General features: G+C 40.3%; 8 protein-coding genes and 1 pseudogene across 8 annotated transcripts in view; 3 read left to right on the forward strand and 6 right to left on the reverse strand.

Moving 5' to 3' along the window:
- Nucleotides 1–4,422: 4,422 nt before the first annotated feature.
- On the reverse strand, nt 4,423–46,371 carry LOC139458268 (muscle M-line assembly protein unc-89-like). The gene is made up of 9 exons (XM_071239646.1): nt 46,113–46,371; nt 45,633–45,959; nt 45,151–45,486; nt 44,092–44,382; nt 6,441–6,722; nt 5,970–6,281; nt 5,703–5,804; nt 5,290–5,305; nt 4,423–5,170 (listed from the first exon to the last, which is right to left on the reverse strand). The coding sequence occupies exons 1-9, from the start codon at nt 46,369–46,371 to the stop codon at nt 4,423–4,425; spliced, it is 2,673 nt and encodes an 890-aa protein (XP_071095747.1).
- Nucleotides 27,716–28,318, reverse strand: LOC139458275 (ATP-dependent RNA helicase glh-2-like). Its single transcript, XM_071239653.1, has one exon. It carries the CDS (start codon nt 28,316–28,318, stop codon nt 27,716–27,718), a length of 603 nt encoding a protein of 200 aa, XP_071095754.1.
- Nucleotides 30,100–30,817, reverse strand: LOC139458276 (uncharacterized). Its single transcript, XM_071239654.1, has 2 exons — nt 30,714–30,817; nt 30,100–30,616 (listed from the first exon to the last, which is right to left on the reverse strand). Exons 1-2 carry the CDS (start codon nt 30,800–30,802, stop codon nt 30,100–30,102), a joined length of 606 nt encoding a protein of 201 aa, XP_071095755.1. The 5' UTR covers nt 30,803–30,817.
- A 12,366-nt stretch (nt 46,372–58,737) lies between the features above and the next one.
- LOC139458272 (protein PIF-like) lies at nt 58,738–64,151 on the forward strand. Its single transcript, XM_071239650.1, has 9 exons — nt 58,738–58,804; nt 59,988–60,092; nt 60,614–60,787; nt 61,281–61,472; nt 61,765–61,920; nt 62,128–62,510; nt 62,626–62,755; nt 63,161–63,252; nt 64,119–64,151. The coding sequence occupies exons 1-9, from the start codon at nt 58,738–58,740 to the stop codon at nt 64,149–64,151; spliced, it is 1,332 nt and encodes a 443-aa protein (XP_071095751.1).
- Nucleotides 64,152–70,987: 6,836 nt separating this feature from the next.
- Nucleotides 70,988–78,163, reverse strand: LOC139458273 (protein PIF-like). The gene is made up of 9 exons (XM_071239651.1): nt 78,100–78,163; nt 75,868–75,972; nt 74,974–75,147; nt 74,516–74,707; nt 73,677–73,832; nt 73,071–73,453; nt 72,826–72,955; nt 72,074–72,165; nt 70,988–71,020 (listed from the first exon to the last, which is right to left on the reverse strand). The coding sequence occupies exons 1-9, from the start codon at nt 78,161–78,163 to the stop codon at nt 70,988–70,990; spliced, it is 1,329 nt and encodes a 442-aa protein (XP_071095752.1).
- Nucleotides 78,164–97,870: 19,707 nt separating this feature from the next.
- On the forward strand, nt 97,871–105,200 carry LOC139458269 (uncharacterized). Its single transcript, XM_071239647.1, has 9 exons — nt 97,871–98,129; nt 98,283–98,609; nt 98,760–99,095; nt 99,848–100,129; nt 102,924–103,205; nt 103,387–103,698; nt 103,864–103,965; nt 104,368–104,383; nt 104,501–105,200. The coding sequence occupies exons 1-9, from the start codon at nt 97,871–97,873 to the stop codon at nt 105,198–105,200; spliced, it is 2,616 nt and encodes an 871-aa protein (XP_071095748.1).
- An 8,809-nt stretch (nt 105,201–114,009) lies between these two features.
- LOC139457204 (uncharacterized) lies at nt 114,010–120,082 on the forward strand. Its single transcript, XM_071238622.1, has 9 exons — nt 114,010–114,181; nt 114,399–114,710; nt 115,168–115,272; nt 116,008–116,298; nt 117,857–118,138; nt 118,266–118,577; nt 118,744–118,845; nt 119,202–119,217; nt 119,335–120,082. The coding sequence occupies exons 1-9, from the start codon at nt 114,010–114,012 to the stop codon at nt 120,080–120,082; spliced, it is 2,340 nt and encodes a 779-aa protein (XP_071094723.1).
- Nucleotides 120,083–128,413: 8,331 nt separating this feature from the next.
- LOC139457205 (uncharacterized) lies at nt 128,414–130,053 on the reverse strand (annotated as a pseudogene).
- Nucleotides 130,054–143,802: 13,749 nt separating this feature from the next.
- The window catches only part of LOC139457670 (uncharacterized), an 8,278-nt gene continuing 7,901 nt past the window's right edge, over nt 143,803–144,179 (reverse strand). The window contains exon 3 of the mRNA XM_071239023.1: nt 143,803–144,179. This exon is cut by the window's right edge and continues 1,242 nt beyond it. Within this exon, the coding sequence (XP_071095124.1) occupies nt 143,956–144,179 (224 nt within the window). The 3' untranslated portion in view covers nt 143,803–143,955.

Below are 144,179 nucleotides of genomic sequence, written 5' to 3' on the forward strand. Positions count from 1 at the left end.
CTACTTAAGGTAACAGGGAATGAAACAGTAGAAGGATGTATACACCCCTGTCATCTTCATCTTGTGAAGCGATGTTCTGCTCTTGGCCATCCTGATCAAACCATGTGTATATATTACGCAAAAGACATCTATGCATACCGTATACTGTGGTACTACTTTATTTTCTACATACAACTGCATGTAGAATATACCTAAACTGACGCAGTGATCCTGGTCTTGGTGATCCGCAACTCTGAACTGCATGTCAAAAGGGGCGTATGTGAATTGGATCGGGGGTCAAACACGGTAACTTGGTTGATTGTGTGTCACTGTAGTCCCGCGTTACTCATAATACCAACTACTGACTTGCATGACTCTTTTATTTGAAATCAGATAAATAAACAAACCTCACGCATGAGCCATATGTACACACGCATAACTATATCGACATTTCTTTAATTTACTTTGCTTTGCTTTGATACACGTGGCTGTCAGTATTCTGTTTGCTGTCCTTTTCAAGGAAATTATTGAACTCACTGTTGTCTAAGGGAGCTGTGGGCTGGCCAATTATTGATTTTCTTTATTGGTGGACATGTGCTTGTTCATTTTGTAATGCAAATACGCTTTGAAAGTAGAATCATTTTCCGTGAAATACGGAACAGTGGGGAGAAATATATTCCCATCTTCCTCAATTTGCTTGTCGATGAAATCCAAATACAATAAAATCATCATGGTGGGTGAAGTATCCTTAACCATGAAAGCATTTCTCGATGACAGTTTATTATTTTACAGAGTAAATACATATACTGAACCGCAAAAGAAACGTCACCACGGACAGATATATGAGAAACCTTATTTGTCCAAAGACTGTAAACATACTTTGAGATACATTGAAAAGATGAAACTTGGCAAAACTGATCATCAAGGTTGGAATGTAAGTGTCAAAAGTTCTTAAAGTGAAACAAAACACTACTCTCTGAGAAAATGGCATCGCAAGTCAGTATCTCGTGTGTCCGCCATGTGCATTGGTGACAGCCGTGCAACGTTGATACATGGAATGGATGAGGCGGTTGATGAAGGCCATAGGCACTTGAGCCCACACTCTAAGGAACGCCTGAAACAGTTCAGCTGCAGTTGTCGGCCTTGGTCGGACGTCATTCAGCCGTCTTTGAATCTCGCCCCACAGATACTCAGTGGGATTTAAATCGGGACTGAGGGCAGGCCACTGCATGGTTCTGATGCCATTCTACTGGAAGAAGTCTTTTGTTGCTCTCGCAGTGTGGGCACGGGCGTTATCATGCTGAAACTCGTGGTTGCGGCGACATGCCAAGTGTATGCTGTGTGTTCTCAAGCCTTTATCAATGTACCGCTGTGACACCATTGCCTCTCCCTGGACCGATGTTCTGGAAGACCACAGGGCCTGATCCTCTGTGCAAGACCAATTCCACCCCACACCATGATGCTCGGATCACCCCACGAATCTCTCTCAACAACACAAGCATCCGAATAAGGTTCCCCACGGCGTCGCCATACTCTCTCTCTCTCTCTCTCTCTCTCTCTCTCTCTCTCTCTCTCTCTCTCTCTCTCCGCCATCTGCTGTTAAGATATAGTAACGGCTCTCGTCTGAGAAGAGGACTCTTCCCTACTGCTGATGGCGACAATGCTGGTGCTGTGTTGCCCACTGAAGACGATCCAGGCGATGACGTGGTGTCTGAATGGATCCTCGGTGTGGCCTGTGACAGTGGAGGTGTCTGCTTGTCAATCATCGATGCACGGTGTCCACATTAATATGTCGCTGGTGTGTCCCCATGGTCTGTCGAGCAGTTTCCGCAGCAATAACAAAGCGATCTTGAAGATGCTGTCGCACAATCTGACGATCATGACGTCAGGTGGTGATCCTTGGTCTTCCACTACGTGGTCAGTCATTTGTAGCGTTCGTGGTCTGGTACTGTTGCTGGAGCCTGTATATGGTCCTTACGTGGACCTGAAATGCATTGGCTAATTGCCGGGCGTCTTGTCCAGCTTGCAATCGTCCAAGGGCTCAGTGTCGCTGATTTCTTGTCAATCTTGGCATGTGGTAGCAATTCAATAACGAATGAATGTTACCCGATCTGGGTGGATTTTTATAGGGCAAGAAATGGGTAATGCATGTGCATTTCAGTTTGCACGGAACTCACGTGCATCGGGTTACCCTGGCCGTTGCCGTGATGCGTTTGGGCGATCGGTTTGATTGTCATCTGCTCAAATTTCATTTTTCCGGACAAAGCCATGTTAAATTTTAGAAACGTTGACAAAAATTACCCAAAATTTAAATGACAACCTCTCATGCAATGTTACTTGGGGTGATGTCTCTCTTGCAGTTCGGTATATTTGATAAAAATTGAAGCTGGATCTTCCTGTCACAGTTTCAGATAGGATGAAATCACTTCATATGCGTTTGACAAATTCGGCATGTGTCAGTGTTCCCGTAAAAATTACAAGTTTTTCTTTACTCCTTAAACTGTTAAATAATGTATAACATGTCCCACACGCTGATCCTCTCTTGCGCTGCATAATTGGAATGCATCATTGCATCAAATATATGCAGAATATCAACAAAAAAAGAGTCTTTTTCGATCCTATTTATTTCTGTAATATTCGGCAAAGGGGTAGTATTAATCCAGAAACATACTGTAAATGCAGTAATTTTGTATTTGGCTTTTTGACGGATTTAGTACAATCGCATAAATCTAAATTGAAAATAGAGGCGACTCATTATGAGTGTTTTGATAATTGCAAATATCATAATAATCATATACAAATACCATTTAGAGCAAACAAAGCCAACCACGTGGCTCACCAGAGGCATTGTGTATTTTGGTGCAGCAAGGTTAGGCGTAATCAAAAACCATGACTACCCAGTAATGCGTTGTGTGTAATGTAATCTATCCAAGCTACAAAATGTAGAATGTCAATTACGCTTGGTAATACTTGAATAAGAAGAGACATGTATTTGTACATTTTATTCTTAAAATGCAAAATGCACAACTGAGGATACAAAGCACTATGTCGTCTTGTGGACGCAAGTTACTGATTTTATCTGATTTCGAGGATATAAACTAAGTGTACTCAAACGCAAAAAACACTCTAAAACATAACAGGCAACATTTTACCTCAACTATGAAATCATTATTACCTTGTGTGACATTTGTGTGCGATCGAAAAAAGGCCAAATCGGAAATTTGTGTGAGGTCCATTACCCTGACAATTTAAACATTTTACCAAGTCAACCAAATGTGATGCTCAATTCTCAATGCTTCTTCATACGTTCAAACGTTTTCGAGATCTAAAAAAACAACATCTTTTCATATTGTATGATGGTTACCAGAAGCAATCATTGCATGTGGTTTCTGTGAACAAGTATACTATTCTCAAATTAGAGTTGATATCTAAACGTTTGGTGATAATTTCGACATCTTTGATATACTTCAACCTCAGTTGTTCATTGATGCCATGGTATACTATTTTGGAAACGAATCAAACGGAAAAGTCATGTCACATATGTATATAGGTATGATTAATCAAAGCGTTTTAAGTTCAGAGCAAAGACCCCTAGGCGTGACAAATATTTACACAACTATACACGTACATATCAAGAAATCATGTGGTTGCATATATGTTTATTGAATTTAGTTTTGCAAAAGAAGTAACTGACATAAATGATGCTTAAGCAAATCCAAATAGTATCATGTCAATCTACACATCAAAATAATCGCTAGAACATGTGAAACATAAAAAAAGCAACTAAAGGGCCTCCTTGACGAAACGTGTTTGCGTATCCGCAATTCCCCGTAGTCAGAAGCAATACCCGAATGCAAACGACAGCCAGTAGCAAAGCTAAAGTATCTATTGACTGGATTACAACTGTAAAACTGGTTCCTAAAAAGTGAAACTAAAATCAATATTTTTATGGAACCATTACACAACTAGGAAAGACTTACCACTCTTAGAGTTCACTTTATGGAGATGCCTGGCTACTTACAAATCAACTGTTTATTCTGGAAATTATGTGATAGCACAGAACTATTCAACATTCTAATCAGGGAAGATCACTATCAGAGTTATTTACAATGACAATTTATTAAGCAAGAGGGCAATGAGGTATGAAAGTTTTCTTCATTATGCTACACAACTCAGCTTTCAAAACGTCATATTTGGAATTATGGGCAGATTGAGTGAGTTGTTTTAATGAACCTGTTAACAGTACTCCAGTTATATCAGCTTAATATGGAAGGAAAGCCCAAAGTGATGTGGGCATCAGAACTTTGGTGAAACCCACGAGCACAGATATACCTAGAAACATAATTAGGGCGAACCGGGTTTCGAACCCACTACCATAGGTTTCTAGTGACAATTGCGCCACCTCAGACGACTGGGCCACCCGATCCGCCGAAATGCGAAGAACTAATCATTCATTATATCACCAACAGTTTCCAAAGCTGTGTAACTATCCAGAGGAGGGTGTGGCATCAGACTGTCATACCTGTTGTTAGTTAATCCATCTGGTGCAATGTCAGCATCATCCTCTCTTCCTTCCATTAAGATCTCATCTGGTACTGTAGTGTTTGCTTCCATCTTCATATCAGAATACATTTCCATGGTCGCAGGTAACTGTTCCATACCGACATTAACGACAGGAGCATTCAATGTTTCATTAGCTTCATGGGTGATAAAACTTGTTCCTGCAAACACAGTAATAATCCCTGCTGCCATATTTCCAGATTCTCTTCCATCAGCCGATACATCTGTAACATCAATACTGGATGCTGAATGAGGGCTGGAGCCAGGCACCGACATGATCATCTCACTTTTAACGACTTCCTCAATGTTGTCATGTTTCTGCATTTGAGCACTTGTTTTTTGTTCATCTCGTGCCTCACAGCTGGTAGTCTGCAGTGGTCTCACTTCTTCATATTCTCCATCCTCATCCTCATCCACTCTCCCGGAGCTTAGTTCTATAGTTTCTATTCCTCTCACGTGTCTTGAACCAGATGCAGATTGAGAGTTGTCATCACCCGGGATAGTAACAACAGGATGCATAGTGTTATCAGTGTCATGTTCAGATATACCAGAATCGTCAATTTCAGCATATCCCCGATATTCGATATTTTCTGGAAAATTTTGCATTGGTGTGATGTGCGATCGGCGAAACCTGTGGGAGATACTGGTCGTTACAGAAGTGTTTATTTAACATGTATACATTAACTATGATCACACGTACTAATATATGGCAGATTCTAACATTTGAAGAATAAAAAAAATAGTACTTACTTTAAATTCCAGTAGTCTGAAAAAATAATAGAAATAATGACCTTACTGTGAACATAAAACAAGAAACATATATATGTTTAGAGGCATGGACACTATAATCGTTACCAGTTAGTATTCTGAAAATCATAGGTGCTTATTGATATCTTGAAAAAGCAACTACATCTAAATTTGAAATATTGTTTTAAAAAAAACCCAAATCAAATGTTTTGATTTTATCATTGAAATACAAGAAGAAGAAAACGCAAATAGCAATGATGTTAAAGATATATTAGTGCCTTACCTCTCGGGTTTTCAGTGATTAATCTAGATAATCCCAGAAAGGGAATATTTATGAATGGTAGCAAATAGACACCTCAACAAAGGCAATAATGTAAACGTGCACCACCAGTTATTTCAAACAGCATTTATCTTACCTCTGAACTGTTTGAGACGTGTAAGTATCACACCAGCAGTTACGACGATGGTTATAATCACAGCCCCAACAGAACAGCCAACAACAAGAGGAAGGCTCGCCTCTGAAATATAGGCAAGTGCACTTACGCACATGTCACAAACACAATCATAACAATACGAACATTGCATTCAAGTATGCTTCATCTCAGTTTTCATTTTGTATTTATAGAGATCCACTAATATTCTGGATATTTTACAATTTCATAAATGAATTAAACTGTTCATACCTGATGGTTTGGATGCAGGAATGAAGAAATCGAATGTTGTCTCATTATACTCAACACTGAATATGTATGCCCCGAAGTCTCCATCGTTGATACTATTAATTACAAGCGAATAGTCAAACACATTGTGTTTTTTATGCTTGGCTGCCATATGATACTTTGTCATGTCAGTGATGTCTTTTAGATTTCCAGACTGTGTGAAACGCCATTTTGTTTTTGAAGGTCCTGGGTATGAACACAGTGTAAGCCTAATTGTGACTGATGGAGGTTTTCCGTAGGTTACAAAAACATTTGATGCTTGTTGTTGTGGCATTCCTGCAAAGAAATATGTACCTTGAATCTTAACAATTTATGAATTGGAAAACATTATTCTTAGTGTATTTCCACTTTCAGAAGATGATCAATATTGTTTCAAAGATTCACAGACAAGATGGTGGATGACCATTGGAAAGGAGTTCTGAGGTGAAGACAAACCGTTCAAGACAACTGCATGTTGTGTCTCTTCTACTGTGCCAGCAACATTTGTGGTGCTACAAAAGTACACTCCAAGTTGGGAACACTTCCTTACAACCATAGCATGTTCATACGCATTCTGTTGTTTTCTGGACATATTTACTGTTGCCAAGCTGCTTTCCTGAATAAGATATACAACCTGGGATGGATAACCCTCAACTGTACACCTGAAGACGATAACTTGATTGTCTTTCACAGTTGTGTGTGCTGTTCCATTCACTGTAAGTTCTTGAACTTCAGGTTCTGAAATATAATAGGGAAAAGGAACAGTTGAGCATTACTTCCATTATTTAGATCTAGCTCAGCTGAATTACTCAGTGTCGATGAGGGACTACTTTACATTTTAAGAAATTTATTCTTTGCAGGTTAGATATAAATTACAAATATTTTATTAATCACATGTGACTGTACGGTGAATATACGTCTTACAAGTGACCTAGTCGTGATAGCGTCATAACATTGCTTGTCATGCCTACTCTGCACACACAGCATCTTCCTGAGGCAAGAGAGTTAACTGACTTTAAAAGTCCCGTTTCCACCCAAACCGAACTAGGGTAGAATTCCTGGGCTCGATCGTAGCGCCACCAGTGGTTATTATGAGTTATGTCCCTTCTATGTCTCTCCCATGGACCATCCCTCGTATCACTTGCATTTGCTTCGAACAAAACGCCGAGTCAAGACGATCTGTGTTAATGTGTTTTATTTTATATTGTGATAAAACGGATCTTACAACGCGAAGTGCATCAGAATACCTAAACGCCTTGATTAAAAACATGAAAAGATTTGGAACATATCTGTTGACACCGAGTTCACATGCGTTGCGAATCCTGCAATCGACCGAAATCTGCATGACAGTTTACGAACCGGATTTCGATTTCATTGCGCGGTTTTGATTGAACTATGCATATACTCGTTATTTCAGCCCAAATCTCACCCCATAATTCCAGCCTAGTTCGGCAAGGGTGGAAACCTGATTTTTATAGTCAGTTAACTCTGTTGCCTCGGGAGGATGCACACACAGTTGTTCCTAAAATCAACTTCGGTTTGACCTGACATTACAGAAACATTAGTTCAGGATCGTGTCAGCATTAAGAGAGTTTAAGCTAAAATGAATTGGAAACAGTCTTAAACATTCATGTGAAAAAAATGACATTTATTTCAGGTAGGTTATATATTTTAATGAACAAAAAAACCATTTTTTTTTTAATTGGACCATTTCTGAACCTGTAACGAATGCCACAAAGCAATGAATGCTTTCATTACAAACGTCATGATAATGGTGATTAGAGTAAACTGGAAAGTACGTTTTTGACGATGTATTTCGTTGCTCAACTGTATGACGCCAGTTTGTAGCTTAAGACAACCCTGAACGTTTCTGGTCTTTTATGATTAACTGTTTTTCTATACAGAAGTGATACGTTTGTAGCCTTTGGCTGCATAGTAAGTAATATTTCCTTATTTGTAATGTAATGCTACATTCACTTCATTACTTTCGAGCAAACAGGAAATCAAAACACAAAGACACACTGAAAGATATCTTTCCTAAAATGAGTGAGTGAGTGAGTGAGTTGGGTTTAACCCCGCTTTTAACACTATTCCATTTATATCACGGTGTGTCAGCTTAATTTGGGAGGAAAGCCCGAAGTGATGCAGGTCTAAGACGTTTGCCACTTCAGTGAAACCCACGAGCACGGGTATGGTGCTGACAAACCTAGAAACATAATTGGGGCTAACCGGGATTCGAACCCACAATCATGGGTTTCTGGCGTGCCCAAGGGACGCAACTCTGCACAGTGAATCGCAGCGTCTTAGACGACTGGGCCACCCGTGCCCCCTTTCCCATAATGAAATCAGGCGTAGTTGTGTTTCCTTGTATGGTCACGATATTGACCTCATGTTTATACAAGAGTTCTTTAGGAATAAAAATTACTGATTTTCTATCTTACAATACATATACATATATCCAATATTTTCACTTAGAAATATCACCTTAATTTCAATTCGATTGTCCTCTCTTACTTGTTCTGTACACATCTTTTGAGATCACATTGATTGCTTTTATAACCCGAAATTGAAAGTTGTAAACTCAGCGGAGTCGATAACTGAGCGAGATACCTGATGTGGGAGTGAGCAATGTTTGACGTTCTATCTTTAGTTCTACAGCTGTGCAGTCTTAATCAAAGATACAATTATTCAAGTTATATCACGGGGTGCAAACTAACTGTTGGAGGAAAGCCCGGAGTCGTGCAGGCCTCAGACGTTTACCACTTCGGTGAAACCAACGACCACGGATATGGTACTGGAAAAGCTAAAAACATAATCGGGGCGAACCGGTATTCCAAACCAAAAACATAGGTTTCTGTGGTCCCTAAGGGACGCAACTCTGCACAGCGAATCGCGGCGATGAGACGATTATGATATCAGAAACTTTTTCTTCATGTCTGAGCATGGTCAGACTGTTTAACAAAGCATGTTTGCAATGAGGTTTCCTTGTACTGCTGAAACAATAACAACAGTAAGAATGTGAATGTGTTTCTGTTGAGTTCTATTCGACAATCACGAGATAGATTTGACCTGTTGACAGTACTGATTGAACTTTTGTGATTTGTTTTGATTACCGATTTGGTTTGGGCGATATATGTGAACTTCTGAAGAATTTGGTATTAACACAGATAGTATATCTAATAGTAAGGATATGCATACTTATCACGACATGTCCACGGAACATCTAACTGGTTCCTGCATTCATCACTTACTTAGCAGCATCTCGGGAGCGACTGTATCACTCCAGTCTGAAGCCAGGCCTTGATCCTCTTTAGCCTGGCATGAATAGTTGCCCAGGTCCTCCTGCCTTACATCTGTCACAGCCAATGTTTGGCCTGAGAAGTGGTACCTTCCCCCATTCTCAACAGCTTGTCCGTTTCTGCGCCATATATATATCATTGAAAGATTATGGTTCTTGGGTGCACTGGAAGAGTAGGTCTCGCACGTCAAAACTATCTTGTCCGTGTTGTCAATGACACTAATGGTCGGTTTAGCGGGTTTTCCTGAAAAAAAAAGTAAAAACTTAATGTCAGTTGAAATGGTTAGAAATTCAGATCATAACGATAATGCTCTGATGTCTCACCAAATCATCAATGTCGAGGTCTGTTCGGAGACGTGGTACCTCTCACCATTCTTATTCTCTGATCCTTTTCTAAAGCAGTGTAATTATTTGTACGAGTTGCATGTCAAAACGATCTTGTTTTTGTTTTCAATGAGATTTTGTTGTGATGGTTTTCCTTAGAAATTAGTAATTAGTAAACGGACAAGCAATTGAGAATGGGGGAAGGTACCACTTCTCAGGACACACATTGGCTGTGACAGATGTAAGGCAGGAGGACCTGGGCAACTATTCATGCCAGGCTACAGAGAAGGGAGGCCTGGCCCAGATGCTGCCAAGTAAGTAATGAACACTTGAACCAGGTAGATGCATCGTCAACCTATCCATCATCCACACCCTATCCTTTGTATATACCTTGCCCAGTTACTTTGACATCTGTATTAATCAAAATATTTCCTTTTCATTGTTGATGAATTGGGCTGACTTTGCTCAAGTCTGTGTTTGAATGTGTAAAACCATTCGTTTATCTCAGGTAAATATACACACAAAAAGTCATCCATTTTATAGGTTATTGTCTGTGCATTATGCTGATATAGCGTACATCACTGAATGAACATGTCTATTAAAGTGAAGCTTCTGAAAATTCCAAAATGGTTTCTGAAATGCATGAGACTTATCTAAAAAATAATTAGGGTTATCATAGCAAGTTCAATGCTCCCAAAAGGTTTGAAAGATGTTCATTCAACAGGGAAACATTATTCATTTCAACAAATTTAAGATCAGTACTAGACAGAGTTATTATTGGACAATTGTCACTAAAACAGAAGTTGCTCGCCAGGTACCGTAAGTGTAAGCTGACGATGTGGAGGTTATAACCGCCGTTTCAAATGTCGTTTGCACGTCAGTGGAAGGCACCGTATTACTTGCGACCTTGGTACTCATAGGAGCTGAAACAGAAAACGCATACTAAGTGTTTAACAATTACGTAAATTATGTAAACTTTAGCGATTGTGCTTATGTCCATGTCTAACAAGAAAGATGCAAATGCCTACCATCTACTCTAATTACTAATCTGCATCTCTAAAACATAGCAGCTTAGCTTGATAACTGTTTGACAATTTAAACAAGTAAATATATAGCAGGTACCACATATCTATTACCACGTATATATATCTGGACATACTATTTTGTTTGAAAGTGTATTATGCGATTTGAAGGAGGCAATGCGATATTCATCAGCCCCAATGACATTGTCCATTACCTCTCCCAGGAGAGAGTTTTATGGTTTAAAAACACGCTGGGTTAACGTTTGAAAACAACTTCCTCGTAAAAACTGCTTAATGCATTTACAACAACATTTCGTGTAGTTCAGGCGAGAATATCTATATCATCATCGTAATTCTACCTTGAACATGTATAATATTATCTGCCCGAGTTTGTTCTTTTAATGGGGAGACATGTTACAGGATAAATTTAAAAGGACAAAAGACGCTAAGAATATATACACGAAACTGTTGTATCATTTCGAAACAAACTTACCGTCTATAACAAGACTGTAAGCACCATGTTTGACTCTTCGTTTGAATTCAGTTAAGTCATAACGACCAGCATCCTCGGGTGTGGCATTGCGGATCACAAACTTAACTGTCTTCCTGTAAGGTGATGTAATCAGTCCCCTGACCTTGATTTTCGAGCGACTGTTTGGCCAGATGTAGACAGAGATAGATTGTATTGTGACGAGAAGTCTACCGCCAGGAGACCAGAAACCCATCACAACGTTTGTCACGCGCCAGGTCAGGAATATTGTGACATCCTCCCCTTCAGCTGCGGTTGTGGTGGTCGAAGGTGAGACTGAAATAATAAGACTGAGGAACTGTTTCAGCTTTTCTAATATAACAATTTCAACGCATTTTAAATGGTTTGCATAAACGTTTAAAACATATGTTAGGGACCTACGGTTCTGTTTTCTTTTGGAATTAATGTGATTATTCTTCGATTATGAGGCCATGGATTTACGTTAATGTTATATCAAATAGGATACGACGTTTTACCAATCATGACAGTAGCCCTAATATTACTCACGTTTTGTTCCAAGTAAGTACTCCTCAGTATTATAGGAAGCTGACCCTGCTCCAACTCCTACTTCAACCTGACACATGCATCTCTTTCCTTCATCACTCTTCCTCGTGTCTCTAACTGTGAGGGTATTGGTGTAGTACCTATACACGCTGTTAGCAAACGTCCCTGTCCCTGACCTTATCTCATATCTTCCTCCATGGATTAGCCTTTTACCATTCTCACTCCAGGTAAAGGAGATGTACTTAATGTACTTTGCCACAGACAGGATGTAGCAAGTCATTTGGACATCACTGCCATACTGGACTCTCTCTGGAGACACGATGTAAGGATCCTGCATGTAACCTGTGTAAAAGTAAACACCAATTATTTAGTTAATATTGATCATGGTGGTCGCAACGGTATATGCAACTTAACATACTAATGTTACAACTATTTACACGTTTGCATGATTGACAGTATATGCACAAGCATTGAAAATCGATGTTGCTGCTTACGGACAAACACAGACTAGATTTGTTTATATTTTATAAGTAGGTCTTATGAAATCCATGTTATGCTGCAATATCATTGTGGAGCAGTTTGAAAATATAATCAGAACTTGCTTGCTGGTATACCTACAACGCACAGATAAGTAAATTTGGCTATAACAATCAAATCAACTTACTCTGATCTTCTGGCCCTCTTCCAGTTACAAAAACAGACATAGAAGTGAAAGCAATTATCCACGTGCCGGTGAAATCCATCCTCACTTTCACCTTGAAACAAATAATTTATAACTAAACTCCAAACATCTACACATCATCGCCATCGAACAATATATTTATTGAGGAGCAAGTTGCTGCTGTGACAGAGCAATATTGAATCTCAAATTGATTTGTTTGTTTAATAGTCTTCTGATGTCGTGTAATACATGTAGAGAAGCGTGATTTCATTGGAATTAGTTCATGCTGTTCATGAACTAGTGAATGAACTTACCAGGTCCATGCCGACTCCTTTCATACACGACTGACGCACTGCGGCGCTTCAAGTGTGTAATGACTTTTACCCGTTCAATCAGGAAACAGTTCATGCAGGAAGTTATTGATTTCGATTGACTCTATGCAACGATAAGGCAGGCACACATCATTGTTTAATCGCCAGTTTCAATTAAAAATAAACTTTTCTTTTGATTAAGTTAGTTAGTTAAGATTAGTTAGACAAGTTAACATTTTGGATTAAGTGCTTGCTAACTTTGGTGATGTTTGAAAGTAGTTTATAGGTACATGTGCATGAATGGGAATAGCAAATACGAGGATACATAGGGTGCAGGCGGGTGACGGGTCGTAATTGGGTGAATGTTTGGTTCGAAATAACGTCAGCGCATTGACGGAAATTACTTTGGGTCCGGCTGAAACGTAGATGGAATTTCCATAGGCCACTGGACCTGTAGGGACCTGTGCAGATGATTACATAATACGTTAATTTTATCAGATCTAAACAGTCATGTTGATATCATGGTCACTTTGAGAAAATAAGAATATTTTCATTACGTTATTCCCTGGCTGTGGTCCTGTGTCATAAGAGACCCCGAGTCTCGTACTGAAATAGGGATCTGGAGGTCAGGCTCTGACTTTCAAGTCAGTCCATCCGTGTTCAGTGGATCACTATTCGTAATTTTAGTCACTGGTTTGTCTGGTCGAGATACGAATTTGTATGGATCCCATGTGATTTACATGGAATATTGTCAAACACTATCCACCCACGCACCTACTAAAGGTAACAGGGAGTGAAACAGTTGCAGGATGTATACACCCCTGTCATCTTTATCTTGTGAAGCGATGTACGGTTCTTGGCCACCCGGCTCGAATGAAACAATGTGTAAACATTATTCAAAAGACATCCATACATACCGTATACTTATTTCAACTTTATGTACCACATACAACTACATGTAGAGTATACATAAACCGACGCAGTGATCCTGGTCATGATAATCCTCACAACTCAACTGCTTGTCGTTGGGGGCGTATAAAAATGTAATGGGGTTGTCAAACTCGGTAACTTGGTTAATTGCATATCAGCATATTGCCTCGTTCCTCAAAGTGCCAACTACCGTTCTTCGTGAGTCATTTATTTGAAATCAGATAAACAAACAAACAAACCTAACGCATTTGCCATATGTACATTGGCATAACAAATGAATAAATATATGAGACATATTTTTATTGCCTTTGCTGTGATAAATATGGCTGCCAGTATTCTGTTTGCTGTCCTTTTCAATGAAATTATTGTACTCACTGTTGGCTGAGGGAAACCTGTGGTACCACTTGTAGCTTGTAATACTTAAATTGCCAGTTTGATTTCCTGGTTTGTGAGCTTGCCCATTAATTGATTTTCTTTCTTGGTGGACCTATGCATGTTTATATTGTAATGCAAATACGCTTTGAAAGTAGTAACAATTTCCGTGATATACGGAACGGTGGGGACAAACACATTTTTAAAGATTTCAACTGTGCCCACTTTTCAATTTGGATCTTATAACAACAAAGGATTAAGGGATTAAGGCCGTATCACCATCAGGGTTGCAGTGCCCACTATGCCACAGTGCATGTATAGACCCATGAACATCTTGTCTTCAACAAATGCATGTATGGTGTAGATCTGACTGAAGAGTTGTGGACACATGTCAAATGTCCCATCGCAGAAGATGGCCTGGGCCTGAGAGAGATGTCGTAGGTTTGAGACAGTGGTAAAGATCACCATGTTGTCGTCTTGGTGCAACAGGAAGTCTTCTTTGGTTGATGTCTTCGTGTAGGTGTCATTAAGCTGGATACAGGAACGCTGTTTGGGAAGGGGAGGTCTTGTTTTGGCCCTGGATCGGTACAGATCAGAGCCACAGCTGAACTTGTCAACTTGGATCTTTGCATCGTCAGCAACTAGGTTATGGATGTTCTTATAAGCTGTGATCATGCCGTTGTAGGTTTTGAGTGTGGCGTGACAGGTTTCCATACAGCATCGCCAGTAGACTCTATCTTCTTTCCTATTCTTAACCCTGAATTTATATCCACCATTTACTGAATTCTCCCCGCCTTGACCGTTAGGAATGTAACTTGATGCTACTTGTGCACTGCCAATTTGTGACTGACTGACTGACTGATATAGAAGATTTAACGTGCGCTTTCCGACTACAGCGTATTTCGCACACGGGCCTGGCCGGACCATTTAGTGTATTCCGAGAAGGGTGAAAGTGGTGTGTGCAACCCAAGAGGGGGCTTTAAGGGGTTGCTTATATTGATTTTTTGAAATTTTTAAATTTGGAATAAATGCCGAGGTGGGTGGAGGAGGGAACTAAGGGAGCCGGGTAAGGTGGGTGTTTGTATGTTTATTGGATTTTGGATTGGTAGATTAATTAATTTTTAGATGCGCTTAATTAGGTCTGTTTTGATTAGGAATACGCCTAGGGCCTTGAAGTTTTCTAGTTTATTTTGAGGGTTTAATTAGTATTTCATCTAGAGTAGGAACCTTATTTAGATTGAGGGTGGTTTGTAGTGCGGTTCTGTGTGTTTGATAGTGGGTGCAGTGAATGAGTGCGTGTTCTGTGGTTTCGGGTTGTTTGCAGTGGGGGCAGTTGCCTGTGGTGTGTCTTTTAAGTTGTTTTAGGTGGTTATTTAGGTTAGTGTGTCCTGTTTGGAGTTTTGTAATTAATCTGTCAATTTTTTTAGAGGGGTGTAGGATTTTAGGTTTGGCTAGTGGTTTTCTGAGCACTTTTTTGATTTTGCTATTTGAGTTTTGATATTGATTATGCCATTGTTTGGTTATTTTTTGTTTGTTTACACTTTTAATTTCTGATTTTGAGATGGGTAGGTTTAGGCTTATTTCTGGTATTTTGAGAGATAATTTAGCTGCTTTATCGGCGCTTTCGTTGCCGTAAATTCCTACGTGGGCGGGGATCCACAAGAAGGTTATTTGTTTGCCTGCTTTTGTTAGGTCGTTGGAGCTTTTAAGTATTTGGTTTATTAATTTAGGTCGTTTTTTGGTATTTTTGTTTTGGAGGGCTTGTAGTCCACTAAGGGAGTCAGTGAGAATTAGGATTTTTTTGTTGTTTTTAGATTGTTGGTTATGCAGGGCTGAGGCCATGCCCATAAGTTCGGCCATGAATATAGATTGGTTGTTTGGGAGTCGGTAAGATTGTGTGGATATAACTGGTTGTGTGGTATGGACTCCGAAGCCTGTGTGGTTGGAGATCGGGTCTGAAGATCCGTCAGTGTATATGTGACACCAATTTGGCCAATTTTCGTGTATGTATGAAAGTGTGGTGGTTTTAGCTATGTTTGGGTCGGTTTGTTTATTTATTTGGTTAGCTAGCGTTGTGTCTATTTGGGGTATTTTGAGTTTAGGGGCGAAGATATTTGATTTTTTGCAGTTTTGTTTAAGATTTTGAGTTTGGTGTTCATTGAGGTAGTTAGTTATTCTTTGGGATATTGGGGTGAGTAAGAGCTTGGTTTCTTGGGCTAATGTTTTGGTTAATTAGGTTTTGGATGAGAGGGTTTGTTTGGGACGCGGCCCAGAAATTAAGGCTTAGATGTTCCCTGCGTAGATTTAGTGGCATTTCTCCTGTAAGGGCCAATTTGTGGGATTCATCACGTATATATATGTAACTGGTTGACACCAATAACTCATCACTTAATAGTTTCAATCAAATCAATTATGGGAGCAAATTTCATATAATCATAAAGTAGTAAACAAATTTCACAAGAACAATTTTGTGAGAACATTTCACTTATCATCGTAGTGCCCACTGTACAGGTGAGAACATTTTAGCTGATACGGTCCCCCACTTAATCCCTAATCCCCCCCATTGTCTTCCCCTGTTGTTTTAGGACCAAATACCAAAAGTGGGCACAGTGGGGGGACACCATTTGCTTATCGATGAAATCCAAATACATTAAAATCAATTTGGTGAGTGAAGAATCCATAACCATGCAAAATCATTTCTCGTTGACAGAGTAAATAAATATTTGAAAAAAATGGTAAAACAATAACACAATATGTGCGGCAGTCCACACATTCCTGACAAATGAAACAAACTGAAGAAAAGGGTAAATTGTTATTAAATATTATTATATTAATTTAAACTAAGCTGGATCTTCCTGTAACACTTTCAGATTACAAAATTACTTCATATGCGTTTCATAAGTTCGGCATGTGTCAGTGTTAGCCAAATAATTACAAGTTTTTCTTTACTCCCTAAAATGTTAAATAATTAGCATGTATAATATGTCCCACACGCTGATCCTCTCTTGAGCATCAGCATTAGCAGTTACTTTATATTTTATATTTTGTCTTCTTTGTACCCATCTGAAAACGATTTTTCTTTATCAAATCGCCTTTATACAAAGTTGTATTTCAGTTTAGACAACTCATTGATCTAAATCAAAGTCAAGAGGTTTGAAGGCGGGGACTATGGATGTATGATTATTTGTAAACACCCTTTAGAAATTCAGATAACGTAACTGTGTCATTGATTTTGAGGAAACACTGTCTACTTCAAAACTATTAAACCCTCGCCTATTTTATCGTAGAAAATAACGATGCTGGTTCGAACGTTTTATTCATAAGGTTACTTTCTCACGTGTATTGGTGACAAAAACAATACATGTCATCACACACAAAAGGTAAAATAACTTTAAAATAATGTTGAGAATAATATTTCAAGCACAAGTGAAACGTTTGTGTAGAAAAAATAGTAACTGATTTTGCTGGAATGTATGTGATAGCACCGCAATATTCAACACTCAAAAACTGATAGATTCTTATCAGGGAAACATTATCAATTTTACAAAGTTTAAGGCACTGCTAGAGTTATGATTTGATAAGTTATTTAACTTATAAGGTGCAGTGGGGAATGGAAGTGTTCCCCATTATGCTAAACAACCTCTTATCAATAAATAAAGAAAATTACTCGCTAGATACCGTGAGTATAGACTGATGTAGTTGAGGTTACACCCGTAATGTCTGACTTTGTTTGCACATCGGGGGAAGCTATAATATTAGCTGCAACCTTTGTATTTTTATGAGATGAAAACGAATATACATAATTAACATTTATCATTCGTGTCAAGAGTGTATTATTCTGGTGGAGTGGGAAAATGTTAACTTCTTTACAAACCAGAGTTGATTTAATTTTGAAAACAACTTCCTGGTAAAACCTGATATATGCAATCATCACAGTGTTTCGGGTAATACAGGTGAGAATATCTTAAGTCCTAACGTGCTCGTTATTCTACACTGGACATATGCATGTGTAACATTACCTGTCTGAGTTTGTTATTTTGATGAGGATACATGTTATAGGATAAATTGGATAAATGCCGGTACGTGTGCTAATAAATGTGTTACGTTACGAAAATATACACAAACTTGTTGTATCATTAAGAAACAAACTTACCAGCTATAACAAGTCTGTAAAGCACCATGTATGACTCTCTCTTGTAAATCAGTTACTTCATACAGACCAGCATCCTCGTGTGTAGCATTGCAGATCACAAACTTAACTGTGGCGCTGTGATGTGAAGTAATCAGTCCGTTGACTTTCGAGCGACTCTTTGGCCAGTTGTAGACAGAAATAGATTGTACTATGGCAATGGGACTACCGCCAGGAGTCCAAAAAGCCAACACAACGTCCGTCATTCTCCATTTCAGGAATATTGTGACATCCTCCCCTTCACCTCCGGTTGTGGTAGTCGATTTAGTTCATGTTGATCATGGCAGACTCAACGTTACATTACATTAACATAAATGCAGCAACTGGTGTACACGTTTGTACTTATGTCAGTATCAAAGGATAGTTCAACGTATGCATATGCTTAATGACAAAATTAAACCATGTTATATTTACTCTTTGCATACAAGGACTACATGTACGCATTTGTTCCGTTGATAGTCGATTAAATTACCCGATTTTTTACGGTAGAACGTTTTGTGTTTCATTGTCATAATAACTGTTCACATATAATTCGCTGTAAGGCGCTTGCATGTTGAAAAGGGAGAATCTTGTTTCTCATTATTTCGTGGTATGGTATATCCATGATATACAGCTGCTGTGTCGGAAGAATCTAGAGTTATAATGTTGTAGAAGGGAAACTACGATTATGGCATGTCGTTTGTGATGATTTAATTGATATATGCATTTGGATTTCCTTGTTTATGAGCTGATATGTTAATTGATTGTCTTGACTGGTGGACATGTGTTTGTTCGTGGTGTATGCACAAAGACACTTTAAAAGTAGAACATTTTCCGTAAAATGCTGAACATTAGGGAAAATACATTATAAGATTCTTAACTTGCCTCAATTTGCGTATCGTGGAATCTAAATACATTAAAAACAGTCAGGTGAGTGAAGTATCCCTAACGATGCAAAATCATTTCTCGTTGACAGATTTTTTATCTTACAGAGTAAATAATTCTTTGGTAGAAATGGTATAATGATAACAAAATATGTTCCACGGTACACAGATTCTAGGCAAATGAAAAGAACTTAATAAAGATGCAAATTATTATCAAACATAAGTATAATAATTCGAAAGGAAGCATAGTTTCAGATTACCAGAAATCACTGAGTTTGACAAATTCGACTTGTTCATTTTCCCTGTCATAATTACATTTTTTTCTTTACTCCCTAAGCTATTTAAAGTAACCATGAATATTACGTCCCACATCTCTTGAGCAGCTTCATTGGAATCAATTATATACAGAACGTAAACATTATATGAGAGAAGTAGTTTCAGCAATATCCGACAAGCAATTTTATGAATTGATTTTCTTCAAAAATGATTGTACATGCAACCATTTTTATAAGTCCTTTTTTTACGGATTTATTACTTGACATGTTGTCCGTTTAGTAATTACAATACATGTACAGCATGAAGCCAATTCCAGAGAGTGTGCATGATTAATATATAACCCAAACTATGGCGCTTAAGAAAGGATAAATTTACTTTAAGTCGATGTGAATAACAGATGACACCAATATATATTTTGTGAGTAATGAATCCTAAGATTGTATCAAGCAAGGACTTAATCATTCACTTGCCTTTGCATGTGTTTGTGACCGATGGACAGGATGCGCCTTTCACGAATGCCTGGTATCATTAATAGTTGAGAGAGAGAGAGAGAGAGAGAGAGAGAGAGAGAGAGAGAGAGAGAGAGAGAGAGAGAGAGAGAGAGAGAGAGAGATTAAAATAATGGACACGCCATGACAGAGGTGATCAAACTCAAATTTGTTGGGGCTACATTTTTTGTGTGATATCACAATGGTGCTCGCATGAAGAGGGACAGTTTTGTTTGGATTTCTTGTGTGCATTCAATTCGTTTATGGATATTTACCTGTTGTTTTACCTGATCACAGATTTGCCCGATAGATATAAGCGCTTTGCTGCTTAAATCGACTTGTGTTCATTCATTGATATTCAAGACACACTCGATAGACTCTGCATCTTTTAAACACTGTCATACAATAGCAGTCCTTTCATAACCAGATAATTGGTATGATTTACTTAGATGGAGACAGTCAGTGTCTTGTGTCGCAAAAATCAAAACCGAGAACGGAGACGGCGTATAATGAGTTTATTGACTAAAATAATAATAAGTAGAAAAACACACCATATACAAATTAAAACAAAAGAAACTACTGTATAGCTCACTTAAACAATTCTGTATTTGATTATGGATGCACAACAAGGTTAGAAGTAATTATCAAACAAAACCGTGAGGCATTGTGTGTTATATGAGAAGCCAAACCCACGTACTCACCAAACGCGATGGTTATTGTTGAGCCAAAAATGCGTTTATTAGTATATGATATTCTGAAAAGCATTCCATGGATTTAAAGGCGATAAATTGATCTTCGTTATGTGTAGCCGGATACTTGTTTCGTCTAGTTTCAGGGATAATAATAGTATGTACATTTACAAGACCAGGTGCTTATTAATGTCTTTTGGATCCAATTCCTTTATCTGCATGTATATTTCCATATTATCTGATACTGAAGTTTTGGTGAACAGGGGTACTTGTCTAAAATTAGCAAGCAGTGACAAGAAAGGTTTACTGATAACCTCGACCTCAATCGTTCATTAGTGCCATCGGTTACTGGAAACGAATCAAACGGAAATATGTTTTCATGTAAGTCATGCAAGCCCGATAAATGAGACAAATATTTTTTTTACAACTATACACGTATACATGTATGTACATATCAAGACAGTATGTAAATGTTTATCGAAATTAATATGGCATAACACAATGCCCAAGCAAATCAGAACAGCATTGTTTCATGTCTTACTGAACACATGACAACAAATTTTAGAACACGTGTATGGTACAGAAACACTACATATCCTCATTCACGAAACGTTTTTCTTTATCCGCACTTCCTCATAATCAGAAGAAATATCCTGATGCAAATGACAGCCAGTAGCAAAGCTAAATTAACTGTTAAGGGGATTACAACTGTACAACAGGTTTCTGAAAAGTAAAGTAAAGTTGCATTGAATCATGAAGTAATATGCAATACGATAACACTGATGGACATAACTGTACCATGATAAGTACGTGCATATATGCAAAAGTCAGTAATGGGACAGCAACTTATATTCTTTTTCCCTACTATTACGAAATAATATATTAATAGTTTAAGCTGACTATCGGAATTGGTTTTAACACCACTCTGTACAGTTTTCGAAGATGATCAAAGTGATGCAGGTCTGAAACGTTTACTACTTTGGGGAAATGTACAAGCACCGATATGGTGCAGACAAACCTAGAAACATAATCGGGGAGAAACGGGATTCGAACCAGCAATCGTAGTTCCAATTGGTCGAAACTCTCAACAGCGGATTGCGGCGTCTTAGAGGACCGAGTCAGCCGTTTCTCCCTTATATTTTAAGACGTACAGAAGTACACGGTTTTATCATTCCGGTTATTTAACTCACCATTGTCAGATGTTGATGGCGTTTCTGTTTCACTTGTGCTGCTCATATTTGCAGGACTTGTACTTGTTACATCTGAAAGAATAATACTTAGAATGTTTTCAATGTGTCGTGGAAAGCTAATAACTTGACACAAAAAGCAACTAAATATCCACCTTCACGAAACAGTTTTCACACAGTCAGAGGAAATACTCGAATACAAATAACAGCCAGTAACAAAGCTAAAATAAACTGTTGATAGGATCACAACTGTAGACCTGGCTCCTTAAAACGAAATGTAAAAATTAAACTTACATTCAACCATGAAGTAATATTCAATACCATAACACTCAATGACATGCTTGTAATTGAATTAGTATATATGCAAACATCAAACATCAGTGTTTTAATAGTTTAACCTGTCAGACAGTTGGGTTTAACGCCGCTTTTAATAGTATTCCAGTTATATCACGGCGTGTCAGTTGAATGTGGGACGAAAGCCCCAAGTGATGCAGGTCTCAGACGTTTACCACTTTGGCGAAACCCACTAGCACGGACATGGTGCCGACAAACCTAGAAACATAATCGGGGCGAACCGGGATCCGAACCACCAACCGTAGTTCCCACGGGACGCAACTCTCCACAGAGAATAACGGCGCCTTAGAGGACCGAGTCAGCCGTTTCTCCCTTATATTTTAAGACGTACAGAAGTACACGGTTTTATCGTTCCGGTTATTTAACTCACTATTGTTGTTTCTAATGTTAGATGTTGATGACGTTTCTGTTTCACTTGTGCTGCTCCTATTTGCAGGACTTGTACTTGTTACATCTGAAAGAATAATAATTAGAATGTTTTCAATGTGTCGTGGGAAGCAAATAACTTGATACAAAAAGCAACTAAATATCAACCTTCACGAAACAGTTTTGTTTATCCGCACTTTCTCATAGTCAGAGGAAATACTCGAATGCAAATAACAGCCAGTAACAAAGATAAATGAACTGTTAATAGGATCACAACTGTAGACCTGGTTCATGAAAAGGAAAGTAAAAATAAAACTTGCATTCATGCATGAAGTAATATTCAATACCATAACACTCATTGACATGCCTGTAATAGAATTAGTATATATTCAAACATCAAACATCAGTGTTTTAAATTTAACCTGTCAGACAGTTGGGTTTAACGCCGCTTTTTATAGTATTCCAGTTTTATCACAGCGTGTCAGTTGAATGTGGGACGAAAGCCCCAAGTGATGCAGGTCTCAGACGTTTACCACTTTGGCGAAACCCACGAGCACGGGTATGGTGCTGACAAACCTAGAAACATAATCGGGGCGAACCGGGATTCGAACCAGCAACCGTAGTTCCCACGGGACGCAACTCTCCACAGGGAACAACGGCACCCTAGACGACTGAGTACATACCGGTCGTATCTTTTGGGTATATTAATTAGAAAGCCATCAGCGTATCACGGAAATCTTTATTATCTTGTTCTGTTTTCAAGAACTCAAAATTATCAAAATACTCTAAAGACGAAAGCATGGTTAATTTCATGATCCGTCGAATAAATGTCTGCAAAATAACATGGTCTGGTCATGGGCGATATATGTTGTGTCATATTGTGGCTGAAAATACCCACCTTTAATTTGTAAGGGTGAATTGTCGACTATTCCTTTACAGGTAAACGGAAACCAATAAAGGGTGACTCTTATAAATGTCATTAATAATGCACTTGTCGAAAGGACTCATATCAATAAGTAACGTATTAAGCATTAGGTATTGGTACATGTATTGCTACAGCAAAATAACTGTCCTCATAACATTAGTCTATGTATAAATGTATGAGAGGGAGATTTTGGTCATATATCGCTGTGAACATTGATTTACTGAAGTTTATCATCTTATGTTTTGGGGAAAGCTTTGCTGTTAAATCAGGGCAAATAAAGATTTGAAGCAATCGGCACCATGTTACATTAAAAGGTAAACTACAGCTCCTCTAGCACCTCTAGCATTGTAATATTAATGTTTTTATTTCATTGTAGTAGCTGACATAGGCCCATGTTCATATAACTGACATAAGTAGTATTGCTTGAGGCAAGCAAATTCGTAACAATTATTGTTTGTAATAATGACAATTTTGTTAAGGATATACATAGATATCTTTTCATATCTGTAGCTTTATTAACAAGCACAAAATGAGTATTCCAGTTTAAATGCTCTTTACCAAGGGCATGACACTTTGCCTATTATGATATATATCGGAAATTACATTTGTCTGAAATCAAACTATGCAGGACACAGGAATAAAAATATATATATATGGTCAATATGCATCATAATCGTATGTGTGACGATCAGTACATGCCCATTGTTAAGATTGATTGGGGTAAAGGTGTTGTTATGCAAGAGCATCTGCTGTGTCTATGGTGAGGTTAAATTGACATGCAAATTCCTCTCACTCTCAGGTTAAAGCTATACCATTTTTGTATGTTGATCATCTTGTTATGTTTGGGATTCCTGATGTGGAAGTATCGTTCAGATAGAGGTGTAGCCACTGAAGTCGTTAATTTATTCAATTCTTTCACCACTGTATAGTTGTGTTTTACATTTGACCAATCTGCAATTAATATAATATCGTGTTCATGACATCGTTTTTCAATCTGTTGTTGAGAGAGTGTGAGTTCAACGCACCTGTGTATATTTACTAAAGTTCAGTGTTGTCAGCTGAATATTATAGGGGTATACAAGGAGTTGCAGTTTGTATGTGTGACACCTTTATTGCCTTTCGTAGCATTATAACTCTATCAGAAGGTGACTATACAGGAGACGTGTCGAGTTGGCCTATGGTGACACGATACATGACGGCATTCAAACTAGAGACAGCGGATCCTGGTTCGGATGGGGTAATTACTCTGTTAAGGGCTAAATGGCGACTTTCTCAACTGAGCGCCGTGTCAGGTTGGCCTATAGTGACAGACATTTACAGATGAAATGAAGCCTTATGACTAAAACGAATGAACACTGTTAACGTAATAGTCACTACGCTTTAGCTGCCTGTGTAGACAAGTCAACCCAATGACTGGAAACCAAACGACCAAGCCGTACCACCCGTCGACTTTTACATCAAGGATTGTATATATAATATACGTTTATTACCGTACAATACCCCCTTCGAAAGTAAGCAACGGCTTAGATTTCAAAAGCGAGCCATAATGTCACTGTAATTTAGATGAACTGACAGGGACAATATATATAGAAGAATAAACTCATTGTCACCATCAGTAAAACTCCTAAAAAACATTTAAACTGAACGACACTAGTTTTGAAAAGGTATTGCGTTGTTCCACAATGTCCATGAGAATTGCGAGAATATTCAGGTAATACCAAACTTACCCCTCTGTTCATAAAATGCACTTGTCCGACATTGCTGAGATCGGATCGTATCCAGGGATTGTTGAGTATCATCGAACAGTCAGATTACATTTTCATTCTGAAATTTTCAAACTACTTGCTTGACTTCAGATGGGTTTTTTTATTCGTCACTATTTACTAGCATGAATATTCACGCAAACGTGTCTAATTTATAAATTCCTACGATTCATGAATTGAGACCTACCTGATTCACTCCTTACAAAGAGTACACCACTCACAGCTACTATCCACATTAACGAACAGATCATCTTGTCACCTTACGACAATATCACAACAGACTTGTAATGGCTCAACCGTAGCTAGCTGAAGTATAAATTCAAATGAAGACGTAATGGCCTCAAATATGTCCGCAAAATAATTGCTTGATCACTGAATATAAATTTGTGAAACCTCTCCCGGCCGGCTGTAGAAACTAAACTAAGTGAATCCAGTCACTGTCTGTCATTGTTAATGATTCATTATCTTGTCTATTGTAGGTTGACATTCCATCAAATGTGGTTGAACCAACACGTCACACTTAAAAGGATATCATTCTAAATATTCTTGTTTGACACTATTATGGTGCAACCTCAGCTTCGTAGATTAGCCTTCTCGTTAAATCATTTACTCGGTGCACCGAAGACTAAGTTTCGGTCCCCATATTGTTTCGTTTTTTTTGTGAAAGGACTTTTTTGTGATTTGACAGGAAATGTTAAAAACAGCAAACCACCTTACTCACACACTCAGCTTCTAAAGAGGAAACTGAAAGCCGTACATGAAGCTCTACAACTGACCCGTGAACACAGTTTGTGTTACTAGATAGTCACCACTCATTATAGTTTTAATAAGGGACTGGGTTCTACTTACAAATGTATTTGATCTCTGTGTACCAAAGGAAGTTACGATCAGGAAGTAACAAGAACTAGTCTGTGGTGTCAGTGACTGGAGTCGGTGAAATGAATTTTGTCATTCAGCATTTTAAAACATCATATATGAACAGAACTACGTTATATGAAAACAGATTCTACCATGAATTTGGAATTTACTCGATGCTGATTGGTCAATCAGAGGCTATTAAATCACAATAAACCCCCTCTGATTGAAACAGCTGATTTGACGGCCGCATCACCGCGGAAGCTAATATTCATAGAATAGTACTATTTTCAGTCATTGTCGGTAGGCATATTTAAATAACTATATCTACAATTACATGTTACAAAATGCACAGATGCCGTTACTACAATATTCAATGGATGTGTGGCAATACATTTCGTGCAGAAAAACACGACAGAAATCAACAAAGGGAATGTATTTACGTTTTGGAGACAACAGAGGGCTTGACATTTTGGCGCTTTTCTATATAAGCCTTTGACGTCATATATTTTGCGTCACAATGAGCGATATGACGTCATAATGGTGACATGAGATGTAGAGCAAAAGCCTTGGGATGGCCACCTCATGGTAGCTTACCAAGTTGCCGTGCTAATATGCCTGTCATATGTTCGAGTGAAGTATTACGGAGTAAACAAACTGCTTGAGTATATACAGAACCATATTTTGTTCGGTGATTCCGTAATTCAGATCGATAACCCACTCAAAACATTGAACTCAACCCATGCCGCTTCACTCAGTATATTTTCTAACACCAAAGGGTTCGCGTTTTATTTAGTCATGGTAGAATGGAGATAAACATACTGTGTTTTCAATGTAGAGCTAGGTTACCTGTAGATTTAACCGCGCTAAATTTAACATTTGAAACCTCACGCTGCGCGTTCGGTTCCAAATTCAATTTAGCGGGGTTAAATCTACAGGTAACCTAGCTCTACATTGAAAACACAGTATGTTTATCTCCTAAATGTACTATCTGTCTTACCATACGGTCGCCTTTCTAATCTGGAGGTAGAAACGTCTCCTCGAGAGCCTAAGGTAAGTAGGTATAAGTAGTTAAGCACATCGGTCTAAAACCACTCAGGATTCTGGAACCAAGATGGCGGCACACCCGTTTCCGGTCACGTGACCTGCGCAGTGCATGATGGGACCCTGCGCGTGCCTCCAAGATGGCGTCGCTTCCGTTTCCGGTGGCGTGCGCCTCCAAGAGGGCGTCGCTTCCGTTTCCGGTGGCGTGCGCCTCCGAGAGGGCGCCACTTCCGTGTCCGGAGGCGCACGCCTCCAAGAGGGCGGCGCTTCCGTTTCCGGAGGCGCACGCCTCCAAGAGGGCGGCACTTCCGTGTCCGGTGGCGCACGCCTCCAAGAGGGCGTTGCCTCCGTTTCCGGGGAGGAGTAGGGGAAAACCCGGAGAAGCGCTCGTCAAAGGTGAACGGGATCGACATGGAAAGAAGCGCGTCAAACATCGTTTGTGGTGGTGGTGGTGGTGGTTCTAAACATAGACGGGGTGGCGGTGGTGAAGGGAGGGAGGGTGGTGGTGGTGGTGGTGGTGGTGGTGGTGAAGGGAGGGAGGGAGGGAGGGAGGGAGGAAAGGAGGAGGAGACGGGTTCATGGTGTGGTTTGGAGGGTCGTCAAAGCAAAGGAGGAAAGTTGTCTTTCGGGAGAGATGGGTGGCCCTGAAAAGGGCCGTTGGAAAACAAACTGGAAACTGGAAACGACAGGAAACGGCAGGAACACTGGAACACTGGAACACTGGAAAAACTGCAAACGATGGGACACTGGTAAAAAACAGTGGGGTAGCATGGCCCATGCGTTAGTCACTTTGTTCAGATGATCTATTTTCTTCATCCTCTACTTCCATCTCATCCTCGGACTGAAGGTGTCGTCGGCGCTTTGAAGCGTGCTTTCTTGAGAGGCTTCTGGCCCGTTTTCTTTTCTCTACAAGAGGTGTGATGCCCGCACGGAGTTGTGCGAGGCATTCTTTTAGGTCGAGGACATCGACGTGCATGTCTTCGATGAGATGAACCACTTGTGTCACGGGTGTCACGGGTGCCACGGTTGCCACGGGTGTCGACGTGGACGGTGTTGCTAACGTTTTCTTTCGACTGGGTTCTGGGCAATCTGCAGCGAAATGACCCAGGGCTCGACAGTTGTAACAGCGGTCCAGGCGATGGGGAGTCTTCTTTCGACTGGGTTCTGGGCAATCTGCAGCGAAATGACCCATGGCTTCACAGTTGTAACAGGGACCCAGGTTCCGATTCTCCTGCTTCTCTTGACTGTTCATCTTCAGACAGACATAGTGACGGTGACCTTGAGTGCCACACTCGAGGCATGTCACTTCAGGGCAGTACAGGTAACTGTGACTGTCGGTCTGGCACTTCCTACAACTGTATCGAACTGACATGATGGGTTTCATAGAATGCAGTGTGTGTGTGTGTGTGTGTGGCTTCGCTCTTGTTTTGTTTTTATAGGAGAGCCACTGACACCCTACTTCCAGATTGGTTCCCCAGGCAGCGCCCCCGATTGGTTCGTTTCGGTGCCTGGTCTGCACCTCGGTTTTCAAAAACGGACCCAACCCTGTGTTTCTTTTCCATAGGAAATGGATTTTACCATGGGAGAGAAAGCACAACCCCGGTTCGACCATTCAGAGTCCCGCATGACCCGAGCACGGTCTCTGATTGGTCGACAACCCAGGCTTCGGATTGGTCCAATTTCGATCCGGTTTTTTTTATCGGGGTGTGCATTTCGATCCTGTTTTGTTTTTCTTCATCCTACAGATCACAGAACACGACTATGGGTTTTTAAAAAAAATTAATCCCCTCGCTCACATGAACCAACACCACAAAACAAAAAGTCACAGGATGAGGGGGCGTCCCTGTGACTTTTGTGAACACGGGGGTATGAACGTCTGTACACTTTGAAAAAAAAGAAACTTTGTCACTTGGGGTGAACAAGACACTCGACTCTTCTCTTCCGTGCTTCTTGGGACACCAAACGTCTGTATTTTTCGTTCACTTCTCCATCAGGACAAAACACACACAAGTATTCGCAGGGGACTTTGGCGTGCTTCAGATGTTCTTTCCAGGGTTGGTCTGTGGCTTCCCATTGGCGGAGTGCCACACCGCAGCAATAACAGGTCACACAGTCACCTTGTCCTGGATAGAAATAGACAGCCATGGCCATGTCATACGGGGTCTGGGTCATCTGTTGAGGCCACGTTTTAAAAGATCTCAGACGTTCTTGAAATGATTCATAGTGAGGATGAGAAGGATGACACAGGGTGTAAGAAGGAAAAGGTCCCTCCAGAATGTCACTGAGTCGCCACGTGTCGTCCCTAAAGAGGGGACGTTTTCTCGCTTCTTGTTCTCTCGCCTTTTCAGACACCCACTCGGAATCGGTGACGACATCTCGGGAGGATGACATGACATTCATAGAACGTCTTTGCTCCATGATGACGGTGACTTCACTGAAAGAAGGTCTGAGGGTTCGCCTGCTTTTATGAAACTCTCCACCCTACTCCCTTCAACGGAAGGTCATGACCTTAGCTTCCACCTCCTCCACCTCCTCCACCTCATCACGTGACGTCATCCTGTGTTTGGGTTGACGGACACACGGCATGATCCATGACATGATCCATGACATGACATGGTACACGGGGAGGGGTGTGGGGATCGATGCGTACTGGAATGACTGACACCAGGCAGCTGATCTTTCAAGCATGGCCTTTCTCTTTTATCTATTTTTATTTTAATTTTACACTTGGGTGTGCACTGACATGACAGATGCACAGACAGACAGACAGACGGACAGACAACGTAAACGACATCTCAACTCAACCTCTACCCTCGGTTCGGCACTCTATTGGAGTTGAGATCAATCAAGACACAAAGAGTCAGTTCAATCAATCACTGTTTAATCATGAAAAAACCAATCACAACCAGATACAATGGAAATACGAAAAGTCAATGGAGGAGGGAGTGCTTTGCATGTCCCTACAACAACCACAACAACAACAATAACGCGACAACGTTTTCCTCTCCCATCTTCAAGCCCATAAGAGGTGGTCCTCCCTCAACCATGTGAGAGGTCCATCCGTTCAACACGTACAGTCTATGGCCTCCCTGAAACAGACATGACACATCACTTGATCACGGTTGCAGCTTACGTGTTGACAAGTTCTTCGAGTGAAGGGGAGGATCACCATAAGATGTGATCCTCAGCAGATGTGATAGGCATGTCATCATGTGTCATTATGCTGTCATAGGTCAACATGCTACAAGTACAGTCTATGAGCTCCAGACCACAGACATGACACATCACTTGCCCGCTGTTGCAACTGATGTATCTTAGCATGTTGTTGTGTCGGCAAATACGACATCCGCGTTGTAGGGGAGTGAGTTGAGCTTCTCCATAAGGATCCAGGTCAATGTTGTCATCAACATCATCATCATCATCATCATCGTCGCAAACCAGGGGCGTACCTGAGGAGTAGACATGAACATCTTCCGGGGATGCTGGTGACCAAGAAGCCTCAAGCAGGGGGAGCGTGTCCAGATCCATGGAAGGGAGAGTGGCCAGCTTGAGCGCTTCATGATCATCACGGTCACCCGTCGCCATCGTCACAGCAGGGGCATTCGGTGAATAGGTGGGCTCCCGAGGGGTTTGTTCCCACCACTGTTCTAGCTCGGACTGGGCTGAACTGACATCAGGGGTCCTGTCAATCATAGGACAGAGTCCATTTATCATAGGAATAGGCCATGAATATGAATCACATCAAGAATGACTGAGACAAAGAAGAGCAGGGTACTTACAGCTGTTCTTGAGGAGAGATCTTCAGAGATAATTTCTTCCGTGATCGTCTTTTTGCAGGCGTTGCAGGTTTCAAAAAGGATGTCCCCATCGTTTCGATGTCTGTGGTCGCTGCAGCTGTTGTTGCTGTTGCTGCTGTGGTGGTGGTGGTGGGGACTGGCGCTGTGGTGGTGGTGGTGGTGGTGGTGGTGGGTGTTGCTGCTGCTGTGGGGATCACAACGGCTGTGGGCTTGCTTGTCTTTTTCTTCTGGATCTTCTTTATCGTCTTCTTCGATGTGCCTTTCTCGGGTTCAGTCAGCTTCCTCATCTTTGAACGTATCTGTTCGCACATCAGGTTGTCACCCTTCGCACGTAACTTGGCGTACGCGTCGTCGGTCTTCATCTTTAAACACAGGAAGTCGTACACTTCACCCCACAGTTCAGCAGTCATGTCACCGTTCCCATGGCCACTCATGTCGCTTCGTGTCTTGTCATTCAACCGTTTCGACATGATGTTGTCCGGATGTTCTGTTCGTTGTTGTTGTTGTTGTTTCTTTCCAAGTCTTCACGGAGGTGTGTCAACACTTGATGGTACTCTCTCCAAACACGTGTTTCTTCCAGATAAAACGCCAACAACCAACACAACGTGAGGAACATCAATCAGAGGGGGCGATGTGGTTGCTTGGTCTGTTCAGTGAAAAGTGATGACCGGAGAGCATCGGTCGTATCAAAAGCCACGGAGGTCCTGCTTTCTGATTGGTCCGTTCCGGTGTCTGGTCTGAGTCTCCATTTTTCCAAACTGGACCGACCCTTGTGTTTCTTTTCCATAGGGTTAGGCTTGTAGCATGAGAGAGAAAGCACAACCTCGGTTCGACCAATCAGAGCCCACCATGGCTCGAGCACGGCCTCTGATTGGTCGACAACCCAGGCTTCGGATTGGTCAGATTTCGATCCGTTTTTTTTTTGTAGGGGTCCATGTCGATTCAGTTTCGATCCCCTGTCATGCAAAAAAAAAGTTATAGAAAGTCATCTCTGTACCCAAAGGGGAGCGTGTCTACAGGTAGGCCTGTGGTTTCGTCGTAGACGACACGTCGCTTGTCGTACACGGTACGATAGTCTTTTCGGGTGGGACGGGTCACGAGTGCGTTTTCGTGCCGAGGTCCTTTTCGAATGATCTGATGAGGGTAATCCAAACTGATTTTCTCCTCCTCTTTCCCAGACCTTTGTCCCAGTATCAGTCCTTTCATGGTGTCAAAGTTGAGATGGCGTTGGTTTCGGTAATTCAAAGTGAACCCTCGCACTTTGCAGGTCGTGCGCGTTCCATCGGGTCTGGGGTTCATTAACTCATAGCCATAGTTTTTGGGACCTCCTGACACAAACGTCTTGATGGTGTTTCCGTCCAGTTCATCCGTAAACTCACCCAACGAATGACCCAGCTCTGGATTCGCGTCGTGGGGTCGATGAATGTAAATGACGCTGTCCGTGTCAAAGTACAAGACCCTGCGGCCCACCAGGGCAAGGGTCTCGTACAGCTTGAGACGTGCTTGGGCGGTGACCCAAGCAGCGATGGCGACATTGAAATGAGAATGAGGGGTTTGGAATTCTTTCTGCTGGGTATAGGTCACTTCCACCATGTGTTCGTTGACAACGGCCACATCCTCGATGGTATTGTGGTCATCCCTCCACAAGGCAAAGTACTGTACAGGACCGTTCATATAGACGTTCTGATTGTAGTCTACCCGTTGCCCAAACTTGCCCCAGAGCGAATTCAGTTGCATCTTGGCAATCGTGCGACGTCCTGGATTTTTTTCGATGCGGTCCTTGTCCAACCGAATGCCTTCTTTGTCGTAGATCTCCTGGATGTAAGCGTCGTGATCCGTACATCCTTCGGGGTATCCGCTGGCTTCGAGCTTCTCCTTGAAATGCCGATCGATATAAGTGTCAAAGAGTCCCACTTGCTGGGTGTCGGGGTCATGCTGTGCAAAGGTGTCAAAATGCCAAACGTCGTAGATCTGAAGCACCCGGTAGTAATACTTCTTCACGGCTTCCTGGAGTTCTACGGTGGCGTACGTCCCCACCCATGACCTCTCTTCGTCCGTGTGCTCGGCCACCCGATCTGTAAGGCAGTAGCGGATGGTAGAGTCGTTTCGGGGGTAGGACACGGCATTGGATCAGGCCTTTCAGTTCAAACAACGTGTCCACAGGGGGTCTTACAAATGTAGGGATAAAGGGAACAAATATCGATGTACTTGATGGTTTCACCTTCTTGGGCTTCGTAGCATAATCGCGTGGCATTGGTGCGTCCTCCATAGAAGGCGTCGCGAGGGTTGAGCGGCCCGGGGACGTGGCGACAGTGGGGTCCCTGCAAGAAAGCACGTAGAGCGGAGTCCTCCCGTTGCATTTTCGTAAACTCGTGCTCCAAAAGGGCGACGACCCGTTTCACCTCAGGGTGTTGACTCAAGAGACTCAAGCGGTAGTGGGTGTCGGTGTAACGGGCTCCCAACGACGAGCCCAGGACGGGATGCGGTTCTCCACGTCGGGTCTTGTGACAGGTCTTGCACACATGCCAGAAACAGCCCAGGAATTCGTAGATGGTGCCTGTCGCTGGATCGTACCCATCCACGCTGTACCGATGTTGGCCCTCTCCACAGGTGAACTCTTTTTCACCGCCATTCCTGGCGTGCTGGAGGTGCAGATGGGGGTCCCTTTCCATCAGATAGTGGAGCCAGTGCATACAGGCCTGGGAATAGTTTCTCTTGGGTTGGTAGCCTTGAGGTGGAAGAATGGCGATGGTATTGGGTTTCAGGTCGTGTTTTCGGAAGGATTTCATGGTGAACGCAGCAGCTGTCATCACTTCCACAAAGGGATCCATGCCCACCGAGTGGATGGCGTTCTGTCAGAAGTCGGCGCATCCCCGTCTCAAAATGTCCACATCGCTCTGGCAGTAAGCTAAAAGTTCTTCTTGTAAGTCGAACAAGGCTCCTTCTTGCACTTTTTGGGTATGCCACTGGAGGAAGGCTGTGCGTTCCACGGGAGACATGCCATCGGGATCGTACGTGATGGCTGGTGGATAGGGACCTCTGTAGGTCTGGTTGACTCTCGTATTGAAAAAGTGTGGAAAGTACCCTTTCTTCATTTCTTTCAACCCAAAGCTCTTGGGAAAGGCTTTCAGGGGGTAAGGGATGAAATTTAAGCTGTCTTCGAAACACAGCCGTCCCAGGGTCATCTGCAAAATTTGTTGGCCATGTCGAATCTTGGTGGGGAGTGTCACCAGGAGGGGGGACAGACCCTTCAGGATTAAGTGTAAATCATAGGATCGTGCATTGTGGGCCATCACATAAATGCGATCCTCCTTCGGGACTGTATGGCAGGAGGTGTTCTTGTTCTTTGGCTTCTTTGTATTCTCCACTTCCATGGCCTCTTTCACTTCCTCCACCTCTTCCGTCTCCTCCGCCTCCTGTTGGGGTGATGCATGCCGTTGACGTTTGGAAGCGTCCTTTCTTGAGGGGGTGCCATCCCGTTTTCTTTTTTTCCCCAGGTGGGCTGTTGTCCCCTTGCGTGTGATGCCCTCCTCTTCCTCTGGGTTGGGCTTCTTCTTGGGTATTTCAGACAACGTGGTCAACCACACACACACATCATGTCACGTGGTGGGCCCTCGAAACACGATCTCACGGCTGGGACCATACCCTTCTTCTCTCCATGGACAGTGTTCGCACAAATTCTTGCTCACTTCACTGATGCATCGTCCACATCCTAGTTGCACCACGCACAAATTTGGAATGTGTTCCCCCGTGTCTTGCATGCATTCAAAATCGTAGAAGACGTATTGGACGTCGTCTCGTACTTGATGTTGTTCCTCTTCCCCCTCCTTCTCCGCTTCCTCTCCCCCCTCCCCCTCCCCCTCCCCCTCCTCCTCCTCCTCATCCTCGTTTTCTTCACGGAGAGGCGTCATGTAACAGCGATGGTCTGGGGTCATGGGTTCTCGGCATACCAAGCAGGGATGTTCTTCGTCGAAGCACTCGTGGTGAACCATGGGGGTCTCCAAGACGCGGACCAGCTGAAAACAGGTCGGGCACCTGTGAATCGATTGACAGGCGCTGGGTTTTCCCTCTGACGGTGACTGGAGATGTCGGGTGTAACACATTGGATTGGGGAACCAACCTTGACATGTCAAGCAAGGGATCCCGTGCTCTTCCTGGGGTCCACAATAACTAGAGTAGAAGCAGCGGTGACAGCGGTATTCCTTGGTGCAGGGATGTTTTTCGGGATGGTCGTAACGTTTGTTGCAGCGTTCGCAGTAATGGACAGAGCCATAAAAAGCGGACATGGAAGTGATGACATCGTAGTGCTGATCATGATGGTATAAATGCAGCACCGTGGCGTGAGGTGGAGCCTCATCACACTTGTACAACAGTCTCTGACCCACCTCTTGACTGTAGACTTTCAGTTGATAATTCAGGCGGGTCAAGGCCCGTCCCACGCGTGCGAGGTCGTCCAGCCCCCGACAGGGACCTTCAGGCAGGCCAAGGCGTCGAAACAAGGCCCGTGCCCGTATGCCTTGAACGTCGACGCGATTCGTTCTCGTCAGCCTCACTCGCTGGGCGGTCCATGCTGGGGTCAGAGGGTGAGGCTTGTGGGCATAATGCTGTGCCACCACCAGGGTCCGTGCCAAACAGGATTGATCTTCGTTCTTGATCCGTACGATGCACTTTTTGCGTGTTAAAAAAGCTTCGAGTCCAATCACGTTTTTCAGCCGGGGAGCACCACTGCCCGATCCTAGCCTGTCGGGATCTGTGACGTGTACTAAAGTCACATCCATGGTGTCATCGATGTTCAGGTCTTTGTTGGACTGTTGGACTTTTTCCACGGCCTGTAAAATAGTTACCCCATGGAGATCTTCAAAACGTCGAAAGGGAATCCGTATGGGAGTGTTCAGAGCGGGATGATCGATACCTAGACCAATACGATCTCCCTTCTGACCTGACATCTGTTCATAAAAGTCATCGATCACCCTGTCAAATAAAGCTGGCAGTTCCATGGGGACACGTTCCGGTGGTACGGTGTCCAAGTAGCGTGGGTTGAAAGTCAAACGATAGGTATAATTAGCAGTTCTTAACCGTCTGGAGCGGGTGGTATCTTTCCTCTCCAAACGATAGGGCGTACTTTGGTTGCTCGTCATGATAGCGATGTGTGTCTGATGAACGCCTGTACTCTAAGAGGGTCTGAACGTCTGATGGATGGACAACCCTTCCCCAAAAGAGGATCGAAATCGGACCAATCCGAAGCCTGGATTGTCGACCAATCAGAAGACAGCATCGACCAATCAGAAGACAGCACCCGACCCGAGTTGTGCTTTCTCTCCCATGGTAAAATCCATTTCCTATGGAAAAGAAACACAAGGGTCGGGTCGTTTTAGAAAACCGAGGTGCAGGCCAGGCACCGGAACGTACCAATCGGTGCGTTGCGTTTTGGACCAACCAGGAAGCAGCCAATTTCGATCCGGTTCTTCCCCCCATAAAACAAGAGTGGATTCGAGTGGGTCAGTGTCACTTGTAAAATTGATGTGATAAAGTCAAGAATGGCTGAAACAAAGAAGAGTGGTACGACAACGTGTGGTGAAGATGTGGGGATGGATAGTACAGATACTCGTGGATGTTGGAGCAAGAGTCATGCCGAGGAGGCGGTGTCACTGCTCAGTCAAACGCCATCGCACTATTATCTACGCTTTGAAAGAAGGCTTGCTTCGTTTGAGACGTGGCCCACGCAAATGTATCAGACTGCTGAAGAGATGGCTCATGCGGGCTTTGTCTACACTCAGGGTGCCGATGGTGTGTGCTGTTTCCAATGTGGTGTGCGGCTGAGGCAATGGGCACCCCAGGACAATCCTTGGGCGGCACATCACAAGTGGTCCCCAGACTGCGATTACCTCAAGCTAACCGGGCTGGTGAAACACCAGAAGCAACTACAACTACACTATCTCTGCGAAGAGAAACAGAGGTACACGAATGACGTAGCAGAGCCGACTGCCTAGGAGGACGACGTTTCCCGTGTCCTGCGTTCCCGTTCAAGTTCCCCGTTCCAGTTCCCCGTTCAAGTTCCCGTTCCAGTTCCCGTTCAAGTTCCCGTTTGTCTACTGCTGTTGTTGTGGATGGTTCAGTCTGTTTCCGCTTCCTGTTTCCTACAAGCTTTTCTTTTTTTGGACCCCACAATTGGTGTCACGTAGGGCACCCTGATGGCATACCCAGATGGTATACCCAGATGACAGCAAGTACCCCTTCGACGATCCTTGTCTTGTCATAAGCTTGGACATGATGATTCTTCTTGGACAGCAGCAGAAAAGTTTTCTTCTTTCCCAAAACGGCCCTTTTCAGGGCCACCCATCTCACCCAAAAGACAACTTTCCTCCTTTGCTTTGCCAACCCCAACCCCAATTTGAAAACACACACACACACACACACAGGGCACGACGTTTGCATGGCAACACACAAAGTACATGACGTTCACATCGCGACACGAAGTCCATGACGTGTGCAAACTTAACGTCACTTAGGTGTATCGATCTTTCTCTATTCATCTCAATACGACACTACTCAATACACACACACAGGACACCACGTTTTGCCTGACCACACGCTATTCTATGCATCAACGTCAACGTCTGTTTGAAGACATACACACACACACACACATACCCACACACACACACGCACACATGATATTCCGATTGGCATGGGAGTGACACACACGTACATCACGTAGGCATTCCCACGTTCATGTCTACCTATGAAGGTCCACCTTCCTTTAGCATTCAGACGACCGTCTACCTAAAAAAAAATACCAAGGCTACCCAAGAAGAAAAAAACCGGATCGAAATCGGACCAATCCGAAGCCTGGGATATCGACCAATCAGAAGCGGCGCTCGGGCCATGGCGGGCTCTGATTGGGTTGTGCTTTCTCTCCCATGGTAAAATCCATTTCCTATGGAAAAGAAACACAGGGGTCGGTCCGTTTTGGAAAACCGAGGTGCTGACCAGGCCCCGGAACGAACCAATCGGAGCTGCGGCCTGGCGAACCAACCAGGAGGGAGGATGTCAGTACCTCTCCTATAAAACAACAGTGGATTCGAGTGGGTCAGTGTCACTTGTAAAATTGATTCGAAAAATCAAGAATGTCTGAAAACTGGGATCTGGAGCTAGCCTCTGTGGTGCACCCTTTGCCACTGTGCAAAGGGTGTCGCTCGGAGTTGGAGAAGAAAGAAGCAGTACCGCCATTGCCATTGCCTCCACCATGGCAATGCGGTACATGCCAAGGGGGCCTGCCTGTGTACGCCCTTGGCACAAGGGCACGGGATGGAACATTTCAATGTGTGTACTGTAAGACCATCCTCAAGGACACCTACGTGCGGCGGTTAACGCACACCGGTAGGTGTCCTGTCAGGAGACAGATGAATGTCCACCCGTGCCTTTGCACCATGGCGTGCACATGCATGTAAACATCAAAACGGCCCTTTTCAGGGCCACCCATCTCTCCCGAAAGACAACTTTCCTCCTTTGCTTTGACGACCCTCCAAACCACACCATGAACCCGTCTCCTCCTCCTTTCCTCCCTCCCTCCCTCCCTCCCTCCCTTCACCACCACCACCACCACCACCACCACCCTCCCTCCCTCCCTTCACCACCACCACCCCGTCTATGTTTAGAACCACCACCACCACCACCACAAACGATGTTTGACGCGCTTCTTTCCATGTCGATCCCGTTCACCTTTGACGAGCGCTTCTCCGGGTTTTCCCCTACTCCTCCCCGGAAACGGAGGCAACGCCCTCTTGGAGGCGTGCGCCACCGGACACGGAAGTGCCGCCTTCTTGGAGGCGTGCGCCTCCGGAAACGGAAGCGCCGCCCTCTTGGAGGCGTGCTCCTCCGGACACGGAAGTGGCGCCCTCTCGGAGGCGCACGCCACCGGAAACGGAAGCGACGCCCTCTTGGAGGCGCACGCCACCTGAAACGGAAGCGACGCCATCTTGGAGGCACGCGCAGGGTCCCATCATGCACTGCGCAGGTCACGTGACCGGAAACGGATGTGCCGCCATCTTGGTTCCAGAATCCTGAGTGGTTTTAGACCGATGTGCTTAACTACTGGTATATTTTTAAGTAAGTTAACAGATGTCACTTGTTATTAACCTGTCCAAACTTCGGCATTAAGGGAGCAAGACAAGAACCAATCGGCTCGGAGTCAGTATAATGTGTCTCAATGGGGTAACCATGTAAAAATGTCTTATAATCTATATGCGGGTTAACAAAGTGAATCCGACAAAAATCTGGAGTAGAACAAGTATCCCAAAACAGACGTGCATGTCGCTAAATGACGCCATTTCCTCTCATTTTACCAAACTCGATTACATTCATGTCGCCGTCATATCACTAAATCCTGATGACTGCGGCGTTACGCAACAAACAAATCAAACTAAACATTCCTTGGACATGATGTATGACACATCTCCAACACATCCAACAATAGGCATGATCCACGTCACTAAGGCTATGCCACCTTCTTACAAGGGTCAGCTATAATACATAGTAAATAGTATAGTAACGTGTGTCGATTGAATTCCCAGACTAGGAATTTCGTATGATACACGTATTTCCCTGGTGAAACAGTGTTGAATGCACCTCGTCTTACAAAACTAATTCAGTAGGGAAATATAATCCGCTGCTCATCGTAATTCGTAGATTTGTCTCTTAATACACCAAGCAATATATTGTTTCACTAGGAATATGACAAATCACACCATTCTCATTCTTATGATAAACATAAGTTATACTGTGACGACAAACTGCTCATTCTTAATGCGTAAGAAGCGGGATCGGGTGGTCAGGCTCGCTGACTTGGTTGATGCATGGCATCGATCTCAAATGCGTGGATCGATGCTCATGATGTCAGTCACTAGATTGTCTGGTCCAGACTCGATTATCTATAAACCGCCGTCATATAGCTGGAATATTGCTGAGTGCGGCGTTAAACAACAAACAAACAAAACATTCTTAATGCTTATTGGAAACACATATCCCCATTTGCCCGTGTATTTAATTTAACGTTTAGTTATAATAACGAATTTTCCACAATACGTGCCAGCTATACAATTTACGTGCCATTTAAAAAAAAAACCAGATGATCATATTCGGTATACCTCTGTCAGTGCTTGTCCCTGTCGCAATACTAATGCATTATTTGTGAAAATAAGTGCTGCTCCTTTTCGACACTACTCACCAGTGGCATCAAGTTTCAGAACGTTGTGGAGATTTTCTCTATACCATCTAGAGTGACCTGTTTAAACTCCATATTAAATCAGGCAGTATGAAACACACAAGGTCCTGGTGATGTTACATGAACTGAACTCAGTGATCATATCCACATACAAACCTGGTATCTTCACTCCTCTCCATCCATTCTCCACATGACTTTCTCTCCACTCCTGTCTTCCCTTTCGTTGTTGCAATTATAAACGGAGCATATAACATGTAAATATTGGACATGTGTGTGTGTGTAAATTTATCTGACATGAACGTAAGGTTCATACATCCAAACGCAGACTGAAGGAGAGCCAGCACATATTAGAACAAATAAAATAAGGAAATATTAAGGTTGATACATTTATTGAAAAATCTGCACTAAGTTGTACAAATTATAAGATGTGATGTCAAATGTATTTGGTTTCTTCTCCATTATATATAAAGGGCAAGTAAGTGAAAACAAAATTCTTTTGCGAATACCAATCTTCCCAGATATATTTAGTTAGTTTTCCGAAAGAGAAATAAAAATTCATAACATTCGTAGAAAGTATTTAATTGTCCAAGTGAAAGTGGTGAAACGACACGCTACGTAATCAAATTAGAAACCAATCACATTTGAGGCCAAAAGTTTCAGGCCGTGGCCCGGCGCAGTTTTCATCGGCTGATATGTTTGTCACCTTCATCTATCTTGTGATTTGTAGTCGTTATATATACATGCTGTTTCAGCTATGTCTGTCAATCATACAAAAAATAACAACATGTCATACATTGTTGAATGTGTGATCTTGACACTGTTCATAATTAAAATGACAATTTACAATCGATATCCACCGTTTTATTAGAAGTATCCTATTTGGTTAATAAAACACCAGCAAGCCTCGGCTCTTTTCTACACAGTAAATACCTGTCAGGGATGAATCCCCTGCATAAGGGATGAATCCCCTGCATAAACAACTGAAGGCATCTCCAGTGTTGTTACTAAAGTGACATAGTGATGGACACGGTAATCAAATGGATAAGCAAAAAATCAAAAGACATAATGAATTAATACATCCGAGGCAGAAACAGGCTATACAAAATTCAAACCAAGATTCAACAAAAGCCAAACTCATACTCAAATGAAAGGAAAATTGAAATTGCCATTTCAGGCCTCAAACTCGGTCACAAAAAGCACTATGACAAGGTTTGTTCATCTTGCAATCAGGCTGAAACCATTGCTCACGTGTTACTAGAATGTCAAGACCATGCCCCGGCCCGGGCGAGGTTAAAACAAGAATTGCAATTAGATCCGCTATCTGTCATAGATCTCCTAAAGCCAAGAGATGCAATAGCGAAAGCCAAACTAACTCTATTTCTGAGAGATTCTCAGCTGCTCGAACGTATATAAACAGAGCAGTCAATGATAAAAATGAAGTTATATCAATATAAGAAAATAGAAATCATACCAATACAAAAAAATATAAAAATATGTGAATACCAAACTCACAATAGATATGTAACCTTACCGAACTTGCTTAGGCAGAAGGCGACCTCTTAAACACCTCAATGCAACAACAACAACAACAGGTAGACAGGGCGTAAGCAAGGTCGTCATGATAGTTGAAGTTGCGCAGCGCGTCAAACGCCGGGAACCCATTGGCTTTACTTGCCCTGTAACTGTTTATTATCACAAAATAGTATCCTTAATAAAAAATGGTCCATACTCGTTTCCTCGAGTCTTTACAGTTCACGGAGGCACGGGTGGCCCATTCGTCTAAGGCGCCGCAATTCGATATGTAGAGTTGCGTCCCTTGGGTACGCCAAATACTTATGTTTGTGGGTACGAATCCCGGTTCGCACCGATTATGTTTCTAGGTTTGTCAGCACCATGCCCGTGATCGTGTGTTTCACCGAAGTGGTAAACGTCTAAGACCTGCATCACTTGGGGCTTCCCTCCCACATTAAGCTGACACGCCGTGATATGACTGGAATACTGTTAAAAGCGGCGTTAAACACAATTCACTCGTTCATTTTACAGTTAACAGGTACAAACTAAATGGAAAATATTTTCTAATGTGCAGAGATCATACAGTTTCAGCAGTATAATAAACATGCACTACACCAAATCAACTCATTCTTCAAAAGAAAATATTTATGAACACAATTTCACCTAAAAAACCCAAACTTATTCATACTGAATGTTCTTGAAAATATGTCATAACGTATATACATTCTGCACAAAAAAAAGTAACCAAAAGATTATACGAACAAAGGCATTGCTAACTCTGTGCCAAGTATAATAAAAGCATCATCGAAGAGAATAACCAGTCTCGATTGCCTGCCGAAACCCATTACACTAAATTTACTCTTACGACAATACTGAAGTCAAATAAAGCATTCTGCAATTTACTCTGGTGACAAATACTACATGTATAAATAACATCATTACAAGACATTAACTGCAGGTATATTATTTCAAAGATAATGGCGGTTTAGAACAGCTGACCTGTACAATTAGTTTAATAGCAAGGTAATTAGTATAACTCTTAAAAATGTTTCATTACATGAATTATATATATGTGTACACGTACAATGTTCTTACAAACCATGTCTGTGTATTAGAGAATGAACCTGACAGAGACTGTGGATGATGTGATGTGTTAGGCTCCGTTTCCATTGATGTTGCAACGTGGTCAGTCCACCTGGTGTTTATTACCATAGAGCCCAAACATATCCTATATACATAAATTTGATTGAGTTCGCATTGCGTTGCCTCACATATTATAGATCATATGACAAAATAGTGAGTCGACATTTTAACCATTCCTCAAAGAGTTATCTATCGATATGTGATAATCTCACTACCATCCTTACCTGTAAGACTAGAGTAATCCACAAAATTGTTTCACAACCATTTCCACGATAATCACTAATTTACGATTTGTAGAGAAGCTGTATCAAGTTGGGCCAGTATTGCTGATTATAACAAAGGATGCAGACGGATGTAAGACACGGCGTACATTTCCCTCACCTCAGACTCGTTTGCTGAAACGGTAAAAAGTTGTAAACGTAACTGCTTTTTGCACAAACCAACTGCAACTTGCGTCATGAGTTTGGAAACTTGATAGGTATTTTATTGAACTTTTCGCTTTATCATTACTTTTATCGTCCAAAGTTAATAGTGTTTGCATGATACATTTCAATATATTTATTTAGTTAATGAACATAACATTTTTTTTGTCAACCATCAACCTGCTGAACATTAAGGACAAACCTGGTTCCCGATTTCTTGTAAGCAGCCAGAGTACTATCCACTTTATTATAATAGCCGCTGAGAGCAATATGTTCGCCACTGACAGCAATCTCACGACAACAGGGGTACATAGACTTGGCTGGCAATCTATACCTAAGAACAATGTGGAAATTATTCTTGTTGTCAGTTTCAATAATAACGGCCGAAAATGTCAATTGACATTTCATGATGGTAAATCAATTGAACACATACTCACACATGGCCAGTAAACACACGTTATAAAAAACTGTTACCCCATGATTTCCATTGTGTGATTTCAGCTGCAGCAATTATTGCACCAGGTTTAACAACATGTACCATTTAATGTCAAATGGTCTCTTGTTGATTGTAATTAGCCATTCAGACAATGACCTATGTACTTTTATCTATGCTGTTTATGTGCTTGTTCCATTATTTGAATGTAGAAAAGGCGATATTGTAATATGCACAATAGTTATGTGTGAGCAGTTATCTGGATATTTACTCATGCCAATGCTCTGAAGTTCAAATTCCTGAACATCCAATAAATATGAACTCAAACGGCTGTCTCAGGTCCATGTATGTGCACCTGTTGAGTCCTATTCGATCATCACGAGATAAAGTTTGAGCCGTTTGCATCAAATTGAGTGGATTTTTGTGGTTTTGTTTTGTTTTCCTATTTGCTTTGGGAAACATGTGTGAACACCTTATCATCTTGGTATAAACGAAGATAATACATTTGTTTGTAAGGATATGCATGCTGATTACGAGATGTTTACTTTTACATTATTAAAACATGTGTGATGTCGACTTCATGACAGCTCTTCGACGCATGTACCTGGTTCTAGAATCACCACTTACTTGGCAGCATCTCGGGAGCAACTGTATCACTCCAGTCTGAAGCCAGACCTTGTTTCTCTGTAGCCTGGCATGAATAGTTGCCCAGGTCCTCCTGCCTTACATCTGTCACAGCCAATGTATGTCCTGAGAAGTTGTACCTTCCCCCATTCTCAATCGCTTGTCCGTTTCTGAGCCACGTGTATATCATTGAAATGTTATGGTCATGAGGTAAACTGGAAGAGTTGGTTTCGCACGTAAAAACGATCTTGTCTGTGCTGACAGTGACACTGATGTTGGGTTTAGCTGGTTTTCCTTAAAGAAAAGTATTATGTTTTCATGTATCAATAAATTAGCGATATCGAGGCATATTGGGGTGCAACTAAGTGAATGTTCTACGTGTTTCGACATCATCTATGGCGCTATGGGATAGCATCCAGGGTTAAAGCATTGGCTAAATCAATGGGGTTCGACTCTCAACAATTGTACAATGAAGGCAAGTAACCTTACATACTCATTCTTGATAACATGTGATGAGGCTAATAGAGGCAAGGCATTAATTTATTCATTTGACTTGAGAGATTGGGCGTCAGTCAACACATATTAAATATCTCATTCAAAATGGTGATGTACAACTGGTAGAACATCACAAGCTTACCATTTCCACAAAATACTGGTTTCATCACTCATTTTTACTCCTTTTACTGTTTCGGCAGCTAATCGAGATTATGTATTTGCTGCCGTTTTATACTTACATGTACTTTAATTTATGATTTTCATTTTTTGTTTATTCACTCTTTTTAAGAGTGATACAAAATGTTAACAAATGTGTTCAGTCAAAAGAAACTTTTGCAAAGCGTATATATGTATATTTCCTCCAGAACAATAACAACAATAACTTGTGAATTATTTCAGTATTGCAAAGCTATGAGATCGGTATGGATGTACTGGTATGTCATTTACCTTAGTGCACCTTTGACATTAATATTGGACTTAAAATAACTTATTTATCATCGAATTTAAAAGTGTTAAGCTGGTGAAGCTTTAGAACAAGCGCCCAATACTAAATAGGAAAATACTTACGCAACACAATCAGGAGCTGTCCACATTGTGAAGCAAATTGTTCACCACTGAAATTCTTCCAGTGAAAGGTTATGAATCCAGCATCTGTTGATGTGGTGTTCAGGATGCTGAATTCTATAACCCGATCGCCATCGGAGATAACAATTCCTCTTATCTTTATCTTTGAACGGTATGATGACGAAACATTGACTTTGATGTCATCAACAGAAAAAAAGATTCGATATGTTTGCGAGTTTTTAACACTGAACCAGCCTTCTGATAGTGGAGCTTCCAACATCAGTGAGGCATCTTCTCCTTCCTGAGCCACAACGTAGTGTTTGTGCGGCAGTTGAGAAACTGGAACAAATAAATGGCAGCACTGTGTAATTTTGGAAGAAGCATTACCTATGTACACAAACTTTTTTCTTACAAAATGTGTACATGACATGAGGTTCTGATAATAATGATGTGTAATGCAAACACGTGTGGGAATATATACTTACAGTTTGCTGCTTGACTAACTTCAGGACTCCAGACAGACATTAATCCGTATTCCTGATGTATATTACAGGAGAAGTGATCTATCTTGTCGTCTTCGTTATAGTCCATGGTGGTCAAGGTACTCTTCCAAAAATAGTCCGTGCCTCTGATCGGGTCTGTTATGAGATGTCTATCGTCATTCTGCAGGTAGTTACCATTCTTCATCCAGTTCATGACCGTTTTTGTAGAAATATCCCAAGGCCACATCCGGGAATAGGAAAAACACGTCAGGTTAACAACAGCCTTGTCATTAATAGGACCAGAGGTCACGATATATGGATCCTGGATACCTGTCAGATCGAAACAAACATAATTTGAAAACCTCAATATTTTTATCTCGAATGAATGAAACATGAAGATTTGTGAAGTCCAAATGTTTCATCTGTGTGTTAAGAAAAAGCAATTCCATTACCATAATATGTTTAGCTGTAAATAGTACTTACCTTGTACATACAAAATATGAGAACAATCGCGAACGCTGTCAACCCGATTCTTCTTGTAACAGTAGTATCTTCCCGCATCCTCTGATGTTGCACTGTGTAGCCAGAACTGGATGACGACAGAATCAGCTGATGTTGTTATCTTCCTCATCTTGACTCTCGACCGGTAGGCATCCCAGATGTAGACTTTAGTAGAGCTTATTTCCAGGAGTAGTATATGCTCAGGGGCATATACATAGAATACGTCCTCAAACGACGGCATCTTCCAAGTAATAAAAGCACTGTGTCCTTCTTGAACCACTGTGGAGTTGGCATAAGGTCCAGCTGCAATAGCACAAGTAAAGCATAAATATCTGCATTACCTTGATTCAGTAATGTAGGTGCAGGATGATATGTTGATACAAATCAAGTGTACAAACGCAATTAATTTATTTTAGTTATCACTGAATAAAAAAACTATTACTGGATATGTCTGTACGTTTTCCTCTTTCTGGTGGCAACTGAGGATAGTACAATTCTCGTCTCAACTTTGTCCTTTCCTTGTAATATTATTGTTACATCCATCATCACCAAGCTATTATTGACACGACAATACCTATATTATCACTATATTGTGTCTGAACGGGAATTTGATGGCTAAGGTAAACTCACATTGTTCAACCAGTGCATACTCTTCACTCCATTGTGACACTGTCCTCTGTCCTGCTACAGCCTGACACTGAAAGTTATCCCCCTTTGCTGCCCTGACGTCACTGACAGTGAGGATACTTCTGTGGTATCTTCTCCACCAGCCCCATGCACGACTCTCCTGTGTTATGTTGTATTTGGAGTTGTCGTCTACTAGGAAACCATTCCTCCTCCAGTTAATGAACACGTTTACATTATCATCAGGATAACCATGAGTGAAACTGTAGCAGGACAAGTCAACACTCCTGTCCATGCGAGGTGTGTCTGGTGCTGAGATGTACGGCTGTTGGAAATCTGTTATAAGATAAGATGTTTATTCAACTACGACTTAATTATAGGTATCTTGGACACGTAAACAAATTAAACATGTATGATGTTATTAGTTAATAAAAAGATTATATGAGTATGACAATTCTTATGAACCTGACTTGCCAAATGTGTGTTCCATGCCCTGTTTTGTCAGATTGTGAACCTAAGACATCTGATTATCTTCTAACTTTGGGTTAGATGACAAACGAAAAGTTAAAAGCACTGACTTGTTGTCTCTAAAAACCATTGAGAAATATGCCGCATGTTAGAGCATATTTGGAATATGTGTACTGATTCTCAATACACTCTTAATGAATTAGCAAGTATAGTTGACTGGATTACTTTAGTAATTGTGTGACATTACTGAAAACCTATTGTTTTTCTTTTAAAAATATTTCCTTATCAACAGTCGCAAAGTTTCATTGCTCATGTCAAACATTTATTAGACTGTTCAGATTCAGTTTCAGTGTTAAAGTTCCAGTGTTTCAGTTTCCGAGAGAAGTACATAATCAATTCAGCTTTACCCACTTACACTGGCGTGCTTAGAGAAAAGTAAATGACAAAGGTGATATTAAGCACGTATGTTTATTGTGATCTACAAGGTTTTGCTCTTGGGGTCGAAGTCTTATTATTGTCGGATTTGGGTAAGAAAAAGTCAAGCAAAAAGCAGTGTTAAACAATCAAATGACATAGACTCATTTGCAAGTTATGGATTCTGCGTGAAATGGATTTCAGGGGAATATTAAACGTCTTATCTGATTGTGTGCCATGTTTGGTCCTAAAATGGTAAATACTATATAATTACGATTTAACCGCCAATTCACAAAAACTATATTTCGATTAATTATGATGGAATATTTATATTTTCCCGTGTTTAATTTGACAAGTTAAAAACAATGGTTATATTTGATATATAGTTTCCTACTCTGAAAAACCACAGTGTCAGGGAATCAGATTGAAAGTATGTCCTCATGACATGATATCAATCTTTAATAATTAGTTACATACATTTCGTTAACTATTACATAATAAAAGCTCATAACGTAATTCTTCTTGTTATTAGCATTACGACTGTCAACTTCTGATGCTCTCCACTCAACTCACCAAATACGACAAGCGTCTGACCACAGCCAGGAACCTCAGCAGCTGTAGAGTTTGATGGGGTTCTGTAGCATCTGTAGTGTCCTGCATCAGACCAGGTCACATCATGCAGCATGAAGCTGAACACACCAGTTCCAGACGCAGTAATGGCGCCCACAAATTCCATTTTCACTCTTGGTTGTCTGTTCATCACGGTTACTGTGTTATAGTTGGTGACGCGAAATACCTCCTCATTCCAATATGTATTGTTGAGTATGAACGTCTCCAGTCCAGGCTGGGGGAGGTCCCATGACACTGTGGCAGTTTCTCCAAGATGAGCGTATACAGTGGAGGCGGCTATGGCAGAAAAAACAGTGACGAAATATAAGTGATCATGACTATTTGAAATAAATGTCTGATAATGACAATTACCCGAGTGAGTGAGTGAGTATGGTTTTACGCCGCTTTTAGCAATATTCCAGCAATATCACGGCGGGGGACACCACGAATGGGCTTCACACATTGTACCCGTGTCGGGAATCGAACCCGGGTCTTCGGCGTGACGAGCGAACGCTTTAACCACTAGGCTACCCGAGGGCTTCTATTTGATGATAATGCATTAACATGCAAAGCTGTATGAATCTATGTTAATACCCACGCCATGAGGAATACTGTGAGAACTACATTATACTCGTATAGATTTACAAGTAATACTTATTCATAACATCATGCTTGCATTATTGGATGAGCTTTCTCAGATCTGTTCTGTATATTAAGTGTCCGTTTAACGAGTACGACAGTATAAACACTGTGACATGAAACACTCAGTTGAATTAGTGGTACGCCAATTTGAACAGTTTTTCAACTTATGATGCAGGGAATGCAAAGGTGGAGCACGTTTTAGACCACGCTGCTACCATATAGTCAAAGCCATGATCATAGACAAGGTCCTGAAATATTGGGGGATCCGAATAAAAGCGACACATCCCTTTCCATTTCTATTTCCACAAGAAATCTCTGCTAAACGCTGAATTCGAAGGTATTTATATAATGAGCATGTGTTTATGGATCACAATAAAATGGTGATGATACCACTCACGAAAAGGTGAGCGTATTATAGAATTGTCTTCCATATGTTTACCATGAAACATTTTGAAAGATTTTGCTGAGGCCTTGACTATTGTAACCTTGATCAAAGAACGTTTAAGCAAGACTGGTATGACGCTCTTTCAAATCCTCGTAGAAAGAGCATGTTGATCCTCAAAGGAAGAAAAATACAGACACCAATCGTGGAGCTGCTGGAATATTGTTCACCAAAAAGGGCACGTTCACTATTGGAATGTTTAAGTCATCCCTCTTGTCATACAGCCATACATTTCCTTTATTTCTAGTTCAGGGGCGTAAATCAGATGAAGGAAATTGGCAATTTGACAATTTTTAACGATATCCGATCATCGATATACCTGAACCTTAAGTTTAACGTCCTGGCCAAATTTCCTTGCTTTGATTTTTCCCATTCAAGCAGAAAGTCCGATTTCACATAAATATAGAAATAGATCCGCAAGGAGGGGAGCACAATTGGTGCCAATAGGGATACCATCTTCTTCCCTAAATTGCGTATTCCCAAATTTTACATAGATGTCATCAATGAGGACGTCCAACATTTCACATATTTATTTCTCAGTTAACTTCAGATGATATTTGCTTTCACTTTTGACACATTTTCCTAAACCTCTTAAGATAAATATGTAAGTCCATCTATGGTAACCACGTTCAGTAGCAAATGTCCCATTGATTGAGGAATTAAGTTTTTCCCGAAATGTTTCGTGTGTGATAATGGAATACAAAGTTGAACATCAAATATTTTCAGCTTCTTCTCTGAGATTGCAAAAGTTAAAGCAAATCCTTTGCAGTTTTAGAATTCACATGGTATTTAGTCCTGCCTTGATGGTAATAAGGAGCATAGAGAGATAGTGTATTCAGTATTGAAGTGGCCTAAAGTACAATTTCTTTCATATAACATGGCTATGATATACTAATAAGGAGTATAATTAATCTTTGAGACAGGGATTTGGTAGTACATTCGCTGGCCCAGCAATATACATTTCTGTGTATGGATTTGTATGGAGCTTTGTAATCCAGTACAAAAAATCGCTGTGTCTTTAGGTTTTAAAGTCAAATAAAAATTTGATGGACCTGATGCGTTCTTAACATACTAGCTTTAAATGTAGCCTCATTTGATATTTCAGTTGTACCAATTCGTGATTACATACATGGTCCTGACGTAGAAGGGAGGAATCTGGGATTTGAAACCATGGAGAGCGACACGCTGACCACTGGGCCACCCGAGCCCCCAGTTACTTGTACATTAAGAAGATTGAGACATTGTTGAAATAGGTTATGCCAAATTTGCGCGTGTTATATTGAGTGTGAAAATCCAACAGTATGCCAATTCGAAAAGTTAATCTCTTTTTAAATTACCTCTCGTATCTCCTACCAGAATGAGCACACCGTGCATGCACACAATCCAAGTACACATTCCGCGCTCCATCTCGACTGACTGTGAACTGCCCTGTTTGCAGTTTCCTATTCCCTATTTAAAGTAATAATTTTGAATAATTTCCGCCTACATCTAATTTATAAGCGAAATCTTGTGTCTGTTTAATGCAATCGTTGTTGTGTTTATTTATCGTGCTTAAACGGGTAACACCCCCAGGATATAAACAGCGTCAAACATTGACGAAAAAACGTGTTTGATTAGTGTGTGAGAGAGGGAAAGAGAACGTTAACACGTCAGTCAAACGCTTCAACACTTAAGAAGGGGGGGGAAGGGGGGGGGGGGGGGGGGGGGAGGGCGGCAGGGTAGCCTAGTAGTTGAAGCGTTCGCTCGTCACGCCGAAGACCCGGTTTCGATTCCCCACATGGGTACAATGTATGAGGCCCATTTCTGGTGTACCCCGCCCGTGATATTGCTGGAATATTGCTAAAAGCTGCGTAAAACCATACTCACTCACTCACTTCAATACTTGGGGTACATAGAAAAGGACTTTTCGAGTCCTATGGTTTATCACCGATAATTATTCCTAATCACTCAATGAAGAAAGAATGGCGAGGCTCAATCATAATCATTAACTATATGATAGAAACCATTGCCAAGGATAATATATGTTTGACATACAGTAAACTCTTTGTGAACTCATTCTATTATTCATCTGATTTATCATGCAAAAACATTGTTCTCATGCAGATTATTCAATAAAAGCAGCGGTTATATATGACAGAAAGCACTACCAACTAGAAACGTTTGACATCAACTAATGGATGTTTGGTCAGTTTTATCACGCTTTCTGTGTTGGTTGCAAGCACAGATTTTAAATCAGTTTATTTCCTTGAAAACGTGTTTTTGACAGCATAATATTATGTAAAGTCTTTCTCTTTCGAATTGAGTATGCATTCGCAGCAGTTATAAAACAAGCAAATGCATATTCCTGGTACTATGGTGTCTCTGTTGTTATGTGATGCATGTCATTTTGGAAGGCAGCTGATATATATCTTGTCGTTGATGGCGGTTTGGATAGCTAAGTGGACAACGCAGTACCGTAACACGCAGAGAAATCTAGTTCGATCCCAAGTAACTAATCATGAAAGTATCAACTCCTGTGGCTTTCACACCGATATAATCGGGTGTTGATACAAACGACATCAGAGTCCACGTGCACAAAATGATCTCGAACGAACTCCCATACTTTAACATAGACTTACATTAGTCTTAGAGATGATATGGCTTTGTGCAAGTGATGTACGTAGAAATTACAGGCAGAATCCTTATTGGCAAAATGGCCATACATTGCCATTTTGCTTATGCCAAACCATGGATTACTAGATGTACTAGATAAGATATCTCAGCTGACAATGTGTCACTATTGATATACTGTAAACTACGGTTATACGGAACACAAACGGAGCATTACTTTTAGTTCGTTATAATCTTAATTCGTTGTCAGCACATATACGGCATAAATACAACAAATGGCTGGGACCCAAAAATCGGTTCGTGAAATCCATCAGTTCGTTATAAGCATGTTCTTTATAAAAGCAGTTTACATTTAAAATGACATGAACGGTACACGTTCGGTTTGTTTTTGAAGACATCTTGTGTGTCAAATACTACTATATATATATATATAAATAGAGAGAGAGAGAGAGAGAGAGAGAGAGAGAGAGAGAGAGAGAGAGAGAGAGATTTCCCCATCAAAGCTACACCCATATCATGTCGGCCTGTAAATAATAGAGCCTGGACCTTACCGACCATCACGTGGACACTTTTAGTTGCAGCAGGATCCTACATCGAATTTATCGTACGGACATTTTTTTTTTTTATGACTTGATAGAAAACAGTTGTTTCACTGAGCTGAGGTTAACTTGCGCTATGTCACGTTACTTCCATTGACTCGGAAAAAGCGTGCGGCTTTTGCTTTGAAGCGGTGAATAAAGGATATATTCTGCCTCTCAGAATCCCACGTGCAGCCTGATTTGCTCGTGGCGGGGTATTAGAGATGTACTTACCCCCAAAGTGGGATATATACTATTTTATTAAGATGCACTCAGCAATGGATTTATGTTATGGTGGCTTAAATACTACAGCTCGCTACTGTTGTCAACATACAACATTGGGGTTGACGCCGTGTTTACCTCTCCCGTCAAGGATTGGTTGCATTCGCTGGGGTCACATCACAGACATCCTCATCTCTTTTGTGTGTTCTAGCAGGGTAATTCTGCAAAACCTGTAAGTTTATCAGTGGGCTAGGCCTTGTATTTGCCATGCCTTGGTTAGCAAAATGTTTTGCCTTATCGTTATATAAACCTCCATTGACGTCAATCTATAGTGTTCCAGGCGGGTTAAAGGGGCGGTCGGGTAGCCTAGTGGTTAAAGCGTTCGCTCGTCACGCCGAAGACCCGGGTTCGATTCCCGACATGGGTACAATGTGTGAAGCCCATTTGTGGTGTCCCCAGCCGTGATATTGCTGGAATATTGCTAAAAGCGGCGTAAAACCATACTCACTCACTCACTCACTCACTCACTCCAGGCGGGTTAAATTTCATAAACAGGGATGTTATAATATCTCGGGGAGTTTATTTATACATTTTCCGTTTATACTGTAATATTTCGATCAAGAAATTTATTCAAATTTGCATTTGAACACAATGTAATGAAATGTCGCATCTGTGGTGTTTTACATTGCACTTTAACATTGTGTCTATGTATGAAGGAGTTTCCTCCCTTGGATCAGAAAATAAAGAGCATGTCCGAAGTATTGTCTCTCTCTGTTCAACCGAACAAATATCAACGTGCATACTGGTACAAACATAACGTTAACACCTATCGGCTCGCTAAACATCACATTGGCGACGAGTGAATTATTTTGCAAGTGACATTATGGCTGACGAACTCGAAGAAGTCCAACCACAAGGGCAACAACGCCAGCTCCGGTCACGGTACCTTTACCTCACTATCTGCCATTCGACTGGTGGTAAGTTAGTCCGTTGGAACAAGTGGAAATCGCGGCTTGAGAACAATGTATTTGTAGGTTATAACATCACTGATCATCGACAGAAGAGAGCGTTGTTATTTTCATTCGGATGCGATGACTTTAATGACATTGTGGACATTCCGGCAGTTGATCTCACAACGGGTGAATGCGAGACACATTTCGGGAAGCGAGAGACTGCCATCACGAATGACTTCAACCCGCAAGTAAATCTTGAGTTCAAATAGTACTCTTTTCATCAAATGTGCCAAGGGTCAGATTTGATTGATAATTTTTATCACGAACTGCGTCAACAAGCCCACACGTGTGGTTTTGATGAAAGAAGCGATGCGGAGATAAAATCTCAGCTCATAGCAGGTTGTAGATCTAACAAAGCTAGTAAGAAAGGGTTGAGTAATCCGAACATGACATTGAATGAACTTTTAATAGGGAGCAGAAGAGTTGAATTAACACATGAACATTCTGAACAAACTCAGGGTAATTCCAGTCATGCAAGTGCTTCAAACACACATCTAATGTTAAAGAAGAAGTTTTAAAGGAAACCTCAAAAAGCAAAGCCCGCTGTATCACAAAAGAAACCTCAAAAACAGAACACATGTTTTAATTGTGGTAGCAAATGGCCCCATGCTGGTGGCCAAAGGAACTGTCCAGCTTTTGGAAAAAACATGTGGAAAATGTGGCAAAAATAATCATTTCACACGCATGAATAACATAAGTAGTGTTGATAGTGCACCAAATCGTGGACACTCAAAGTCTGGGCGCATGGTAAATAACGAGTCTGAAGATGATGACTTTATTTTCTTATCGCAAGATGAAAGCTACAAACGTAAAAAAATCGAGTTGAAAGTAAACGGCAAACAAACGTCATGGTTGCTGACCCAGGTGCGTCAATCAACACAATATCAAAACTGGGCACAATACGCTGATTCCAAAGCCTCAGTCAGATTCCATATGAAAAAGAAGAACCTGTGACTGACAGATTTGTAGTGAGTGAGTATGGTTTTACGCCGCTTTTAGCAATATTCCAGCAATATCACGGCGGGGGCTTCCAGAAATGGGCTTCATAAAGATATGTCTACGTATTGTTTATTTCTTACAAACAGTGGTGATAAGATGTTTTCTTTTCTTTTTGTGTTTCCCTAATTGTAAAGTACAGTCGGTCAAAATATTTTTTGTCAAAAGTCCTTTTATTTCTTTTCTGATGTCAGGGTTCTTTTGTCGGTCACTCTTGTTAGGAAACTGACACAATAAAAGGCCTGATTATCGATGTAATAGTTGACAAATTATGTAATAATTTCATATCGTACAAGAGTCAAAGTGTTATTCGCAATGTTATGTCTGTAGCCGAGGTCGGCGATTACACATCCTCAGGTCATAACACAGGGTGTGAGACACGCTGGCGACACGTTTTCCAACAAACTTTGAATCCACTCACATGAGTGTGACAGACAACAGTTCTGCCATGCCGAAGTGTACAATTATTTATATGAAGCGTCGATATATAACGACGGAATGATTATTGACAACCATCCATGAAAAATAATGATCGTCGAGACGAATGAGTGACGTCAAAGCTGAGTGTCAAGATTAAATCTTGCAAACTTGCAGGTCAACACTTTTCATACTCAGACATGTGTTATGTGAAGGTTACGCTTGTAAAGCCTTATCCGTCGCATTCCTGTATTCATAGTGCGAACACGACGAAGAGATATCGTACAGCTTCGCACGTGTACTGTTATATGACAACTATATCCATGTCGAAATACAGGCCGAGTCAGTCCATCGTTCATTTTATTCAGATCAGCCGCTTAGAACTGATTTAAATATTTTTGGGATTTATGGGTGAGTGAGTGAGTTGGGTTTAACGCCGTTTTTAACATTATTCCAGTTATATCGCAGCGTGTCAGCTAAAAGGGGAGGAACGCCCGAAGTGATGCAGGTCTCGGACGTTTACCACTTCGGTGAAACCCACGAGCACGGGTATGGTGCTGATAAACCTAGAAACATAATCGGAGCGAACCGGGATTCGGAACCACAATGATAGGTTTCTGGCGTGCCCAGGGGACGCAACTCTGCCCAGCAAATCGCGGCGCCTTAGGCTACTTGGCCATCCGTGCCCACGGGTGTTTATGGTATAAAAATAAATTCCTGTGTTCGAACTTTGTAACTACAAGCATTTTTATGACCTGACAAGGTGATGGACATCGAGTTTTAATTTAACACATATTAATATGTCTCGACGCATGGGATTCAAGTAGATTCAAGTAGATAAGCAGACTTTGATTACTCAAGTACCTTTACAACTGCAAATCAGTAATGTTGCTTGACAATTCGTTTTTGTTTTGTTTGTTGTTTGTTATATTACCCCTCACTCAGCAATATTCCAGCTTTTTGACGGCGGTCTGTAAATAATCGAACCTGGACCGGACCATCGAGTGATGCATATTATGAGCATCGAACCACGCAATTGGGATCGATGACTTGCATCGAGCAAGACAGCGAGCCTGACCACCCGATCCCGTTAGTCGCCTCTTACAAGCATTGTCGCCATTTACGGCAAGCATGGGTTGCTGAAGACCTATTCTACCTCGGATCTTCATGGGTCTCTGGACGATTTATCTTAGATATTAACACTATCACAGGGATACTAGAAGTGATCTCTGCATTGTGTCACAGATCTGTACGCAAATGAAGCTATTGCTGAAACTATCAGACATTCCATTACGTTATAATACTTATTATTGTATGTACCATATAGGTGAGGTGAAATGGGGTTTAACGTCGCGTCCAAGATTATTGCACGTACATAGCGAAGCGCATGCACGTATGTGTGCGTGTGGCTGCTTGTACTAGACCGGACTGATGCCGATCTATACTGCTAGCTCACTGAGATACCATGCCGCAGTTTAACATGAATACCTCACTCAGACACAGTATACTGACTCCAGTCCTTGTTTTAGCCCCTTAATGCCGAGCGCCAGACAGGGCAACAACAACCATCTTTTAACGTGTTTTGGTATGACGCGGCTGGGGATCGAACCCCGGACCTTCCGCACTTCGAGCGGACGCTCTACCACTAAACCACGGAGGCGGTCACATATATACTGAACAAATAAGAGATCATAAATACTTTGGAGATTCATTTTTGAGCATATATATATTCATGATTCTTTGTTTTTTTGTTCAGTATATATTGCTGCAGATCATATGATCGCTAATAAAATATGAAGATTAATCAACCTGACGTCAATAATGATAACATGTGCATATGAACAGGTAAAGCCAAATTTAACATATGCATGTCTATGTATCCTTTGTCTTCCGCCTGGATATTGCTGGTGTATTGTTTAAAGTGGCGCCTGTAATACCACACTCACTCACATAATACTTACTCACTCAATAGGTGTCTCTGTGTGTGTGTGTGTGTGTGTGTGTGTGTGTGTGTGTGTGTGTGTGTGTGTGTGTTTACGCCGCTTTCAGCAACATTTCAGCAAAACCAGAAATCGAACCCGGTCTTCAGCGTGACGATCTAACGCTTTAACCACTTTTCTACCCAATCGCCCCAAACTCAGAAGTCAAGGGCTTATTTATGAAGCAAATACAAAGGGTCTTCGGAGTGCCGTTGTCCCTTCGTATCGTCCCTATCTGTGGTATACATGGCACATGACAATAATCCTTACATAACATTTTCAGCGGGTCATAATCCGTAAACAGGTATCATGGATATTTTCCACATACACTCATTCATATCGCAATTCAGATAACAATGTTATGTATGTTCATGAAACGAAACATTCAGCCTTAAGCACTTACATCATCCAATAAAATCAGTTTCTTTACATCAACCGAACAGGATTATCTCAAAACGGCTCATGTGCACCGATACACCCCGACGACATGCGATGATAGTCGGCACTATCCCTAACGGCAATGGTTCCTAGAGTTTATGACATCAGAGCGCCCAGGGCTGCATTACCGTGTGGTCATCGCAGGCCATAGACGAGCGATTCATGCAGATACCACATTTACAGATAACGCCAGTTGACCACTCGTTGAAATATAAAGAGGTCACAAGCTACACTGGACATTGTTTTCACCGGGTTCAACACAGCAGAACACTGTCAACAGTTCTCTGACTTGACTCACGCAAACCTCAAGGTAAGATACTTTCATATTCATATTTATCGAAGTTTAAGTTTTCATAACTGTTTACAGGTTTAAGGTTTAGCATAACTTATTGCTGGATACATTAAAGATACATTTTGGGAAAGTGAATGAGACAGTATTTAGCAATATTCCAGTAGTATCATCACAGGGGTGGGATGGAGGTGGTGGTGGTACGCCAGAAATTAGCTTCATGCATTGTACCCATGTAGGGACTTGAACCAGGGCCCTCGGCGTGACGAACGACTCCTTTAACCACAAGGCTACCCAACGCCCCAGATGCACATGTGCAATTATTATAATGTTTGCCATATTACCATGCATCTGAACAGTGAGTGATTGAGTTGGGTTTAACGCCGCTCTTAACAATATTCCAGTTATATCAAGGCGTGTCAGCTTAATGTGGGAGGAAAGCCCGAAGTGATGCAGGTCTCAGACGTTTACCACTTCGGTGCAACCCACGAGCACGGATATGGTGCTGACAAACCTAGAAACATAATCGGGGCGAACCGGGATTCGAGCGAACAATCATAGGTTTCTGGCGTGTCCAAGGGACGCAACTCTGCACAGCGAATCAGGGCCATCCGTGCCCCCGCATCTTAAATGTAATACATTTGTTGGATGATTAAGATATCGGAAGTATCTTATTGGTATAGACTTCAAAGAAACTTGATTAAAACTGGTAAATATAAAAAATCTATTTATCAATGCATTTGTCATTCGTAGCACAATCATGTGAAATGTTTTCAAATGCTATGAACACATCGAATGATTATGTGTCAGTGCAGTGACGTCATAACTTAATCTTTTCGTTTCAGCTCCTTTGAACGGACGGCATAATGGCAATGGAGAAAATGTGCGGTGTCGCGGCAGTGATGCTTGTTGTCATGATAACGCAGACCGAGGGTATGTACGTTTGTGAAACATTTTGTATGCACTTCTGAGCAAAATAAGCATAAACATGAAAATTGAATTTGTATTCAATACGCCAGCATCACGGGGGGGGGGGGAGGGGGGGTCACGGATGGCCCAGTCGTCTAAGGCGCCAGGTCTCGCTGTGCAGAATTGCGACCCTTGTGCAGGCCAGAAACCTATGATTGTGGGTTCGAATCCCGGTTCGCCACGATTATATTTCTAGGTTTGTCAGCACCATACCCTTGCTCGTGGGTTTCACCAAAGTGGTAAACGTCTGAGACATGCATCACTTCGGGCTTTCCTCGCTGACACGACGCGAGGTAACTGCAATACTGTTAAAAGAGGCGTTAAACCCAACTCACTCACTCACTCAACTTTTTGGAAATGTAGGCCTCATAATTCGACATTCAAATGTTAAATGACTGAACACAAATCACATGCTTGAAAACGTCGCCAAATTTATATTGAAGACGTTGATCATCCATACCAAGTTGTTATCAGTTAAATATTCAGCTTATACACGAAAACCATGGACCTCGAATTCTAGTTTAAGTTTTTTTAATATAAATTTACGACCTCGTGCTTTCTAAAATATACAGGTAATGAATGTATATAACTGCATAGTCACAAGTCTGGAAACAGAGACTTGTACGTAAGAATTGCCTTCTTCAATATCATTTATCCTTTAGAGGGGTATAACCGGAAATATACAGCGTAAATATAAATAAATAAATAAATAAATAAATAAATAAATAAATGAATGAATGAATGAATGAATGAATGAATGAATGAATGAATGAATGAATGAATGAATGAATGAATGAATGAATGAATAAATAAATAAATAAATAAATAAATAAATAAATAAATAAATAAATTTTAACGTTCATAATGGTAAATATATTATGTCAGTTCTTGTAAATAAATGCCCTATAAGATTGCTTAATTAATCATTAAGAAAAAAAACACTCGAGGCAAATAGAGGAATCGATTACATCTATGAACGCAATAATGCAAGGCAAGCTCCGTCAATTTCCTGAACAGCCAATCAGGAAACAGTATTCGATGAAGGCGTTTGTGTGTGTAACGTAACATTGTATTTAATGTATATGCACAAGGGGAGATTTAAATAAATAGATCTGTCTGTCCAATAACTGTTGTGATCATATTTCAGCCGCCGCCTGTGTGAATAGCACCGACTGCGGCGTCAACGCCAACTGCGCCAACTCCACCTGTGTGTGTGATCCAGGGTATCAAGGAGATGGCACCACCTGCACCAGTGAGTACCATCAGCAGGGAGACTTTCAGAACATAGTGCTGATTACAGCCGATGCAATAACTGTTAATCTCCGAAGTAAACGCCCTCCTTTACATTAAACGTTTATATAAAAAAAAGACTTTCGCATATAATTGAAATGAACAAACAACAAAACAATTGGTTGCGAAAGTGCACTTGACAAAATACTTTAGTGAAGATAATTTCTCAACTTATGTAAAGCCATTTGCTAATTACTGAATGAAAATGCGCAATTCGACCAATATATGGCTGTTGACATATCACTGTTGACAAATATATTTCACATCTCGATAACACTACCAACAATGTTTGACTTACGAATTTTTCTGACGTGAAAAGAATGAGTGAAAAAAACATGCACTTGGCAAATTACTTCGGGAGAGATTAATCATTTCCTTCTAAACAATTGCCACAAAACAGCATTCTGATGGACACATTTTTTATTGAAAATAGACGAGCTTTGACAGACCTTTCACCTGATCTTTCACGTCCTTGACCTTCAGCTATGTGCAGCATGTTGGACTTCCTGCTGGGGGTCGGGTTCCTCGCCCTGCCAGGGGACTGCAGTCGATTTGTCCAGTGTGACGTCACAATACCCCAGGTGCAGTATTGTGGCTACGGTACAGTGTGGAGTGACGTCATAAAGGCGTGTGTGACACCAAGTGACGGCAACTGCAGTAAGTAGCACAAATCAATTTGATACAAACATTCAACAATTGAGTCAAATTTAATTAAGAAATAGTTCACTACAACTGTTTCCAATAAGATCTATAAGGGCCTAGCCTAGTGGTTAAAGCGTCCGCTCGTCACGCCGAAGACCCGGCTCCCATTCCTACATGGGTACAATGCGTGAAACATTGGTAAATAATAAATTGTCAATACATTGAGTGAGTAATGTGCTGAAAAGCCTCAATTAACAAAATTATCCAAAGAAACCCATGATTGTGGGTTCGAATCCCGGTTCGCCCCCATTATGTTTCTATGTTTGTCAGCACCATACCCGTGCTCGTGGGTTTCACCAAAGTGGTAAACGTCTGAGACCTTCATCACTTCGGGTTTTCCTCCCACATTAAGCTGACACGCCGTGATATAACTGGAATACTGTTAAAAGCGGCGTTAAACCCCAACTCACTCACTCACTCAAGTTTTTGATTATTTTATGTTTTCCAGCCAAGTGCAGTGGACAGGCTGACGGCGTCGAGCTGCCCTACCCCCTCATGTGCAACTCCTACTGGCAGTGTCAGGGTGGGGTGCCACGTGCCATGTGTTGCCCTGTCAACAACACCTTCGTGGATGGATCGGGGTGTGTCAGTGGGTCATGTGCTGACACTTGTCCTCCTGCCCTGGCCAATTACACAGCAGGTAAATTCACATTAATATACCTCTGTCAAGGCTAATTACACTGTAGGTAAATTCATATCAAAATACTCCCGTCGAAGCTAATGACACAGCAGGTATAGTCACACGAATATACATCTGCCCAGGATAATTGCACCTTAGGTAAATTCACATTACTATACTCCTGCCCAGGCTAATTACACAGCAGATAAGGTGTTATTGCATATGTTTGCATATTCAGATTCTGTAAAGACATGTACTTATGTGAACAGTTATTGAAATCAAAATATAAAACACACCTCTTGCCACCACACAGATCCATGTGAGCTTACGCCCTCTAGCGACGGTTCCGAGTTCTACATGGAGACAGTGCCCGGATTTGGCCTCATCAGGAGGGACTGTCCCTCCGGCACCAACTTCAACAACGCCACCTGCGGCTGTCACGACGTCGTCAGCGTTCCCTCACCTCCACGTAAGTCTCAAATCAGATATTTGAATTGTCTTGCTACAAACTATATGTATAACAAATCTCAATTTTCAAACAAACATTGCTCAATGTTAGTAATTATTAACTTTTTCAACACGTTGGTGTAAAATCCGATCTGCGAAAAAAAGATATATATTGAGGAATCTCTATTTTAAAGCAACCTTCCCTCATTCCCGGAATTATGCATTCCAGTGTGCCCTAGGATGGCTGACATCTACTACGACAACGCCACCACCGCATTCGTCGACAATTCCACCAACGACGCCTGGATCCAGGTCAACAACGTCGCCCTTGGCAACAAGCCAGTGTTTTCAGGTTCCAGTAGTCTGACGGTTTTCGCTCTGGCTGGCGTCACGTATGGCTCCAATCTGGAAATCGACACCGTCTTCTCTGTCAACCCCTCCTCTCCCATCAACAACCAGATTGTCCTCCAGAACGGCAAATGTGACGACAACGGAGCTTCCTTCATGCTCTATGTCAACGAAGTCCCTGGCAACGCCTCCATCATGGACGTGACCTTCACCCTTCAAACTGGCAATTCCGTCGTCGAGATCAACTCAACCTTGACGGTCGACGTAAGTGACGTTTTTCAGATGTAACAAAATTAAAGTGATGCAACTGCTGTCATACATAATACGGATAATAATATAAATAATACAAATAATAAAACAATTATGTTGCTGTATACAGAAAACCACCACAGTGAGGGTTGAAGTCAAGTACCCAACCCGCAGCAACAGCAGCACCTACTCCTTCACTCTGTTCGACGACGACACCGACATGTCTGTCACCTCCGCCACGGACGCCATGCCTATCACAAGTGAGTTACGTCATCTTGACGTCATCCTCCGCTCTTTCAAGGCAATGTTGAACTTACTATCACACTTATCTGATATTTCCTGGCTTGTTCTTTGACTTTGAAAGCATAATGAAAGTCAAAATCAACTCAGACCTGACCAGCCGATCCAAGTGCCCTCTTACGACCTGCAAAGGTCGTTCGGGATATATTCGTGCCCAGAATGCCGGCTCATGCTCTGTTTGACCAAATCCCACTTTGGAATTCACAAAAGGCGTCAAATGCACTGAATTCTGACCATCTGACTCCGTTGCGTTTGCGTCACAGCACACCCCTCGTCGACCTTGTACATTGAAATAGATTCCAGTTTCACAGTCTGATATCTTTTATGCATGTTATATTAATGCCAATGATGTGTCCCTCTCGCAGCCACCATCACAAGGAAGAACGCAGAACTACAGATCGGGAGTGGAGACTGCACCAGTCAAGGATTCTCTGGATTTGTTGGATCTATCTTCAAGGTAAGCATTATCCGACATAAAGTGCTTCTTTATTTTGGAACGGAGTTTCAAAATGTATGAAACACATATAAATATATTGACAATAACGTCTTGACACAACTACCGATGGTCATTATTCAATGACATTCTTTTAATTAAATTTATTTTTTTAATGATATGTCATCATGCATTGATTACATGACATCACAGAAGAATATTCTTATGCATAATGCACATTAACATGCCATTAACAGCAACACTCCAGCTATATTACGACGGTCTATAAATATTCAAGTCTCGACCAGACAATCCAGGGACTGATATCATGAGCATCGACCCATACAATTGGAATGCGATGGCATACATCAACCAAGTCAGCGAATCTGACAAACTGGTCCCGTTAGTCGTCTCTTCCTATAAGCATTCTAACGCGAATACGCCAATGAAAGGCAGCCTACATGAACTTGTATTTGATTAGGATATCCCAACGAAGTGTAAAATATATCGATTCTTTGTTAACCATTTTTTGCTAAGTTTTATCAATATTACAACGGCGTACACCGTAAAAGGACTTGACACATTGTAACCATGTAGGGGACTGAACCCGGACCTTGGACGTAAAGAGGGAACGCTTTATCCACAAGGATATCGCATCGCTCTAAATATAGGAACACAGAGTGTTCATTAACAGGTTAACTGCAACCTATGTATATCAAATTTCGCTGTGGCTACGAATCCTCAATGACTCTTGTGTCAGCACAAGGCTTCTGTCCTATTGGTGTCACAAAAACGCTTAACGTATAAAATCTTTACTTCTTTGACATGTTGTCAACTTTTAAAATTTCAAATCGGGAGTGAATTAAGTATTATATTTTATTGTTTTACAGGCCGGAATACGAAGCTGCGGATATGGAATCTAGAAAAAAAACAGAAAACAGTTTGCTTGCTTTGGGGGCAAATGGGAACACTGTATGAAGGATTCGTACAAAGTAGAAAGCTCGGTCTGCCAGTCAAGCAACGACTGGTTATGTATCTACGTTTCATGTTCGTCAACTGACCCAGAGACGACTTAAATAGATCACCAGCATCACATTTCAACACAATTATTATATTTCATTTTTAAGATGATTATTTATGACTTTATTTACAACAATATGATATTTATTTTGAATAAAATAAATGAAATCGTCTGAATGTGTTGCATTTAGTATTTTGGTAAAGTACCCCAAACGTTCAATTTTAACTATTGTCCACTGTGGAGAGATTGCCCGGTAGATAAAGAGTTGACTTCTCGTGCCTAAGAACCAGGTTTGATTCTGTAAATTGGCATATTATTGTTTTTCACTGCCGCTTTAATCGTTACAAAAACTCACTCAAGAGTTTTTCTCGGACCATGTTGTAATTCTGCCACAAGAAACTGACAAGATGTTACAACGAAGTAAAACAGCCCCGCGTCCTTCAAACGGTAATATAATGATATATTACCCAGGCTAGTTACATGTACAGTATGCCAATCCAAACTGAACTAAGCAGTATGGTTTCTCAATATGCGGCATGGTATCTCAGTGTGCTTGCAGTATAATTAAATCGGCATCAGTCAGGACTAGTACATGCACACACACACACACACACACACACACACACACACACACACACACATGTGCATGCACGTGGCTATATAAGTGTAATAATCTTGGACACGACGTTAAACCCCATCTCACCTCACCTATATTTGTTGAGTCATCCTTATCAATTCTTTTTTTACATTTTTATTGCATGTATTCTCCCAGTTACATGAAACGCATATGACGTGTGGACGAGAACTTGTAAAATGTATCAATAATTCTGGATATGACAGCTGCATATTTGATCATTTTGGAAAGTTGTCTGTCTTTGCTGTTTATGTTCATAAATGAGGTTTCAGTGTGGGTGAGAAAGTTTGGAAAATGGATCCACCACCAGTACTACAATAAAACATTGATGTCTTCCATGACCTGGAGCAGAGTCATTGCATTTGGAGGGAGTGAGTTAGTTAGTTAGATATGAAGCCGCTTTAAAACAAATATTCCAGTTATGTCACAGATAATTCGCTTAATGTGGGAGGAAGGCCCGAATTGATGCAGGTCTCAGACAACGTTGGTGAAATCCACTATCACGGGTATGGTACTGAAAAACAAGGAAACATAATCCTGGATTTATGGCGTGCGCAAGGGACAACTCTACACAGCGAATTGGGGCATCTTACATGTAAATGCTCCAGCTCACAGATGTTGCAATAGGTGCTGTGACGGAATGGTTACACGAGCCAAGGTTTGTTTGTTGTTTGTGGTTTAACGCCGCACTCAGCAATATTCCAGCTATATGACTTCGGTCTGTAAATAATCGAGTCGGGACCAGATAATCCAAGCGACTGACCTCAAGACAATCGATCCACGCAATTGGGATACGATGACATGACTAATTATGTGATCCCGTTACTCGCCTCTCACGAAAAGCATAGTTGCTTTTTACGGCAACCATGGGTTGCTGAAAAGCTATTCTGTCCCGGATCTTCACGGCTCTGCACGAGCTAATGCCCCATCCACATTATTTACCATATCTGGCCTCAAGCAGCTTGCGTGGGCAAAGAGTAAGGAGGATCAATATAGTAAGTTATATTCTCCTTTTTCTTTATGTTGGTTTGGTTTGTTTGTTGTTTAATGCCGCACTCAGCAATATTCCAGCTCCATCAGGGCGGTCTGTAAATAATCGAGTCTGGACCAGACAATCCATGATCATCGATCCACGCAATTGGGATTGATTACATGCATCAACCAAGTCAGCGAGCCTGACCACCCGATCCCGTTAGTCGCTTTTTTACGGCAAGCATGAGCAGTTAGGGAAAAGCTGAGTGTAATATAGTAACTTGCTATATTCTCCTTTTTAATTATGTACTGGTTAGTATATATTTACCATAAAATACCAAAAAATAAAGTTGACATCCATAAAATCTCTTCCTCATGTGTATCACTTCTAAATGCCTTTCATAGACTTCATGTTGTTATTATTCTGAACTGTAATAAACCTACAGTATCCCATCTTCCCGAGGCAAGAGAGTTAACTGATCATAAAAGTCCAGTTTCCACCCTTGCCGAACTAGGCTGGTAGTATGGAGTTACTTTTTGGCTGGACTGACGAGTATATGCATAGTCCAATCAAAATCGCGCAACGAAATCGAAATCCGGTTCGTAAACTGTCTTCTAGATTTCGGCCGATTGCATGATTTGCAAAACATGTGCACCGCCAACTCATTGTCAACAGATATTTTCCAAATCTTTTGATGATTTTAATCAATGTTCTCACGTGATTTGATGCACTTTGCAATGTAAGACCCGTTTTATCACAATATAGATTTTGATTATCAATCAGATCGTCCTGACTGGGCGCCACCATTTTGTGTGAAGCAAACTCAAGTGATGGAATCTGATTGGTCCATAGGAGGGACTTAAAAGGGACATAACTGGTAATAGCCACTGGTGGTGCTACGATCGAGCCCAGTAATTCCAGCCTAGTTCAGCAAGAGTTGAAACTGGACTTTTGAAGTCAGTTAACTCTCTTGCCTCGGTAAGGTGACAGTATCCCAAATTAAACAACTGGATTGACGATATCATGTCGGGGAAACGTGTACATTCACGCCGGCGCTAGTCATTAGCACACGCGGGTTCAAAGGGTGATCACCCCGTGTGCAGCACGTTCAGCATGACTTGCATGTCATACGGGTTCTCAAGGTATGTAAGGGAAATGAACTTCTAGGCAGTAGCATAGATACAAATAGTGCCAATAGAAGAGTCATTGGTATGTTCATGAATTGGCAATTGTATAGTCAATACATGATTGTTTTATTGATGATGAAAAGGAAATGCCTTGACATGTTTAAAAGCCAATGGAGTGGAGATACATAATTATCAGTAAAAATATTCATGTGTTTGATCTCGAAAGGAACTCGGGGAATTTCATTCATTCTACCATGAATTTGGAATTTACTCGATTCTGATTGGTCAATCAGAGGCTATTAAATCACAATAAACCCCCTCTGATTGAAACAGCTGGATTGACGGCCGCATCACCGCGGAAGCTAAAATTCATAGAATAGTACTATTTTCAGTCATTGTCGGTAGGCATATCTAAATAACTATATCTACAATTACAGGTTACAAAATGCACAGATGCCGTTACTACAATATTCAAAGGATGTGTGGCAATACATTTCGTGCAGAAAATCACGACAGAAATCAACAAAGGGAATGTATTTACGTTTTGGAGACAACAGAGAGCTGGAATTTTGGCGCTTTTCTATATACGACTGTGACGTCATATATTTTGCGTCACAATGAGCGATATGACGTCATAATGGTGACGTGAGATGTAGAGCAAAAGCCTTGCAAAGCTTGCTTTTTTCTTAAGGGATGGCCACCTCATGTTAGCTTACCAAGTTGCCGTGCTTATATACCTGTCATATGTTCGAGTGAAGTATTACGGAGTAAACAAACTGCTTGAGTATATACAGAACCATATTTTGTTCGGTGATTCTGTAATTCAGATCGATAACCCATTCAAAACATTGAACTCAACCCATGCCGCTTCACTCAGTATATTTGCCACCAAAGAGTTCGCGTTTTATTTAGTCATGGTAGAATGGAGATAAACCTAAGGTTACCTGTAGATTTAACCGCGCCAATTTAAAATTTGAAACCTCACGCTGCGCGGGGTTAAATCTACATGTAACCTAGCTCTACATTGAAAACACAGTATGTTTATCTCCTAAATGGCATACAATTAACTGGATTTACAAATCAATACCAATTACTGCACATCAATGACAATGGCAGTATGCAATAGAGTGGTAGTACAATATTCAAGGCAGTATCAAATACAAAATATGATGGCAGTGGTGGGGGCAAAAAGTCCGTTGAAATAATATTCACCTGTCTGCAAAAGTAGTTATGCTCCCGAGATAGGCCTAGGCTGGGAATCCAGGGTGATAAGTAGTTTTCAAACAACCGCTGGTCTTGAAGTAATGTCAGATGAAATGTGAGATGAGACGGGCAAGCGTCCGCGCCACTTATTGTTGTCTAACTAGCTTCAAGCACTTTTCACACAGTTCTGGACCAGTCCAGTGTCACTAGAACATCACAGAATATTCCACATGTTTCTTTTACGCTTGACATCCATCGATCCGGGGGTTTACAGATAATTCGAGCATCTAAATATAATAATTACCTCACCACTGCTTAAATTAGATAGTACCACATTCCTGAGAACTAATCGTTGTTTAAATACAATGCAATGAACTTCTACTGAATCTCAAGAGAAACAATGTATAGCAGTCATTGTTTAGCAATAAGTTACACTGCCATATATCAATCCCAATTACGTAGATTAATGCTCATGATGACAATCACGACATTGTCTGGTCCAGACTCGCTTATTTATAGGACACTGTCATACAGATGAAAACCTGTGAGTACGGGTTAAACAACCAACAAACAATAGCATGAATGAATAAATCGCTATCAAATTGTAAAGTGGCTTTTTCAAGAACATTTTCTTAAACTGCCATGGAACAAACAACTTTCAGCAGCGTTGGAAATGTCATGTACTGTGATTGGAACGTGGAAAGGCTGTCACTGCAAAACAATCTTAGTTAAAGGTATGCATGCATATTGCTTCTAAACACGAAATGCATGAGAATGGTATGTATCACAACCTTGTATATACATGTAGACAACATCTCCGAAGTCACATATTGACAAAACATACAATTTTTTCATATGCTTACATATTGTACGGATTAGTCATTTTTTTTTTGAGTACAAATGGAAAATATGCTGTGCTTGCACTGCTAGCGGTGCCTATTGTACGCTTTCCGCGAGCGGACTACCAGAAATAATGAACTACCACTGTGGGTGAGTGAATGAGTGAGTGAGTGAGTGAGTATGGTTTGACGCCGCTTTTAGCAATATTCCAGCAATATCCCGGCGGGGGACACCAGAAGTGGGCTTCACACATTGTACCCATGTCGGGAATAGAACCCGGGTCTTCGGTGGGACGAGCGAACGCTTTAACCAGGTAGGCTATCCGACCGGCCACATCACTGTGGCGTTCGAAAGTAAATGAAATATATAATTGATAATAAGGAGTTAACCGTTTCAACCTTCCTCAATTTATGATGGATATGTGGTGGTGTGGGTATGTGGTGGCACTTGATCCTGTGCACAGCGCACATATCACAGTTCATGTGAATTAAACAACACTGGTCGCTGTGTGTAAGTTGGTGACGGAGTATAGTTTTGACATGACTTTCTGGGGCCTCGGTTCTGCCCGACACTGAAATGGCATGTCTTTAAATGTAGCACATGTTGTGTATCATTAGGTACTTGACTTTTATCGAAACATGCATCTGTTCACCCATCTGCGAATGGGTACCTGGTAGAATAGATAATAATATGACCGTAAACCTTCTAGCATCTTCAGAGATACTTGAGTTGTCTACTCCTCAGGGAGTTGAGAATGACCTTCGAGAGCACACTCGTCCATTGACATATTATTATTATGATTATTACTATTGTTGTTATTATTATTATCATTTATTATATTTATTATTATTTGACCCCTCTACACGCGCTGCCCAGTCAAACCCACCAAGAACGTTTCGGAGAATGTGAAGACGCCCCAACACTGCAGCCTCGAATTCTCCATTACCCAGATTGTCAGATGGGCTATATTCCTGGTAGCAAATTCGGGTACTCTCACAGTGTCAGTCAACAGTTTGGGAGGTACCAAACCTGAGGCACCGAGAACAATGGGCAGTCGGACAACGTGGTACTTGGGATGCAAGCGTGACATTTCGAAAGCGAGGTCCGCATATTTGCCATGTTTTTCCTCAATCTTGTTAATCACAGTAGTGTCAAAGGGAACAGATAATTCAATGATAAAAATAATGTCATTGGATTTATCAAATAGGACAAGATCAGGTTTGTTGGCCTGGATACGCCTAAAGCTGTAAATGGGCCAATTCCAAAGAATTTTGTATTTATCATTTTCCATGACGCCCCCTACATATTATTGGTCGTACCATGGATGGACCTCTGTGTCAAAACCACAAGCATGGCGGTAATAAAATGATCGAGCTGCACCATCATGTCGTTTAAGACATCACAACAACAAATCATGTTATAGATTTTATTTTTTTCAAATGTTCTGATGATCCTTGTCATGTAAGGAAGTGTTGAACAAAATACATAATGTTAGCAATAGCCAATAACAATTAAACAGAATTCGGGAGCGATTAAGGGTTTCACCTGTTGCAAGAGTTACTACCATTAGTAAGGAACAAAGCCAAACCAGATTTTAATAAACGCCATGTATATTAAAAACATTTTATTTACAAAATATACATCAGCAAAGACAATGAGAATGGAAACTTACAAAATGATAGTCAGTGGTGTGAACATGGTGATAATAATTGCATGACACATGTAAGTCTCGGCATCGGCAATCGTGTTTGTCCAATGTGTATATAACCACATGTCAGAGATGTGAACATAATGATAAGAATTGCATGACACATGTTAATCTCGGCATCGGCAATCGTGTGTGTCCAATGTGTATATAACCACTTGTCAGCGATGTCAGCATGATGATATGAAATGTACTGCATATGTTCGTCTCGGCACCGCGGTGCACGTAATTTCTATACGTGAACATCCACTCTCTGTCAAAATCCCCTGCCACAGCTACGAATTCCAATCTGCAAAAACATAAGATTGTTAAAATGCGCCACTAGTATTGAAACAGTTTTTATCAGATACGTCGTTAAAATGAATGGCGATTAAATTAAACCCCCGTAATCCAGACGATACCGTTTCACAGGATAGCTTCCGGTTAAAAAGTTGTCCAGATTAAAAGACGTTCCTTACAGTAAAATGATAGTCAGTGATGTGAACATGATGATAAGAATTGCATGACACATGTAAGTCTCGGCATCGGCAATCGTGTGTGTCCAATGTGTATGTATATAACCACCTGTCAGAGATGTGAACAGAAGTCGGGGACTCCAGATTAACGAGGTCCCGTCCAACGAGGCATCATTGTATTTATACTGATATAGAAGAAGTACTACTAGAAGTAGTAGTAGAAGAAGTAGTAGTCGTAGCAGTAGTAGTAGTAGCAGCCGTAGCAGTAGTAGTAGTGGTAGTGGTAGTAGTAGTAGTAGAAGTACCAGCGGCAGCAGTAGTGGTCGTGGTAGTGGAAGTAGTGGTAGTGGTAGTGGTAGTGGTAGTAGTAGTAGTTGTAGTAGTAGAAGTAGTGGTTACAGCAGCAGCAGTAGTAGTAGTAGTAGTGGTAGTAGCAGCAGTAGTAGTAGTGGTAGTGGTAGTGGTAGTGGTAGTAGTAGTAGTAGTAGTAGTAGTAGTAGTAGTAACAGCAGCAGCAGCAGTAGTAGTAGTAGTGGTAGTTGTAGTGGTAGTGGTAGTGGTAGTGGTAGTGGTAGTGGTAGTAGCAGTAGTAGTAGTTGTAGTAGTATTAGTAGTAGTAGTGGTAGTGATAGTGATAGTGATAGTGATAGTGGTAGTGATAGTGATAGTGGTAGTGATAGTGATAGTAGCTGTAGTAGTAGTTGTAGTAGTAGTAGTGGTAGTGGTAGTGGTAGTGATAGTGATAGTAGCAGCAGTAGTAGTAGTAGTAGTAGTAGTAGTAGTAGTAATGGTGGTGGTGGTAGTAGTAGTAGTAGTAGTAGTAGTAGTAGTAGTGGTAGTGGTAGTGGTTGTAGTAGTAGTAGTAGTAGTAGTAATTCATGACCTACCCTGAAAAAGGATCCGACAAATCCAGAGAATCCTTGACTGGTGCAGTCTCCACTCCCGATCTGTAGAGCGGCGTTCTTCCGGGGAATAGTGGCTGCGATAAAGATTAATTCATATTCTTATTCTCGTCAGCCTCTGGTGTTGTTTTGCGTCCTTTAGGCATGTCAAGATCCTTGGATCGATTTCATGATTCGCTTACATTTTAATAACTGTTCCGTCAGGACCAACTTAAGTTGGTGGGTTTCACCAAGGTGTGGACGTCCACAAACAGCCTCAGCTCGGGACTTTACTTTCACATCAAGCTGACCCGCCGTGATATATCTATAATGCTGTTCCTAGCGGCAACAGACATTTACCGGCATTTGATATCTTTAAGCTGAGTCAGCAATATTAAGATATATCACAACTGGTTTCAAGTTGTGGTGTTTGGGAGTAGAGTAACGATTAGCTAGTATACTGGGGTGTGTGAAATCCGGAATCTGGACTACCTATGATACGTCATTAAAGTAAGAGCCTTCGCCATTGGTCTACGTCCTATAATCACCACGTTGTGATAAACTGAGGCAATTTATGTGTTTAGGGTAATAATTATGTGCTTCAGTGTCTGAACGACTTGAATCATACAAGTTGGAACTGCCAGTTTGCTAATACCAACTTCACAAGTGATTCGATCTTTGTCGTGTTAATACATACAGACAAGAGTATCTCAGCTGAACTGTATGGGCTAGACACACATTGCATGAGTCTCACTTACTGGTGGCAGGCATGACGTCCGTGGCGGAGGTGAGAGACAAGTCGGTGTCGTCGTCGAACAGAGTGAAGGAGTAGGTGCTGCTGTTGCTGCGGGTTGGGTACCTGACTTCAACCCTCACTGTGGTGGTTTTCTGTATACAGCAACATAATTGTTTTATTATTTGTATTATTTATATTATTATCAGTATTATGTATGACAGCAGTTGCATCACTTTAATTATGTTACATCTGAAAAACGTCACTTACGTCGACCGTCAAGGTTGAGTTGATCTCGACGACGGAGTTGCCAGTTTGAAGGGTGAAGGTCACGTCCATGATGGAGGCGTTGCCAGGGACGTCGTTGACGTAGAGCATGAAGGAAGCTCCGTTGTCGTCACATTTGCCGTTCTGGAGGACAATCTGGTCGTTGATGGAGGAAGAAGGGTTGACAGAGAAGACGGTGTCGATTTCCAGATTGGAGCCATACGTGACACCAGCCAGATCGAAAACCGTCAGACTACTGGAACCTGAAAACACTGGCTTGTTGCCAAGGGCGACGTTGTTGACCTGGATCCAGGCGTCGTTGGTGGAGTTGTCAACAAAAGCGGTGGTGGCGTTGTCGTAGTAGATGTCAGCCATCATAGGGCAGACTGGAATATACAATTCCAGGAATGAGGGAAGATTGTTTTACAACAGTGATTCCTCAATGTAGCAGATTGGATTTTACACTAACGTAGTGAACTTGTTAATAATTACTAACATTGAGCAATTCACAATTCCATCAATGAGGGAAGGTTGTTTGAAATTTGTTTGAGAATTTGTTATACATATAGTTTCTAGCAAGACAATTAGAAGATCTGATTTGACACTTACGTGGAGATGAAGGAATGCTGATGACGTCGTGACAGCCGCAGGTGACGTTGTTGAAGTTGGTGCCGGGGGGACAGTCCCTCCTGATGAGGCCAAACCCGAGCACTGTCTCCATGTAGAACTCGGGACCGTCGCTAGAGGGCGCAAACTCACATGGATCTGTGTGATGGCGGAGACATACCAAGATAAAGACTCTGTTAGTGTTAAAAAAAGCCAGTTTGTGCCTGTTGTGTGCAAAACCTGGACATGCGTATATTAATAACACTATACCTGCAGTGAAATTACCTATAATTAAAACTATACCTGGGCAGGAGAATATCAATGAGAATTAACCTGCCTTGTAATTAGTCTGGGCAAGAGCATATTACTGTGAATTTACCTGCTGTGCAATTAGCCTGGGCAGAAGTATATTAATGCGAATTTACCTAAGGTGTAATTATCTTGGGTAGATGTATATTCATGTGACTATACCTACTGTGTCATTAGCTTCGACAGGGGTATAGTAACATGAATTTACCTGCTGTGTAATTAGCCTTGACAGGAGTACATGTTTATTAATGTGAATTTACCTGCTGTGTAATTAACCTGGGCAGGAGTATATTAGCACGAATTTACCTGCTGCGTAATTAGCCTTGACAGGGGCATATTAATGTGAATTTACCTGAGGTGTAATTATCCTTGGCAGATGTATATTCATGTGACTCTACCTGCTGTGTCATTAGGAGTATTTAAATATGAATTTACCTGCAGTGTAATTAGCCGGAACAGGAGTATAGTAACATGAATTTATCTGCAGTGTAATTAGACTTGACAGGAGTACATGTTTATTAATGTGAATTTACCTGCTGTGTAATTAGCCAGGGCAGGAGGACAGGTGTCAGCACATGACCCACTGACACACCCCACTCCGTCCACGAAGGTGTTGTTGACAGGGCAACACATGGCACGTGGTACCCCACCCTGACACTGCCAGTAGGAGTTGCACAAGAGGGGGTAGGGCAGCTCGACGCCGTCAGCCTGTCCACTGCACTTGTCTGAAAAAAAAGACGTCATCATGAGAAACAGAATATAATGAAATATAGCTCTCTTTTATGCAGTCAAAAATAAACTTTAAAATTATACGATTATCATAAATATAATGTAATCAACCTGACCTTGGTGTTGTGTGTTAATTGGAGTCAATATGCCTTATAAAAGTATTTTTTGGGGAAATAATATATAATATAACTCTGCGTGTATCTCACTGAATTTGAAACCACAGTCGGACGTGACTTTTAACGTGTTTGGTTCAAATACTCACTGCAGTTGCTGTCCCTTGGTGTCACACACGTCTTGATGACGTCACTCCACACTGTACCGTAGCCACAATACTGCACCTTGGGTATTGTGACGTCACACTGGACAAAGCGACTGCAGTCCCCTGGCAGGGCGAGGAACCCGACCCCCAGCAGGAAGTCCAACATGCTGCATATAGCTGAAGGTCAAGGAAGTCAAAGGTCAAAACCAATAAGTAATAACTTTGCCGAGTTTCGATGTCATGTTTGTCCGCCATGATATGTTAATAAGAAAGTTTTGTTCGCACTAATTACCAAACTACCTTATGTTCCAGAAAGTACTTGGTCAAGTGAGACCGCATACGAGCTCTAGTGGCAGACCGTCCGCCCGGGGAGCGGAAGGTCTGAGGTTCGATCTCCGACCGCGTCATACCAATAGACGTTAAAAGATGATACTTGTTGTTACTCTGTCTGGGGCTAAAACAATAACTCGAAGTCAGCAGTGGGATATTCATGTGAAACTGTGGCATGGTTTCTCAATGGGCTAGCATTATAAATCGACATCAGTCCGGCCGAGTACAAGCAGCCACATACACACACGTGCATGCGCAATAATTTTGGACGCGACGTTACACCCCATTTCACCTCACCTCGCCTCACTTGGTCAAGTGCGGATATTTTTTTATTCGTTCTTTACATTTCAGTTCAAGAAGTAAATGATCAGCAGCAATTTGTTTATTTAAGACAAATGGTCAAACTATTATTTGGACCGAAGTGTCAAGTTTGTCACTCTTATTATGTACATATTCCATATAAGCATGAGCAGGGGCAAACACAACTCTTCAGAATGTACAAATTTGAATTAACAGAAGTCCTGATAAGCACTTTCCTCTGAAAGTAGCCCCGCTGATGATACTCACAGGTGCAGGTGACGCCATATCCATGATACCCAGGATCACACACACAGGTGGAGTTGGCGCAGTTGGCGTTGACGCCGCAGTCGGTACTGTTCACACAGGCGGCGGCTGAAAAGAAAGGATACAACACGTGAGGTGAGGTGAAATGGGGTTTAACGTCGCGTCCAAGATTATTGCACTTATATAGCGACGTGCATGTACGTGTGTGTGTTTGTGTGGCTGCTTGTACTAGTCCGGACTAATGCCGATTTATAGTGCTAGCTCACTGAGATACCATGCCGCAGTTTAACATGAATATCCCACTCAGACACAGTATACTGACTCCGAGCCGACAAGTCCTTGTTTAAGCCCCTTCATGCCGAGCGCCAGACAGGGTAACAACAAGTACCATCTTTTAACGTCTTTTGGTGTGACGCGGCCGGGGATCGAACCCCGGACCTTCCGCTCTCCGGGCGGACGCTCTCCCACAAGACCACGGAGACGGTCGATACAACACGTGAATAACACTGACACATATTACCTTTCTTAAAGATTCGTTGACGGGAGTGTATGAGTTTAATCGAATTTCCTCTTAGAGTCTGTCAACATTTGGACGTATAGGCAAAAGGTTCCTTGGTATAGAGATACAGACGTTTGTTATGTAGAAAACGACAAGTCAGTAACAGATAGTTTAAAATGAGTTTTGTTCTAGTTCTTACACTTACTCATCAGTGTTCAAAAGACCTGATTTGTTATTCCGAGCTCCTTAGATGGATAACGTCTGTAATTGAACTAACATTCCCTGGATATTAAATGTTGATATCAATGGACGCCAGATGTCAAGGACGCAGACGTCACAATTTGTATTTCAAGAAAGAATAGGGTTTATTTACAAACTTTCTTCTTTGTTAACAATGTCTGCCAAACAATGAATTCTCGAAACTACGGAAGCGTAGTAGGGCCGCGACGACTTTTTTGGGGGGTCTAAGTATGTCCTACGTAGGACTTAATGTTTTTCATACGTAGGACTTTGTATCTTCTACGTAGGACTTAGTATCTCCTACGTAGGACATAGTTTGGCCTAGAATTAATATCTCCTACGTAGGACTTACTATCTCCTACGTAGGACTTATTATCTTCTACGTAGGACTTACTATCTCCTACGTAGGACTTAGTATCTCCTTCGTAGGACTTACTCTCTCCTTCGTAGGACTTAGTATGGCCTAGAATTACTATCTCCTAAGTAGGACTTACTATCTCCTACGTAGGACTTAGTATCTACTTCGTAGGACTTAGTATGGCCTAGAATTAATATCTCCTACGTAGGACTTACTATCTCCTACGTAGGACTTACTATCTCCCTAGTAGGACTACGTAGGAGATAGTAATAACACTGGTGTCCGCAGCAAAAGGGTCACATGTCACTTAAGGTGTTCCAGTCTTAAGTAAGTCTTGTCTTGTCCAGTATCTCCTTAAATTTGTTTCATCTCCAGCAATGGTTCAGGGCCCTCGTAAAATTACACGGGGAAGATAACTCGCATTTTCCAACTCATACCTTTTTGTTTCAAGCTTGTTACAGTTGGTGTGTATGAATTCAATTCAGTTTGTTCATGTATAAATGTAAGGCCACAGACCCATAGTACAGAATACATGACACTGTGGAAGCGGTTAAAAATATTACTAGGATTCATTTCCTAATAACATGGCATGATATATAAAGAGAGATAGATTTCGTGATATGTGATATTAAAAGATAAACTTCAATTTATTTGGATGTACATAATATTTTTGTTCAATATACTATTTCCTTAAATTATCACATTTACACAGTAAAAAGTGAAATTCATCTTCGACGACATTTAAAGAACATTGTCTACATAATCTTAAACATTTTGGTATTTTTTGGTACTTGCCACCTTCAACCATTAACCTGTATGAGCTGTATCTAAATTGTGTTAATGATATTCTGCATTTTCTTATATTTACATCAGTTAAATAACTTTCTGCGCACATTTGCATTTTAAAATATCTATACTATTCACATTTGCTAGAAACATCTAACGTGGATCTCCATGTTTGAAAGTACATGTACATGTCAAAAAGCGTCTGCCTTATTTTCGATTATGAACATTGCATGATTCTCTAAGAAACATTGGTTGTCTCAGATGTAACCATACCCACATTTATACAGTAGACATTTAAGATTGTGAAAATTTTGAATTCAATAATATACTATTTAATAAACCCACTACTTACCTTCCGACTGTATGACCATCACAAGCAGGACTGCCGCTACACTACAAGACTTCTCCATCATCATCTTTATGTTGATAACTTGATGTCTGGCAAAATATTCATGGACTAGATTACTTTAGGTCTATTGTGTATTGAATACTACATCATTGACATTCGGTACAGAAATCTAAACTGTAAAGATAATCTCCGACAAAGTTCATTGCCTGAATTTGAATATTTGTCCATGTCAGACATGATTAGTTTGTATGACAGAAAACAGGAATCACACCCTAAAAAAACTGATCGGAAATACAGATGAAAAATATCAACCCTAAGGTGAGGTGAAATGGGGTTTAACGTCGTGTCCAAGATTATTGCACTTATATGGCGACGTGCATGTACGTGTGTGTGTTTGGCTGCTTGTACTAGTCCGAATAGATACCGATTTATATTGCTAGCTCACTGAGATACCATGCCGCAGTTTAACATGAATACCTCACTCAGACACAGCATACTGACTCTGAACCGACAAGTCCTTGTTTTAGCCCCTTAATGCCGAGCGCCAGACAGGGTAAAAACAGGCACCATCTTTTAACGTCATTTGGTATGACGCGGCCGGGGATCAGCGGGGTCGGACGCTCTACCACTAGAGCACGGAGGCGGTCCAACCCTAAGGGATCTAGATTTGTTTGTTTGTTGTTTAATGCCGCACTCGACAATATACCAGCTATATAGAGGCGGTCTGTAAATAATCGAATCTGGATCAGACATTCCAATGATTGACATCATGAGCATCGATCCACGCAACTGGGTTACGATGCAATGCATCAAGTCAGCGAGCCTGACCACCTGATCCCGTTTGTCTTCTCTTTCGACAAGCATGGTTGCCTTGTACAGCCAGCATGGGTTGCTGAAGACCAAAATATTTTCCCCCTCATCTTCACGGGCCTGATGGTTCAATAATGACCAAAAATATATAGATGTATACAATTAATGTTTCGTATAATGTATCATTTGGCAGTAATCACGTGACGACAAATGTCTTTCCGAAAAGGTATCAAAGGAAACTCACCTATTGTAGTTTTGCCTTCCTGTATAATATGAAGAACACCGAGGGGACGTCTTGTCAGATTCCTTAAAGTGGGAGTGTTTGAACAGAATAGTTTGAAGTCAGTTAATATCCATGCTTATATAGTGTTTATGAGTGGTTATTTATGAGTGGTCAGCTGGTGATATGTGATAATCTCTTATCTCGCGGTAATGATTGCCCAGGGGCATGGCGATAGGATGATGATGTGCAGTGACGGGTATAGTTGCTGGGGCGGTGCTGATTTGATCATGTCGCCATGGAGATCTGATGCTTGGGAGATATCACCTGCTTGAGGTTACACACAACCAAATGTTTTCCCATAGACTTCTCTAGTAACGTTGTTTTTGTTTTTTTTAAATAACTAAGCATTCAACAGCTATTACCTGTACGTGTGTGCACAGTTTGGCCTTAGAGCAGCAATAAAAAAATAAAAAATGACCAGCTTAGCCAGCTCCTTTTCCGAGTACAGGAAGCTAAACACACCACCCCCAGTTTCGCACCAAAAGTCACCTACTTGAAAATAGCTGTGGTCACATTCAGCATAAGTCATCATGTTGAAAAAGACAGCACCAAATATAGAAAAACATGGTCAGTTTTAATAACTGGATGGATGTACATTTGAAGGACATAAAAATCTTACAGAATATCCTCCAATCACAGCCTGCAGATATATCTCGATCTGCACTGAAGGCTACGAAACCGCACTGTCCCAACTGGTTCTGATTTGGTGTAGTAGAACCTTGTGCATCGCAAATCAGGTTGGCATCAGTATCAGTGCGTCGTTCCTCGCGTCAATCCATACGTATAGACGCCCCTTTCAGTAAATGCATAACAATATGTAATATGATGACTCTACCATGGGAATTCACGGTTCAGGTCATTGTTCACTTAAACCTGTGCTTTGCGCAGTACAGTAAACTACGTTTATAATGAACACGCTTATAACGAACTGACGGATACAACGAACTCATTTTTTGGTCACGGCCATTTGCTGTATATATGCTGTATATATGCCAATAACGACCTACGGTTATAACGAACTAAAATTAGAGATCCCTTTGAGTTCGTTATAACCGTAGTTTGCTGTATTTCATTTTCAACACGGCGTGGTAGTTCGTTGAAGGAAGAAAGTGATGCAGATCCTAGACTTTTCCACCATGGAGAACCCCAGGGAAGACCTGAGATAGAATTGGTCTTCAGCAACCCAAGCTTGTTGTTAAAGGTGATTATCGGGTGGTCTGGCTCTCAAACTTCATTGATTCATGTCATCGCATCCCATTTGCGTAGATCCATGCTCAGGATATCAGTCACTGGATTGAAAAGTAGTTAAAGCTTACGACTATATTTAAAACACGTCCCATTTTTTTTCTGGAAACCCAATAGTCCAGAAACTCTACGGTCTTTGCCCAGTCTCGGTCAAAGGTATTTACAAAATAAAACAGGTTGTTTTGATGGGAACATACTAAGGAAGAACAAATGAGGTAAGGTGTTCTTACATGTTTCATGTCACATAATTTAACTCATTCTAAGTTAATTCAACTATTTTACGGCGTTATTAAAATATTTCGCCCATGTTTTCGTCAGTCCCTTTAAAGCATTAACTATTTGTGTGCAAAGTATATTGTATCATGTGAAATATACTTTATATTATATCATTACATTTCTATTTAAAAAGGGCCTTTGGTTGGATGTTTTCTTTATAGAAGTTTTACAAATTTCACCTGTTTTACACATTGTAACGATCTTTAATGAACCCGGCCTTACATCTCATAACGTTTTGATAGTTTATCATACGAATTCATGCGCGTGTACTCAATTCATTTGCGTTATTTTCCAACACCTTAAAGTTTAGTTTCTTTTTCATTTCCCATTTTATGTCTCGTTGATACATCACACTGGGCAATTAAGTGACACTAGGCATGTAATATACAGGTACAAGTACGCGTATTTTAATGGAAAAACCGATTCGTCTTTCATTGCATAATGTCTGGCTGAATATCTCACATTCTAACGAAATCTCGAAATAATTATTTGATTATATGTGGTGTCGAACTGACCATGGGAATTATGTTTCAATGCGGTTGAGGAAATCTTGTGTGAATATTATGAGATTAGATCACCTTCCATTAAAATACTTGCTTCTGATTTGTTAAGGAGCGAGCAACTATTTTTCATGTAGCTCGCTCAAGTAACCCGCTCGAAAATCAGTCGTAACACACCATAGATAACTTGCTTATCTCGCATAAGCATCGTTGAGCTGAAATGAACCGATTGTTATCCGAATGCATTAGGTAAACGGAAATAACGTGGTTTGTTTGCGTCGTGCCCTGGGTGTCAAGCGTCTGAATCAAATCGTATTACACAGTGGCAATTCGGACATATATTCAGGGTCTGTATGAATGAATGTCCTTGAGATAAATTTGTTATCAGCCCATCCCTGGGGGCATATTGGGTGATGTACCCTGTATGTGACCCTGACGGCTCGGAGTACAAAGGCTCATACACAGGGTACATCTTATTATATACCCCTCGAGATCGGTTGACAACTTATCATGTCGTTCAGATATGAGGCAGTCGTTTGTTCGCTTACATTTTCCATAGCGATGTTAGATATAGCGATGTGCGATAAAAAGTGAGGCTATTTGCTGATGTTTTAAGCTTTACAAATTAACGGACACCACTTGGTGTCTCTTTTTCAAACCTGTTTCAAATTTAAATTTAAATTTCAACCATCCAAAAGAAAGTTTACATTCTTCATTTCTGACATAAACTTATTGTCGGAGGTAGACCCTGCACCGCGCGAGAGCAGTTCTCACATACTTTCATTGTTCTGATCTTATAAAAAGGTGCGTCAGAAAAATAACTCGGCATCCAGACGTATAACGACACAGCTAGTAATGTTCCAGCTACGTCATGACGGAATGTAGCAAATCAAGTCTGGATCTCACAAACCAGTGGTTGATATTATGAGCAACGTCCTTGTCCTCGTTTAATCAATTAATTACGTAAGGGATATATTTTGTCTGCCGGAACTAGATAAATGTTAACCAGTGTAGAGTTTAACATGGATGAATTGCACAGGTGGCTTATTAGAACGTGAAACGCATGGAAATTCTGAGTATTTATTATTTTTGGAAGCCAGTACCAAATTGTGATGTGCTTCATTCAAACACTTGTTGCGTCACAGGGGAACGTTTAAACATTGTAAAGTTTTGAGAAAACAGCTGCTCGGATATAACGGAATTGAGTTCAGGGACACTCTACCCTAAATCATATAAGCTTTTACTTTGGACAACAAACAAGGCAATAAGCGTTGAACTATACGGCACGTATCCAATAATGATAACGAGGGCTGGGACGTTTCAGCCAGTGGACGCCAGACGTTGAAACGATAGCGAAACCCACCATGTCGGACCTGTTCACCACCACACTGTGAAGTTATATATTCATCTCGCTGAAGTTTCTTCACAGTAAAATGAAATACACGTTGTTGTTGTTGTTGTTGTTGTTGTTGTTGTTGTTGTTGTTGTTGTTGTTGCTTTAAGTGTTTACGAGGTCGCGGGGCACGGATGGCCCAGTCGTCTGATGCGCCGCGATTCGCTGTGCTGAGTTGCCCTTGGTGGCGCCAGATACCTATGATTGTGGGTTCGAATCCCGGTTCGCCCTGATTATGTTTCTAGGTTTGTCAGCACCATACCCGTGGTTTCGTGGGTTTCATCGAAGTGGTAAACGTCTGAGCTTCGAGCTTTCCTCACACATTAAGCTGACACGCCGTGATATAACTGGAACACTGTTAAAAGCGGCGTTAAACCCAACTCACTCACTCACTCACTTACTGACTCACTCAAGAGGTCGCGTTCTGCCTAAGACATTTCGGCTGACCTCTACGTCTTTGGGACTCCTGTGTGTGAGTTGGATACCCATATCTATTGTGAGTTTGTTATTCACAGAATTTCTGTTTTTGTATGAATATGATTTCTATTTTCTTATATTGATATAATTTTTATTTTAGGCTGCTCTGTTTATATACGTTCGAGTAGCTGTCCATCTCTCAGAAATAGAGTTACTTTGGCCTTCGCTAGTGCATCTCTTGGATTCAGGAGATCTATGACAGATAGCGGATCTAACACTGCAAATCTTGTTTTAACCTAGCCCGGGCTGGGGCATGGTCTTGGCATTCTAGTAACACGTGAGCAATGGTTTCAGTCTGATTGCAAGAAGAACAAACCTTGTCGTAGTGCTTTTTGTGACCGAATCAGAGGCGTGGGATAGCAATTTCAATTTTCCTTTCATTTGAGTATGAGTTTGGCTTTTGTTGAATCTTGGGTTGAATTTTGTATAGCCATCTGCCGGTCTTACTTGCGTCCCACTGGGCTTGCCATCTTTCCGCTGTAGAGACTTTGATTTTGCTTTTTATCCCTAGTCTACTAAAGGGAATAGGCTGTATATCCGCTTTTTCTAAAGCCAGCACCGCCGGTGCACGTGAGTCTGCTTTTTCATTTCCATGAATATCTATTTGGCACATGGGCCCTTATTTTATAACCCTCTTTTTGAAAACCTTAATTGAGAATTAAAATAATAACATAAAAAGAACATCATTTTCTGCAGATAAGCATCAAATGTTGTTTTTCTTATCTGCTGCACAGTTGTTAATCTTACGATAAGCCTTTAATCCGACTGTCCTTATTACCATGATCCAGTCATTGACAGTGTGTTCAGAAGCAGTTCTATGATCCTTTGTGCAGTGAGCTGTTTGAATGTAATGAATATTGAACCTCTGTTAACAGCCTGGGAACCTGAGATCACAAAACAATCTGTAGTGTAATCTCTTTTACTGTGAGATAGAGCTGTAGGAACAGTCAATTTCCGTAGTCTTATCTACTGTGACATGTTTTAGTCTAGTTTTTTATATAGGGGTGTGCCCAATCGCCTACATTAAACCTGCAGGCGTATTGAAGCGTAGGCGAATAGGCGTGTAGGCGATATGGGAGTAACCCATTGAGTGGACGGGAGATGTTCGCATTGCGCCCCTCATAAGCGCCTTGATTTCTGAAAAAAACATGTGACTGACCATGTTCTAATGGGCGTGTCACTCTGGGACAACTATAGATAGCATGTGAGAGAATTGCAGATATACACTGGAAAATAGGATATGTTAAATTGGACCTGTGCCTTATAATAACTTGTTTCTGTGACATTCCACATACCAAACTCACAATAGACATGTGTACCCTACTCACACACAGGAGTCCAAAAGAGGGACAGGTCAGCCGGAATTGCTTAGGCCGAAGGCGACCTCTTACACACTAAATGCAACAACTACACATTCCACAACGGTGAAAATGCTAGCCCATGAGTTCAACAGGTCGAAGTACTGGTGAACGCCACGGAACCTTTTTACTTCCACTTTCGTGTGAACGAAAGTGCTCTGACGCTATTTCGAAAGATGTCTCTTTTGCAAAGTGGAAGTTTGTTAACATACTTTAACTACAAGGAAGGATTTGTGAAACAGTTTATTTTCTTCACGTCAATCATAACACGTATTGGTATTAATGATCTGTCATTTATGTCATTCATTGCGTTTGTGGCTGTATTTTGAAACCCTCGCCACAGCACGTTGTATTTGTCCTACGAAACTTATGTAGCAAATATATTTTATGCGTTTCTTTATGAACGTAATGTAGTCACGAATTCGTAATTTTGTCCTTTAAATCAGCTTTAAAGCACTTGACATGTCTAATAATCCAATACATTACAGAACCTCAAACGGTTCGCAAGTTCACAGACTATGGCCACTTTGTTTAGGGTAAATGATATCAACATTATATTTTATTGTTTATCAAATCGGACAGTTATAGTCCTATTTAACGGAAGTAGTTGCTTGTCAATTATGTGATATCCATGAAATTCCACTGCTTCGCCCGCCCCTTGAACATATCTATAGGGAAGCATGTCGACTCCTTCGCGCGTTTAAGTGCGATTGTACTAAATTAATCATAACGAGGTAAAACGATACGAGTGACTGTGATACCATGTTGTTGAACACACAGAGTCTTCTCTTGACATCATCCTTGCAGTTCTCTTATCTCTTGCAGAAAAATGGCTCAGTTATCTGAGGCGACGGAACTTCGTTATGCAGATTTACGTCTCTTACGTGTGTCATTACTCGCAGGTTCAAATTCCAGATTCGGCTTGACTGTTCGCCCAGGTTTGTCAGCAACAGACAGACAGACATTCTTTATTTCCTCCAATAACTGAAGAGTACATATAAAAGTAAGTTATGTCTCTTAGGTGTGCATTTAATCACTGGTTCAAATTTCAGATTCGGCTTGATTGTTCGCCCAGGTTTGTCAGCAACAGACAGAGATGCATTCTTTATTTCCTCCAATAACTGAAGAGTACATATGAAAGTAAGTTATGTCTCTTAGGTGTGCATTTAATCACTGGTTCAAATTTCAGATTCGGCTTGATTGGTCGCCCACGTTTGTAAGCAACAGACAGACAGACATTCTTTATTTCCTCCAATAATTGAAGAATACATATGAAAGTAAGTTAGGTCATTTACGCGTGCCATTAATCACTGGTTCAAATCCCAGATTCGACTTGATTATTTGCCCAGGCTTGTCAGCAACAGACATTTTTTATTTATTCCAATAATTGAAGAATATATATGAAAGTAAGTTAGGTCTCTTACGCGTGCCATTAATCACTGGTTTAAATCCCAGATTCGGCTTGATAATTCGCCCAGGCTTGTCAGCACCATACCAGTGCTTGACGTTGAAGTAAAGGTCTAGACTTCTACCACATCGGTCTTGCGTCCCACATCAAGCCCTCATGTAACTGAACTACATTTCAAACAGGTTAATTCAAGCTCTTTCACACACAGTGAATATATTTTATATGAGAACAAGACACACAGAACAGGTGTACTCTTGTTAGTAGTATTTGACACACAAGATGTCTTCAAAAACAAACCGAATGTGTACCGTTCATGTCATTTTAAATGTAAACTGCTTTTATAAAGAACATGCTTATAACGAACTGATGGATTTTACGAACTGATTTTTGGGTCCAGGCAATTTGTTGTATATATGCCGTATATGTTCTGACAACGAATTAAGATTATAACGAACTAAAAGTAATGCTCCTTTTGTGTTCCGTATAACCGTAGTTTACAGTATATCAATAGTGACACATTGTCAGCTGAGACATCTTATCTAGTACATCTAGTAATCCATGGTTTGGCATAAGCAAAATGGCAATGTATGGCCATTTTGCCAATAAGGATTCTGCCTGTAATTTCTACGTACATCATTTGCACAAAGCCATATTATCTAGCAAGTCATAAAAAAACATGTCCGTACGATAAATTCGATGTAGGATCCTGCTGCAACTAAAAGTGTCCACGTGATGATTGATGAGGTCCAGGCTCTATTATTTACAGGCCGACATGATATGGGTGTAGCTTTGATGGGGAAAGATATATATTATTAGGTCATTATTCGGCAGTAATTTCTACGTACATCACTTGCACAAAGCCATATTATCTCTAAGACTAATGTAAGTCTATGTTAAAGTATGGGAGTTCGTGCGAGATCGTTTTGTGCACGTGGACACCTGATGTCGTTTGTATCAACACCCGATTGTATCGGTGTGAAAGCCACAGGAGTTGATATTTTCAGTTACTTGGGATCGAACTTGCGTGCCCACTAAGCTATACAAACCGTCTTCAACGACAAGATATCAGCTGCCTTCCAAAATGACATGCATCACATAACAACAGAGACACCATAGTACCAGGAATATGCATTTGCTTGTTTTATAGCTGCTGCGAATGGATACTCAATTTGAAAGAGAAAGACTTTACATATGCTGTCAAAACACGTTTCAAGGAAATAAACTGATTTAAAATCTGTGCTTCCAACCAACACAGAAAGCGTGACAAAACTGACCAAATATGCATTAGTTGATGTCAAACGTTTCTAGTTGGTACTGATTTCTGTCATATATAACCGCTGCTTTTACTGAATGAGTACAATGCTTTTGCATGATAAATCAGATGAATTATGGAATGAGTTCATAAAGAGTCTACTGTTTGTCAAACTTATATTATCCTTGGAAGTGGTTTCTATCATATAGTTAATGATTACCATTGAGCCTCGCCATTTTTTCTTCATTGTGTGATGAGGAATAATTATCGGTGATAAACCATAGGACTCGAAAATTTCTTTTCTATGTACCTCAAGTATTGAAGTGTGTGAGTGAGTATGGTTTTACGCAGCTTTTAGCAATATTCCAGCAATATCACGGCGAGGTACACCAGAAATGGGCCTCACACATTGTACCAATGTGGGGAATCGAAACCGGGTCTTCGGCGTGACGAGCGAACGCTTTAACCACCAGGCTACCCTACCGCCCCCCATGTATTCAAGCGTTCGACTGACATGTGTTAACGTCCCTTTCCCTCTCTCACACACAAATCATACATGTCAAACACGTTTTTTCGCCAATGTATGACGCTCTTTATATCCTGTGGGTGTAACCCGTTTAAGCACGAGAAGAACAAAAAGCAACGATTGCATTAAACAGACACAAGATTTTGCTTATAAATTAGATGTAGGCGAAAATTATTCAAAATCTTTACTTTAAATAAGGAATAGGAAAATGCAAACAGGGCAGTTCACAGTCAGTCGAGATGGAGTGCGGAATGTGTACTTGGATTGTGTGCATGCATGGTGTGCTGATTCTGGTAGGAGATACGAAAGGTAATTCAAAAAGAGATTAACTTTTCGAATTGGCATACTATTGGATTTTCACACTCAATATAACACGCGCAAATTTGGCATAACCTATTTCAACAATGTCTCAATCTTCTTAATGTACAAGTAACTGGGGGCTCGGGTGGCCCAGTGGTCAGCGTGTCGCTCTCTATGGTTTTCAATCCCAGATTCCTCCCTTCTACGTCAGGACCATGTATGTAATCATGAATTGGTACAACTGACATATCAAATGAGGCTACATTTAAAGCTAATATGTTAAGAACGCATCAGGTCCATCAAATTTTTATTTGACTTTATAACCTAAAGACACAGCGATTTTTTTGTACTGGATAACAAAGCTCCATACAAATCCATACAAAGAAAGATATATTGCTTGGCCAGCGAATGTACTACCAAATCCCTGTCTCAAAGATTAATTATACTCTTTATTAGTATATCGTACTCATGTTATATGAAAGAAATTGTACTCTAGGCCACGAGGCCTTCAATACTGAATAAACTATCTCTCTATGCTCCTTATTACCATCAAGGAAGGACTTAATACCATGTGAATTCTAAAACTTCAAAGGATTTGCTTTAACTTTTGCAGTCTCAGAAAAGAAGCTTATATCTGTCAAAATATTTGATTTTAAACTTTGTATTCCATTATCACACACGAAACATTTCGGGAAAAACTTAATTCCTTGATCAATGGGACATTTGCTACTGAACGTGGTTACCATAGATGGACTTACATATGTATCTTAAGAGGTTCAGGAAAATGTGTCAAAAGTGAAAGCAAATATCATCTGAAGTTAAATGGGAAATAAATATGTGAAATGTTGGACGTCCTCATTGATGACATCTATGTAAAATTTGGGAATACGCAATTTAGGGGAGAAGAAGGTATCCTTATTGGCACCAACTGTGCTCCTCTCCTTGCGTATCTATTTTCTTATCTATATGAAATCGGACTTTCTGCTTGAATTGGCAAAATCAAAGCAAGGGAATTTGGCCAGGACGTTAAACTTAAGGTTCAGGTATATCGATGATCGGATATCGTTACAAAATTGTCAAATTGCCAGTTCCCTTCATCTGATTTACGCCCCTGAACTAGAAATAAAGGAAATGAATGGCTACGACATGTCATACGACAAGAGGGATGAATTGAACATTCCAATAGTGAACGTGCCCTTTTTGGCTAACAATATTCCAGCAGCTACAGGCTTGGTGTCTGTATTTCTCCACCTTTGAGGACCAACATGCTCTTTCTACGAGTCTTGCTTAAAAGTTCTTTGATCAAGGTTACAACATTCAAGGCCTCAGCAAAATCTTTCAAAATGTTTCATGGTAAACATGTGGAAGACAATTCCATAATACGCTCACCTTTTCGTGAGTGGTATCATCACCATTAGATCCATAAACATGACAAGAAATATAAAGGTCCTGTAATTAAAGTAATTATCAATTCATACGGTACACTGTATCACAGCCATTTCATTACTTCAAAGCACCTCATATCTCCTGTAACAGTGTTCCTGCTGGCTTTTGAAACTGTCAGTCAGTTCCTTATGGACTGGCAACTCTAAAAGTTACCGGGGGCACAATAATATCCATTGCACACATATAAATACCTTCGAATTCAGCGTTTAACAGAGATTTCTTATGAAAATGGAAAGGGATTTGTCGCTTTAATTCTGATCCGCCAATATTTCAGGACCATGTCTATAATAATGGGTTTGACTAGATGGTAACAACGAAAGGTAATTCAAAAAGAGATTAACTTTTCGAATTGGCATACTATTGGATTTTCACACTCAATATAACACGCGCAAATTTGGCATAACCTATTTCAACAATGTCTCAATCTTCTTAATGTACAAGTAACTGGGGGCTCGGGTGGCCCAGTGGTCAGCGTGTCGCTCTCTATGGTTTTCAATCCCAGATTCCTCCCTTCTACGTCAGGACCATGTATGTAATCATGAATTGGTACAACTGACATATCAAATGAGGCTACATTTAAAGCTAATATGTTAAGAACGCATCAGGTCCATCAAATTTTTATTTGACTTTAAAACCTAAAGACACAGCGATTTTTTTGTACTGGATAACAAAGCTCCATACAAATCCATACAAAGAAAGATATATTGCTTGGCCAGCGAATGTACTACCAATCCCTGTCTCAAAGATTAATTATACTCTTTTTTTAGTATATCGTACTCATGTTATATGAAAGAAATTGTACTCTAGGCCACGAGGCCTTCAATACTGAATAAACTATCTCTCTATGTTCCTTATTACCATCAAGGAAGGACTTAATACCATGTGAATTCTAAAACTTCAAAGGATTTGCTTTAACTTTTGCAGTCTCAGAAAAGAAGCTTATATCTGTCAAAATATTTGATTTTAAACTTTGTATTCCATTATCACACACGAAACATTTCGGGAAAAACCTAATTCCTTGATCAATGGGACATTTGCTACTGAACGTGGTTACCATAGATGGACTTACATATGTATCTTAAGAGGTTCAGGAAAATGTGTCAAAAGTGAAAGCAAATATCATCTGAAGTTAAATGGGAAATAAATATGTGAACATTGATGACATCTATGTAAAATTTGGGAATACGCAATTTAGGGGAGAAGAAGGTATCCTTATTGGCACCAACTGTGCTCCTCTCCTTGCGTATCTATTTTCTTATCTATATGAAATCGGACTTTCTGCTTGAATTGGCAAAATCAAAGCAAGGGAATTTGGCCAGGACGTTAAACTTAAGGTTCAGGTATATCGATGATCGGATATCGTTACAAAATTGTCAAATTGCCAGTTCCCTTCATCTGATTTACGCCCCTGAACTAGAAATAAAGGAAATGAATGGCTACGACATGTCATACGACAAGAGGGATGAATTGAACATTCCAATAGTGAACGTGCCCTTTTTGGCTAACAATATTCCAGCAGCTACAGGCTTGGTGTCTGTATTTCTCCACCTTTGAGGACCAACATGCTCTTTCTACGAGTCTTGCTTAAAAGTTCTTTGATCAAGGTTACAACATTCAAGGCCTCAGCAAAATCTTTCAAAATGTTTCATGGTAAACATGTGGAAGACAATTCCATAATACGCTCACCTTTTCGTGAGTGGTATCATCACCATTAGATCCATAAACATGACAAGAAATATAAAGGTCCTGTAATTAAAGTAATTATCAATTCATACGGTACACTGTATCACAGCCATTTCATTACTTCAAAGCACCTCATATCTCCTGTAACAGTGTTCCTGCTGGCTTTTGAAACTGTCAGTCAGTTCCTTATGGACTGGCAACTCTAAAAGTTACCGGGGGCACAATAATATCCATTGCACACATATAAATACCTTCGAATTCAGCGTTTAACAGAGATTTCTTATGAAAATGGAAAGGGATTTGTCGCTTTAATTCTGATCCGCCAATATTTCAGGACCATGTCTATAATAATGGGTTTGACTAGATGGTAACAACGAAAGGTAATTCAAAAAGAGATTAACTTTTCGAATTGGCATACTATTGGATTTTCACACTCAATATAACACGCGCAAATTTGGCATAACCTATTTCAACAATGTCTCAATCTTCTTAATGTACAAGTAACTGGGGGCTCGGGTGGCCCAGTGGTCAGCGTGTCGCTCTCTATGGTTTTCAATCCCAGATTCCTCCCTTCTACGTCAGGACCATGTATGTAATCATGAATTGGTACAACTGACATATCAAATGAGGCTACATTTAAAGCTAATATGTTAAGAACGCATCAGGTCCATCAAATTTTTATTTGACTTTAAAACCTAAAGACACAGCGATTTTTTTGTACTGGATAACAAAGCTCCATACAAATCCATACAAAGAAAGATATATTGCTTGGCCAGCGAATGTACTACCAATCCCTGTCTCAAAGATTAATTATACTCTTTTTTTAGTATATCGTACTCATGTTATATGAAAGAAATTGTACTCTAGGCCACGAGGCCTTCAATACTGAATAAACTATCTCTCTATGTTCCTTATTACCATCAAGGAAGGACTTAATACCATGTGAATTCTAAAACTTCAAAGGATTTGCTTTAACTTTTGCAGTCTCAGAAAAGAAGCTTATATCTGTCAAAATATTTGATTTTAAACTTTGTATTCCATTATCACACACGAAACATTTCGGGAAAAACCTAATTCCTTGATCAATGGGACATTTGCTACTGAACGTGGTTACCATAGATGGACTTACATATGTATCTTAAGAGGTTCAGGAAAATGTGTCAAAAGTGAAAGCAAATATCATCTGAAGTTAAATGGGAAATAAATATGTGAACATTGATGACATCTATGTAAAATTTGGGAATACGCAATTTAGGGGAGAAGAAGGTATCCTTATTGGCACCAACTGTGCTCCTCTCCTTGCGTATCTATTTTCTTATCTATATGAAATCGGACTTTCTGCTTGAATTGGCAAAATCAAAGCAAGGGAATTTGGCCAGGACGTTAAACTTAAGGTTCAGGTATATCGATGATCGGATATCGTTACAAAATTGTCAAATTGCCAGTTCCCTTCATCTGATTTACGCCCCTGAACTAGAAATAAAGGAAATGAATGGCTACGGCATGTCATACGACAAGAGGGATGAATTGAACATTCCAATAGTGAACGTGCCCTTTTTGGCTAACAATATTCCAGCAGCTATGGACCATGTCTATAATAATGGGTTTGACTAGATGGTAACAACGTGGTCTAAAACGTGCGCCACCTTTGCATTCCCTGCATCATAAGCTGAAAAATTGTTCAAATTGGCGTAAAACTAATTCAACTGAGTGTTTCATGTCACAGTGTTTATACTGTCGTACTCGTTAAACGGATACAATAAACACTTAATATAGAGAACAGATCTGAGAAAGCTCATCCAATAACACAAGCATGATTTATAAATAAGTATCACATGTAAATCTATACGAGTATAGTGTAGTTATCACAGTATTCCTCATGGCGTGGGTATTAACATAGATTCATACAGCTTTGCATGTTCAACAATGCATTATTATCAAATAGAAGCCCTCGGGTAATATTGTATTGTCATTATCAGACATCTGTTTCAAATAGTCATGATCACTATTATTTCATCACTGTTGTTCTGCCGTAGCCGCCTCCACTGTATATGCTCATCTTGGAGACACTGCCACAGTGTCATGGGACCTCCCCCAGCCTGGACTGGAGACGTTCATAGTCAACAATACATATTGGAATGAGGAGGTATTTCGCGTCACCAACTATAACACAGTAACCGTGATGAACAGACAACCAAGAGTGAAAATGGAATTTTTGGGCGTCATTACTGCGTCTGGAACTGGTGTGTTCAGCTTCATGCTGCATGATGTGACCTGGTCTGATGCAGGACACTACAGATGCTACAGAACCCCATCAAACTCTACAGCTGCTGAGGTTCCTGGCTGTGGTCAGACGCTTGTCGTATTTGGTGAGTTGAATGGAAAGCATAAAAAGTTGACAGTCGTAATGCTAATAACAAGAAGTATTAAGTTATAAACATTTATCATATGATGGGTAGGTTTCTTGTCAGGATAACGTTAAATGATAAAGACGGTATCCGTCGAGGTCATATGCGGATAAAGATGCAAATATGAAAGGTCAGGGTAGGTACTAGTTTCATTGTTTACAAACACACATGGCGTCACCCTTGTCAATCGGCGATCGAGTCAGCATTATAATAGCCATATATACTGAAAATCAGTGCCCATCTGGGACGTAGCTCAGGCATTTACAAGTTTTGGCAACCTTGGAGATATAAATTGCGAAACAATTGAGCGAGGCCACGAGACGAGCGGTATCAGTTTCCATATCTGTGCTTGGGGCCTTTTCTCCAATTTGATACAGTTGGAATTGGCCAAATGTGTCCGAATTGTTACCGTGTTTCATTTTGTCACTGTGGGTACATCAGACTCTTCGTAACATTATGGACAGACATGACGTCGCACGTCACAATTCGACTGACAAAGAACTGACCTTCTGACGTAATAATATATCAATGCACTCATTCCATGAAAACATACTTGCAATGTTTAAGTAAGGTTTGTGAGAGATTATATGCTAAAGAGATTATCGCGTTTGTGTGTATTTTGCATGGTAAATACCTTATTAGGAATAAACACCATGTATTTAGCTCGCCAATGCTCGATAAATACAATGTTTATTCCTAATATAGAGGGGGGGGGGGGGGGGGGGTGTCCCTTGGGTACGCCAGAAACCTATGGTTGTGGGTTCGAATCCCGGTTTGCACCGATTATGTTTCTAGGTTTGTCAGCACCATGCCCGTGCTCGTGGGTTTCACCGAATTTGTAAACGTGCATTACTTCGGACTTTCCTCCCACATTAAGCTGACATGACGCGATATAACTTGAACACTGTTAAAAGCGGCCTTAAACCCAACTCACTCACTCACCTAATACAGGATATTTCCCATCCCGAAACACACGCGTGATAACCTCGATTTAATAAGCACTAAGTAATTTAATACTGTATGTATCTCACAATTTAAGATATATATGACTCCACGCCTGAACGACAATCAGTCTTATTCAATTACACTGTGGTTTCAGAGCAGGATCATGACGATCACTGAGAAACTATATAAGGAATAGAACCTTCGACCTCAACACAGGAAAATACAAATATCCCGGCATAAATAATGGAAATATATTTTTAAGACGAGGCTAGTTTGCAGTCAGAATGGTACAAAATCAGATAAGAGTGAGTATGGTTTTACGCCGCTTTTAGCAATATTCCAGCGGGGGACACCAGAATTGGGCTTCACACATTGTGCCAATGTCGGGAATCGAACCCGGGTCTTCGGCGTGACGAGCGAACGCTTTAACCACTACCCGACAGCCCCATATCAGATTGATATCGTTAATTAGGCCACGTCCTGTAGCGCGAGGGGCTTGCGATGTGATATTGTCGCTAATTTCGTTTCATTGTAGAGCGTGCTGTTTGTTTGTAAAATTAGCAATCAGTGACTGCAGTTGACTGATATATTTATAAGAATCGACTTCAATCCACCCTACACAGTGTCCCTACCGGGTTTTACGTTTACTTCCTTAAACGCGAACGATATGAAAGCCAACTCTTAAACATGTGTGATGTCCTTAGGCAAACCAATGTATCAGGATAAAGCTGGAAATAATTATGTAACAAACGTGGAAATTGAAACACTATAACACTGAAACTGAATGTAAGTTTCTTAAAACACTTTCTTGACTTCAGCAGTGAGTCCAACACCCTACAGAGTTGATAAGGAAAAGTTTTAACTGAATAAAAATTTGTTTTCAGTAACATCACACAATAATTAAAGTTTTTCATTCATCTCTAATTGCACTTTGTTAACATAGCAGTTTTTACCAAGTGAGTATTCAGAATCAGTCAAAATAATTCAACTTGTATCCAAAATGCGAAATTTTGAAGCTTGATCACAGCAATAAACACATATCTTCTCGATGAATCTTAAACACAAACAGTAAGTAAAGTGAGTACGTGGTTTTAATGTTACTTTGGTTATCTAGACCAATGTTAGAATGGATATGGTGTCCAAGGTTTACAATGTGACAAAACAGTGTTTCGAACACTCATCCTGCAATTTCAGCCTTTTACCCACAATGTTCTAATAAAATACAATACTTCAATTCCGATCTATAAGAAATGTCAAACTCATACTCAAGTTTGACCGTGAATGGTATTTGATGGGGATGTATACTAGCGGGAAAAACGTACATTTGTAACTGCTCTTCACATAAAGTGGTGAAAATGTAATGTGATGGTGTAAACACACTATTCGGTCATTCGTCTGATCAATATTTTATCATTACAAAGTCATTGACAAAACCCATACCTTCTAACAGAGAACAGAGCAACACGACCCCAAACCTCAATAAATAATGTCAACATCGCGTATGGCAGCGGCGACGCGTTGAAGACACAAACAGCCTTGAAGATGTTGTTCCAAATGTCAACCAAATTTTGGCCCAACTGTGCTGGCGTTACCGGCTGGTTCTGATCCAGTCGTAGGCGTCGTCATTCTCATCCCCGACATGTTGGATTGGGGAGAGGTCTGAAGAAACAGCTGGCCATGGCAGTACAGCAATGTTATGCTGCCTCCAAACGTCTGTTACAACACATGCAACGTGTAGGTGGTCACTATCCTGCTGCAACGTGACGTTACGTCCCTGCATTTGCACATAGGGTAGAATATGATCTGGAACGAAATCGACCCATCAGCGTACGCCATTTAAAATGTCGTTAACAATGATGAGCTTGGTCGTCCCGTGACTTGTGATGACACATCATACCATAACACTTCCACCCCAAAGTGATGACGTTTGGTTACGCAAGCGTCGCTGAAGCGTTATTCTGGACGCATGTAGACCCTTGCACGACTATCAAAGCTGTCCAGATAAAACATGGACTCATCTGTGAACAGTATTATCTCCCATTTTTATCTTCTGAACCTCAGATGCTGTCTACATCAAGTTAGGCATGCCTGTCGGTGACGGGGTAGCAACACTGGGCTGAACGGCTTTTCGTTGGACGTCGGGACCGGGTGTCGTGCGTACGGTTCTGTCACTAAGTGGTCCCAACCCTGGAATTGTGCCAGCTGTTAATGTGGAAGATTTGATATCGATATATGTAGATGCTCCAAACCAAGTATGGTTGTCTTGAGGTGACGTCATATGTGGACGACCGGTCCGTTGCAAGTCATAAGTGTTGCCCTGCTGGAGATAAGGTCTCCAAAGAAATAACAATAGTGTTTCGATGAACATATCTGGCAACTTCGTTTTTCACCATTCCTGTTTGCATGGACGGTGATTTTTATCAAACTGCGGAAAGTGATTTATATGAGCACCTAATAGCTGAACAATTAGTGTGTGCTGTCACGTTTAAAACACAAGTGTCAATTGTGAATCACAACCTCGTCGAGAGGATCGGATGTCTTCATGATATCTATTGAAAGATGCATTATCTAATTTCACAATTGTTTTATATATTTCGAACTAAATATGATGCACTTTTTCCGTCAGTATAGTTAGTAATAGCTTGATATTTGTTCATTTTAAATCCCCCATTGACGGATACTGATATTATATTTACATATGTCCAAGATACCTTTGGTTTAAGTTAAAAAGGTTTTTGTTATAACAGATTTCCCACAGCCGTACATCTCAGCACCAGACACACTTCACTTGGACAGGAGTGTTGACTTGTCCTGCTACAGTTTCACTCATGGTTATCCTGATGATAATGTAAACGTGGCCATTAACTGGAGGAGGAATGGTTTCCTAGTAGAAGATACCTCCAAATACAACATAACACAGGAGAGTCGTGCATGGGGCTGGTGGAGAAGATACCACAGAAGTATCCTCACTGTCAGTGACGTCAGGGCAGCAAAGGGAGATAACTTTCAGTGTCAGGCTGTAGCAGGACAGAGGACAGTGTCACAATGGAGTGATGAGTATGCACTCGTTGAACAATGTGAGTGTACCTTTGCTACCAAATTCCCGTTCAGACATAATATAGTGATAATATAGGTATTGTCGTGTCAACATTAGCTTGGTGATAATAGATGTAACAATAATATGACAAGGAAAGGACGAAGTTGAGACGAGAATTGTTGTATCCTCAGTTGCCACCAGAAAGAGGAAACGTACTGACTTGGCCAGTAATAGTTTGTTATTCAGTGATAACTAAAATAAATTAATTGCGTTTGTACACTTGATTTGTATCAACATATCATCCTGCACCTACATTACTGAATCAAGATAATGCAGATATTTATGCTTTACTTGTGCTATTGCAGCCAGACCTTATGCCAACTCCACAGTGGTTCAAGAAGGACACAGTGCTTTTATTACTTGGAAGATGCCGTCGGTTGAGGACGTATTCTATGTATATGCCCCTGAGCATATACTACTCCTGGAAATAAACTCTACTAAAGTCTACATCTGGGATGCCTACTGGTCGAGAGTCAAGATGAGGAAGATAACAACATCAGCTGATTCTGTCGTCATCCAGTTCTGGCTACACAGTGCAACATCAGAGGATGCGGGAAGATACTACTGTTACAAGAAGAATCGGGTTGACAGCGTTCGCGATTGTTTTCATATTTTGTATGTACAAGGTAAGTACTATTTACAGCTAAACATATTATGGTAATGGAATTGCTTTTTCTTAACACACAGATGAAACATTTGGACTTCACAAATCTTCATGTTTCATTCATTCGAGATACAAATATGGAGGTTTTCAAATTATGTTTGTTTCGATCTGACAGGTATCCAGGATCCATATATCGTGACCTCTGGTCCTATTAATGACACGGCTGTTGTAAACCTGACATGTTTTTCATATTCACGGATGTGGCCTTGGGATATTTCTACAAAAACAGTCATGAACTGGATGAAGAATGGTAACTACCTGCAGAATGACGATAGACATCTCATAACAGACCCGATCAGAGGCACGGGCTATTTTTGGAAGAGTACCTTGACCACCATGGACTATAACGAAGACGACAAGATAGATCACTTCTCCTGTAATATACATCAGGAATACGGATTAATGTCTGTCTGGAGTCCTGAAGTTAGTCTCTCAGCAAACTGTAAGTAAATATTCCCAACACGTGTTTGCATTACCCATCATTATTATTAGAGCATCATGTCATGTACACCTTTTATAAGAAGAAAAGAGTTTGTGTACATAGGTAATGCTTCTTCCAAAATTACACAGTGCTGCCATTTATTTGTTCCAGTTTCTCAACTGCTGCACAAACACTATGTTGTGGCCCAGGAAGGAGAAGACTCCTCACTAATGTTGGAAGCTCCACGATCAGAAGGCTGGTTCAGTGTTAAAAACTCGAAAACAGATAAAATCTTTTTTTCTGTTGATGACATCAAAGTCAATGTTTCATCGTCATACCGTTCAAAGATAAAGATAAGAGGAATTGTTACCTTCGATGGCGATCGGGTCATAGAATTCAGCATCATGAACACCACATCCACGGATGCAGGATTCATGACCTGTCACTGGAAGAATTTCAATGGTAAACAATTTGCTTCACAATGTGGACAGCAGCTGATCGTGTTGCGTAAGTATTTTTCCTATTTATTATTGGGTGCTTGTTCTAAAGCTTCACCAGCTTAACACTTTTAAATTCGATAATAAATAAGTTATTTTAAGTCCAATATTAATGTCAAAGGTGCCCTCATGTAAATGTCATGCCAATACACCCATACCGATCTCATAGCTTTGCAATACTGAAATAGTTCACAAGTTATTGTTGTTATTGTTCTGGAGGAAATATACATATATACGCTTTGCAAAGGTTTCTTTTGACTGAACACATTTGTTAATATTTTGTATCACTCTTAACAAAAAATGAACATCATACAATTGCAGTACATGTAAGTATAAAACGGCAGCAAATAAATAATCTCGATTAGCAGCCGAAACAGTAAAAGGAGTAAAACTCAGTGATCAAACCAGTATTTTGTAGAATGGTAAGCTTGTCATGTTCTGCTGGTTGCACCTCGCCTATTTGAATAAAATAGTAAATATGTGTTGACTGACGCCCACTCTCTCAAGTCACATGAATGAATTGGTACCTTGCCTCTGTTTGCCTCATCACATGTTATCAAGAATTAGCATGTAATGACTTGCCTTCATTGTGCAAATGTTGATAGTCGAACCCCATTGATTTAGCCAATGCTTTAACCCTGGATGCTATCCCACACCACCATAGGTGATGTCGAAATACGTGAACATTCACTTAGTTGCATCCCAATATGCCTCGATATCGCTCATTTCAATTTACATCAAAACATAATACTTTTCTTTAAGGAAAACCAGCTAAACCCAACATCAGTGTCACTGTCAGCACAGACAAGATCGTTTTTATGTGCGAAACCAACTCTTCCGGTTTACGTCATGACCATAATATTTCAATGATATACACGTGGCTCAGAAACGGACAAGCGATTGAAAATGGGGGAAAGTACCACTTCTCAGAACACACATTGGCTGTGACAGATGTAAGGCAGGAGGACCTGGGCAACTATTCATGCCAGGCTACAGAGGACGAAGGCCTGGCTTCAGACTGGAGTGATACAGTCGCTCCCGAGAGTAAGTGATAAATGCAGGAACAAGTCAGATGCACCGCGGACATGTGAAAGAATTACCTCTGTCAAAGAATTAAATAGCCATTGAGAAAATGTAGTACTGTGTACCCATAGCTATCGCTCCTGTTAAGAGTCAATTCGCTGTTGTCAGTATCACACGGGTGTTGCACACTGAAGTCCATAACACCGCTACTCTATATAGGACCGCAAGGTTATGTCCCATGTCTACCTTAGGTACTCTGCGTTTTTTAAAGCATGGACAAACCAGTATTTGAAGGTACTGCAAAAAACAGTAGAATTGCTCCCCTAACGCATGCCAGGGTCTGCTATTCATGAGCTAAAGTGATTATTTCATGGGTCTTACTGTTATTTCAGCAGTACAAGGAAACCTCATTGCGAAGATGCTTTGTTAAACAGTCTGACCATGCTCAGACATGAAGAAAGTGTATCTGATATGATAATCGTCTGATTCGCCGCGATTCGCTGTGCAGAGTTGCGTCCCTTGGGCACGACAGAAACCTATGATTGTGGGTTCGAATACCGGTTCGCCCCGATTTTGTTTTTCGGTTGTCCAGCACCAAACCCGTGGTCGTTGGTTTCACCGAAGTGGTAAACGTCTGAGACTTGCACCACTTCGGGCTTTCCTGCAACGCTGTGATATAACTTGAATAATTGTATCTATGATTAAAACTGCACAGCTGTACAACTAAATGATAGAACGTCAACCATTGCTCACTCCCACATCGCGTATCTCGCTCAGTTATCGACTCAGCTGAGTTTTAACTTTCAATTTCGGGTTATCAAAGCAATCAATGTGTACAGAACAAGTAAGAGAGGAAAATCCAATTGAAATAAAAGTGATATTTTCAAGTGAAAAATATCGGATATATGTATTTGTATTGTAAGATAGGAAATCAGAAATTTCTTTTCCTAAAGAACATGAGGTCAATACCGTGACCATACAAGGAAACACAACTACGCCTGATTCATTACGGCAAAGGTATCTTTCAGTGTGTCTTTGTGTTTTGATTTCCTGTTTGCTCGAAAGTAATGAAGTGAATGTAGCATTACATTACAAATAAGGAAATATTACTTACATCATATTGTGTATATACCCAAAGGCAAGTGTTAAATTATTTCATATACTGCGATGTGGGAAACAATTAATGAGTTTAAAGGATGCCAGAAAACAGATAAAAACGGGTTGGGGCGCATATAAATAAAATATGAACTAGTTCAATTTGCAAAACAAGTCGACCTGATATGATTTTCATCAAAGCGTGTGCTGTCACCAATCATTCTTCCGTCGGACATGCTTACTTGAAAGCTTACGCAATGTAAAATGATGGAGAATGATTATACCAGTGATTCACAAGTTTGTTTTTATTTTTGTGTGTTTCTTGACTTCATGTTTCGACGTTACACGTGTTAATTTTACACATTTAATTACTATTCCATGTGCACAAGACGTAATTGAACTGCTAGGTGAAGTCATTTGTTTGTACACAGCAATATCCTGCCTACATAACGACGGCCTGTATAAATCGATTCTGTACCCTTTAGTTCAGTGATGAGCAATAGCTCCATGCACTTGGCATACAATGACATGCAGTGAGCCAAGCACTCGACTGATCAGAATCCACAGGGGTCTGACTGTGGCGTGGAAAGTTAACGTTCTCATGGGATCACACTCTACAGTTTTACATGCGTACAAACAGTTAAAAGACCAGAAACGTTCAGGGTTGTCTCAAGTTATACACTGGCGTCATAAGGTTGAGCAACGAAATACATCGTCAATAACGTTCTTTCTAATTTACCTTACTCAACATTAACATTACGTTTGTACTGAAAGCATTCTTTGCCTTGTGGCATTCGTTACAGGTTCAGAAATGGTCCAATTAAAACATTTTTCTTTTTCATTAAAATAAATTACCTACCTGAAATAAATGTCATTGTTTTCACATTAATGTTTAAGACTCAGTACAACTATTGTTTCCAATTCATTTTAGCTTAAACCCTCTTAATGCTGACACGATCCTGAACTAATGTTTCTGTAATGCCAGGTCAAACCAAAGTTGATTTCAGGAACAACTGTGTGTGCATCCTCCCGAGGCAACAGAGTTAACTGACTATAAAAGTCAAGGTTCCACCCTTGCCGAACTAGGCTGGTACTATGGGGTTAGAATCTGGTTCGTAAACTGTCATGCAGATTTCGGTCGATTGCAGGATTTGCAAAACATGTGCAACACAGACTCGGTGTCAACAGATATTTTCCAAATGTTTTCATGTTTTTAATCAAGGTGCTCACGTATTCTGATGCACTTCGCACTGTAAGATCCGTTTTATCACAATATAGAATAAAACACATTAGCACAGATCGTCTTGACTCGGCGCCGCCATTTTGTTTGAAGCAAATGCAAGTGATACGAGGGGTGGAATCTGATTGGTCCATGGGAGAGACATAGAAGGGACATAACTCATAATAACCACTGGTGACGCTACGATCGAGCCCAGGAATTACACCCTAGTTTTAAAGTCAGTTATCTCTCTTGCCTCAGGATGATGCTATGTGTGCAAATTATGCATGGCAAGCAATGTTTTTAGCGTCAATGTTTTGAAGCTATCACGACCAGGTCACTAGTAAGACGTATATTCATCATAGAGTCACATGTGATTAATGAAATATGTGTAATTTATATCTAACCCGCAATGAATAAATTTATTCAAATACAGCTGAGCTAGATCTAAATAATGGAAGTAATGCTTAACTGTTCCTTTTCCCTATTATATTTCATCAGAACCTGAAGTTCAAGAACTAACAGTGAATGGAACAGCACACACAACTGTGAAAGACAATCAAGTTGTCGTCTTCAGGTGTACAGTTGCGGATTATCCATCCCAAGTTGTATATCTTATTCAGGAAAGCAGCTTGGCAACAGTAAATATGTCCAGAAAACAACAGAATGTGTATGAACATGCCATAGTTGTAAGGAAGTGTTCCCAACTTGGAGTGTATTTTTGTAGCACCACAAGTGTTGCTGGCACAGTAGAAGAGAAACAACATGCAGTTGTTTTGAACGGTTTGTCTTCATCTCAAAATTCATTTCTCATGGTCATCCACTTCATTCCAATAATAAATTAACATTCTTGTCTGTGAATCATTGAAACAATATTGATTATCTTATGAAAATGGAAATACACTAAGAATAATGTTTTCCAATTCATAAATTATTAAGATTCCAGGTACATATTTATTTGCAGGAATGCCCCAACAACAAGCATCAAATGTTTTTATAACCTATGGAAAACCTCCATCAGTCACAATTAGGCTTACACTGTGTTCATACCCAGGACCTTCAAAAACAAAATGGCGTTTCACACAGTCTGGAAATCTAAGAGACATCACTGACATGACAAAGTATCATCTGGCAGCCGAGAAGAAAAACCACAATGTGTTTGACTATTCGCTTGTAATTAATAATATCGGCGATGGAGACTTCGGGGCATATATATTCAGTGTTGGTTATAATGAGACAACATTCGATTTCTTCATTCCCGCATCCAAACCATTAGGTATGAATAGTTTAATTCATTTATGAAATTGTAAAATATCCAGAATATTAGTGGATCTCTCTCAATACAAAATGAAAACTGAGATGAAGCATACTTCAATGCAATGTTCGTATTGTTATGATTGTGTTTGTGACATGTGCGTAAGTTCACTTGCCTATGTTTCAGAGTCGAGCCTTCCTCTTGTTGTTGGCTGTTCTGTTGGGGCTGTGATTATAACCATCGTCGTAACTGCTGGTGTGATACTTTCACGTCTCAAACAGTTCAGAGGTAAGATAAATGCTGTTTGAAATAACTGGTGGTGCACGTTTACATTATTGCCTTTGTTTAGGTGTCTATTTGCTACCATTCATAAATATTCCCTTTCTGGGATTATCTAGATTGATCACTGAAAATCCGAGAGGTAAGGCCCTTATATATCTTTAACATCCATTTGCGTTTTCTTCTTCTTGTATGACATTTAAATATGATACCATTGGTATTTCAATGATAAAATCAAAACATTTGATTTGGTGTTTTTTTTCAAATGCAGTTGCTTTTTTCAAGATATCAATATGCACCTATGATTTTCAGAATAGTAAATGCTAATGATTACAGTGTCCATGCCACCTATCATATATATGTTCGTGTTTTATGTTCACAGTAAGGTCATTACTTCTATTATTTTTTCAGACTACTGGAATTTACAGTAAGTACTATTTTTTATTCTTGAAATGTTAGAATCTGCCAAATATTAGTACATGTGATCATAGTTAATGTATACATGTTAAATAAATACTTCTGTAACGATCAGTATACTCCACAGATTACGCCGATCGTACATCACACCAATGCAAAATGTGCCAGAAAATATCGAATATCGGGAATATGCTGAAATTGACGATGCTGGTATATCTGAACATGACACTGATAACACTATGCATCCTGTTGTTACTATCCCGGGTGATGACAACATTCCATCTGCATCTGGTTCAAGACACGAGAGAGGAATTGAAACTATAGAACTAAGCTCCAGGAGAGTGGATGGGAATGAGGATGGGGAATATGAAGAAGTGAGACCACTGCAGACTACCAACTGTGAGGCACGAGATGAACAAGAAAAAAGTGCTCAAATGCAGCAACATGACAACATTGAGAAAGTCGTTAAAAGTGAGATGACCATGTCGTTGCCTGGCTCCAGCCCTCATTCAGCATCCAGTATTGATGTTACAGATGTATCAGCTGATGGAAGAGAATCTGGAAATATGGTAGCAGGGATTATTACTGTGTTTGCAGAAACAAGTTTTATCACCCATGAAGCTAATGAAACAGTGAATGCTCCTGTCGTTAATGTTGGTATGGAACAGTTACCTGCGACCATGGAAATGTCTTCTGATATGAAGATGGAAGCAAACACTACAGTAGCAGATGAGACCCTAATGGAAGGAAGAGAGGATGATGCTGACATTGCACCAGATGGATTAACTAACAACAGGTATGACAGTCTGACACCCTCCCCTGGATAGTTACACAGCTTTGGAAACTCTTGGTGATATAATGTATGATTAATTCTTCGCATTTCGGCGGATCGCGTGGCCCAGTCGTCTGAGGTGCCGCAATTGTCACTAGAAACCTATGGTAGAGGGTTGATATCCTGGTTCTCCCCAATTATGTTTCTAGGTATACCTGTGCTCGTGGGTTTCACCAAAGTTCCGATGTCCACATCACTTTGGGCTTTCCTCCCATATTTTGCTGATATAACTGAATTACTGTTAAAAGTTGCATTAAAAACAACTCACTCAATCTGCCTATAATTCCAAATACGACGTTTTGAAAGTTGAGTACACTTTCATACCTCATTAAATAAATTGTCATTGTAAATAACTTAAAATTGTGAAATTGATAATGTTACCCTGATGTTAAATAGTTCTGTGCCATCATATAATTTCCAGAATAGTAAGTTGTTTTGTATGTAGCCAGGCATCTCCATAAAGTGAACTCTAAGAGCGGTAAGTGCTAGTTGTATTATATATGGTTCCATAAAAAAATGCTTTTTGTTTCCCTTTTTAGGAACCAGTTTTACAGTTGTAATCATGTTAATAGTTAATTTAGCTTTGCTACTGGCATCGGGTTTTCCTTCTGATTACGGGAAATAAGCAGGTAAACCAACACCTTTTGTTAAGGAGGCTATTTAGTTGCTTTTGTACATTACACATGTTCTAACGGGGTTTTTTATGTGTTGATTGACATGATACTATTTAGATTTGCTTAAGCATCATTTATTTAAGTTACATCTTTTGCAAAACTAAATTCAATAAACATATATGCAACCACATGATTTCGTCATATGTTACGTGTATGGTTGTGTAAATATTTGTCACGCCTTGGGGTCTTTGCTCTGAACTTAAAACGTTTTGATTAATCATACTTATATACATATGTTACATGATTGTTCCGTTTGATTCGTTTCCAAAACAGTAAACCATGGCATCAATGTACAACTGAGATTGAAGTATATCACAGATGACGAGATTATCACCAAACGTTTACATATCAACTCTAATTTGAGAAAAGTATACTTCTTCACCGAAACCACATGCAGGGATTGCTTCTGGTAACTATCATACAGTATGAAAATATATTGTTTTTTAGATCTCGAAAACGTTTGAACGTATGAAGAGCATTGAGAATTGAGCATCACATTTGGTTGACTTGGAATTTTTTTTAAATTGTCAGGGTAATGGACCTCACACAAAAGTCTTTGGCTTTTGTTCGATCGTACACAAATGTCACACAAGGTAATAATGATTTCATAGTTGAGGTAAAATGTTGCCTGTTGTGTTTGAGAGTGTTTTTTTGTGTTAGAGTACACTTAATTTATATCCTCGATTCAGATAAAATCAGTAACTGGCGTCAACAAGACGGCACAGTTCATTGTATCCTCAGTTGTACTTTTTGCATTTTAAGAATAAAATGTACAAATACATGTCTTTTTTTATTCAAGTATTACCAAGTGTAATTGACATTCTACATTTTATGGCTTGGATAGTTAACATTACACACAAAGCATTACTGGGTAGTCATGGTTTTGTTCAATGATTTCGCCTAACCTCGCTGTGTAAATGCGCACCAAAATACACAATGACTCTGGTGAGCCACGTGGTAGGCTTTTTGTGCGATTTATGCGATTGTACTAAATTCGTCAAAAAGACAAATACAAATTTACTGCATTTACAATAAGTTTCTGGATTAATGCTACCTCTTTGCCGAATATTAAAGAAATAAATTCGATCGAAAAAGACTCTTTTTGTTGTTGATATTCTGCATATATTTGATGCAATGATGCATTCAAATGATGCAGCGTAGGATACGATCAGCGTGTGGGACATATTATACATCATTTAACAGTTTAGGGAGTAAAGAAAACATTTACGGGAACACTGACACATGCCGAGTTTGTCAAACACACATGAAGTGATTTCATCATATCTGAAACTGTAACAGGCAGATCCAGCTTCCCTTTGAATTAATATAATCATGTTTGATAATAATTTGCCCTTTTGTTCAGTATGTTTCATTTGCCAGGAATGTGTGGACTGCAGAACATATTTTGTTAACATTATACATTTTTTATCAAATATTCTGAGCCGCAAAAGAAACATCACCGCAAGTAACATTGCATGAAAAGTTGTCATTTAAATATCTGGGTAATTTTTGTCAAGGTTTCTAAGATTTAATATGACCCTGTCCAGAAAAATGTAATTTGATGATTAAAAACAAAGCAGATGACAATAAAACCGATCGCCCAAACGCATCACGGCAACGGCCATGGTGACCCGATGCACGTGAGTTCCATGCAAATTCAAATGCACATGAGTTCCCCATTTCTTGCCCTATAAAAATCCACCAAGATCGGATAACATTCATTCGTTATTGAATTGCTACCACATGCCAAGATTGACAAGAAATCAGCGATACCAGGCCCTTGGATGATTGCAAGCTGGACAAACCACCCGGCATGTACCCAATGCATTTCAGGTCCACGTAAGGACCATATACAGGCTCCAGCAACGGTACCAGACCACCAACACTACAGATGACTGACCACGTAATCGAAGACCAAGGGTTACCACCAGACGTCATGATTGTCAGATTGTGTGACAGCATCTTCAAGATCGCTTTGTTACTGCTGTGGAAACTGCTCGACAGACCATGGGGATACACCAGCGACACATTAGTGTGGACACCGTGCATCGATGATTGACGAGCAGACACCTCCACTGTCACAGGCCACATCGAGGATCCATTCAGACACCGCGTCATCGCCGGGACCGTCTTCAGTGGGCAATAAAGCACCAGCATTGTCTCCACCAGCAGTGGAGAAGAGTCCTCTTCTCAGACGAGAGCCGTTACTATATCTTAACAGCAGATGGCAGAGAGAGAGAGTATAGCGACGCCGTCGGGAACCTTATTCGGATGCTTGTGTTGTTGAGAGAGACTCGTGGGGTGATCCGAGCATCATGGTGTGGGATGGAATTGGTCTTGCACAGAGGATCGGGCCCTGTGGTCTTTCAGAACATCGGTCCAGGGAGAGGCAATGGTGTCACAGCGGGACATTGATCAAGTCTTGAGAACACAAACCATACCTCATTTGGCACGTCGCCGCAACCACGAGTTTCAGCATGATAACGCCCCCCGTGCCCACACTGCGAGAGCAACAAAGGACTTCCTCCAGCAGAATGGCATCAGAACCATGCAGTGGCCTGCCCACAGTCCCGATTTAAATCCAATTGAGTACCTCTGGGACGAGATTCAAAGACGCCTGAATGACGTCCGACCAAGGCCGACAACAGCAGCTGAACTGCGTCAGGCGTTCCTTAGAGTGTAGGCTCAAGTTCTTATGGCCTTCATCAACCGCCTCATCCATTCCATGTATCGACGTTGCACGGCAGTAACCAATGCACATGGCGGACACACGAGATACTGACTTGCGATGCCATTTTCTCAGAAACTAGTGTTGCGTTTCACTTTAAGAATATTTGACACTTAAATTCCAACCTTGATGATGAGTTTTGCCAAGTTTCATCTTTTTAATGTATCTCAAAGTATGTTTACAGTCTTTGTACAAATAAGGTGATTGATATGATGATTTTAATGTATTTGGATTTCATCGACAAGCAAATTGAGGAAGTTGGGAATCTTAAATTTAGATTTCTCCCCACTGTTCCGTATTTCACGGAAAAAGATTCTACTTTCAAAGAGTATTTACATTACAAAATGAACAAGCACATGTCCACCAATAAAGAAAATCAATAATGGGCCAGCTCACAACTCCATCCTACAACAGTGAGTTCAATAATTTCCTTGAAAAGGACAGCAAACAGAATACTCACAGCCACGGGTATCAAAGCAAAGTAAATTAAAAAAATGTCGCATATAGTTATGCGTTTGTTATGTCAATGTACATATGGCTAATGCGTGAGGTTTGTTTATCTATCTGATTTCAAATAAAAGAGTCATGCAAGTCAGTAGTTGGTATCATGAGTAACGAGGGACTACAGTGACACACAATCAACATAGTTTGACCCCCGATCCAATTCACATACGCCCCTTTTGACAAGCAGTTCAGAGTTGTGGATCACCATGACCAGGGTCACTGCGTCAGTTTAAGTATATTATCCATTCAGTTGTATGTGGTACATAAAGTAGTATCAAAGTATACGGTATGCAGGAATGTTATACAAATGGTTTCATCAGGATGGCCAAGAGCAGAACATCGCTTCACAAGATGAAGATGACAGGAGTGTATACATTCTGCTACTGTTTCATTCCCTGTTACCTTAAGTAGGTCCATGGGTAAATAATGTTTGACAGTGATCCATTTAAGTCACGCGGGATCCATAAAAATTCACATCTGGACCAGACAAACCAGTGACTGAAATTGCGAACAATGATCCACGGAATACAGATGGACTTAAATCCCATAAGTCAAGTTAGAGCCTGACCTCCCGATGACTATTTTAGTTGACTCTTCCAACAAGTGAGTTACTCGGCGTGTTATGACACAGAACACCAGCTTGGGTACAATTTGTTGAATGTAGTCAATGTGAACAATGCACAAAGTGATCATCATGTCAACACGACTGTTCACATGATCAGATAAAATTGATATGTTTTGTTAGCATTTGCATAAGTCCCTATAGGTCCAGTGGTCCATGGAAATTCTATCTACGATCTAGCCGGACACAAAGTAACTTCCGTCAGTGCGCTGTCGTTATTTTGAACCCAACATTCACCAAATTACGATCCGTCACCCGCTAACACCCTACGCATGCTCGTATATGCTTATAGTTCCCATTGATGTATATGTACCTATCAACTGCTGTTCAAACATCATCAATGTCAGCAAGCACTTAATCCAAAATCTTAACTAATCTTAACTAACTAACTTAATCAAAAGAAAAGTTTATTTTTTATTGAAACTTACAATTAAACAATGTCAGGAAAGACATTAAGTGTATAGATATGTTCCTGTCTCATTGTTGCATAGCGTCAATCAAAATCAATAACTTCCTGCATGAACTGTTTCCTGATTTAACAGATTAAAGTCATTACACACTTGAAGCGCCGCAGTGCGTCAGTCGTGTATGAAAGGACCTGGACCATGGACCTGGTAAGTTCATTCACTAGTTCAATAAACAGCAGGAAATAATTCCATTGAAATCACGCTTCTGGACATATATTGCATGACACTATTAGAAGACTATTAAACAAACATGTATATCAATTTTAGATTTAATAATGCTCTGTCACAGCAGTAACTTGCTCCTCAATCAATATATTTTTCGATGGCGATGATGTGTTAGATGTTTGGAGTTTAGTTATATATTATTTGTTTCAAGGTGAAAGTGAGGATGGAATTCACCAGGATGTGGATAATTACTTTCACTTCTATGTCTGTTTTTGTAACTGGACGTAGGCCAGAAGATCAGAGTAAGTTGATTTGATTGTTAAAGCCAAATTTACTTATCTGTGCGTTGTAGGTATACCAGCAAGCAAGTTCTGATTATATTTTCAAACTGCTCGGTATTGCAGCATTACGTGGATTTAATAAGACCTACATATAAAATATAAACAAATCTAGTCTGTGTTTGTCCGGGGGGGGGGGGGGGGGGGCAATGAATGGGGAGACAGGAGTGGAGAGAAAGACATGTGGAGAGGAGTGAGTGTGAGCGAGCTGAATGAAGATACCAGGTTTATATGTGGATAGGATAACTGACTATAAGGAAGTGCATAGTCCGAATGGAGCACGGTGTAGGGAATACAGTTCATATAACACCCTAGGACCTTGTGTGTTTCATACTACCTGATTTAATACGGAGTGAAACAGGTCACTCTAGATGGTATAGAGAAAAGCTGCACAACATTCTGGAATTTGTTGCCACTGGTGAGTAGTGTCGAAAAGGAGCTGCACATATTTACACAAATAATTCATTAGTATTGTGACAGTTACAAGCTCTGACAGTGGTATACCTAATACGATCATCTTGGTGTTTTTGAAATCGCATGTAAATTGTATAGCTGGCAAGTATTGTGGAACATTCGTTATTATAACTAAACGTTAACTTAAATATAGCGCAAACAGTGATATGTGTTTCCATACAGCATTAGGAATGAACACTTGGCTGTCACAGTATAACTTATGTTTATCATAAGAGTGAGAATGGTGTGATTTGTCATATTCCTGGTGAAACAATATATTGCTTGCTGTATCAAGAGACAAATCTACGAACTACGATGAGCAGCTGAATATATTTCCCGAGTGAATTAGTTTTGTTAGACGAGGTGCATTCAACACTATTTCACCAGGGAAATATCATCCGAAATTCGTAGTCTAAGAATTCAATCGACACACGTTACTATACTATTTACTCTACATTATAGCTGACCCTTGTGAGAAGGTGGCATAGCCTTAGTGACGTGGATCATGCCTATTGTAGGATGTGTTGGAGATGTGTTATACATCATGTCCAAGGAATGATTTGGTTTGATTTGTTTGTTGTGTAACGCCGCAGTCATCGCCCTTATTAATATGACGGCGACATGATTGTATGTAATCGAGTTTGGTAAAATGAGAGGAAATGGCGTCATTTAGCGACATGCACGGCTATTTTGGGATACTTGTACTACTCCAAATTGTTGTCGGATTCATAAAACATTTTAACATGGTTACCCATTTGAGACACATTGCACTGACTCCGAGCCGATTAGTTTTTGACTCCCTTAATGCCGAAGTTAAGACAGGTAAATAACAACTACCATCTGTTAACTTACTTAAAAATAAACCTACCTACCTATCAACACAAGCCCTGATGTTGACAATTTATGCTTAATATCTGTCGATCAAATCTGTGATCAGGGAAGCAAAGGGAAAACAAAAGAGTTTAATGCATTTCATAAGCAAATAAGACATGCAAACAAAATTGTCCTTCATCATGAGAAATTCATTTTGATATCGCACATACAATTTAGCCCGAACAAATCCAATTTGATCACCTCTGTAATGGCGTGGCCATTATTGTAATACTGTTTTATGTTTCCCTTGTGGTCATTTCCTCATGGGATGGCACGGGTGGCCCAGTCGTCTAAGGCAGAGTTGCAGAGTTGCGTCCCTTGGGCACGCCAGAACCCACTTTGATTATGGGTTCGAATCCCGGTTCGCCCCGATTATGTTTCTAGGTTTGTCAGCACCATACCCGTAATCGTGGGTTTCACCGAAGTGGTAAACGTCTGAAACCTGCATCACTTAGGCCTTTCAAACCACATAAAGCTGACACGCTGACACGATGTAACTGGAACACTGTTGAAAGCAGCGTTAAACCAAACTCACTCACTCACTCATTCTCTCATGCAATGACAACCATATAGGAGAAGCACCAAATATGAATATATACATTTCCGCTACACAACGGAACGTTTAACTAATCATTGTTTACTTTGATGCAATATTTTATGCACTTTTTAGGTTAAATATACAACACAAAAATTTAGCATGTACTAACCATGTGTTTAAGTGACCTGTTCTAAATCCGTAAAAAGGCCAAATAAAATCATATAGGGCCCTTTTTTAAAATTCTACATATAATTGTTGCAACGATGCATTTCAATGAATCTGCCCAAGAGAAGGTTGGATCTGGGATATGTTATACATGATCTTTTTTAACAGCTTAGGGTGTAAGGAAGAAACTGTAATTATTACGGGAACACTGACTCATGCCGAATTTGCCATACACATTTACAGTGATCTCTCGCTATCTGAAACTATGACAGGAAGACCCAGTTTCCCTTTGAATTAATATAATAATGTTTAACAATAATTTGCATCTTTATTCAGTTTGTTTCATTTGCCTGGACTCTTTGAACTGCCGAACATAATTTTTTATCATCATCCCATTTTTATCGAATACTTTTTTTTATCAGATAAATAACTGTCAATGAAACATGTTTTAGCATGGTTATGGATGCTTCATTCACCAGACTGTTTTTAATGTGTTTGGATTTCATAATAAACAGCTTGAAGGAAGTTGAGAAGCTTAAAAATGCATTTGTTCCTACAAAATGTATTTGTTCCGTAAAGTGTCAAGCAGCATACAACACCAACAAGCACATGTCCACCAATTAAGAAAACGAATTAGTGGGTCAACTGACAAACGACGAAAGGAACATATTCATTAATACATTCCAAGTACAAGTGGTAACACTAGTTTCTCTCAGTAAACAATGAGCACAATGATTGATGTACCTATAAACTACTGTTCACACACCATCAATGTTGGCAAGCAGTTAAAAAAAAAGCTCAGAGTAAGTTGATTTGATTGTTGTAGCCCAATCTGTTTATCTGAGAGTTGTAAGCTCTGATTATATTTTCAAACTGCTCCACAATGATATTATCGGTATTGCAGCATAACATGGATTCGATAAGACCTACATATAAAATATAAACAAATCTAGTATGTGTTTGTCCGTAAGCAGCAACACCGATTTTCAATGCTTGTGCATATATTGTCACTCGTACAAAGGTTTAAACAGTTCTAACGTGAATGTTAAGTTGCATATACTGTTGCGACCCTACTGATCAATATTAACTAAATAAATGGTGTCTACATTTACACAGGTTACATGCATGATCCTTACATCGTGTCTCCAGAGAGAGTCCTGTATGGCAGTGATGTCCACATGACTTGCTATATCCTGTCTTTGGTTAAGTACGTTTCGCAAATCTCCTTCATTTGGAGTGAAAATGATGAACAACTAATCAATGGAACAAAATACGAGATGATCCAAGGGAAAGGAACGCTTGGCAACACGAGATACTACACCAATACGCTGACAGTTAGAGACACGAGGAAGAGTGATGAAGGAAAGACATACATGTGTCAGGTTGATGTGGAAGTTGGAAAAGGGACAATGTCCTATAATACAGAAGAGTACCTACTTGGAACAACACGTGAGTAATATAATGGCACCTGTCAGGATTGGCAAAAAAGCTGTTTTCAATTAGCTGTACTATTCAGGTAGTCATGGCCTCATAACCGAAGAAAAGTCACATTAGTTTCCAACAGAACTGTTACGTCCCTAACCTATATTTTAAACGTTTATGCCAACCATTTCAAATGTATTGAAATTGTTCAACTAGAAGAGCTGAAACAGTCTGATTATTTCAGTCTCACCTTCGACTGCCACAACCGCAGCTGAAGGGGAGGATGTCACAATATTCCTGACCTGGAGCGTGACGGACGTTGTGATGGGTTTCTGGACTCCTGGCGGTAGACTCCTCGCCACAATACAATCTATCTCTGTCTACATCTGGCCAAACAGTCGCTCGAAATTCAAGGTCAGCGGACTGATTACTTCACCTTACAGGAAGACAGTTAAGTTTGTGATCTGCAATGCTACACACGAGGATGCTGGTCGTTATGACTTAACTGAATTCAAACAAAGAGTCAAACATGGTGCTTACAGTCTTGTTATAGCCGGTAAGTTTGTTTCGTAATGATACAACAGTTTCATGTATATATGCGTACAGTAAAACATTTATGAGCAAACGTGTGTGAGTGAGTGAGTTGGATTTAACGCCACTTTTAACAGTATTACAGTTAGATCGCGTCGTGTCAGCTTAATGTGGGATGAAAGCCCGAAGTGATGCAGGTGTCAGACGTTTACCACTTCGGTATGGTGCAGATAAACCTAGAAACATAATCGGAACGAACCGGGATTCGAACCCACAATCATAGGTTTATGGCGCGCTCAGGGGACGCAACTCTGCACAGCGAATCGAGGCGCCTCAGGCTATGTTTTAGAAATGCAGATTAGTATTTAGAGTAGATGGTAGGCATTTGCATCTTTCTTGTCAGACACGGACATAAGCACAATCGCTGAAGTTTACATAATTTACGTAATTGTTAAACACTGAGTATGCGTTTGCTGTTTCAGCTCCTATGAGTACCAAGGTCGCAAGTAATATGGTGCCTTCCGCTGAGGTGCAAACGGCATTTGAAACGGCGGGTGCAACCTCCACAACGTCAGCTTATACTCACGGTACCTTGCGAGCAACTTCTGTTTTAGTGACAATTGTCCAATGATAACTCTGGCTTAAATGTTTTGAAACATAATTTCTGATTTTGACGATTTGGCTCAGCTGTCTCAAACAAGTATGGATTTTGAGGAATAGTTTGAATGAAGGTCAGTGAATGTTCTGCGCGTTACAATATCATCAACGTCGTCGTTGGGTAGTATCTGGGGTTAAAACTGTGCATGAATCCACGTGGAACGTTCTCAACAATTGCAGTGGCCCTTTGTGAAAAGATGTAATGTGACTACAATAGGCTTGGAACATCATTCATTCATAATCACTACTTTTCCATTACAATGGGTATGGCGCTACGTCGTACAAAATATCGGATGTGTTTTGGTGTTATGCTATCCAAACATAAGCGTTCTTTTAGTACTTGGTATTAACATTTAATTTTCATGATTTCCTATTTTGTTCAAAAGAATATATATAACTTTTGAAGGGAAAATCATATTACAAATGTCAAAGGAAAACCCCCTCAACAAAATCTCATTGACAACACAAACAAGATCGTTTTGACATGCAACTCGTACAAATACTGATTACACTGCTTTAGAAAAGGATAGGAGAATAAGAATGGTGAGAGGTTCCACCTCGGCAACGCCACGACATTGATGATTTGGTGAGACATCAGAGCATTATCGTCATCATCTGGATTTCTAAACATTTCAACTGACATTAAAAGGTTTTACTTTTTTCAGGAAAACCCGCTAAACCGACCATTAGTGTCATTGACAACACGGACAATATAGTTTTGATGTGCGAGACCAACTCTTCCAGTGCACCCCAGGACCATAATCTTTCGATGATATATATATGGCGCAGAAACGGACAAGCGGTTGAGAATGGGGGAAGGTACCACCTCTCAGGACACACATTGGCTGTGACAGATGTAAGGCAGGAGGACCTGGGCAACTACTCATGCCAGGCTACAGAGGAAAAAGGCCTGGCTTCAGACTGGAGTGATACAGTCGCTCCCGAGATGCTGTCAAGTAAGTGATGAATGCAGGAACCAGTTAGATGCACCGTGGACATGTCGTGATAGGAATGCATATCCTTACTATTAAATATACTATCTTTGTCAATACCAAATTCACATATATCGCCCAAACCAAATCAGTAATCAAAACAAATCACAAAAGTTCAATCAGTACTGTCAACGGGTCAAATGTATCTCGTGATGGTCGAATAGAACTCAACAGATAAACATTCACGGAACTAAACGCCCATCTCCCAATTGACCTCTTAAATGTCCCTGCTCTTAACCTTAGCTGGATTTTTCAGAGTCCATGTGAAAGAATTACCTCTGTCAAAGAATGAAATAGCCATTGAGAAAATGTACATGTAGTACTGTGTACCCATAGATATCGCGCCTGTTCATAGTCAGTTCGCTGTTGTCAGTATCACACGGGTGGTGCACACTGAAGTCCATAACACCGCTACTCTATATAGGACCGGCAAGGTTATGTCCCATGTCTACCTTAGGTACTCTGCGTATTTTAAAGCATGGACAAACCAGTAGTTGAAGGTACTGGAAATAACAGTAGAATTGCTCCCCTAACGCATGGCAGGGTCTGCTATTCATAAGTTGAAGTGATTATCTCATGGGTCTTACTGTTGTTATTATTTCAGCAGTACAAGGAACCCTCATTGCAAACATGCTTTGTTAAACAGTCTGACCATGCTCAGACATGAAGAAAGTGTATCTGATATTATAATCGTCTCATTCGCCGCGATTCGCTGTGTCCCTTGGCACTGCAGAAACCTATGATTGTGGGTTCGAATACCTGTTCGCCCCGATTATGTTTTTGGTTTGTCAGCATCAAACCCGTGGTCGTTGGTTTCACCGAAGTGGTAAACGTCTGAGACCTGCACCACTTCGGGCTTTCCTCCAACAGTTAGCTGACACGCCATGATATGACTGGAATAATTGTATCTATGATTAAAACTGCACAGCTGTACAACTGATAGAACGTCATCCATTGCTCACTCCCAGTTTACATTTTCACTTTCGGGTTATAAAAGCATTCAATGTAATCTCCAAATATTTGTAAGTAAGAGAGGAAAATCCAATTGAAATTAAGGTGATATTTTCAAGTGAAAAATATTGGATATATGTATTTGTATTGTAAGATAGGAAATCAGAAATGTCTTTTCCTAAAGAACTCTTGTATAAACATGAGGTCAATATCGTGACCATACAAGGAAACACAACTACGCCTGATATATTATGGAAAAGGTATCTTTAGGTGTGTCTTTGTGTTAACTCTCTTGCCTCGGGAAGATGTTGAGTGTACAGTTTATGCATGGCAAGCAATGCTTTTAGTGTCAATGTTATGACGCTATCACGACTAGATCACTAGTAAGACGCATATTCATTGTACAGTCACATGTGATTAATGAAATATTGGAAATGTTTATCTAACCGGCAAGAATTAATTTCTTAAAATGTTAAGTAGTCCTTCATCGACACTGAGTAATACAGCTGAGCTAGATCTAAATAATGGAAGTAATGCTTAACTGTTCCTTTTCCCTATTATATTTCATCAGAACCTGAAGTTCAAGAACTAACAGTGAATGGAACAGCACACACAACTGTGAAAGACAATCAAGTTGTCGTCTTCAGGTGTACAGTTGAGGGTTATCCATTCCAAGTTGTATATCTTATTCAGGAAAGCAGCTTGGCAACAGTTTATATGTCCAGAAAACAACAGAATGTGTATGAACATTCTATGGTTGTAAGGAAGTGTTCCCAACTTGGAGTGTATTTTTGTAGCACCAGAAGAGTTGCTGGCACAGTAGAAGAGAAACAACATGCAGTTGTCTTGAACGGTTTGTAACATTCTTGTCTGTGAATGATTGAAACAATATTAATTATCTTATGAAAATGGAAATACACTAAGAATAATGTTTTCCAATTCATAAATTATTAAGATTCATGGTACATATTTCTTTGCAGGAATGCCACAACAAGAAGCATCAAATGTTTTTGAAACTAACAGAAAACCTCCATCAGTCACAATTAGGCTTACACTGTGTTCATACCCAGGACCTTCAAAAACAAAATGGCGTTTTACACAGTCTGGAAATCTAAGAGACACCACTGACATGACAAAGTATCATCTGGCAGCAAAGAATGAAAACCACAATGTGTTTGACTATTTGCTTGTAATTAATAATATCGGCGATGGAGACTTCGGGGCATACATATTCAGTGTTGAGTATAATGGGACAACATTCGATTTCTTCATTCCTGCATCCAAAGCATTTGGTATGATTAGTTTAATTCATGTATGAAATTGTAAAATATCCAGAACATTAGTGGATCTCTTTCAATACAAAATGAAAAACTGAGATGAAGCATACTTCAATGCAATGTTCGTATTGTAATGATTGTGTTTGTGACATGTGCGTAAGTTCACTTGCCTATATTTCAGAGGCGAGCCTTCCTCTTGTTGTTGGCTGTTCTGTTGGGGCTGTGATTATAACCATCGTCGTAACTGCTGGTGTGATACTTTCACGTCTCAAACAGTTCAGAGGTAAGATAAATGCTGTTTGAAATTTGCTACCATTCATAAATATTCCCTTTCTGGGATTATCTAGATTGATCACTGAAAATCCGAGAGGTAAGACCCTAATATATCTATAACATCCATTTGCGTTTTCTTCTTCTTGTATGACATTTAAATATAATACCATTGGTATTTCAATGATAAAATCAAAACATTTGATTTGGTGGGTTTTTTTCAAATGCAGTTGCTTTTTCAAGATATCAATATGCACCTATGATTTTCAGAATAGTAAATGGTAATGATTACAGTGTCCATGCCACCTATCATATATATGTTCGTGTTTTATGTTCACAGTAAGGTCATTACTTCTTTTATTTTTTCAGACTACTGGAATTTACAGTAAGTACTATTTTTTATTCTTCAAATATTAGAATCTTCCAAATATTATTACTTCTGATCATAGTTAATGTATACATGTTAAATACATACTTCTGTAACTATCAGTATACTCCACAGGTCACACCGAGCGTACATCACACCAATGCAAAATGTGCCAGAAAATATTGAATATCGGGGATATGCTGAAATTGACGATGCTGGTATATCTGAACATGACACTGATAACACTATGCATCATGTTGTTACTATCCCGAGTGATGACAACATTCCATCTGCAACTGGTTCAAGACACGAGAGAGGAATAGAAACTATAGAACTAAGCTCCGGGAGAGTGGATGGGGATGGGGATGGAGAATATGAAGAAGTGAGACCACTGCAGGCTACCAACTGTGAGGAACGAGATGAAAAAGAAACAAGTGCTCAAATGCAACAACATGACAACATTGAGAAAGTCGTTAAAAGTGAGATGACCATGTCGTTGCCTGGCTCCAGCCCTCATTCAGCATCCAGTATTGATGTTACAGATGTATCGGTTGATGGAAGAGATTCTGGAAACATGGTAGCAGGGATTATTACTGTGTTTGCAGAAACAAGTTTTATCACCCATGAAGCTAATGAAACATTGAATGCTCCTGTCATTAATGTTGATATGGAACAGTTACCTGCGACCATGGAAATGTCTTCTGATATGAAGATGGAAGCAAACACTACAGTAGCAGATGGGACCCTAACGGAAGGAAGAGAGGAGGATGCTGACATTGCACCAGATGGATTAACTAACAACAGGTATGACAGTCTGATGCCACACCCTCCTCTGGATAGCTACACAGCTTTGGAAACTGTTGGTGATATTATGTATGATTAGTACTTCGCATTTCGGCTGATCGGGTGGCCCAGTCGTCTGAGGTGCCGCAATTTTCACTAGAAACCTATGGTAGTCGGTTCGAATCCCGGTTCGCCCCGATTATGTTTCTAGGTACACCTGTGCTCGTGGGTTTCAACAAAGGTCCGATGCCCACATCACTATGGGCTTTCTTCCCATATTAAGCTGATATAACTGAAGTACTGTTAAAAGGTGCATTAAAACAACTCATTCAATCTGCCTATAATTCCAAATACGATGTTTTGGAAGTTGAGTTGTTTTAGCATAATGAAGAACACTTTCATACCTCATTAAATAAATTGTCATTGTAAATAACTCTGGTAGTAATCTTAAAATTGTGAAATTGAAAATGTTTCCCTGATCAGAATGTTGAATAGTTCTGTGCCATCACATAGTTTCCAGAATAAAAAGTTGATTTGTATGATGCCAGGCATCTCCATAAAGTGAACTCTTAGAGCGGTAAGGCTTTCCTAGTTGTGTAATGGTTCCATAATAAAAATGATTTTTGTTTCCCTTTTTAGGAACCAGTTTTACAGTTGTAATCCTGTTAATAGTTAATTTAGCTTTGCTACTGGCATCGGGTATTCCTTCTGATTACGGGAAATTGCGGATAAACCAACACCTTTCGTTAAGGAGGCTATTTAGTTGCTTTTTGTACATTACACATGTTCTAACGGTTATATTGATGTGTTGATTGACATGATACTATTTGGATTTGCTTAAGCACCATTTATGTAAGTTACATCTTTTGCAAAACTTAATTCAATAAACATGTATGCAACCACATGATTTCTTGATATGTACGTGTATAGTTGTGTAAATATTTGTCACGCCTAGGGGTCTTTGCTCTGAACTTAAAACGCTTTGATTAATCATACTTATATACATATGTTACATGACGGTTCCGTTTAAATCGTTTCCAAAATAGTAAAGTATGGCATCAATGTACAACTGAGGTTGAAGTATGTCACAGATGTCGAGATTATCACCAAACGTTTACATACATGTATCAACTCTTATTTGAGAAAAGTATACTTGTTCTCCGAAACCACATGCAAGGATTGCTTCTGGTAACTATCATACAGTATGAAAATATATTGTTTTTTAGATCTCGAAAATGTTTGAACGTATAAAGAAGCATTGAGAATTGAGCATCACATTTGGTTGACTTGGTAAAATGTGTAAATTGTCAGGGTAATGGACCTCACACAAATTTCCGATTTGGCTTTTGTTCGATCGCACACAAATGTCACACAAGGTAATAATGATTTCAGAGTTGAGGTAAAATGTTGCCTGTTGTGTTTGAGAGTGTTTTTTGTGTTTGAGTACACTTAATTAATATCCTCGATTCAGATAAAATCAGTAACTGGCGTCAACAAGAAGGCACAGTTCATTGTATCCTCAGTTGTGCTTTTTGCATTTTAAGAATAAAATGTACAAATACATGTCTTTTTTTTATTCAAGTATTATCAAGTGTAATTGACATTCTATAATGGGTACAATGTGTGAAACCCATTTTTGGTGTACCCCGCCGTGATATTGCTGGAATATTGCTAAAAGCGGCGTAAAACCACACTCACTCACTCACTGAACCGCAATGAAACATCACCCCAAGTAACATTGCATGAAAAGTTGTCGTTTAAATATGTTTGTCAAAGTTTCTAAAAATTAACATGACTTTGTCCGGAAAAATGAAATTTGATGATAAAATACAAAGTTACAATATATAATTCGTTATAAGTTTAAGTTTGATATATTTAATTTGTGCAATACTTTCAGCGGTAAAACATATGCACAAATCAAAATTCTGTAAAATAACTCAAAACAGCACGTGGTTCCTATATAGCTAATTATGATGGGAAGTGTTGGTTGAATAAATATATAAATACAAGTATGATAAAATAATTCTCAAAAGTATTTCCTCCCAACTGAGTTTCAGATCCCTGTTAAGTGGACATGTGTGAAAAACACTGATCACCGTCCACAACGCTGTCGGAAACCGAAACGTTCCGGTCACTTACGGACTCACTGTGAAAATGATAAATGCGTTCAATGCATCTATCGTCATGGTAGAAGTGTAGTAAAGTGTAATTAGACATACGTGAGTTTATGGAAAGTTACTCTGCGTTAACAGGAAAATTAACTAAAGTGTGTAAATAAATTGTGTAGTGTAAGGCACACATATTCATCAGTCTGTTCATGACTTTCAACATGGAAAGGTTGTTTTCCTATCAAAGACGAATGGGAAGAGCGTTACCATACCTACTGTGTGCGTCCTTTATGATTGGTTATTCAAAGGCTGATTTGGAAGAAAAATTGAGATTTAACTTGGTATGTGAGGTGAGGTGAAATTGGGTTTAACGTCGCGTCCAAGATTATTGCACTTATATAGCGACGTGCATGCACGTGTGTGTGTGTGGCTGCTTGTACTAGTCTGGACGGATGCCGATTTATAGTGCTAGCCCACCGAGATACCATGCCGCAGTTAAACACGAATACCCCATTCAGACACAGTATACTGACTCCGAGCGGCAGACAAGGTAACAACAAGTACCATCTTTTAACGTCTTTTGGTATGACGCGTCCGGGAATCGAACCCCGTACCTTCCGCTCTCCGGGCGGACGCTCTTCCACTAGACGACGGAGGCGGTCTAACTTGGTAGGAATTTAAATGCATCAGATGACGACATGGTATGGTACGAAGAGTTTAGCATGAGGCAACATGTGCTTTATTTAATCTGTACACAATTTTGTTATTCCTGGAAATCCAACGTGAACACGGTCTCTGGATGTTCGGATTAAAGTTTGTACTGCTGTATACTGAACAGCGCCAACTTAAGAATGAAGAGCTGTAGCCAATTAGTTTGGTGTCGGCAATTCAACAGATAGGCATGGTTGTGTTATATCTGGCATTGGTATAAACGTTAACATAACAACATAGATATACAGTGCAAATTTACACTTGTGTACATTTACATTGGCGCCTGCTCCAGACATTTTTTTTTATTAATACGCGTATGCAAGTATACACGCATATGCACAGAGGGTCTCACCAAACTTTTATAGTGGAGACTATGTATACAGTCTATATCCTACCTCTTCTTTTCCCTTGAGTGAGTTTTTTTTAATTATTATACCGGCGAAAAGGAAGTATCTTCATGCGATCAGTCTTCAATGGTCTCGATTGCGATTTATCAAACAATTTTCAACGTTGGTTTTGCTATATTCGCTATGATCACCAGCATGGTAACGCTGAACAATGCATCAATGAATTGATTTGAACATTTATATCGTGACTACCAAAAGTAAGTTTATTATGTGTGAAGTGTACACTGTACTAACATGGCTTCCCGTGTTCTTATGATATGACTCTCTGCATGGTATCATTTTATCACTTCAAACAGGAAGGATTTTCCTACACCAGGAAACAAACCAGTGACTAATTCGTTTCAGGTTGTTTGTGAAATATCGTGTTTTTTGTCCTTGTCTATTTGTTGTTTAACGCCACAGATAACAATATTTGCTCTACATCACGACAGCCTAAATATCAGGCCTGAATTATAAAAAACAGTGGTTGATGTTACGTACAGCACCCTTGTCCCCGTTTAGTCAAATTGATAACGGTAGCTTTATATGTTTCATCTGCCCGTACAAGAAAAATGTAAACAAACAGGTAGTGTCGACTTTAACACGGAAGTGTAGTACAGGAGGTGTTTTGACGGAAAAGCCAGAACATCCTCTGTATTTATTCGTGCTCATAACCAGAGCCAAATTATGAAATGCTTCTTTCGGGCATGTTTTACGTCACACATGAGTGTGTAAACATTGTGAGGGTTTTGGGATAAAGACGCGCATGTGGAACACAGATAGCGCTGATCTCCATACCCTGAATTTCGTACATGGAAAGTAGCTAAAGGCGTCGCATGTGTCCGATATTTATCCTACAATGAAAAACGCCTCCATGTCGAAGGAATATACACGTAATACGTGTATCCCTTTGTAGTCCGTCAAAAATATTTTTTTACAATTATTTTCCATTTAACACACAACCACACAACGACAGATAATTATTATCGAATACTAATCATTGACCTTACTTGAAAATACCAGTTTTGTAATATTTCATCTCCGAATAAAAATATGTTTCTCTTTGTTATCATGTGATTTTGTGACCGTTGGGTGATGGGGTTTGGGGTAAGAAGAGACGATTTAACGTCCCGCAACAATGACATGCGAGTCAAACATGCTTGCTTCGTGTCACCTAAATATCTTCCTTGATGATGAAGGAATGTCTCAAGACATGTAAATAAATAGTTTTATTCAGACATGAACTATTACATAACATAACGTAACCAGTTGCCCAGGGATGGTTGAAGACAAATTAACCCTCAAATGACAATATCAGAGGAAAATATATATGCAGGAAGTTAGGATATTGTACCTTCGCCTTTTTACCAGCTTATCTTGTCTTTTCCGTGACGGGCGATGGTTTGGCCTGGTGGTTCAAGTGTTCGCTCGTCACGCTGAAGACCACGTTTCGATTACCCACATGTGAAGCCCATTATTGGAATAGTGCTTTAAGCGGCATAACACCACACTCACTCTCGTTACCGTGTCATTATATAGCTATGCGCATTTTAACTGCGTCTCGGAAGTATACACGTTCTTTCAGGTCAATTGCCAAGTTATAAGCGAATCAATAAACATGCTACTGTGATGCCAAGGCACCCACAACGATCATAACGTTATGGAGCTGATAATACTTTAGGTATGAAGGTATGAAATTAAATTACAAGCTGGAGTATCTATCAAAAGAACAGAAACATATTGCGAGGTTCCTATTCATCCCAATGCTGACCGAATATATTGATGATAAGACGGTGAATCAGTGGATCCTGGTACAGCTGAGGGAGGCAACTTAAACCGATTAAACCACGTAATAACGACTATGAAGTAACCGTACGTTCATCTATGTTATTTTTGGCCGCTATAAATCGGATATATATTTTCATGATTTGTTCCCAGTGTGGGGATATGCATGCGCATAAACTGATGGCATGTCATACAAAATATGTTTTTGAATTTCCTGAGATCATTACCCTACATCGATTTGTCAAACTTTTAATAATGCGACGTACTGTTTATGAGAGGGGCACCTCCATCAGACAGAAAACATTGATAAACATTCTGACAGATGAAAAGCCAGTTTTTGTATAAATACATATGGAATCACAGTTTCAGTAACTGAGAACACCGTTTGTAACGATTAGTCATGTTTCAACAAGGAAGCAGGAAGATGTTCTAAATATTCATAATAAATCTGCTGCTGTATATCACATGGGTCAAATACAGTCGAAATCGTGACCAAGCCGTTTCGTTTCCTGTCAATTGTGTAGTTGCATTTCATTTTCAAACAAGCTCTCAGTTATCCACTAGTAGGGAGGAAATAATTCCACCACTCACTCAATACTCCATTAAAATCCATACTTACTCACTCACTCTTACGCTAGTTATGTTGTAGAACGAGCAATGTATTTCAGAAAACATGTATTTCTGTCAAGGCAAAAGTGAGAATGAAATTGCTCTTGATATTGATACTGAGTGAAAGTTATTTATGTGATCTTAGAATGTATAATTAATGTAAATGTAATGCTGCTAAAGCTGAATTTCTTTCAGTCACTTTAGAATTGACATAACTATGTGTTTGTTTGTAGGGATATGTATGTATGAAACCTGATTATCGCAAAGAGGTTTTGACGTTTATTCCACGAAATTACACAATGTGCAGGCCGGCTTTTACGCGTATATCTCCATGAACACACTAACATATTTCATTCAATTATTGTAAAGATTAATTGTATTGTAAAACATTATTGACGTGGTTCGGATCGTGGGCGTGTCTGATTATTTGCTTTGTTAGCAAATCAAATGCCACAGAGTCACTTGCAACTTATTTACCCTCACCTGAACAGGCAACCAATCACCAACAATATTCCTGCGCTTATGTCTGCTAAAACAACATATAGAGAAGATGTTCATACACTAATATCTATCACAACAACATATAGAGAAGATGTTCGTACAATTATGTATATCACAACAACATATAGAGAAGATGTTCCTACAATTATGTCTATCACAACAACATATAGACAAGATGTTCCTACGCGTATATCCATCACAACTACACGTGTCTGTCACTACAACAAATGCGACAAGACGTTCGTACCGGCACACATATGTATGTAACAACAACGACACATATCAATATAAGAAAATAGAAATCATATCATTGCAAAAACAGAAATTATGTGAACACCGAACTCACAATAGATATGTGAACCCTTCTCACACAGGAGTCCCAAAGAGGGACAGGTCAGCCGAAATTGCCTAGGCAGAAGGCGACCTTTTAAACACCTAATGCAACAACAACAACAACAGCAACAACAACAACGACACATGAGCCAAGATGTTCCTGTACGTACACGTGTGTATGTAACAACAACGACACAAGAGGCAAGATGTTCCTGCACGTACATGTGTACACGTATGTATGTAACAGCATCGACACAAGAGGCAAGATGTTCCTGCACGTACATGTGTACACGTATGTATGTAACAACAACGACATAACAGACAAGATGTTCCTGTAAGTACACGTATGTATGTAACAACAACGCCACGAGAGACAAGATGTTCCTGTACGTACATGTATGCATGTAACAACAACGCCACGAGAGACAAGATGTTCCTGCACGTACATGTGTACACGTATGTATGTAACAGCATCGACACAAGAGACAAGATGTTCCTGCACTTACACTATGTATGTAACAGCAACGGCACAAGAGACAAGATGTTCCTGCACGTACACTATGTATGTAACAGCAACGGCACAAGAGGCAAGATGTTCCTGTACGTACACGTATGTATGTAACAACAACGCCACGAGAGACAAGATGTTCCTGAACGTACACGTATGCATGTAACAGCAACGGCACAAGAGACAAGATGTTCCTGTACGTACATGTGTACACGTATTCAGCGCTCCATTTTGAAACCTCATCCAAATCGTTGGCCTGGCACCAGTACCTGCCTCTGTAGTGCCATTCGTCATGGAAAGCGCCGATGATGAGAGTAGAACCTGTATAATGGTATTTGTTTGTAATTTCCAGCAGGAGGCTGTTTCTCCTCCAAGTGTAAGACATTCTTTAACCATGATCCACTGGCAGACTCTTTGATAGCGTTGAACACATCAACATAAGCGGTTTCCCGGCGACCATAGATCCACTGCTGTATATATGCGGGTCCTCTGGCTTACCTGTAATGGTTGAATATTATACATATGTTTCTGTTATGAAGGCAAAACATTTTGCTTGGATGTGCTGAAGAATTGGAAATAGAGAAATTAAAAACAACATTTATGGAGTCGTTTATGCCCAAAAGAAAGTGTTTCGGCAGATATTCGAGACGGATTATTTTCTGGCGTTCACTTTAAACTTTACACCTAAGGGACAACAATAAATCCACAAACTGTTTTTGCCACGTACTAGGTTGTTGTGTGATGTGTAAACTAGAAACGCAGCTCTTACACAAAGAATCTCACAAATAACCACACTATATTTGCCAACATTTTCACCAGTAACATAACACACCCGTGAGGATCCGGGGAGGATTGGGCCTCAACAACCCATGCTTGTCATAAAAAGGCGACTGTGCTTGTCGTAAGAGGCGAATAACGGGATAGGGTGGTCAGGCTCACTGACTTGGTTGATGCATGTCATCAAGCATAGTCACCTTTTATGGCACGCTTGGGTTGCTGAAGACCTATTGTACCCCGGAATCTTCACGGGTCATGCATTGTGAGATACTAATTGTCTTAATAATTGATTAATGTTTTTTTTAAATGTGTGTGTGTGTGTTTTAATGAAATAAATCATTTGTTAACAGTTTAAATTTTATCTGTTTTCATTTGAAAGGAATGATTGAGATGGTTATATCATGACTTGACATGGGTCAAGTTCCTCAATCAATCCTTGTTGTTATGTAAAACAGATGAACTTGTACTGGTGAATCAAGGATGATATTACTTCCTCCCGAATAGGTGCAAAATTGCTCGTGCTGCATTAAGCAATAATTCACTCACTCAGCTGAGCTCATTAACAAAGCGTTACATACAAACAAATCAGGTTCAATACATTTATTCAAGGATATGTAGTTCATGATAGGATATTCCAGTATTTTCACCTATGTACACATTTGCAACACTCTAGTATACACTAAAATAGTTGTGTCAGGATACAAGACAAGATCTTAGGAAAAAATACATTTTTTATCATCATTTTGGATATTTAAAACACCTTTCTTGTTGGCCAGATACTCAGGCAGGGGAATGTAGGAACTTGCTGCCATGGGTGCATATTCCACGGTGTTGATTTCCAAATGAATAATATGGTCTAGCACCAACCCACTCCCTTCCGCCTGGAACTATTGTGTTGATGTATACAATTTTTGGTAAGCCTCTGCTAACTGTTGCTCAATTTCAGAAAAGTTTGTGTTCCAAAAATTGATCTTTGTAAGGATAGGCTCCGCCAAAATACTCTCATTGTTTTCATTGTACTTTATAAATTTGAGTTTCAGTGTTTTACATACCTTTCTTCTCTGTAAGAAAATCGTTCAAGATTGATTCAATGTTTGTCTGTTCATCTGCGAGAAACTGGAGAATGTCCACACTGTTAGAGTCATTTGGAGTTAGTGTTGTGGTTGACACACTACCCTCGAGAGCTGACCTCTGACCTGGTTACGCCTGACATCATATCTTGCGTATACAGCTATCACATAGATCTACACGTTGGCTGTAGAAACGCTCAGGCAGGGGCCGATGACAATGGAGACATTCACGACATTTTGTCGAGCATTGTTGAGACATTCACGACGTTTTGTCGAGCATTGTTGACAGAAGTGTTTGCCTGGTAGGAGACACTTGTAGTGCCCACACCAGTTACAAGTCGCAAGTTGTGTCGGTGGTCTATTGTTGTCATCGAGATCTCGCGGCTGAAGACAGGGGCGTTTTGGTTCAGGAGCACTCTCCGTTGATTTCCGTTTTAGGTTACAGCGGTGACTGTCAAAGTTATCCTGTCTCGTAAATGTATGTTTACACTGTTCACATGTGATTTTATTATTTCCATGAACAGTACGGACGTGTCTTAGCAGACTTTGTCGCTTCTTGAAGGACTTGGTACAGATGTTACCTATAGGTTGTGCTGACACAGTAGATTCAGGACGTGGAGTCACTCTAGATGTCAATAATTCTATGCGTTTGAGATTGACTTCTTGACCATCTGTACAGTTGTTAGCAGCAGCCCATCCACCTAAGGCGGACAGTGTTTTCACATTGGTTAGACAATTCTTGTTTGTATTCCATTCTAAATAGATAAAATGGAAAAAACCTGTAGAAATTCCCACAAGTCATAGCAAAATATTACTCTTATTGCTTAATTGATAATTTGGCATATAGTTTTTAACCCGAAAATCTTAAATGTATATGATACTCTGAACGTTCATACTTTATATCTAGCTGATAATAATCGGGACATTTTACACGTAAAGGATGCTCTTAGCGCATAAAAGAAGAAACATATACAATTCTTCCCTTTTTTAACAACATTAATGCTGAGTGCAAGATACTTTTAAAACAGGAGTGTGTTCTTGAATTGTATTCAATTACCTTGGTCAGTTCAGAGTAGACAGGATAAACTAACAAGTGTATGCTGTCAGAACGTCTGTCTTGGCTGATTGTGTGAAACAGAATTAGATTTAAATAATGTTCTTCCTTTATATAGGATTCCAAAGGATTAGTTCATTCTAAGCAGATGACATACGTTTAAATATAAACATATGACATTTTCCATCACAACCATGCGAGGGGTGATAGGTGAGGTCTCGTTCACCATTTTAGACTGAGCCCCTGGTGGGATTATGAATGAATTATCCTCAAAGTAATAGGCTCGCCTTTACCGCTCCATTCAGGTCAGCACTTGTTTGAACTCTTTAACCAGACGTGCTGAGACAAGGGGCGCGTTGCAAGCCACCAATCGCTTAGAGAAAGCAACTTACTCGCTCACCCCGGGATCTGCAACAGTTCGCAGCGTTTGCGCACTCTTCCAAAATGGCGGCGCAACCACCGCTTGGTTGCCTTGACGTAATGAAGAACGTAATAGAAGAGGCTCGATGACGAGCTGATCAAGTTTAGGGCTACTTTGAAGATGTGGATCCGACCGAGGATGATGGGGTGTCAGCTGCCTTTGCTCATTTCCTCGCTGATCCAGTCAAGAATTTCTTCTTCCGCTGTCAAAGTCAGCCGCCATTTTGGTTTGACAACGAAGCGACCTCAGCCAGCGATTGTTTCGCTTGCAAGCGGCGTAAAGTTAGCGCACTGTTGTTAGGCGAATCGCTGTACATCGCTTGCAAGCGATTGGCGCTTTGCAACGCACCCACGCTGGTGACCTGGTGTGACGCCCCAATGATTACACAGACGACTGTTATTCGTTACCGCTGTGCTAGGCGACCTAGTTTGATAGAGCATGTATGCACACTATCGAGTCTGTATTGGTTGAAGGAATTAAGAAAGGCATGTTCCTTTCTTGAATGAATGTATGGAACACATAGTTTATGAATCATTTCTAAACCACTAGTTCATGTTTACATGGAGCTGTTTATCCACCGAGTATTTGAATGTAAAACCGTTTAGCGCTGGCTTCCCCAGTTATTTCACCATCCTGTGTCAGCAATAGATGCTGTGCTTGACAGGTCACGTCTATTTTTAGTGTGGCGTCACTCCTTCATCAACCAATCAGATTGACGTACCTTAATTTACCTGGCGTTGAACTGTCATATTTGCTTCATCAGACATGTATCAATCAAGTTCCGCCGATCCCTTCAGTCATTAAATCTACTCTGTAGTGTGTGTGTTCACAGGAGAGATTAATTTACCGCTATATTATTATTATCATTATTATTATTATCATTATTATTAGTATCATTATTATTATTATTATTATTATTATTATTATTATTATTATTATTATTAATACCGTATTCGACGTAATAAGCGACAGGGCGCTCTCAAAATAAGAAAGAGGGGGCTCTTATTGGAATATTATTTTAGTGAAAAAGTGGAAAGATAAATATTGTGGTTTATGCTGACAGCCTGAAATGTTTATGTACGACAGACATATTTTTCCAGAATATAATTGCCCATAATGAAGTATGCACATAACACATGAGTGCGTATTATACGCGAATAAATATGTCTTGTGTACATTGATTAATCGGAAGGGGTGCTAATTGGGATTGTTCAATGGCCAATATATTAGCAAATATCGCCGTTGGCGCTTATTAGAGCGGGGCGCTTATTACGTCGAATACACCATTATTATTATTATTATTAATATTACAATACTAATGTATTGTTTTAACTTTAGCAATATCGACTGTTCATGGACAATCAGCACTGATGTCAAAGGATATGTAATCCATGTTAAAGTGGTACATTTCTGTCGCAATTAATGTAATCCTGTTGCGAATTTGCAAAACTGTGGCGTTACGTCACAAACAACACTCAGATCATGCTATAATTCGATTTTTGTATAATATTTTACAATATATAAGGTATTGTTTAATTTTAGCAATGCAGATTGTTCATGGACAATCAGCACCCGCCTTGAAGGATATGTCATCCATGTTAAAGTTGTGCATTTCTACCTTGTGTCAGACCTCCAGTGCTCCTATGATTATGTGCAGCTCTATGACGGTAATGATTGACTTAAGGGTTTTCCGAGAATTGAGTAAGAGAGACAGTGTGTTATGCACACGAATACGTGTCCCTATGTTAACGAGTGTAGCTGAATTTGTAAGACCAGTGTCGCTTTATCATTGCTATAAAACGGTGTTAATCCAGGTTTTACCTCGTCGTTTGAGCTACAAAGCAGGAAATGTCATCGACCAGAATCACATACCCCCACTTTACACTAAAAAATAAAAATAAAAATAAAATGGTCATGTGGAATAATTGAATATCATTCCCAAATATATGTTAAAAGTAATGCCTGTCTAAACACAGCTAGCGTCCTAGCATGTGTATGTGATTTGTTGTCGGTATAACAATGTCTTCATAATATCACACAATGTTCTATTCTTGCAATAGTCACTGGAACATATGACCGTTCGCTTGGTCGATGGTGTGGATCGAATGGACCAGTTACACAGAGTACAGGGATGAGTATGAAGGTTCGATTCCTCTCCGATAGTTCGAACGCCTTCAAAGGATTTAAATTGGCCTTCACTGCCAGAGAGCCAACATCTTCCTGTAAGTTTTTAAGTTGTATGCATTCATTTAAAAATACATCGAATCTGCTAGGACAGGACAAATGAAATGCATCAATCGGCACCCCTACTATAACGTTTATGTCACTGTCACATATTCGCCTTGGTTATGTTTACGAGACCAGTGTTCATTCGTTTCACATTGCATCAAGATGCCACACCTGTGCACGTCTGAAATAGTTACAAAGCGGCCTTAATCTAAACAGTTATACACTGTTTCATCGTTTGTAAATAATGTGTCACGGGTTGTAGAGGGGGTAGTTGGCGATTCATTGTAATTGTCCTTTGTAGTTGAACAATTGGCAGTTGACACCTATACCCCGCTGGAATCAATGGCTCGATAAATGTAATACAATGAGATATATGCGTATATTATTACCTTCTGTGCAAACGTTTCCCCAGCATGAGAACCAGCAAGAAAAACATGAGAACCTCTAGATCTCCCTTTAACATTAACTTCTCAAGCAATCTAGAACCTAGGAAACTTCAGACAGGTTAGGTGAAACTTCATGAGACATCAACGCAATAGGATTATGAAACCACAATACTTTTGCAATAATTCAATTGTTGTGAAACGTCCAGGAATCTATTCCGAAACAATATTTAACGTGCATTCTACCAGAGGACTTATAAGGTCATGTAATACACATATCTGTGACAATCGTTCTTTGGGCAAGCAATATTTTAAAAAATCACCTTGAACGAGAATATAATTATTATTCATCTTCTGTATCCAGAAACTTCACAGCAATAACATTCAATGGACTTAATAAAAGCTTTACTCGTCTATATTTAAGTTCCTTTTCGTGTTGTTTATTTTTGTACAGCTTCTTTTTCACCGAACTATGGAGGCATAATTGGAGGGATAATCGGCGGCATTGTGGGCGTGGCAATTGTAACGGGTTGCTGCTGTGACATTTGCTCCAAGAAAAAATTCACACCCCATGACCAGTCGCAACGAAACAGATCACGTGAAGCCAACCTGAACACCGTCTACACTGTCCCACCAACTACGGCAACTACCCAGCACGGCATGAATACTCCACCTCCAGCTTACAGCGAAGTCGTGAAGGATGACCCTCCACCCTACTGTCAGGTAGTTCCACTATCAGATATACAACCTGTTGTGACGTCATCCCCTAATGCTGCATATCAAGGGACAGATAACCCAGCAGGCCCTAGTTGAGTGACAACTTCACATGATGTACACGATTTGTATTCTTGGAGTAAATAGAAAAGGACACATACATGGATACAAACAATAGCGTCTTCATCCATTTTAACATATTTGTTTATGAAAAATCTAAACTCCCTCGACAGCAAATAATAACAACATTAACAATTGTTCTGAAAACAAACTTAAGAGGTGTAATTTAGATTATATTTTTTTACAATGCAATTATCTGTATTCTCACATTATCTACTTCCCGATCTATTTGGGTCATGTCTGATGTTGACGAACATTCATCAACTGATCGGTAGTCAATAAAGACTATCACAATCATGTCACAAGCATGTCACAATTATGAAAAGATCATAACACAGTGACCACGATGAGAAACTTTAAATTATTTTTGGTTGTCGTAGCACATACTATTTCATATATCAAATGATACTTGTTGTTGGTGTTATGTCTATGTTTATTAGAATATGAAAGCTGGTAAAATATATTATACATATTTTACATATGCCCATGAGTTTAGAGACAGTTTCACATGATGTACATGTTTTGCATTGCTGGACACATACATGGATACTCCTTCACACACATTAACATATTTTTTAATGAAATCCCTAATCTCCCTCGACAGCAAAAATTGTTCCAAAGAGGTATAATTTACATCATAAATAAGGCCATAAGAAAACGCAGTTACCTGTATTCTTACATTATCTCGTTTCCGATCTATTTGGGTCATGTGTGATGTTGATTGTTGAACTGTGTATAACCAAGGTACGGATGTCACGTTTTACAAGTGAAAGAACATTCACCAACTGATCAGTATTCAAGAAAGACTATCACAATCATGTCACAAGCATGTCACAATTATGAATGGATGTTAGCAAAATGACCACGATGAGAAACGTTTGAAATTCCTCTTGGTTGTCGCAGCATATACTTGTAATTGTTTTTGTTTTTTGTTATAAAACTATTTTGTTTATCAAATGATGCCTGGTGTTGGTGTTATGTTTATGTTAATTAGAACATGAAAGCTTGTTACAAATCATATACATATTTTACAGTCCACGTGAATGTGCGAGTTCCTGTATCTGTCATGGGTGTCTGTGCATATTGAACACAGATGTTTTTCACTTTGATGGAATCCACGAGCATAGGTATTCAAGAATCGTATACATATTTTACATATGGGCATGTAGTCCACGTGCATATGCGCGTGCGTGTGCGGGTTCCTGTGTCTGTCACGGGTGTCTGTCATTGTATTGAGCCTGAAAGTACAACATAACACTGGACACAGATGGAATCCACGTGTAATCAGGTAATCAAGAATCAATTTCATGGCGAATCTTTTGCAAAAGGGACGATGGATCTGCTATTGTCATTGATAGCATGGACCCCGTGAGGACCCGGGGTAGAATGTGCCCCCCAGTACCCCATTGATGATCGTAAGAGGCGACCAAATTGGTCAACCTGTTTGCCATGTGTTGCGTCCCTATTTCGGCAGAGGATGGGAGTCTGGTGGTTGATGGCGTTGGGCTGTCAATTTGTGTTTCTCAGTCCAAAGCACCACTTCGACCCTAACTTTGCCTAGACGGGTGGTAGAATGGGCCCGATATCAATCGACTGGTCATACCATGCCCTGTTTATACTCTATTTCCCACAAACGTTTGATATTGTAACATACTTTTATTCTAAATGTCTATTATATACGTATCAATCTATAAACTTACTTAGAGCCCTTGACCCACAAGTGACTCACGGGCCAACCTGGTGATGCTGAACTCCGAATTCTGTACGTCTCCAATTGATTGTCATGGGCCAAACCAGCCTGCTCTTAAGTTTGGTAGATAGCTAGAGCTCTCGTGGCAAATGCGATGGAGCAAAACACTGCTTCATCCTCGCTCTATGCAGCTTAGAGATCTGCTGCAGCATAAGACTTTCCTTGTTGACATCCATGGGTGAGAGAGGGGTGTTCAACCATTTTCCTTTCAACGTGGCTTCCCTTCACCTGGTGCAAAACGAAGATATATAGAGTCTGACCATTCATCTGGCGAAAATACCCCCAACAGATCCGACTATTGGACACGTTCTTTTATTATTCTCATGTGAGGGAATTGTCCGTGACAGAGCTTGCTGCTTGTCTGGCATGACCGAAGAGGATTTGGTCCAAGAACGTCTCCAACAGTCCGTCCGGATGGCTTGGTTGAACCGACCAACACATACCTGTTCATTGTTGCCCGTTCGAAAATTCCACAATCTATCAAAGTCTGTTATTGTAGAAATGGAACGGAGGTGTACATCCCCATCACTCCTGTGATACACCTGCCAAGCATTTGGACATGGATCCAAGTCCTGCCATGCCGGCCTCTGCTGTTTGTTACCACTGCTGTGGCAAGCAAGAGAACACTGACTGCAGTAACTGCATTAGTAACCACATGGCCTCTTCTAAATCCTGTCCTGTGTGGCATGTGAATTACAGATAATGAAAATCAATATTAACCAAATCTCTCATACCATGAAACTTAGAGGGTTGTATGTTTTACCGCAACCACCTCTACCATTTCATACTCTGCTGCATGCAGTCTCTCGTCCTCCGCCACCGCCTCTATCGACTGGCAGACTGATTTGACATGGGCAAGTCTGTTCAATTTCTTGCCCCTGCTTTACTACAAAAAACGATGCTACACCTTCACCTGTGACACCTCCAAAACTAAAAACTGTTATAAGATTCGAGTCTCAGACTTCTAAATCAGCACCAAAAAAACAGGAACAGATATTGTTCATCTTTCAAAGAAAGAAATTCGTTAAAACAAGATCATGTCAAGATATGGCTGAAATACTGCCGATGAGACCATAAATCTTAACTCACTCACTCACTCACACAATCCTCACGTTCGCGTGACATATTTCCTGTGGAAGCACCACCATGAATCCACAAAACATAACAATGGGATTGCAGAGGTCTAAAGAAGATTTTTAATAAAGTACAACTTGTAATTCAAGATCTTTAACCGTCAGCTTTTTGTCTCCAAGAAACTTACTCAGAGAACACAGATCAATTTGATTTCTGTCAGTACAGTTCTTTCCACTCATTTTCCCCTCCTGGTGATAAATCTTCAGGAGGTTCTTCTATCCTAATGAAGCAGGGCATAATCAATAGCCCTGTTCACTAATCTTCAAACAGTTGCTGTGTGTGTTACATTATGTTCATTGTATCTTCCACCTTCCTCAACTGTCCGCCATACAGGTCTTCAGACCTTGCATGATCAGCTCCCTAACACTGTATCATCAAGGGTGATTTAAACGGTACTGATACACTAGCAAGGGAAAAGTCCCTGAAGACTTTATCTCAAACAATGATGTATGCATCTTCAATGGTGGAGCTAAAACTGCATCCTACCACTGGCACATCCTCTGCCCTTGACATTTCACTTACAGATTCAAATATTTTAAACGAATTTGAATGGTCCGTCAATGATGGCCTTTGTGGAAGTGACCATTTTCCATCACAACTTACAACTATCAATCCCGCTGACGAACCACCTTAAAAATTTGGAAGTTTGCAAAAATCTAACACCTGACAATTTCAGGAATGTTCCTGATCATACACAACTATTTTCAGATCAATTAAATACCACTGGAGACGATATCATTCCTAGGTCCTCTTGAAACAGTAATAAACGTAAACCGTGGTTTGATAATGATTGTTAGATTAGCTAGTTAACCTGAATAATGCTAAAATCACGAGCGCCAATGTGAGAGGTACATTTAAATAAAATGAACGCACATCCAGGAGGACTAGATATCTAAAATCAATTCCTGCATACACATGTGAATCATATGGAACATGATCTAAAAGATTAAGGGCAATGGGTCAAAATCTGGAGTTCACATCTCAAAGATGATAAGACACTATTAACAACTAAATCTGAAATTGCACACTTGGTGAAACTTCGGCAAATCATTCCTCCTCTTCAAATTATAACTCTCAATTTCAGAGGTTTCAAAATACAACAGGAAAAGAAAAAAAGTAAATTGTAACTCTGGTAATGGTAAGAACTACAATGAAATGCTTTCACTCTGTGAATTGTGAAATGAAATATGAAATTTGAAATGGAAAGATCCACTCTGAATGTCACCAGTATTACACAGAAATATCAAGGCAACATTTCATGCCGAAAGATAGACTCGTTTCGATGGCCGTACGCTGTGGAACTAATTCAAATAATGTGCAAACTCTGATTTCGTCTGCTCTAAGTTTGGGGTGCGATATTAAATTCATGTTTTATGTTAACCATCTCTATGTAGTTCCTGTCCAATGTCAAGGAGACACCAGACCATGCTGGTATTATTTAAACAAATAAATGATGAGGATACTGCACACACTGCGTTTAAATGTCTAATCTTCCATTGTGAATTTCAGTCGCACCGGGTATGACAGATGTAGTGGTAAATAGGAAAACATAAACCGTCGTTTGAAAGGGACAGAATGCCACGTTTAAATGTGTAAGTGAGTGAGTGAGTGAGTATGGGTTTACGCCGCTTTTAGCAATATTCAAGCAATATCACGGCGGGGGACGCCAGAAATGGGCTTCACACATTGTACCCATGTCGAGAATCGAACCCGGGTCTTCGGCGTAACGAGCAAACGCTTTAACCACTAGGTTACCCGACCGCCCCAAATGTGTAAGTGAAGGCAAACCTCTGCCCGGGGTATCCCTTATTCACACTGGACTTGAAATGAAAAGACAAGACAATGATAAGGTAGACAAGGTAACATAACAGATATCACTTGTTCTAACCTTGGAGAATACGTTTGCAGTGCTAGCAGTTCATTAGGTACGATGGTAGAAATGTGTAAGTGAAGGCAAACCTCTGCCCGGGGTATCCCTTATTCACACTGGACTTGAAATGAAAAGACAAGACAATGATAAGGTAGACAAGGTAACATAACAGATATCACTTGTTCTAACCTTGGAGAATACGTTTGCAGTGCTAGCAGTTCATTAGGTACGATGGTAGAAGAGCATTATTCTTTTGTTAAAGGTAAACCAGGAACAGTGTATTTTTAATTTATCACTATGACTTGTCAGCGATGCTTTGTTAACTTTCGTTGTGAATGTACAAAACCAGGAACTGCCTGTATTCCCCTTAATAAATTGCCGTGGCAAGAAATGAGTCATTGTAACTGAAACGTATTTGTCTCAAATAAAAAGTATTAGAAATTCTGCATGTGTTATTGGTTATAAAATGGGACATATAGTTGTCGCAGTGCGAACTGTCAAAATATGACACTACCATGCGATTACAAATTATAATTATACCATAATTTATCTGGATCTCGACAGCATTTTGACTTTTATTATTTCAACTGAGCCATGGAAACAACGGCGAAATATCGAGGACGGACAATCACCTTCAGCCTCAGTCTGCTTCTCAGTCTGTGCCTACCCAGCACCGACATTTAGCAGATGGTATTTCAGTCGCGGAGGAACGAAGAAGGAAAGTACAGGAAGTCCGAAGTACAGCCTGATTCTTTCGAATGAGACATCCAACATCTTTCGGTACAGTTTCATTATCAATGAAAGCTTCGATGAAGACTTTGAAGACAGTCAAAGAATGACCGATATTACCCTTAATAGATACCTTCGACAAGGTAACGTCTATTTAAACACACTATTTGCATTCGAATTTCGAGGGATATGTAGGTATAAGCCACTAGCGTATCAATGGTGAAGGGTAATGAGCTGTGTTGTCTTACCTTTATATCAGAGATGTCTTTGTGTTTCATTCTCGCCAGTGATACTACATAGCAAAAAGAACAACAATGTTGTTGTTTTTCCTTTATCACTTCTCGGGTGTTGGTGCCGTGCCATTAGCCAGCATTGCCAGGTGTGTCGGTGTTTCTGGTCTATTTTGGAGTTTAAATTACTGCTGCTGTCGTTCGCATACGACTCAAAGGTAAGCAAACAAAAGTCAAATGCAGTCATACTTGTGAAATACATCCTTAGTAAACGTTCTAGAACTCATGTTATTTATCTTGCCACCAACGCTACAATGTTCATATATGACCTGATTAAGTGAAATAATGCTATCCCTGTAACAATATACTCAAATGCATCAACTAACATTATGTGTCTTTTACTGGACAGAGAGTTTTAAGGTAGGTTGTATAATTTGAGTTCCGAAATAGACATAACTATAGATGTGCATATAAATAAAGAATATGTATATCTGAGGCCAGGGTCATGTCTAGTAATAATCATTACATATTTATCCAGTGGATCACAATTATCTGTCAAGTAATAACTTGGTTCTATTTTCTCAGAACTATCCAGATACAAGAGAAATATCCGTCTGAAGCTCATACCAATGATGACGAATATGTTGCCATAGATGAGCCAGCCCTCTCTGACAACTGTGTCAGTAACAGGGAACAGTCTGTTGAAGGTTACCTCCACGCCATACCTCATCCTTCAGTAGATACAGTTGCGACAGACCTATCAGTCAGTAAATATAGAGAAACACACGGCGTAGAGGTAATATGTATCTGACATACTTTATCCTTCAGTAGATTCAGTTGTGACAGACCTATCAGTCAGTAAAGATAGAGAAACGCACGACGTAGAGGTTATATGTATCTGACATACCTTATCCTTCAGTAGATACAGTTGCGACAGACCTATCAGTCAGTAAAGATAGAGAAACACACGGCGTAGAGGTAATATGTATCTGACATACCTTATCCTTCAGTAGATACAGTTGCGACAGACCTATGAGTCAGTAAAGACAGAGAAACACACGGGGTGGAGGTAAAATGTATCTGACATACCTTATCCTTCAGTAGATACAGTTGCGACAGACCTATCAGTCAGTAAAGACAGAGAAACACACGGGGTGGAGGTAAAATGGCTTCCAAGAACATGTGACATTTCATCTTGGGCAGTTGTTGACCTTCATGATACTTTAAGTCAGTGCATGATATATATCTGGAGGGGACTGAGATACTGAAGCAAAAAGACCATTGTGACTTTAGAGAATTGGGTATCAATTCAATGATATGAACATGTGGCGAAGGACGTTGGTTGAAACTCACATTGTAACTTTGTCAAACTGGCATAACCTTTGCCAACTTGGACGGCGTCTCGTGGACATATTTCTGAAGACAATAGTACTGCAGGTGACCATTAACCACAGCACCAATATGATGTGGCATCATCTACATTAGTGGTAACCAGTTGTGAGACGGATGCGGTGTCTTTATTACCCACGTGGTGAAGATACAGGTGGTAAGATACAAAATCCGTACGTCACACGTTGACCTTGTTTTATTCGTTTTGAGTTGATAACCGTGACCTCACTCACACCGGGACTACTTTTTTTCATTCATAAACATTTGCGAGACATCATTCATTTTGCAACATCAAGGCAGAACTGAAGCAATCTCACGTGAGCGAGAGATATTAACAAACACTTTATTAAGCCAAACAAGAAAGTCACCCGCATCAAATTCGGTTTATATCCCATATAAGTAATGCATTGAGCTTCCACAGACATTATATAATCGAGCTATATCCATTTACAATGTACGACTATCGACCAATAGATCGAGGGTCCCAATGAGAGTGACGCACCCGTCCAATTTCGCAACTTCCAATTTGATTTAACGTAAAAGGATAAGCGTGGTGAAATGAAGTCAGTTTAAACTATCTTGACAGATATCTAGACTTACTTGGGATGATTCGGTTGTGCAATCAGTGTCCTCTTCGAAGCGTATTTTGTGGCACTGTTTCGGGAGTTGTTTGTTCACGACTGCACAATCAGATCAGTCAAAGTGAACATTTCCGATACAAATCATTCGAAAACTCTGTAGAGGTGTGCCTGTTTTCTGATAATGTGGCCCACAATATCCCAAAGGTGAACAATAACATTCCCTATCTCTAGCGTAAAACGCTGAGTAGATCACGGTCGTCTTTTCTTATTCCGGTTGTGACATTGCTCTTCGTTCGAAACTGTCACTGACATGCAAGCAGACTTAGCGTGTTGATTTTCACGTCTTCAATAAAGGGTGGTACAGTAAACATGAATGTCTTTGGCGAACACTCTGATTTCCCTCTTCATAAATGGTACGGGCATGATACAAATTCAGCTGATAGATCAAGGAAACCGAACCATTTTGATTGCACAGACGGGACCCCGGCAGTGCGAGTGACCGACTGTTGGTCCGATATCCAAAGCGTGGTGCTAAAGTGACTTTTCACATTTTCTTATAGGTGTCCGGCGTACTGAGAACATTGCGATTGTATTCTCATAAGTTGAAGTTATTCTTCCAAAAGGATCTTGAGCGTCGGTGCTGTTATGTTTGCAAACACAACTGGATGCGCATGTTGGTAATGCGTATGCATAGGAATGTCAACAATGCCCATATTTGGACATTTATCAATATTCATGCGCAACCAGATTTTGCAACCGGTTTCAGTTTGGTCTGTCAACGAACAAAAGTTGTAATGTATTTACTCTTACATACATATTTAACGTGGGTAATAAATATAATACCACACTCATTCACGTTAGATACCGATTTTATGAAACTCGTGAACTTTTTATGCTATCTAACCTCGCTTTCGCTCGGTCAGATACCATAGAAAGTCCACTCGTTTCGTAAAAAAGGTATCTAACAAGAATGAATGTAGTATTTTCTATGTATGTCTTTGCGGTACAGTAAAGCTATATTATTGCCATGTCATTCTTAGAATGGATGAATTATGTAAACTGATACTGTAATCTGTATAATACATATACATACTTTCCACACTTTCCGCTTGTTTTATCAGTTATCCTTATTGGCACTGCAGGCTGCTTTCATGGGGATATACGTATTTGGATAGTTTGATTGTATATTACAAAATTACTTTTCTTCTGATGATACTGCTTGAATGAGAGGGTACGATGTGTGAAGCCAATTTCTGGTGTCCCCCGCCGTGATACTGCTGGACTATTGCTAAAAGCGGCGTAAAACCATACTCACTCACTTCAACGAGAATTGACTGCACCTTTCGACATATTTGGGCAATGTTTATTTGTCTATGTGTAAATAGTGTAACGTTATAGTATTTTAACTTTAGAATAATATACACAAAGAAGAAAGTTAAGCATCCCCTAATATTTTTCATCATTGTTTGGTGCCAATATTTGTTCAACAGTCATGAAAGATATAATTACGGGAAGAATTATGTTTGCTGGAGATGATGTAATCAGTCATGCGTGACGAAAGCTCACGTGCTATGCATTGTATGCCCGTGCAGCATGCTACCCTCGAGTATCTCTAAAAGCAGTATATTCAAGCGTTAAAATTGCTCTCTTTGACATCGTGTGACCGTGCAACGAAGGCGTTTATCAAACGCCACAAGATGGCAAGATAACGCAGGAATATCTTGTAATGCCCTTGGTCGGAATTTGGGGAATAATCACACTGTCGTAAGCAAAGTCGAGAAATATGCTCCGACTAGTGATGTACAGGACCGTCCCAGATCCTGAAGACCTCCTTTGACGACACATGGCGATGACAGGGACCTTCTTCCTCTCATACGCGGAGAACCCTTTTTAACAAGTACTCGTCAGAAACAGCAGTGCTGCCCAATCGTCGTTTCAGCACCAGAACCGTGGGATGGGATGTATCTCTCATGATTGCATGTTGGATTTTGTCACCATAAGGGGCAACTTAACTCAGGGACTCGACTCAGTACATCCGGGACGTTTTGAGGCCAGTCGTCGTTCCTCATATTGACAACCACCTTCTTACTACTCAACCTCTATACATGGATGGCAATGCCAGGCTTCATCTTACGCTTGCAATCGTGGATTACATGAGAGCCAATTTAATAACGACTCTACCCTGGCCAGCAATGAGCCTAGATTTGAACCCCCTTGAACATTTGTGGGATATTCTGGGGCGGCGCATACAGGCACGAGATCCTTCGGTTCAATATTACAATACTTACGCCAACTGGAAGCAGAAAACTAGTTAAAACCTACATAAACTAATCAATAGTAATCACAAAGTAAAAGACAGCGTAATATCACCACGCTTTAGCTTTATTTAACATTATCAGGGCGAATTAGAAATTCGAACCTACAATAATATGTGTATTGTAAGCCAAAGGGAGGCAACTTTGCACAGCGATATGTTGCGAATTCTATGTCTGGATCACTCGTACCCCATAAAGCTACAACCAGCATTGTAGAGTGCATTGTATTCTTTATTAACGCGAATGTTCATATACCGACTGTCTTATCAGAGAGTTCCGACGACCACAGCGACACTTGACATCCGCCCTCCTGATTGGGCAAAGTGGAACTTAGCCTCGTTCTGGTTCTGTTTCAGAAACGAGGCCGGGACTAGATATTGCATCGTCATCCATATTGTGTCGTGATTACCGTTGTTTTGCCGATGTAGGAAGTAAAATGAGTTGAGGGAATTGCCGTTAAGCTGCACCGATGTTGGTTTTGGATTGCCAG

The sequence above is a fragment of the Haliotis cracherodii genome, unplaced genomic scaffold, assembly GCF_022045235.1.
Source record: "Haliotis cracherodii isolate W230 unplaced genomic scaffold, xgHalCrac1.p SCAF_12, whole genome shotgun sequence".
NCBI lineage: Eukaryota > Metazoa > Mollusca > Gastropoda > Lepetellida > Haliotidae > Haliotis > Haliotis cracherodii.

Excerpts from the sequence above, each read along its gene's own strand:
- LOC139458275 (XM_071239653.1), bottom strand. The coding sequence starts at position 28,318 with ATGAAACCCATCATGTCAGTTCGATACAGTTGTAGGAAGTGCCAGACC.
- LOC139458276 (XM_071239654.1), bottom strand. The coding sequence starts at position 30,802 with ATGGGGACATCCTTTTTGAAACCTGCAACGCCTGCAAAAAGACGATCA. Across the intron at positions 30,617-30,713 it reads ATCTCTCCTCAAGAACAGCT|GACCCCTGATGTCAGTTCAG; the intron begins GTAAGTACCCTG and ends TATGATTGACAG.
- LOC139458268 (XM_071239646.1), bottom strand. The coding sequence starts at position 46,371 with ATGCCGTCGTTTGAGGACGTATTCTATGTATATGCCCCTGAGCATATA. Across the intron at positions 6,723-44,091 it reads TGCTCCCGAGATGCTGCCAA|AACCTGAAGTTCAAGAACTT; the intron begins GTAAGTGGTGAT and ends ATTATATTTCAG. Across the intron at positions 5,805-5,969 it reads TCCTGCATCCAAACCATCAG|AGGCGAGCCTTCCTCTTGTT; the intron begins GTATGAACAGTT and ends CCTATATTTCAG.
- LOC139458272 (XM_071239650.1), top strand. The coding sequence starts at position 58,738 with ATGGCAATGGAGAAAATGTGCGGTGTCGCGGCAGTGATGCTTGTTGTC. Across the intron at positions 58,805-59,987 it reads CATGATAACGCAGACCGAGG|CCGCCGCCTGTGTGAATAGC; the intron begins GTATGTACGTTT and ends ATCATATTTCAG. Across the intron at positions 61,921-62,127 it reads CAGCGTTCCCTCACCTCCAC|TGTGCCCTAGGATGGCTGAC; the intron begins GTAAGTCTCAAA and ends TATGCATTCCAG.
- LOC139458273 (XM_071239651.1), bottom strand. The coding sequence starts at position 78,163 with ATGATGATGGAGAAGTCTTGTAGTGTAGCGGCAGTCCTGCTTGTGATG. Across the intron at positions 75,148-75,867 it reads ATATGGCGTCACCTGCACCT|CTATATGCAGCATGTTGGAC; the intron begins GTGAGTATCATC and ends CTTGACCTTCAG. Across the intron at positions 73,833-74,515 it reads CCTGGCTAATTACACAGCAG|ATCCATGTGAGTTTGCGCCC; the intron begins GTAAATTCACAT and ends GCCATCACACAG.
- LOC139458269 (XM_071239647.1), top strand. The coding sequence starts at position 97,871 with ATGCCGTCGGTTGAGGACGTATTCTATGTATATGCCCCTGAGCATATA. Across the intron at positions 98,610-98,759 it reads AGTTAGTCTCTCAGCAAACT|TTTCTCAACTGCTGCACAAA; the intron begins GTAAGTAAATAT and ends TATTTGTTCCAG. Across the intron at positions 99,096-99,847 it reads ACAGCAGCTGATCGTGTTGC|GAAAACCAGCTAAACCCAAC; the intron begins GTAAGTATTTTT and ends CTTTTCTTTAAG.
- LOC139457204 (XM_071238622.1), top strand. The coding sequence starts at position 114,010 with ATGATCCAAGGGAAAGGAACGCTTGGCAACACGAGATACTACACCAAT. Across the intron at positions 114,182-114,398 it reads GTACCTACTTGGAACAACAC|TCTCACCTTCGACTGCCACA; the intron begins GTGAGTAATATA and ends TGATTATTTCAG. Across the intron at positions 115,273-116,007 it reads AACGTCAGCTTATACTCACG|GAAAACCCGCTAAACCGACC; the intron begins GTACCTTGCGAG and ends TACTTTTTTCAG.